Source organism: Crocuta crocuta, unplaced genomic scaffold, assembly GCF_008692635.1.
Source record: "Crocuta crocuta isolate KB4526 unplaced genomic scaffold, BGI_CrCroc_1.0 scaffold1, whole genome shotgun sequence".
NCBI lineage: Eukaryota > Metazoa > Chordata > Mammalia > Carnivora > Hyaenidae > Crocuta > Crocuta crocuta.
Genome location: NW_027527930.1, coordinates 3,306,531 through 3,450,709, shown reverse-complemented (window position 1 = coordinate 3,450,709; position 144,179 = coordinate 3,306,531). Strand labels below are relative to the sequence as shown.

General features: G+C 37.2%; 2 protein-coding genes across 3 annotated transcripts; both read right to left on the bottom strand.

The window, feature by feature from the left end:
- Window positions 1-34,037: 34,037 nt before the first annotated feature.
- On the bottom strand, window positions 34,038-74,262 carry DCK (deoxycytidine kinase). Its single transcript, XM_077750796.1, has 8 exons — window positions 74,253-74,262; window positions 64,193-64,477; window positions 58,527-58,642; window positions 41,878-42,071; window positions 40,572-40,719; window positions 39,058-39,173; window positions 38,185-38,275; window positions 34,038-36,293 (listed from the first exon to the last, which is right to left on the bottom strand). The coding sequence occupies exons 1-8, from the start codon at window positions 74,260-74,262 to the stop codon at window positions 36,267-36,269; spliced, it is 987 nt and encodes a 328-aa protein (XP_077606922.1). The 3' UTR covers window positions 34,038-36,266.
- MOB1B (MOB kinase activator 1B) lies at window positions 70,879-125,128 on the bottom strand. 2 transcript variants are annotated; one of them, XM_077750157.1, is made up of 6 exons: window positions 124,790-125,124; window positions 93,024-93,190; window positions 88,327-88,420; window positions 82,571-82,704; window positions 79,822-79,985; window positions 70,879-76,927 (listed from the first exon to the last, which is right to left on the bottom strand). In XM_077750157.1, exons 1-6 carry the CDS (start codon window positions 124,801-124,803, stop codon window positions 76,850-76,852), a joined length of 651 nt encoding a protein of 216 aa, XP_077606283.1. In that variant the 5' UTR covers window positions 124,804-125,124; the 3' UTR covers window positions 70,879-76,849. The 2 variants fall into 2 exon arrangements, with proteins under 2 accessions (XP_077606283.1, XP_077606293.1); XM_077750167.1 differs by lacking the exon at window positions 79,822-79,985 and having other exon boundaries at window positions 124,790-125,128.
- Between the last annotated feature and the right edge of the window lie 19,051 nt (window positions 125,129-144,179).

The following is a 144,179-nucleotide window of genomic DNA, read 5'->3' as shown; positions in this document are numbered from 1 at the left end:
GAAGATATCAAGCTGGACTTTGTTATTTACTGAATAATATCAAAATTTTAATTTTTTAAAAATGTTTTATGTTTTTATTTATTTCTGAGAGAGAGAGAGAGAGAGAGACAGCATGAGCAGGGGAGGGTCAGAGAGAGAGGGAGATACAGAATGTGAAGCAAGCTCCAGGCTCTGAGCTGGCTGTCAGCACAGAGCCCGATGCGGGGATCGAACCCACGAACCATGAGATCATGACCTGAGCCGAAGTTGGACGCTTAACCGACTGAGCCACCCAGGCGCCCCTCAAATTTTTAACTTTTAAACCCATAAAATTATGGGTTTAAACAAAATGCATAAAACATTGATGGGAAGGAAAAAATCTCCTTCAGCAATGCTAACGTCTGGGGGATTTAGGGAGTTATGGGGTAGGAAGAAGCAGGTCGAGGACCTTGACTATTTCTGTAATGTTGTATTTATTTAAAAATATCTGAAGTAAAGATGGCAAAATGTTCACATTCATTAAATGTAGGAGGTGGCTACGTGGCATTTGTTGTGTTCATTTCTATAGGTTCCTGAATGTTTGAAATAGTTTGTTATTTCAGCATAATGTTGTGAATGTTTGAAACAATTTCTCATTTTTTTAAAAAAAGAGAAGATGAGAGGATATAGTATCTCGTTGATGGGGGAGCTATACATAAGTAAAACGTTTGAAACTTGAACTACAGCTGGTTGCAAATGTAGGACCTTTGCTGGACTGGCCATGAGACTCAGATAACATCCAAGTTAGGGAGGATAAGAGGATACCACCACCCTTCATCCTTCTATTGGCATATCTGGATTACCAGACTTGAGATCCTCTTGGGAAAATAATTAAATCATGATCACAATTAGGTTTTACAAGTATACAATTATGTCTGATTAACTCGGGGAACCTCAAATAAAGTAAGATATAATGAGACACACCAGAAAATTTACCAAAAGGAGCAAGGCGTCTGCTGCAGTAAATTCAGCAAATGGATCTCAGGGTTGGAGGGCAGTGAATTTAAGCGCTGCTGGCAGAACTCTGGGGGCCCCAGGCATTCCTGCAGCATGTTCGAGCCCCGCACATCACGAATTATTAACATCTGGCTCACCACCTAGAAACTTTGTGGCACAAGACTTCCCACCATTCCCACAACAGATGAAAGAAACGTTTTATTTTTCATTCTCGAGAACCAAACTGGCCAGGATATCAGCGGGGATCCCAAAGGAGAAGGTGTCGATGGCAGCAAAGTCCCAGCTTACCAGGCTCAAAGGCAGCTGCAACATCAGAGTTCCAACTAGATTAGTTCCAGGTGGAAGTCCTGGCTGTAGCAGAAGCCATGCAGTTCCACTCAGAAGAAAGCACTGTGTATCTAACTCATTGTGCTTAGCCAAGCCCCTTCCAGAGCCCTCTGTCTTCACTATAATGAGCAGCAAGGAAGTGTTCTTTTCCTCACTTTGCAGAAGCACCACTGGCTGAGGTGCCGGAGACCAGGGGCACACCAAGGCAGCGATGGCAGCGTCGTGGCCTGCTGGCACCAATGAGGCCGCAGCACCCAGCCTTTCACCGGGCTCTGCAGCTAGACTGCAGCGCCAACAGCAGAGTGCCACTTCTGCAGTTGTGGCAGCCCAGCTTGGGAAGCCCTTGTCGCGAGCTCCAGCCCGGGCTCCCCGTGGACAAATGAACAGCATCTTGTTGGGGAATTTCCACAAGTATGTGGAGGAGGAGAATTCCACGGGAACCCTAATGGGTAGGTGGGGTGGAGGGGTGCAGAGCGATGGAAACGTGAATGCTTTTGTGCTCCTGGGGTGAGAGGTGCTGAGACGTCCAAGTCACCCTCACTAGCTGCTGCAAAGGAGAGCAGGTTGAGGAAACATTGTGCCTCAGAGGAAAATCCCATGATAAAATAAAACACAAGTCGGAATTAGGTCATTCTGCCTCCTGTTTGTTTTTGCATCCCTCTGAGATATGGAATCTTCTAAGATGATTTTGGTTAAGAAAAGAAGGAATGGGAAGGGGGAGGGAAGGAGGGAAAAACTGCAAATGATCAAATATATCCACTTGTGAATATGTCCTGGTGACAATCTCTTCAATTATACACAGTGAGAAACAGGTATTGCTGGAGGCTGTTTTAAATGGAACTTTTTGGAAAGGCTACAAGTTAGCCTGAAACCTGAGGTATGAGATGAGAGGTGCCGGATCCTCGGAGCAGGAACGACTAAGTGTATTAAATCCCGGTGAAGTGAGCAATAGTCGTGACCACACGGACAGACTTTAATCTAAAAACACCCCTCAAGTCACCCCCGAACATCTATAAGCCCACAGCACAAGCAACCCGCAATGTATAAAGCATTTGAATATATAAAGGAAGAAATAACAATCAAATGAGAAAGACAGGAGTGGCGGAGACACCTGAGATCATTCTGATGTGATGTTGAGACCTGTCCAGCAACACGTATGGCCACTCAGAAAGGGAAGATGGTCATCCTCCCACCATGGGCTCTATGTTGAGACGCATGTTAGCCAGTTGGTTTATTGAAAGTGTAGGTACACTTACTTACCCAGCACTTTGCTCATATCAGGAATCATGCTGTCTTCCCTGAGAGATCCCCCTCTGGCTAAATGGTCCCATCTGTTGATGACTGAGAGCACAGCAAAGGGAGAGAGCAAGCTGACCCCAGTGGGCCCAGCCTCCCCAGAAGGGCATATGGGACACACATGGGTTGTCTCTACCTTCCTGAGTCTTGCACAGGTATAAGCACACAAGCGTCACAGTGAAGGATCACATGGGGGCCAGGAGAGACGCAAGCATGCTGCGTCCTGCTGTCAAGGTAACAACTACCTTCGATTCCTGGCAACAGGATCCTTCCGGACCTGCTGTCAGAGAAACTAAGGGATTAGCCAGACTTCTCCCACTGGGAAGGTCACCGCCATCCAGAGGGCCGATCAATATATTAATCCTCCCAGAGAGGGAGGTGATGTTGGCATCACAGAGGCAGGAGGGCTGATGGTCAGCATTTATATGTGTGAAGGACACAGGCCCACAGCCCGCACACCTGACACCCTCTTGCTGATTCCACTGCAGACTCCGAGTGCCCACGGAGGAGCCTACCTCCAGGTAGTGCCTTATGATGACTTGTCAGCCTCCTCTCTGTGTAACATGATCCAGATGCAAATCACAGAACTTCCTTTTTGGTGAAATTTGAATCCTATCATCTTAGGATTTGAAGGTTCAGTGATAATTGGAGATCATTCTGACTAGAGGTTTTTCAAAGAAATAACATACCTGCAATTCAAAGCACAAAAAGACAGATCCCTTCCCTTTACGATAGGTATCCTACCACATTGCTTGTGCCTCATGCTTCCCCTGTCTCAACCAAACAAAAGGCTTGCAGTAGGAACGCCTAAAACATTTAACACCCCAAATGCCTCCTCTCCTCCCCAGGAAGGATCTCGTAAGCAATGATGGTCACAATTCTCTCAGCTACCAGACAACAAACACTGCTTTCCTGCTTTTCTGGTTCCCTAAGACGACTGCCAAGACCTCTGAGATTCTCGCCCTTGCCATAGAAATACCCTGACGTTGTTGAAAAATAAACACGATGGCACAGTTCCACCAAAGTAGGGAATAACTTTTCATGATTTCAGTTTTAAAGTGTAATTCAACCGGGGTGCCTGGGAAGCTCAGTCAGTTGGTTAGGCATCTGACTTTGGCTCAGGTCACGATCTCACAGTTTGGTTCATGAGTTGGAGCCTCGCACCAGGCTCTGTGCTGACAGCTCAGAGCCTGGGGCTTGTTTTGGATCCTGTGTCTCCCTCTCGCTCTCTCCTTGCCCCTCCCCCACTCGTGCTCTGTCCCCTTCTCCCTTGAGAATAAATAAACATTAAAAAAATTAAAAATAATTAAAAAATAGAGTGTAATACAATCCCAAAGCAGCAATGCTTTGTTCTTCCAATTTCCAGAGGTTTTCACAAAAATACCCCTCTGAGATTTTACTTGCAGGCTCTTCCTAGCATTCAGACAAGGATCCATGGGAACTGGACAGATCATGAACTGAATGCAGAATGCCTGGATGTGCCCCCAAATTACTCCTCCCCACCAATACGAGGCTGCCTGTAGCTCTTATCCGTGTAGGATGAGTCATTGTTGGGCAGGCTGCGTAGGCTGCTCCTGAGGTGGGCTTCTAAAGGCCCTGCAGATTTAGGAGATCCTGAGACAAAGACCTCCCAGCATAGCCAAACCTGAGACGAACACAGTTAAGGCACAAGTTGAGATTCCCCACTACTTTATTTACAATCATGGACATCATTCCGTCAAGAAAAATGACACTTTTTTCTCACAAGGGAAGACAAAACTACCATTAAACAAGGGAAAAGGCATTTAATTAGGCAAGAGCAAAGACTGTGCACGTGTCCATATTTATACACCCCAGGGAGAACTAGAGTGTACTGAGGAAAACCAGAGTCAGAAAGCTCAGAGTCTGAAAAACTCTTCCCTTAGGTGACCTCTCTACTAAGAATCAAGGCTTTTTGATGGGCAGATACACAGAATCAACGAGATGTATGACCTTCATTCCTCTTAACCACAGTTTCCCCAACTGTGAATATCAAGGGACTTTAACTTTTTGAGAATCTGATAAAAGCTATAGATCTCCACTCCCCTACAGAAAAATAAACACAAACACACCCATACACAATTTTGCATGTAATTTGGAAAGGAGAAGATTCACAAACCTTAAAATCCAGATTAAGCACCTCTGAACTAGATGGTTTCTGAGATTTCTTCCAACCATACCATGCGTTTATAGAAGCCCTGGTTAGACTTGACAAGTTTAACACTCATTTTTCTTTACTACCTCCTAACAACTCTCACAAAAGAAGACAAGAGAAAAATAATAGGAGCTGAAGGGATGGTAACAAAAGAACCGGCAGTAGAAAGCACCCAGACAGGTGAAACTGATTTGGCTGAGCAGAGATTTAAGTAGCGCCCAAAAATCATTCAGCTCCCCACCCAGAACACAGCGAAATTGAAGGCTCTAGCACCTGTGAAAGGAAATGTGAGCAGCAGTCAATCAAGTTTTACTCTCTTACTCAGGCTCTACCAAAGCCCAGTAACTAATTTTGCATTCTTTTTTTTTTTTAAAGGAGAGTCCCTAAATTGTACAAGTTTATGCCCCACTTAATCTTGAATTTGTCCCTCAGTGTGGCTGAAACAAAAGGATTAACTGAGTCTTTTAGGAAGTTAGAGCCCAAATGCCCTTCCCTAATCCATATAATCAGGGAACTCCTTGACTGAAGGCAGATTTACTAACTTGAGATATTGAAAGAGTGTGTCCCAGCTATGGGCAGGGATGAGAGTCAGTTTGAAATCAAGGATATTAAATGAAAATCTACATGCTGAACTGTGGAACCCAGGACCCCTCCCTCCATTCCGCTTCCAGATGCTGACAGTTAATTGCCTTTGCGAGGGGTTGGAGAACTCTTTGAAAAAACTACAGCAGGTGGCATTTCTGAGTTCCCTAAGAGAATAGCTGGGTCATTGTCCAATTATTGTATAGTAAACCCAACCAGAATACAAGCCTGTGAGCTTCCCATCATTTTATCTATAACTCTCTTCTATGTATGAGTGGACGGGGGTGCCTGGGTGGCTCAATCAGTTAAGCAGCCGACTTCGGCTCAGGTCATGATCTCACAGTTCATGGGTTTGAGCCCTGCAGCAGGCTCTGTGCTGACAGTGTGGAGTCTGCTTGGGATTCTCTCTCTCCCTCTCTCTCTGCCCCTACCTGACTCATGCTTTCTCTCTCTCTCTCAAGATAAATAAATAAACTAAAAAAAAAAAAAAGAATCACCAAACATTTAAGGACCATCTCCAATAATCAAAGTCAGGCTAAAATATACAAATGGGGGGAAAAAAATAAAACAAAAAAATTCTGAGGAAATAGTTGATGCAAAGTACAGAATAAAAAAACCTTTTTAACTACAATTAAACTCAGAGAGTTGAGTAACCATTACATTCAAGTTATCTTAGATTTAAAAATTATCAGGGCACCTGGGTGGCTCAGTTGGCTGAGCATCAGACTCTTGATTTCAGCTCAGGTCATGATCTCAGGGTCATGGGATTCAGCCTCATATCAGGCTCTGCACTGAGGATGGAGCCGGCTTGGGATTCTCTCTCTCTCCCTCTGTCCCTCTCCCAGCTCGTGCTCTCTCTCTCTCTTAAAAAAAATTTTTTTAAAGTATCTTAAACACTCACAAAACATGACAGTACCCTGAGAAGTTAAATATAATTGCCAAAATTCTCAAAATACTGAATCCAAGTTTTGGAAGATAAAGTTGAAAAAAAAATCTTTGAGTAAGCAGAACAAATGGATAAAGACAAAATTGGACAGAGTAAAAGTAAGTGTGGTAGGAAAGTTCTAAGATGATCCTTAAGGTTCCCACCGCCTAGTAGACAGGCCCTGTACAACCCCCCACCCTGAGTGAGTAGAACATCTGAATGTGATGCCAATTTCCCCACTCCTTGCCTGTCTTTTTGATTACACGTATCTTAGTAGGTGTGAAGTATTACCTCAGCAGATTTTTCCTTTGCATTTCCCCGATAGCTAATGACATTATGCATCTTTTTAGGTGCTTATTAGCCATTCACATGCTTTCTTTGGAGAAATGTCTATTCAGATGCATTATCCATTTTTTAAATTCTTTAAGTTCTTTATGTATTCTAAATACAAGTCCCTTATCAGACAAATGATTTGCACAAACTTCCTCCCAATCTGTGGGTTTCTTGTCACTTTTTTAATGGTATCCTTTGACACAGTTGTTTTTCTAAGTTTTTATTTAAAGTCATTGGTTAACATACAGTGTAATATTAGTTCAGGTGTACAATACAGTGATTCAACACTTCCATACAACACCTGGTGCTCATCACAAGTGCACTCCTTCATCCCCATCACCTGTTTAACAAAACCCATTCCCCCACCCACCTCCCCTCTGGTAGCCATCAGTTTGTTCTCTATAGTTAAGAGTCTGTTTCTTGGTTTGCCTCTGTTTTTTACCCTATTATCATTTGTTTTGTTTCTTAAATTCCACATATGAGTGAAATCATGTAGTATTTGTCCTTCTGTCTCTAACTGACTTATTTCACTTAGCATAATAGTCTCTAGCTTCATCCACATCATTGTAAATGGCAAAATTTTCATTTTTTTATGGCTGAGCAATATTCCCTTGTGTGTGTGTGTGTGTGTGTGTGTGTGTGTGTGTGTGTACCGCCTCTTCTTTATCCATTCATCAGTCAATGGATACTTGGGCTATTTTCATAATTTGGCTATTGCAAATAATCCTGCTACAAACATCAAGGTGCATGTATCTCTTTGAATTAGCATTTTTGTACTCTTTGGGTAAATACCTACTAGTGCAATTGCTGGATTATACGGTAGTTCTATTTTTAACTTTTTGAGGAATGTCCATACTGTTTTCCAGAGTGGCTGCACCAGTTTATGTTCCTACCAACAGTGCAAGAGGGTTCCCTTTTCTCCACATCCTCACCAACACCTGTTGTTCCTTGTGCTGTTAATTTTAGCCATTCTGACAGGTGTGAGATGATAGCTCATTGTAGTTTTGATTTGTACTTCCCTGATGATGAGTGATATTGAGCATCTTTTCATGTGTCTGTTGGCCATTTATAAGTCTTCTTTAGTAAAATGTCTATTCATCTCTTCTACCCATTTTTAATTGGATTATTTGTTTTTCGGGTGCTGAGTTTTATAAGTTCTTTATATATTTTGGATACTAACCCTTTATCAGATATGTCATTTGCAAATATCTTCTCCCATTCCATTTTTAATTTTGATGATGTCCAGTGTATCTATTTTTTCTTGACACGGAAGATATTTTCCTTGAGCCCTTCCTAGATTCCATTACCTGATGCTCCTGTCAGACAAACCCTTTCTAGCTTGAATTGATAATTCTCTTCTGGGGTGAACTCTACCACTTCCCCATTACCTTGCGTGGATTTCTAAGCAATTCATTATACTTACTGATTGATATACTTCTCTTCCTAAGTAGGATGTAAGCAACTTGAGGGGAGGGCCCTATTATTCATTCAGCTTTGTATTCTTAAATACAAAAACAAACAACAAACAAACAAAAATCCTGGCATATAGTGGGCATTCAGGTAATATCTGATAATCAAAAATGAAAAAATAAGTGAATAAATGAATGTTAACTGCACGTTCCAAGATGGCCTGGTGTATTTTGAGGGCCCACAATGTGTTGGTTAACTTTCAGAACCCCTTTATAGGACCACAGTATTCCTATATCCAAATCTTTTCTCATGCTATCTTTTCTACATAGAGTACATCCTTTTTTTTCTTATAGCGTCTCTAGTTTCTTATAGAATCTTATCTTTTTTTATCAAGATTTTCCAAATAATGGGGTGAAAAGAAGTCCTAGTCTATCTGAACATGCATTTTCCTGAGACTTTTACTTGGTTAACATAAATATATTTGTACTGATTTTTCTAAATAATGTATATTTAGCCATTAAGCATATTTGCAGGATAGTAATTATTTTGTCTGTTATTGTATAGAAAACTCTTAATTATTTATTTTTTTGGAAGAAACCAATGGAATGCAGTAGGAGAAAAAAAAATAAAAGGAGCATGATCCTTAGCAAATCTTGCTTTCAAATTCTTAGGCATCATTAAGCTGAACAGAAAATACCAAAACCATCTGCTACAAAGTCCTTTTTTTCCTTATTTACTTTCCCCCCCATAACCAAACTTTATCAACCAAAACATTGATCCTCTTTAACTCAGGGAAAGTATAAAAACAAACACAGTCAAAATAGTTCCAGCAATTAGCTTGCTCATTAGGATGGATAATGGAAAGTTTAGTATAAATCTTATTGTTTTAAACATTTTTTAACGTTTATTCATATTTTGGGAGACAGAGGGAGGTAGAGCACAAGCAGAAAAGGGGCAGAGACAGAGGGAGACACAGAATCTAAAGCAGGCTCCAAGCTCTGAGCTGTCAGTAGAGAGCTCAACTGGGGATCAAACTCATGAACTACAACATCATGACCTGAGCCAAAGTCAACACTTAACCGACTATGACACCCCAGTGTCCTGAATATATATCTTATTTTGATCTTTATCTTTATCTATCTAACAGAGTGTGAGGAGTAGAAGAAGATAGAAACCAAAATTAAAAGTATATATACTGAAAAGTCCAGGACCAAGTTTCATTAACCAACTTCATACAGAACTTTCACCGTACCCTATTGCATTTAATTTTTTTTGAAGTTTGCTTTTATAAAACATTTTATAAAAATAAATAACTACTGGGGTCCCTGGCTGGCTCAGTTGGTGGAGCATGCAACTCTTCTTTTTTTTTAAATTCTTTTTAACATTTTTAAAATTTATTTCTGAGAGAGTGAGACACAGCGTGAGCAGGGGAGGGCCAGAGAGAGAGGGAGATACAGAATCCGAAACAGGCTCCAGGCTCTGAGCTAGCTGTCAGCACAGAGCCTGATGCGGGGCCCAAACCCGCGAACTGTGAGATCATGACCTGAGCCAAAGTCGGCGGCCCAACCAACTGAGCCACCCAGGCGCCCCTGCAACTCTCAATCTCAGGGTTGTGAGCTTGAGCCCCACACTAGGTGTAGGTGTAGAGATTATTTAAAAATAAAGTCTTTAAAATAAATAAATATAAATATAAATAACTACTAATACTAAATGACAAATGTATTCCTATGTGCCATAGAAGAGTTAAGTATATTACAGGAAAAAAACCCCTATATATTTAAGTGCCAGGAGAAAAGCAGATTCTTTTGTCCATTCAAACAATATTTGTCACACATCTGCTCCATTTTCTAGATACCATTCTTTGCACTGAGAACACAGCGGCAAACAAAACAAGCCCCTGCCCTCCTGGAGTTTACATTTTAGTCAAAGAAGATAGACTATAAACAAATATATGATTTGACAGGTGGGATAGAAACAATTAGCAAACATGAAGCAGGTTAAAGGGAATCATGGGGAACAAACAAGAGGGGATGCTAGTATATAGGTTAGTCAGATAATGTCTGTTTAACATGATGACTTTTTTTAGCTTATTTATTTATTTTGAGAGAGAGAGAGGGGAGTACACAGGAGAGGGGCAGAGAGAGGGAGAGAGAGTCCAAAGCAGGCTTTGCACTGTCAGTGGGGAGACTCTCACTGGGCTTGAACTCACAAGACACAGGATCATGACCTGAGCTGAAACCAAGAGTCTGCTACTCAACCGACTGAGCCACCCAGGCACCTCTAATATGATAGTATTTGAGCAGAGACCTGAGGAACTGCTGGAGACAGCCAAAAATAGATCTGGGGGAAAGTACCCTAAGCAAAGGCAATCAGCAAGGGCAAGGTTTCTGGAACAAGAGTGTACTTGATGGATTCAAGGAACAGCTGAGGCCAGTCAGCTGTGAAGTGAGCAAGGAGGAAAGTAGTAAGAAGTAAAGTTGGGGATCATGAAGTACCTTATGGAGCACAGTAGTCTTTGTTCCTGTCTCTGATTGAAATGAGAGACAGAAGATGAGATTACCCTTCCTCTACCCCACTGCAAAAGTCAGCCCTTTATTTCTATCTGGGATCAAGGGGAAGGATGGAAAGGAATACATTACAGGAATCACAATGCCAAGGAGGGAGCAGACTACTGCTAATGAACAACAGACTGCTTTGAAATCTACTTCAAGATCATAACATGTGGCTCTTGCAATTTTTTTAATCTGAAAACATTGTTAAATAGCAGGGTGACATTCGTGATTTCCTTCAGTCTAAATGCAGTAACCTTCTATTTTCCCATCAGGTGAAATAGAAATGCTAGTCTAAATTCAGCCTAATCATGGTGCTAATAATAGCACAAATGTGAAAAGCATCTCTGAGCTAGAGATGCCCAAATTTGCTTCTGAATTGAGCCTTGTTACATGTCCTCCAGGTTCAGGTTAATCCCTGTCCTGTTGTGAGCAAATTTTAAGGAAAGGCACTGACACTAACTGTGAGCTGGAACTCAGAACAAACAACCACCAAGCACTAGCCAGGCAAATATGCCAATACATAACAACCTCATCTTTCACTATAAAAATTTGCTGTATTTTTAGCAATCACTTCTGAGAAATTCATTTTCCCACATTGAAGCTACTAGAACAGTTTTCCAACAGAATTTGCACAAAATTTCACCAGCTAATTTATTTAGTTTTGAATTTATTATTCAATTTTTAATATAAGTTATTAAAAATTGGCTTACATACAACACCCAGTGCTCATCCCAACAAGTTCAGCTAATTTCTCATAACCTTTTTCTTTTCCTCCCTTCCTCTCTCCCTCCTTCCCTCCCTCCCTCCCTCCCTTCCTCCCTTCCTTCCTTCCTTCTTTCTCTTCCTCTCTCCCTCCCTTCCTCTTAATAATCATAGTACCCTGGCCCTAAATGGTCTCTTTTAGAGATGAAGTCTCTCATTGCTTTAGTGAAAGAAAGACAAAGATCTTTTACCATGTTTAATTTTAATGGTAAATTAGGTACAAAAGAACATCTGTTCTGAGCAATATTAAGATTGCACTGTGCATGTACCCCAATGTTCATAGCAGCACTCTCCACAATAGCTAAAACATGGAAAGAGCCTAAGTGTCCATCAANTTAAAAAAAAAAAAAAAAAAGATTGCACTGTGCAGCTCAAGTCTTCCTGGTGAATTCACTTTCTAGTGAAATACTTTTGTGGTCATTGCCACAAACAGATGAAGAATATTTTGTCCTTCAAAATGGATGCCAGTCAGGGAGCTACATGGGAATTCCTGCTGCCTCAACTCTCAGCCTATCTTCTTTAGAATTACTACCACCTGGTCCTTATCTTCCCAGACTCACTGGGATATGAAGACTCTGATTTACTGTTCACCATTATTGAGAAAAAAACAATGTAACAGAAATTTAAAATGCGATGATGTCACAAAACATTTTTAAATTCCATCTGGTTCTCTTGGCCTCAGCAATCTGACAACAAAATGAAATAAAAGGCACCAAATTGGCGAAGAAGTAAAACTTTCACTTTTCGCAGACATGATACTCTATATGAAAAACCCAAGACTCCACTAAAAACTGCTATAACTGATACATGAATTCAGCAAAGTCACAGGATAGAAAATCAATGCACAGAAATAGGTTGCATTTCTATACACCAATAATGAAGCAACAAAAAGAAATTGATCCCATTTGCAATTGGACCAAGAACCATAAAATACCTAGGAATAAACCTAACCAAGGAAGTAAAAGATCTATACACAGAAAAGCATAGAAAGCCTCAATGAAAGAAATTGAAAAAGACACACAGAAATGGAAAAACATCCCATGCTCATAGATTAGAAGAACAAATATTCTTAAAATGTCAATACTATCCAAAGCAATCTATAGATTCAATGCAATCCCAATCAAAATAGCACCAGTATTCTTCACAGAGCTAGAACAAATGATCCTAAAATTTGTATAGAACCATTAAAGATCCCGAATAGCCAAAGTAATGTTGAAAAAGAAAATCAAAGCTAGAGATATAACAATTCCAGACTTCAAGCTGTATTACAAAGCTATAATCATCAAGACAATTTGGTACCAGCACAAAAACAGACACACAGATCTATGGAACAGAATAGAGAACCCAGAAATGGACCCACAAATGTATGGCCAACTAATATTTGACAAAGCAGGAAAGAATATCCAATGAGAAAAAGACAGTCTCTTCAGCAAATGGTCCTGGGAAAACTGGAGAGCAACATGCAAAAGAATGAAACTGGACCACTTTCTTACAATATACATAAAAATAAATTCAAAATGGATGAAGGACCCAAATGTGAAACAGAAAATCATCAAAATCTTACAGAAGAAAACAGGCAGCAACCTCTTCGACCTCGGCTGCAGCAACTTCTTACTTGACATGTTTCCAAAGGCAAGGGAAACAAGAAAAATGACCTATTGGCACCTCATCAAGATAAAAAGCTTCTGCACTGCAAAGGAAACAATCAACAAAACTATAAGGCAACTGATAGAATGGGAGAAGATATTTGCAAATGACATATCAGAAAATGCATTAGTATCCAAAATCTATAAGGAACTTACCAAACCCAACACCCAAAAAACAAACAATCCAATGAAAAAATGGGTAGAAAACATGAATAGATACTTTTCCAAAGAAGACATCCAGATGGCAAACAGACACACGAAAAGATGCTCAACATCACTCATCATCAAGGAAATACAAATCAAAACCACNCAAATGACATATCAGAAAATGCATTAGTATCCAAAATCTATAAGGAACTTACCAAACCCAACACCCAAAAAACAAACAATCCAATGAAAAAATGGGTAGAAAACATGAATAGATACTTTTCCAAAGAAGACATCCAGATGGCAAACAGACACACGAAAAGATGCTCAACATCACTCATCATCAAGGAAATACAAATCAAAACCACACTGAGATACCACCTCACACCAGTCAGAGTGGCTAAAGTGAACAACTCAGGAAACAACAGATGTTGGTGAGGATGTGGAGAAAGGGGAACCCTCTTGCACTGTTGGTGGGAATGCCAACTGGTGCAGTCACTCTGGAAAACAGTGTGGAGGTTCCTCAAAAAATTAAAAATAGAATTACCCTACAACCCAGCAATAGCATTACTAGAAATTTATCCAGAGAATACAGGGGTGCTGATTTGTAGGGGCACACAAGCCCCCATGTTTATAGCACTACTATCAACAATAGCCAAAGTGTGGAAAGTGTCTAAATGTCCATCAACTGATGAATGGATAAAGAGGATGGGTAATGGGCATTGAGGAGGGCACTTGTGATGAGCACTGGATGTTGTACATAAGTGAATCACGGGAACCTGTTCCTGAAGCCAAGACTACACTGTATGTTAGCAAACTCGACAATAAATTATTTTTTAAAAAATTCCACCTAGTTCTTTAGGTAACAAATTCCTATTCTATATTGTCATCTACTTGGAGACAAGCAAATCTCTCTGATAGCACCTCTCCTGGACTTTCTATATAGTATTTGTTCAGCATTATTATGTTCCAGGTATTGTTCTAGGCGCTGAAGATACAGCAGTAAACAAACAAACCAAAAGAAGGTAAAAATCCCTGCTATTGTTTCCAGTGGAGGGAAATGTACATTATAAAAGTAAATAAGTGAAATACATAGCTCAGTTAATAGTGATAATGGAGAAAAATAAGTCAGGAAAAGAAAATAAGAAGAACCTGGGGAAGAGAAGGTGCAATTTTAAATAGGTGGTCAGGGAAGCTATCACTGAAAAGATTCATTTGAACAAACTGAAAGATACATATAAGACACCTTTTCAGGAAGTATTTTGACTTCACCTCATTTCTTCTCTAAAGACATATTCTTTGTGGTGGTTTTAAGGAAACATTTTATAGCTTATGGATCGCTTTACATAAATTCAAATATGCTAGCTCAAAGATGACCACTATCACCATTATTATCCAACACTGTTTTAGAGGAGATAGTAGCCAATGAAATTGGTCATTAGAAATTAGGTAGAAACATCGCAAATGAGGAGGTAAATATCACAATTTGTAGATTAGCTGTCAATTGCTTCAACTTAAAGGCAGGGGGTGGAGAACCAATTAGAACCAAAAGAGAACTTGGCAATGTGAACAGTTAGAAAATTAATATACAGACTTTAGTTGCCTTCACATGTATTAATACAAACAACAAGCAGTCTAAAAATACAAAGGAAGGTAAAACCCCATTTACAAAAAGAAACAAAATACTTAGTAATAAATTTGGCAAAAAATGTGCAAGAACTATGAAGGAAATTTTGAAAAACATCACTAAAGAAACAACCATGAGCACATGAAAATGAATATCAAATTCATGATTAGGAAGATTCAACATCATTAAGATAGCAATTCTCCCTAGCTTAGATATATAGATTTAATATAATCCCAATGAAAATACCATCAGAACTTTTGTTGGAAAAACAGCTACATACATTTAAAGTGCCAAAAGGCTTTAGAAATATTTTTATATCTAAAAATATAAAATTAATAATAAAAGGAGAACAAGTCTACTTTATCTAATTTTATTTTGAAACTTAACCAATTAAAATAGTGTGGTGTCACTGAATGAGTGACAGATAAATGAAACAAATGGAAGGTCTAGAAATAGCCATAAATATATTAGGGAAGTGAGTATAAAGGTAGTATTGCACATCACTGGGAGAAAAAATGGATTATTAAGTAAATGGTTTTGATACAACTAGGTTAGTTATCTATTAAAAAATGTATGTCATATCCTTTATACTAAAATAAACCTTTGGTATGTAAAAGTTTTAAACTTAAAAAAAAAAAGCACTAGAGGGACACCTGGGTGGCTCAGTTGGTTAAGCGTCTGACTTTGGTTCAGGTCATGATCTTGCAGTTTGTGGGCTTGGGCCCAGCGTTGGGCTCTGTGCTGACGGTTTGAAGCCTGGAGCCTGCTTTGCATTCTGTGTCTTCCCCTTTCTCTGCTCCTCTCCCATTCACTCTCTCTCTCTCTCTCAAAAATAAATAAACATTAAAAAAAAAAAGCACTAGAAACAAGAAAGAATTTTTCAATAGAGTAGGTAGGGTCTTACTAACTATAACACAAAACGTGGAAATCATTAAAAACTGATAAATTCAAATATATAAAAATTTAAAATTTATGCATGGCAAAAACACTTTTGCAAAATTGAAAAGAATACACACACAACAGATTTTCAAGAAGTATAGAAAGAAACATCCATACATTGCTGATGGAAGTATAAACTGGTACCAACTCTATTGAGAGCAATTTGGTTCTATTAAATTTTAAGTACATGTATCTTCAACTCAGAAATTTCTTCTAGGATTGTATCTTACTTGATGCATGTGAGAAAATGTATGTCCAAAGATACTTATGAGGTATTATTTAAAATATCAAAATATTGGAACAATTGGGATATATCTCTGTAATGGAATTGTATGCAATCCTTGAAGAATAAGGCAAATCTGTACGTACTTATATGGAATGATCTCCAAGATCATGATTACCTTTCCTTAGTCCAGGAGCAGAGACCCCAAAATCCAATGGATTAAGTGTGAGACAGAAAAAGTATGGATGTATGCTTCAAGTTTTTTGTTCCTAAAGAATAAATATGCCTCAAGTTGCAATCAGGACAAGTGGAGATGGAGAACAGACTTGGATGGAGTCCAGGGCTAGGGGTCCTTTCAAAGTGGGGGTGAGAATTCTTTAGGTCCAGGGACACAGTAACTCAGTGATGAGTTATTCTTGGTGTGGACCCCACACTGATCCTTTGCCTGTGGACATTAACCATCTTACCAACCTGGATACCCTTAAAATGTCCCTTGAAGAGAAAGTGAGACTTAATGTGGTGATTTTGGACATCTTATGCAGAGATAGATAGCTAAGGGGAAATTCTGTCCCCCGACCAATATGGAATTGAATGGAACAAGTTGGGAATTTCTGTTTTTAAGAAGCAATGGATACACCAAAACTGTCATATATATCATCCCAAGGAATCTGAACATACTCCCTATTCTCATGATGTCTTCTGTGAAGAGCACTGTTAAAAACAGCTGTTCTGACAAAACTCATTTATAGTGGTGGGAATTGGAATAGTGGTTATCCCTGGAGTAGTAAGGGAGGGCACATCTGAGAGCCTTTCATAGTGCTGAAAATGTTCTCATTTTGATAAGTGGTGGTTAGATGCATATATATACTTTAAAATGTTTGATTAAAACTTGCAAGCTTACTGTATATAAACTGTACCCCAATTTTTAAAAACTAGCCTGGGATATCCTTCTATTCATCCATAACCTACACGGGCCTGGGTTATCCACATTCCTCTTTTTCTCCCAGAAAGAATAAAACTCATCTATTCAGCAAAATTTCAATGCCAGGTAGTACAAATGCAAAGTCACAAGGAAAACAGAAACACAAATATATTTAGCTGGCAGAGATCAAAAAAAAGTAAATAGTGAACTGTGGCTTCATCAAACATTTACAGAACAGTACAGACCAGAACAAAGTAGCTGATAATCAAGCTATATGTTAAGATTATATTTGCTTTAGGGCAATTATTTCAAATTTGCTATTGGTTTTAAAGTCTTCATTTAAATCTTACCATTTTGTCAAGAGATTACGATAAATTTTGGTTAACTGTGGTTTAAAAAATGGTGGGTTTTAATAGTTTAAAAAATATTGTTTGACATTTTTTAAAAACACTTTCTCAGTTCTGAGATTTTTGCATTTGCATTGCCCTACAGTCCAGGAAAGCTGCCAAAAACTCCAGTGGGACTAAGAAAATAAAGTTCAATTCCTTTTCACACTAAATTTTCTTTTCTCTGTAGGTATGGAATACTTCTCCACTCTTGGAAGGTGCTGTGATTTGCTCCCTTTAGTTCTGGATCTCTGCTGGTTTCAGTCAAAAACAGAACACTCCCCACTACCCTATTCTCATTCCCCTTACCTCTCAACAGAAGTAAATTTTGGTGGAAAAGTAAAGAGCAAAGTAAAGTCCTAGGCCAAGGGTGGCCCAAGTCAATGACCTCCAGGGCAAACCCACTAAGCTCCCTCCTACCAGAAGCCACAATTTGAGGGGTGTGGGATAAGCAAAGTGACTCAAAACAAACTGCAACAAGAAGGAGGGCTGCGGTAGGAAGGAGGTGCTCATCAAATTCACCCAACGGCACCATTTTGTCCCATCAGCAGTAGTATCTTCTGTAAGGATCTTATGGATTCTGAGCTCGTAGCAAGAGGAGGCCAGGAAATAATCACATATCAAAAAGAACTTGTTAATATTAATAGCAATTACTCCCAACTTTCATCATTTTTCTCTTCTTGGAAAAAAAATGACAAGGAAAATACAGAATTTATTCCAGCCCTGCTAAAATACATTACCTGAAATTGTTTCTATTATTTATGAATCAAAAACTCCTTATCGGTTTTCATATTTTCATTATCTAACCATTTTTGTAAAGACTTTACACCTTTGAATCCTCCAGAATAAGAGAGCTGTGCTATTGTGGAAAGGGAATTGAACCTAGATCCAGAATATCCATTTGAAAATCATGATTTTGCCACTTAAGAAATATGAAATGGAAGAGAATACCTGGCTTCACAACGCCGCCATAGGGAGAAAAAAGGTTTGTAGCCTGTACCAACCTATACAAATGTAAAGTATGAGAGAGGCAGCATTAAGAGGAAAGAAGAGATTCTGGTTCAAATTTCAGTTGTATCACTTTGACCATGTAAATTCTCTGAACTCAGTTGCCCCATCTGGATTAAACATTAACTTCTAGAAAGGCCCACTCACTTAAGAGACATCCAATAAATGATAGCTATTATTTTTAAGCTTTTTTCGCTTTCCTTTAGTCATTTTTCATTCATTTATTCAACAGTTACTGAGTAATAGGCACTGTGCTAGGGTATAATGTTAGGTAAGACATATACAACACCTGTTTTCATGGGATTGTCATCTAGCCGTGGGCACAAACCGAAAATTAAAATATAATTTTACGGTGAAAGTATAGGGTCCTAAGGGAACGCGGAAGAAAGACACTCAATCTAGTCTTAGGTTAGTACTGCAGAGGCTTTTCGGAGAAAGTGACGATGAACTAAAAACTGAAAGATTGAATAGGAATTAGTAAATGGAGGAGAGGTAGTAAGGAAAATTTTCTAGGCAAAGAGAGATCACATTTGTCAAAAAATACCTCAAAATACCTACCAAAACATACCCTCTTTTCTGGGATTAGAACACAAATACTGTCATATAAAGCTTTCTGACCTTTCCTTGTCCACTAACATGTCTTTCAGCCTTTCATCTGACAAACATCGATTTCTCCATTGTAGACCACTGAAGAAAACTTATTTTCATCAACGAAAATCCTATCACAACCAATCACCATTCTCAAGTATAAATTCCTGGTTATGTGGCCCAATAATTCACAACATATATCCTTATTCCGATCTAGTGTCACTATAAGTATAGCCTCAGACTACATGATGATGAATAAATACCACTCTCCACTCTCAATGAGTTTAACAGTCCAATTAGAAAAATAAAATATAAAATAGACTATGCCATAAAACAGTATGTGATTAAATATCAATCACAACTGAATCATAAATGTAACAGATTTTGGTTGGACAATAAATGTGATAGAAATTTAGAGATGGATAGATCATGATAAAGATCTTATAAATGTCACTGCAGCTGGGGTATTTTCTTCACATCATTCAGCAAGGCCTGTGGACTTACTATATACAGACACTGGTGAGTTCATTTGTTTAGTCTTTCAATAAATACTTGAGGGTCTCCTATTACATGCATTTAACAGGTACAAAGGCCCTACCCACACAGATCTTATATTTTTGTTGGCAGAGGAGGCAATAAACAAAACAAAAAATAAACACTTTACATGTATATCATATTTAATCTTTGAAACAACTTCACCAAATAGGATTTATCATCCTCCTTTTACAACAGACATGAGATATCAAATAATTTCCCCAAGATCAGAAAGCTAGCAAGCAGCGCAGCCAAAATTTGAACTTATGTCTAACAGACTATCAAACCCATGTCCAGTGTGAGCCACTCCACCCCACTGCTGAGACTTTCCATTTCCCTGAACCATAGAGGTTGCTGGAGGCTTCGGTGGTACATGGTTGGTCCTGAAATGGTGTGTCCAGGATTTAGCCAAGTGATTCTCATACTCTTCTATTCCACTGAGGTTGTGAGCTATTTCTTACTCCTGCAGTGTTTTTTTCCCATCTGCATTGCTTTTAATTGTGATTTTGGTTTCCACATCAATATATATATCCATGGGCTCCATTCCATCCAATTCCCTTCTCTGCTCTTAACATTTTCAACAAATTCTCCATTCATTTTCCTCATTCACCCAAAATAGCTAGATTAGTAGCACTGTACTCTGATTCAAAGAATGGCATTAATGGGCAATGTAGCAACTGTGCGATGTTGGAAGGGCTATTGTATTTGGACTTCTACATATTAACAATAGTTCTACCATGAAGCAGTTAAGTGCCTGGTCTTCTCCTACATTACCATTTCATCTTTTCAATAACACTGTAAATTATTAAAAACTGTTCATGTTTTACAGATGAGCAATTAAGGTTTAGAGAGGCTGATTACTTGTTGAAGGACAGAGTATATAGTAAATACAGGTCTTCCCATGTGCTTCCTACTACAGTATGTTGCCTCCCACGTAAAAATACAGAAGTCAAGGAAATGTGTGTTTGAAAGATCTTTTACAAGATCCTTTCCGGTGAAGACATCACCAGTGTAGGCATCCTTTCTATGGAACACTTTCAGTGATCCAGTCTCTTGAATTCCTGGCTTTGTCACATGCGAATTGGGACCTCGGTGAGCCTCAGTTTTCTTATCTATAAAAGGGAATACTACTACTATTTACCTCACAGAGTTATTGTGAGGATTTAATGGCAAAGTATGTAAAGGTCCTCTGCAAATAATAAAGCAACTTACAAGTGTTCCTCGAACTTCTTTTATAAGTAACTTAAACCTGTAAAAATTTTTTATCTTTTTCTTTATTTTTTTAGTGTCTATTTATTTCTGAGAGAGAGACAGAGTGCAAGTGGGGAGTGAGGGTGCAGAGGGAGGAGAAGACACAGAATCTGAAGCAGGCTCCAGGCTCTGAGCTGTCAGCACAGAGACCTACATGGAGTTTGAACTCAGGAACTATGAGATCATGACCTGAGCCAAAGTCAGACGCTTAACCAACTCAGCCACCCAGGTGCCCCCAAAGTTTTATCTTTGAATTTAAGTCATTGTAAATTGGTTCTCTCAATTTGAGAGAAAATTGAGAAAATTGAGAGAATCAATTTACAATGACTTAAAATCAAAGGTAAAAATTTTTTACAGGTTTAACATGTATGTGTGTGTGTGTGTGTGTGTGTGTGTGTGTATAACTCACTGATTTATAATTTCAAATTTAGGGGTGCCTGGGTGGCTCAGTTGATTAAGTGTCAAACTTACTACTTCAGCTCAAGTCATTATCTCTGGTTTGTGAATTCGAGCCCTGCGACTGGCTGTGTGCTGACAGTGCAGAGCTGTTTGGGATTCTCTCTCTCTTTCTGCCCCTTCCCTGTGAGCATGTGCACTCTCTCTCTCAAAAGAAATACACTTAAAAAAATAATAGTTTCAAATTTAAATAGAGCAATAAATCCACAGTTTTTCCTACTAGGCAAAATTATTTTACATTACCACTAAGACTAAGCTTGCAATATAAGTTTTCCTCAAACTCTTTTGGAAATGCAGGAAAATAATCTACTTTGGAGCAGCTATGAGAAAGTAAATTTCACCTTAAATGTGCAGTTACGTAAATTAAAATGGCTTGCAATAGGACTAGTTTTAAATCAATTTCTTATAGTTTTATTAAAAGTTGTGCATATATTAAAAATGCCAATATAACTATCATAGAAAACATTCATTCATTAAGCATTTAACATTTGTTAACACATCTAATAAAATTCTTCAGTTATAGGAAAAGGATAATTTAACAATTAAAGAAAAGTTTAATAGTTAAAGTTAGTCTTGAAACTATAAAACAATATAGGCAAAAGAAAAACTATAGAAAGTATAGATAAAATAGATTAAATTTTATTACCTATAAAATGCTGACATGTATACACATTTAAAACTGATCCATGGGTATAACATGTCCCTTTATTCATGTAAATGGAAAATTAGATCTCACTATTTACCTTCTATTTATTTAGCTTTCAAATTCATCTTAGTATGTTAATCTTAAAGTCTGTCATTTCCAGGATTGTTTTTGTGCTTCTTGCCTTGGCATTCATATTGTTTCCCTTTCTTTTCCAAGGATTTTATTGTAAAAAGCACATAAAAATGTGTGAGCAAATATATGTGTACATGTACATACACAGTATTTGCATCTTTTTCTAAATTTATATTTCTCTTGATAATATAAATCAAATCAGGACAGAAGGTTCATCCTTTCCTCACCCCCCATTAAGGCAAAAAGGTGGCAATAAATGTCTTTTGTACTGCGTAAGCCCATCTCATTAAATGAAAACCCTTAGTGTTTTACTTACAGCTAATGTCCTTCAAATTGCTTGTGGTGGTATGTTTGTTCAGCAATGACGTCTGGAAAATCAAAGAAATTCAGTTTTCTACCTTCTAAGCTTCTTATATCTCTGAATGATGCAGGCTTAAGAGTTGCCAAATGAGATGGGCAAAAGCAGCCAAATAGGGCTTCCTAGCCAATCTAAAAATAGCAATTGGTGGTGGGCAGATATACCATTTCTCTCTTGCTCTTTTTTTTTTCCCCTAAAAGCTAGGTACCATACACATGGCTTATTCAATATTAAAACAGTACAAAAAGAATTATATTCTCTCTTGTCCTAAGATCTAAACATGTGGTCAGTTAGGAGAATTTGTACATTTTGCAAAGAGAGATGAGAAAGTCAGGGCAAAGCTATATTCTCTATTTCTTACAGGAAGGCTTCCATACCCAATTTCCAGTTGGAAATCGGACCATTACTTCTGGAATCAAGAATTGCCTTTGCCTTTTATTTTTCTTTCCTGGAGCACTTTGAATAATAACTACTAACATGTGGATGTTTTATAGTTTAAAAAGTCTTGTCACAGATTTTACATTATTGGAGGCTTACAACAAGCTTATGCTTTGGAAAAGTTTTAGCATTTCAATTTGAAAAATGAGACAACTGAGGCTCACAGAAGGTGCAGCTTGCCCAAAACTACCCAGATTAAAAAAAAAAAAAGAGGTAGATCTTCTGTCTTCAGATTCTACTTTTGTCACACACACACACACACACACACACACACACACACACCTCCCTAAAGATTCCAACATAATGAAATTTAAGGTTTTAACTTGTAAAATTTCACACATATGTATGTATATACATATAAATTCTGGGGGAAATGTTGGTTTCTTGGATTAGCAGTCTTTTATAATTCAAACTTCTATAAAACATGAAAATATGAATTGACTAATAATATTAAGCATAAAATGGTAATTTCTTTAAAGAAATTCCTTTTTCAAACTTATTATCACTTGTGCTTGCTTCAGCAGCACATATAAAAACTTATTATCATTTAACAAAAGAAATAAATAAGGAGTTACGGGCATTTAAGTTCTATTACTTTGAAGGTGAGAGCAAACAAACAGCCTAGAAGGAAATAGTAATGTGTGAGTTGGTTATCTATCTCTCAAAGGAAGGATTACAGATACTTTTGTTCTCCGATTTTCTGCACATTTCAAATTTCATATAAGCAAGAAATTATGGTCTTAATTGCATTTCCTCTTTTCTTTTAAGTTTACTCATTTTGAGAGAGAGAGAGAGAGAAAGCATCAGGGGACGGGAAGACAGAGAGAAAGTCCCAAGTGGGCTCCACACTGTCCGTGTGTGACCTGATGTGGGACTCCATCGCACCAACCACAAAATCATGACCTGAGCTGAAACCAGAGTTGGTCGCTTAACTGACTGAGCCACTTAGGCGCCCCATTAAATTTTCAAAAATAATTTAGATATAAAAAATTTCCTACAATATACTTTAAGGGAAAAAAGCAGGACACGAAATTGAATCTACAATGTGATCTCAATTTGGTTTAAAAAAAAAAACATATACATATGTATATGGTTTGTTTGTTTGTTTTTTTGTAGATTCAAGTAGCTAAAGCTAGAAGGTAACAGTTTGCTAAGATAGTGTTACTTCTGAATGATAGGATCCAAGAATGACCTTTTTTAAAAAAATTTTTTTAGGGGCGCCTGGGTGGCTTAGTTGGTTAAGCGTCCGACTTTCACTTAGGTCATGATCTCGCGGTTCGTGGGTTCGAGCCCCGCGTCGGGCTCTGTGCTGACTGCCAGCTCAGAGCGTGGAGCCTATTTCAGTCTGTGACACCCTCTCTCTCTGACCCTCCCCTGCTCACGCTGTCTCTCTCTCTCTCCTAGAAATAAATAAAACGTTAAAAAAATTTTTTTAACGTTTTATTTATTTATTTTTTGACAGAGAGATAGATCACGAATAAGGGAGAGGTAGGGAGAGAGAGACACACACAGAATCCTAAGCAGGCTCCATGCTCTGAAATGTCAGTGCAGAACCTGATGCAGGGCTTGAACCCACAAACTCCAGATCATGACCTGAGGCAAAATCGAATAGTCAACCAAATGAGCCACCCAGGAGACCCTAAGAATCATCTTATTTGAACATCTGTGCAATCTGCAAATTATTTTAATGGGCATATTGTACTTCTATAAAGAATAGGAAAATGTTTAGGTTTGTTGTCACTTCCAACTGGAAATAAAGTGGAAGTAAAAAAAAATCATCTCAAACTATAAATCAGCAAAAAACTATTAGTATACCCAAATTGTAATTTATAAAACTTTCAGCTTTATGCCCATTAAGGTAGGTACAGATATCTCTCATTAAACATAAAAGATGAGGGTTAATATATTTTGTCGACAATCAAATCTTTAAAACACCCTGAATGAGGGGCACCTGGGTGGCTCAGTCAGTTGAGTGTCCAACTTCAGCTCAGGTGGTGATCTCATGGCTTGAGTTCAAACCACACATCAGGCTCTCTGTTGTCACCAAAGCCTGCTTCAGATCATCTGTTCCCTTCTCTCTCTGCACCTTCCCTGCTCACACACTCTCTCTCAAAAATAAATGAACATAAAACAACCCTGAATGATTACGGTTTCTATATGGAATTCAGGATTTAGAGTCTGACTGTTAACAAAAGTACTCTAAAGATCACAAATATATACAAATATAGAAATCAGGTCTATGTATATACATATGAGCACACACGAGGATGCATACAGTGGATGGGTGCAAGTAGAATTTCTAGTAGACTGCACTTTTTTACTTATGATTTTCTAGATTGTTTAATTTTCCATACTAAACACTGCTCTAGGATCCATGAAATTAGGAATGCCTCCTTTCTCTCCTTTTCCTTGGTTATAATGTCTGAGTAGTACTGAGGTCCTGACCAGGTATGAAACCAATGCAGGATTTTTGCCTGCAGACTACAACTATGTCCTTGTAGGAACATCTAGGTAACAGTTTGGGTGGGATGGGGAATAGTTTTTATCACTAACCCAGGGAAGACATTTTAGACTCATAACTAACCATAATATTCTTTTATTCAAATAGGAGAAGAGTAATAGGCTTCTAACTTCTATAAAAATAAAAGAACAAGGGCAATTTCTAAACAGACTTTAAAGATAATTTATATATACTGAGAGTTTTCTATTTTGCAACGTATGTTCTAGGAAGGAGTACAAGGATCTGTATGTACTTTGTTTAAAAACAATGCATAAAACCATAGCCTATTAATCTCATCTACTTCCCAGGAGAAGGAAGGTCTCTTGGTGTTAGAGGAGTATCATGTATCATTTCCCCTGAGAGTTTTCCATATAAACATTTATGATTTTTATAATCTGAATACAATAAAGCTACTTTTATATTTTAAAATGAGAACTTTTATATTCACAAATGAAAAACTATACTTTTCTGAAACATTAATAAGGACACCAAAAATGTTTATATCACTCAAAAAAAATAAAGGAAAATGTCAAGAACTTAGGTAGCAATCTATCTCTTTTATGTACTTTCCAACTTCAAGGAGAAAAGTAATTCCTTTTTAAAAAAATTTTTTTAAATGTTTATTTATTTCAAGAGAGAGCACATGAGAAAGCAGGGGAAGGGCAGACAGAGGTGGGGAGAGAGAGAGAATCCCAAGTAGGCTCTACACTTGTCAGCACAGAGCCTGACACAGGGCCCAATCCCACCAACCATGAGATAATGACCTGAGCCAAAATCAAAACTCAGACGCTTAATCAACTGAGCCACCCAGATGTCCCAAAATGTATACATTCTTTTGTTATTAGTATCATTTATTTATGAAAAGCAATTCCTAACAACTTAAGAATTTAGGAGATAAAATATTTGCAGAATGAGTAATTTAGTATTAAATGAAGTGCTTAATTTTTAATTTTTATACCAAAAACATTCTCCTGAGAGTCTCAATCACCACTCCAATCCCACTTACCAGAGGTAACCACAATGAATGGTTTGGTGAATCTCTCTCTACACAAACATATACCATACATACATACCATATACAGTAAAGCCTTAGATTGTGAATGACATGTTCTGTAAGTGTCCCACAAGACAAGCAAACATTTCTAATAAATTTTAACTTGATAAACAAGCAACGTCTTGCAATACGAGTAGCACATGATGCCAAATGTCACATAATCACAACTGAGCCAATGATTCTTGAAATTTGCTTTGATATATGAGTGCTTTGGATTACAAGCATGTTTCCGAAACAAATTATGTTCGCAAGCCAAAGTTTTACTGTATATATGTATATGTATGTATATATGCATATATCGATATATATACTATCTATAGTAATAGATAAATATAGATCTATCTCTATCATCTATGGAGAGAAAGGGGATCATACTATATTAAAAATATATAGTGAATAAGGGTGCCTGGGTGGCTCAGTCGGTTGAGCTTCCAACTCTTGATTTTGGCTGAGGTCATGATCTCACAATTCATGAGTTTGGGTCTTGTGTCAGGTTCTACACTGACAGCATAAACCTGCCTGGGATTCTCTTTCTCCCCCTCTTTGCCTCTCCTGTTTGCATTCTTATGTATACGTGTGTGTGTGTGTGTGTGTGTATTTATATACAATGGATATCCTACCATATACATATATATGTGTGTGTGTATATATATATATTTATATTTATATACAGTGGATATCCTACCATAGTTCCACTTTATTCATTCTTTGGTAATAACTCCACAAACTTACCAATTTTCCAGATGCTTTCAGCTACCAAGACACTGAATGAAAAGAAATAATAGTACTAATAGTAATGGCTAACATTTATTGAGAATTGTTCTAAATGCTTCACATATACTACACATTAAAATTGCACAACTTTACAGATACATACTATTACTTATGTCCTTCTTATAGATAAGGAAATTAAAATATATTACCTGTCCAAGGTTACAATGACTTGCCCAGAATTAGTTAGTTTAAGGGCCAGGATTTGAAGCAGCAGTTTGTCTTAGGAGCCTGTGTTCTTAACCAATACTAACTCTGTGTTTTAAAAATATTAAAAACAAATTCTTACTTAACAATGACTGACTAGTGGTATGTAACAGATATAAAGATAATAGAATACAGTGTTTTGGTGTTTTAAAAAGCCTTCTATATTTAGTTGTGCCTTCAAAGAGGTTATATATTCAGTTTAGAGTCTGCCACTAGTCAAAACATTTGAATTAGCTAAAAACATACAAATTTCCTTCACATATATTTCATAGGCTGAACACAGAAAGAGATCTAAATGTCTTACTATTACCTTCTTTTATGGCTCAAAGCAGCTTTTTCCCGTTTTACTACCCTTTTAATTAATAAACTGTCATTAAATGATTTACGGTCATGAAAACAAACAAACAACTATACATAGTCACAAAAAGATCCTGAATCACATTCTTCAAATCTATGACTCAGTCTCTAAACTCAGATCCAAGAGTGTTTTGAATAATGGCAGAATCTTTGAAATAAACAGTCTCTCAAGGTAACTATTCTGAAGAGGACAGTACTCAGTTGCCTGTTTAAGGTCAATCTATTAGAAGCTGGTTACCATACTGAATAGATTTATTTCATTCACTAATCCAGCAACCAGTTTATGTCAACCATCGGCAAAATACTAACTTATGCTCATACTGGCTATTCTGTTCCGGAGCCAGATTTGGAAGCTAGTATTCTAAGCACTGTAGAACATAACAAAATAGCATTACTGCACCAAGTGGAGCTAAATTGTTTTATAACATTAGTCAATTTCCCAATTTACTCTTTTAACATAAAGTGATTCCACTCAAGCTGACCGTAATGGCAAGGACAAAATGGCAGTTTTAGGAGATGCTTTACTTTTGAATGAATCTTATTAGTTTTAAACATGGGATGATGGTAAAAACAGTGCATACCTACATATATAGATATATTCAATACTGCCAAAGCACCAACATTTTGAAGTGATGCCAATTAACATTAAAAGGTGATACGTCTCAGAAGATGGGTCAATCAAAGATCAGGTTTTGACTATTTGTTACCCAATCACTTTCTTGATGGTAGTTTTGTTAAGAAAATCTTTCTTCTTGGAAAAATAATCATCTTATCTGAGCTCCACATAGTTCCAAAGAATAGTAAAAATAAATGTAAGCTTCTTTGTATACATAATTGATAAATAAATGGTGAACAATTTTGCAAGACAGCCCTTAATATAAAGTCTAATGAGTAAACATTAGAATATTAAATTCCATGTCAACCTGTTAAGCATAATTATCCAAATAATTGGTATTCCTCAATTGAATACTTGGAGAAGCAGCTGGGAACTGTATAGTGGACTTTCTTATAGTAAAATTTTTCTAAAAGCACTGCCTTTTGATTGCCTATATTTAATCCAGCAGCTCATTTTCTTTTCCCCCCTGTATTTAAACATGCAAAATCTCACTCAATGAAGTATTTATTAATCAATTAATCCTTTTGCTCTGGCAATAGAAAAGACCTCTCATCAGCTCCTATCTTTTTCCAATGACTGACCATAAAAATAATCTTGCTTGGATTATAGCCAGAGCAGAGGAAATAATCAAGTATATAATGACCTCATGTGGCAAATGACTATAACTACTGATTTAACTATGAAATAATTATGGGTTTAAACTACTTTTGTTATCTAATTTGCAGTTTTCAAATTGCTATTTGAAACGGGCATTAAATACTGCCTAGAATTAAGAAAAAAAGAAAAATGACCTTACATACAAAGACCAGAAGTTTAAAAAAAAGAAAAGGAGAGGTAAGAATAGAGTTGCCATTGACTAAAATAAAACGAACCCACGGTAGAGTCCAAATATTTGAGTCCTTGTTTCAGCTTTAACTTTTCTAAGATCTTGAGAAATCCCTTAGCCTTTCACATCTGTGAAATGGTGGTAAATTCCACTATAAACTTCTAAGGCTAAGAAGGTTATATGAAAGGATTTGATAATATCTCGTATTCACATGGTGCTTTTCTCTTACTTAAGGTACTTACTATTCTACATATAAAACATTTTTAAGGGGCGCCTGGGTGGCTCAGTCGGTTAAGCATCTGACTTCGGCTCAGGTCATGATCTCACAGTTCGTGGGTTCGAGCCCCGCGTCGGGCTCTGTGCTGACAGCTAGCTCAGAGCCTGGAGCCTGCTTCAGATTCTGTATCTCCCTCTCTCTCTGACCCTCCCCTGCTCATGCTGTATTTCTCTATCTCTCTCAGAAATAAATAAAAATATTAAAAAACACATTTTTAAGCTCATCATAAAAACTAAATCAAAACCAAAACTACTGCTACCTAGTTTGACTTATAATTGTCACCTTTTATTCTAGTACAATGGACATTAATTGGTATAGTACTTATCATATTCTAGGCACAGACTTAATATTAAATAAATTCAAAGGATAGCCATATTACTAATAACTTCCTTGAAGATGGACTTAATTCTTAAAAATAAAAAACTTCAATATTTATCAGTTAAAGTTTGCCAAATCAGAACTTGGTGTTATTTTGTGAAATATGAACCAAATCCACATCCTCTTTGATAGAATATATTCTGAGAACATTGATATCATATTAAGAATTTATAACTCAATAAACATACAATTATAGAGCTGCAGTCACAGCTCTACAAAATGGTGGGAGAAAGGGAGTAGGTAAAACTTATTCAAATTCAAATTACATATGTATCCCTCAATTAATATCTTTATTCCTGAAAGTAAAAAGCTTTAAATGAAAACTTTTCTCATTAATTTTAATAGGATACATTATATTATATACCAAGATATGAAAAAAGCATCAACAGAAAATAACAAGTTTATACGAAATAAGCAAAATGGACTGTACATAAAACATATTGTAGAAAAGATTTATTGTATTTGCCAAGGTAGAATACTTGATAGTGGGAGGCAGTTAGTGGAGAAGAATAAAGGAATCATTCTTTGGAATGTAAAGTCTACTTTCTGTACCATTTCCCTCCACCAATTTTCCACCCTTTTGGGGACTAATTTAATGGTTATCTTGCATTCAAACTGCACTTAAAATTAACTTATAACAACGACAACAACAAAAACCTTCAGGGAACTTCAAAACGCATGGAAATACCATCTGAACATAGCAGACTAGAGTCCTACAAGATGTGACCTCTTCATTTTTCTCCTTTGACATGCTTATGCAAAGTAAAATAATCTGATGCATAATTCACATGTATTCAAAATGATAATCTCTGTATAAAAAGTGTTAAGTAAATTAGTGTGTTTTTGTCTGAGACAGGAACGTTTAAATATTGATTTTTATTGCCTACTTATTGTGTTTTCAGAGTACGAGTTTCAGAGTAGGGAAACTCTTTGTACCCAAAGAGAAAAAAAGGGTGATTTGTCTATAACATGATATACCTTTCCAAGAGATATTATGGCAAAAAGTTATTAACTGAACAGTTCTTTTTTTTTAATTTATTTTAAATGTTTTATTTATTTCTAGGAGAGAGAGAGAGAGAGAGAGANGAGCATTTTGGATGGGGGGGGGGGAGACTGTATTTGGCATTACTAATCTCAATACTAATATAATTTATAATTAATGACAATATTCCAAGGAATTACATAGAATAAGGAAGATACTAATTATATCAATCTTGCCTTCATTTCTCAATTTTAAACTGAAGATGAGAAAAAATTTCATTGTACAAATACTTAAAAGAAAAAAAAACCTTATTAGGTTAGTCTCAAAAAGCCTCCAAATTATTACTAAACCTAAGTATCTCAGGCCTTTAGGAAACACAAAATTATACAACTTCAAGACTTATTATAAACCTAATCAAAACAGTATGGTATTTGCAAAAGAAAAGACAAACAGATCAGTGTATACAGAGTCAAATGATCTTCAACAAAGGAGCAAAGGCAATACAATGATGCAAAGATTATTTTTTCAACAAATGGTGCTGGAACAACAGGACATCCACATACAAAAAAGGAACCTAGACACTGACCTTACATCCTTCACTAAGATTAACTCAAAATGGATCATAGACCTAAATGTAAAATGCATAGTTCTAAAACTCATAGAAGACAACACAGGAAAATTGCTAGATGACCTTGGGTATAGCAATGACTTTTTAGAAGCAACAAAAGATATAATCCTTAAGAGGGGCACTTTGTGGCCCAGTGGGTTAAGCATCTGACTCTTGGTTTTGGCTCAGGTCATGATCTCATGGTTCGTGAGTTTAAGCCCCACATCAGGCTCTATGCTACAGTGTGGAGCCTGCTTGGGATTCTCCCTCTCTCTGCCCCTCCTCCGCTCACATGGTCTCTGTCTCTCTCAAAACAAAAAAGATAAATTTTAAAAAACTTAAAAAGAAAAATAATAATCCTTAAAAGAAATAATAAGCTAGACTTCATTAAAATTAAAAATATTTGCTCTGTAAAAAACGTCAAGAGAGTAAGATAAATCACAGACTGGAAGAAAATATTTGCAAAAGGTAGTTTTGATAAAGAAATGTTATCAAAAGTATACAAAGAACTCTTAAAACCCAATAAGAAAATGAACCCAATTAAAAGTGGGCAAAAGACCTTAACAGACATCTCATCAAAGATATACAGACAGCAAATAAATACATGAAAAGATGGTTAACATCGTATGTCATAATCAAAGTGCAAATTAAACAAGATACAACCATATATCTATTAGAACGGCCAAAATCCAAACCACTGACAACACCAAGTACTGACAGGGTTGTGAGGCGAGAAGAGCTCACATTCATTACTGGTAGGAGAGCAAAATGATACAACTGTTTTGGGAGACAGTTACAGAGTTTCTTAAAAACCTAAACAAACTCTTAATCATACACTCCAGCAATTGCACCAGTTAGTATTTACCCAAGTGAACTGAAAACCTACGTCCATACAAAAATCTACACACAGGGGCACCTGGGTGGCTTATTCGGTTAAGCCTCCAACTTTGGCTCAGGTCATAATCTCGCGGTTCAGGGGTTTGAGTGCCGTGTTGGGCTCTGAGTTAACAGCTGAAGCCTGGAGCCTACTTCTATGTTTCCTTCTCTCTCTGGCCCTCCCCCAGTTGCACTCTGTCTCTCTCTCAAAAATAAACATTAAAAAAAAAATCTACACACAGATGTTTGTAGCAGCTTTATTCATAACTGCCAAGACTTGGAAGCAACCAAATGTCTGTCAGCAGGAGAATGGATAAATTATGGTACACTGACAATGCATTATTCAGTCACCCCCTCCCCCCAAAAACCAAGCTATATGAAGCCATGGAAAGAAGCCATGGAGGAAACTAAATGCAAATTACTAAGTGAAAGAAGCCAATCTGAAAAGGTACATACTGAATGCTTCCAACTATATGTTCTCAAGAAGGCAAAACAATGCAAACAAAAACATTAGCGGTAGCCAGAGTCGGGTGGGGGGGACAAACAGAGCACAAAAGATTTTTTGGGCAGTACAACTATTTTTGTATGATACTATAGTGGTGAATATGTCATTATTCATTTGTCAAAATGCACAAATGCACAACACTCTGTAAACTATAATATAAACTATGGACTTTGAGTGATAATGTGTCAATATAAGTTCATTGATTAAAACAAATGTATCACTCTGGTGGGGGATGTTGTTGGTGGGAAGGCTGTATAAATATGGAAGCAAAGAGTATATGAGAACTCTATACTTAATTTTCTTGCAAACCTAAAACTGCTCTAAAAAATAAAGTCTATTTAAAAAGTTTTAAAAAATGGGGCGCCTGAGTGGCTCAGTTGGTTGAGCGTCCAACTTCAGCTCAGGTCATGATCTCATGGTTCGTGGGTTTGAGCCCCACATCAGGCTCTGTGCTGAATGCTTGCTTGGAGCCTGGAACCTGTTTCGGATTTTGTCTCCTTCTCTCTCTGCCCCTCCCCAGTTCACACTCTGTCTCTCAAAAATAAAAATAAAATTTAAAAAAATGAAAAGTTTTAAAAAGAAAGATAAGAATGGTAAGATCCAAACAAAGTCTGTAGTCTAGTTTAGCAGTTTTCTAGAGGTAATAAAATTTATATCTCTATATAAAAAAATGTTTTGCGACTATTTGTCCCTTAAAATATAACAGACTTATTTTCTAGGGGGCTCAGTATACAGTGCTCAAAGTTTCAGACATAGGTGAGAATATTCTGAAAGAGAGAATGTCTTGTACAATTAAAATTACCTTTTTGTATAAGAGTAAAGTATAAAAAGTACATGCACTCTGATGAAATATGAAATTTAACAGGAAATAGGATCCAAAAGATAATACAGACTACTAGGTTCAACACTCTTTTTTCTTTATAAATTTTTTTTAATGTTTATTTACTTTTTGGGAGAGAGAGACAGAGACAGAGCACAAGCAAGGGAAGGGCAAAGAGAGAGAGACACACAGAATCTGAAGCAGGCACTAGGCTCTGAGCTGTCAGCACAGAGCCTGACGCAGGGCTTAAACTCAAACCGTGAGATCATGACCTGATCTGTAGTTGGAAGCTTAATCGACTGAGCCATCCAGGCAACACTAGGCTCAACACTCTTGTACCTACTCAATGGCATAGCTTTTATTTTGAGTCATAACAAATAAATTTGTAAGCTTTTTTTTTTTCAGTTCTACAGACTTAAAGTCATTAAGTTAAACATTTCTAGAGATAACTAAAAATCTCTAAATTATGTGTTCACCTAAAACAGAGTCAATGTAACATATATAAACCATTGTTACCTTTTTATATTCATAATTTTTTCTTCAAAAGTGGAATTTAATTCTTAAAAGATGTAATCATTTCAATGAGAGTAGCTCCATCACAGTTCATGAGATAATATTTATTTATTATGCCAATATTTAAACAAATTCATTTGTATCAAACACAAACCAAAAAAACATACAGTATCAGGAGATAGCTTCAATATTCATGGTGAGTATAAGATCTGAAACAAAGTCTCCCTTACAAAGATCAGTGCATCTAGTCTGTTTAATGTACAAAATTATCATCTTGGAATATCAAAAATTCAAAACAAAAAAAATGACATTTTAAAAAGGAAAATGATAGTTTCAAAGGCAAAGTGATGCTTCCACTCATTTCAAAAACCGAATTTTTCTAAAATGTAAGTAGAAAGGTTAAATACATAGAAAAAACACTGCACCTTAACTAAACAAACTTGAAAAACATTTTATCTACAGACCTAAAATGAAACCATGCAGATTTTTAAAATTGTAACAATTCTACCTCCTTGTCTGCCTAATGTATTTCCTAATATATATTTAATAAAAATGATAATGCTTTCAAGATACAGAACATATAAAGCAAGACCATTTTTATCAGTAATTTAAAGAAGGAAAACAATAAATCTAAGGTATAACCCTACAATGAAGCACAGTAAACTGTGAAGTGAAGAGTGATCATGATGTTCTCAAAGCAGAAATGTGTGACTTTTAAACTTTAAAATAGCAGGCTGCTGGGGCACCTGGCTGGCTCAGTTGGAAGAGCATGCAACTCTGGATCTTTGGGTCATAAGTTCAAGATGAATATTGGGTACAGGGATTACTAGAAAAAAATAAATAAAAACTTAAAAAAATAAATAAAGTAAAACAGCAGGCTACCTAATTAATCCAGACAGTAAGGAAAGCAGGATAGGGCAGGAAGTAAGAGCTGGACAAAGAGAGGCACCTGGGTGGCTGCTGGTTGAGCGTCCTATTCTTGATTTACGTTCACGTCATGATCTCATGGCTTGTGAGATCGAGCCCCATGTGGGACTCTGGGCTGACAGCGTGGAGTATGCTTGGGATTCTCATGCTCCTTCCTCTGTCTCTGCCCCTCCACTGCTCATACTCATACTAGCTTTCTCTCTCTCAAAGTAAATGAACATTGGAAAAAAAAAAACAAAAAACCCTACCATGCAGGAAGGTGTTTTCTAAAAAAAAGAGCTAGACAAAAGAGGCTACACTGCTAAGAAGATAATCTACCTTGTCTTCAGTTTCTCTTTTGACTTCTTACCATGTGTAAAGGTAAAGAAAAACTACTCATTCCCAGTACAGGGTCAATAAAAACTTAAAAGGGAAAAACTTATCCCTTGCTATGTTCCACTAACGTTTTACCTATAAAAATGGGAAGAAATTTAGGGAAAACTATACTTTCACCTCAAATGAGTTTAAAGACAATCATATTTTAAATCAATCTTTTAACGATAAGACTAATATCCCATTCTAAAAAGAATGATCTGAAAAGTGAGAAAGTAGGTAGCTACTTTAAGCTCCATATAAATTGAACCTTTATACTCATTTATCTTTTAAGTACAGAAACATTTTAAGTTATCATTTCCTCTTTAATCCTCTAAAATCTCATGCAAAAAGTTGAATGAAGCCTCATTCATACCATAGATGTAGAAATAAAAGCAGAAAAAAGATTAAATGACTTATAAGCTAGGCTTTACCATTACAAAATGGGAACAAAGTCTGACCCGATCCTTTGTTCATGTGTTAGAGGCACATTAATAAATATCAATGAAGTGATTAAATACTAAACTGGTCTTAACTTCCACATAAATTAAGAAGGAAGGGAACACATTTGATCAAAAGTATTTAAAATAAAGCTTCCTTATCCTTTTTTAGGGATTCCTAAAACTCCACTTTTCAACTTTTAATAGGTACACTAATTTACAAAGGACATATTAGCATTTACTATGTAACATTAAAGTTCCCAGTTAAGAAACTGGTCACCAGTGAAATAAGAAGCACCAGGGGGAAAAAAAAAGCCAACCTGCTGAGGGGAAAGGTAGAAGGAGGCTGGATCCTTTATGACGTAGTTTAGCCAGCACTTATTCTGGTAACATTTATCTCCAGACTTTTTGTCATGAGAGATAAATAATGTCTTTATTTTTGTAAAGCAAAAAAGAAACTCCTCGTAAACTTTTATATAGAATTCATCAAAACAAGTTTTTTTCTTGGAACAAAAATGGTAAAAAACCTGGGTTTTCTAGAGACTTGTATGAATATGGAATGACAAAGATACACAAAGCTGAAGTATCTGGAATCATTTGGCTGCCTGTAGTCTTCAGCAAAATCACAAAGTGCTCAAAAATTCTTTGACCTGAGGGGAGGAAATAAATATTAATATAATTCCTTGACCAATTTGAAATTTCTAACATTCATCTCTATTTTATAGTATATAACAGTTGAAGACCCTAACTGCATAAGTAACTCCATCACAAAGATACAGCATTTATTTTCAAAGAAATATTACTAAATACTTCAGTAGTAAAAGATATATGACCTAAAATGTCATTTCAGGAGTTATTTACATCTAAGATTAATACAATTCTATAAGAGCCAAAGACAAATATAATAATCTCCTTATAACAACATAGACCAATGACGTGGAGCTTTAGCACCAAAAATATTAGTAACTGTAATGGTTTAAACAACTCTGAAAGGTTTAGACATGTAAAATTTATTAATTTTTCTGAAGCACAAATTTGAATCAGGTTTACAATATGTAATGTTAATATGTACAGAAAGGTCATGTAAGTCGTGAACGTCACCAACTGCCCAACATCACAATGCAACAAGATCCTGTTCTCTACAAATTCTAGATGGCATAGTAATTCTTCTGAAGAAACGAAGATACTGCCTTGAACACTGGAGAACATATAGAACTGTCAAATCAATATGTTATAAACCTGAAACTATATATAACATTGTATGTCAGTTATGTTATAAACCTGAAACTATATATAACATTGTATGTCAGTTATGTTATAAACCTGAAACTATATATAACATTGTATGTCAGTTATGTATTTCAATAAGAAAAAAGAGAAAGTGAACTACTAGCATTATTAATGAAAGTAAAAGTAAACAATAACATTTAAAGGCAATTCTTAGTCAAAACACAAAAGTGTTAGATAAAATTAAAAAGTGGTTCTATAGATTCACTCTGAAAATGGTTGGCTATTAGTAATGCAATGGCTGATTTAATTTTATTTCATTTATTTTAATAATATCATAAATGAATTATATCCTGTATTTTTAACATCATTAATGGTATTAAGAGGTCATCTGAATTTTCCAAATATGCTTTACTTTATATCATGGGAAAAACAACTATATGCTAGAGAATAGTTAAATAACACATGTTGAGATTTTCAAAATTCTTGAGATATATCATTTATGAATGTCAGGTTCCTGTTATAGTAAATAGGTAACTTCGTGAAGGAGAAAAAATTCAAATTTCTCTCAAAACTAAACAAACCAAAAAAATGTGGCTTCTTCAGATCTTGGATCATCACTAAGTTAATTAACATGGAGAGTGGGATATTTATTATATGATTCCCATTATTATTCTCTCTCAAGTGTACATCAATAGGTTTTCTCTCAGTCCCTTTATCATTGCAAGCACCACTCATTAACAGAATAAAGTCAACTCTCAAATATGCAGAGGATAGATTAACTCTGATTAAGACAACGACTCAATGATCAGGCAATGCCAATTCATCATTGACAAGGTTCCACATAAAAGTCAAAACTAAAAATTCTTTCATCTCAAGACTTGAGCTAATAGAAAAATGGATGAAATCCATATCCTACAACTTCCAAGTATCTTCCATACTGAATTTAGTTGAAAAAGATAAACTTAATTTCACAAGTAGCTTATTATTAAAGTACCTAAAGATTGATGATACAGAGAAAAGAGGAAGTAAAGGAAACAAAGCAGAGAAGGGAGTGAGCAAGAACTCTGTTAATGTGATCATCCCTGTATTACAGATAAAGGGACCAAAGGATGAAAGAAACTTCTTATCTTAGCTAAAGCCACAAAGCTGAGTATTTGAAGTTAGGATTAGTCTAAAGTCCAAATCCATCGAAAGCTCTTAACTGTAACATTATATATTCTTTTCTGTTAGTAAGTTGTTTTCTCACAAGTTACAACACTTTTCTAGACAAGACAAAACAAATGTTAGTGTATAGTCTTCCTATAAATCTACCTTTTCAACCAGACCATCATGTTTGTCTTTAAAGTCTTCATTGATGTCCAGTGTTAAGATAGGGATATCTTGTAGAAAATCAAAGTCAGTTCTGTTTTAAAAAAGAGAGATGAACAAAATAATTAGAAAAAGCATTAATAAAAGAGAAACACTAAAAACTCACTCTTATACCATCTCTGGAAAATCAAAATGTTGTCAGTCATTTTATATTAAAATTGTCCTGCCAGTACTTTATCTGGTAGTCCTTTCTTGCTCATCTAGATTTACTACTAAATAATACTACTAAAAATATCTAAAAATCTCAGGTATAAAATATATAAAGCTAGGGCTTATGACACGTAATTCTTCTCAAAAACCAAAAACGTACCATAACATAGGAATGTCTGCATTTTAAAGATGAGAAAACTAAAGCTCTGGGAGGTCACTCTGAGGCTCAGTGATTGCCTAAGGTTGCACACTAATAACTATGGATTTGAACCAAGATCTGACTAATGACAATGAAGTCCATGCTTTTAACAACTGTGCTCTACTAGTGCTCAAGCCTTGATCTAAAAAATAAATCTACAGTAACTTATCTTAAATTCTCTCTAAAAAAGAGTACCTACATAATGCACATAAATATATTTCCTACTTTACCACTTAAATTCCATACATTTTGCTGTCAATAACATTGCGCGAGATTAGCTATAAAAACTTTAAGGAAACAGGATCTCATTACAAGAAAAAGAATCAAAATTCACACCTAATTCTGGGAGGTCCTATAATACTAGTTTAAAAGAAAAATGTCTGAAAATGAAAACTTGTACATGTTTTAGATTAAGATTTGATAAAGGTCTTTGAAATGAATAGTAAGTGAAAATAAGGGAGTCTTACTTCAGGGTTCTGTGCAGGAGCCAGCTCTCATGCTTTTCATGAAGCTTTTCCAAATATTCAAGAGGAATGCCTTGTTCTTCATTTCTTCCCCGTAAATATATTCTATTCAAGCATTTCTAAAAGCAAGCAATAAGAAAGTGGTGGGGTGCAAAGAACGATTATTCTTGCCTGCTGTCATTAAAGTTTTCTTCTCTAGTGTCTCTTTAGTTATGCTAGCCAACATCTCCATTTATTCCTTCTTGAAAGCGACAGTTCATTTTTCCCTTTTTGTGCTTTTCCATCATTTGGTGGCTATAAACCAAGGAGTACTATCAGAACAAGTCTATAAACTTATGGGATCCATACTTGAAAAATACTGTGTAAAATACATTTGGTAAAAAGTTCAATATATAAAATGTTTCAAAATCTATTATAAATCTTCTTTTCAAGTACTTAGATGATCCTCCAATCAAAAGATATCATAAAATAACACTGATTTAAAAAGTTTTGTGTTAGACTTTAAGATATTGATATATTTTATAGCATTCTTTATGTTCTTCTACATTTACACTTGCTATATTTGTAATTAAAAACAAAAAAAATTCTTTTCAAAAATAAAAGTAAATTTCAAAATTATTGTTAAATTCTGGCTTCCTCGATATTAAAAAGAAGAACAAAACCAACACTTGGAATCAGAAACCTAGTTGCTTTGAAAATTCAGCTTCAATAGCAACATAGTATCCTTTCAAACTAGAAGTCATGACATTTATATTCATCAGAGCCTACTTTGTGGCTTACGGAAGACACAGGAATAAAAAACAGAAAAACTGAAATGCAAGCACCAAAACCAGAAATTTGTTAACAAATGTAATCTCTTATTTAGGTTAGCTTTATGAAAGTCATCCACTTAGTCTTCCTGGACTCATTATATAATTTCACATATAAACAATATAGCCATATTACAAGGCACATTTTCAATTAAGCTCCCATACCTGAAAATGGCAAGTGTCCTCTAAGTCTCTTCTCACCTGAAGCTGCTAACTACCTATCCATTCCAAGCCATGAACTATAAAAGATTTCCTGAAATGGACCTTCATCAACTTTGTCAGTCATTCACAAATATTTACTGAACTCCTACTATGTACCCAGGCCCTGTTCTAGGCAATGGAAATTCAATAGTAATTAAAACACTCAAAGTTTCACACCAAGAAGCCTATCCTCTAGCAGTTACTTAAGCAAATATTTTAATCTAGCTGTGATAGATAAGAGACATTCCAAAAGTTAGGAAGAAATAATAAAGAACAGAATGGAGAAAGCACAGAGAAGGGCCTAAAAGAGCAACTTGCTAAATGTGGGCTTCTACTTTGCTGAGAAAAAGAGAATGCCTCTCTCTACACAGTTATGAGTTTCTAATTTGGATGTGGGGAGTAGAGTAGGGAATGGAGTTAAACTAAATTGCCTTCACTGCATACCACTAAAAGGACTTCTAAGTATTACTTTAAATTGGCAATGGAACAAACAAATTTATGTCTCACCTCTGGTGTTGCTCGAAGATAAATGATTCCATCCAGTTCAAGGCTTTGACCAAAATGGTGATTCATCCAGTCATGCCAGTCTTGATAAATTGTCCACTCTGTTTCATTCATGCAGTCAGATTCATACAAATTTGATGCAAAAACATACCTGAAAAAGAGTCTACATCAACACATAATTCCTTTCCAAAAAACACAAAGAAATAGAAAAGAGAAAAAAGATCTACTAAATGGACGTGGAACATTCTCCCAAAATCCATGGCAAATAATAACTTAAAAGGCAGAAAAAAAAATAGAATATCTCCAACTATAAAAAAATATGTTCTTGGAAAGCATTTCTCGAAAATGTAGTGAAAGAATGCCTGGTAGTCCCCAAGACCTTCAACCAAAAGAACATAGTATACAGATGGAGAAGCCTATAATGAGAATCTAACAGTCTTCTATTAACTTAGACATTAAAGAGATGTGTAAAAATGTAAAACAACCCTACTTTTCTAGTTTCTTTGAAAAATACAATTTTACAAGTATGTTATGCTAATATGTAATGGGCTTATTACTAATTTTAAATAAATAAGTGTCCTTTATACTTCTCAATATTAATTTCTAATAACATAAATATCAATAAGACACAAAGCTCTTTGGGCTCTTCAATAATTATTAAGAATAGAAAGGGATCCTGGGGTGCCTGGGTGGATCAGTTGGTTAAGTGTCCAACTCTTGGTTTCAGCTCAGGTTGTGATCTCATGGTTAGTGAGTTTGAGCCCAGTGTAGCCTACTTGAGATTCCCTCTCTCTCTGCCTCTCCCCTGCTCCTCCCTTCCTGTGTGCTCACATGTGGGTGTATTCTCCCTCTCTCAAAAAAAGAGAGAGAGAGAGAATGGAAAGGGATTCTCAGACCAGAAGTTTGAGAACCGTTGTCCTGAGCCAACACTCCAACTTAAAAGAATTCTTGCATAAACAAGGTAACTCTAAGGCTCCCTTAGAAATTTTTGATCTTGCTCAAGATGCAAGTCTAGACTACAGATCCAGATTTAATCAGAGTACATGAGAATTTTAAGAGCATTAGAGGGAAAAAAACTTCTCTGCAAATTTGAGTGACATGGCTATATTCCCAAAAGCTTCCTTGGAAGCTAGCAATTATTAATACTAGTACTTCCCTAATGCCATGATTACCAAACTACTGAAGGTAATTTTCCATCTCAAATCTTCAACACAGCCTCTCTTATTACTTTGATTACCAGGAAACAGAAAAAAAAGTCCAGTTCCAAGCCAAGATTCCAAAATGACAAGTGCAAGTTATTTATATATACCTGTCACTATACATAGATCGTTCAAAAAATAATACAGGTTTCTCTGCATCTTTGAGCTTGCCATTAAGACAGGCAAGCTGGGCTCGTATTCGACTAAGGCAGGCATATGACTGGAAGGTAAAAGACCATCGTTCAGGTTTCTCGTACATCATTTGAAGAACATTCCCACCACTTTTCTGAGATGGTGTCAGTTCCTATTTTGAATGGGAAAAAAGGAAGAGAAAACAAAATTAATGATCAATAGGGCTATTTAAATTTTTTAAAAAGTTCAAAAAGAGAAGTTAGATAAAAAAATGCATCATGATTAGCAAAACCAAAATGGTTAAGTTCTCTTCCTCCTGCTCTTTCATTTTATTTTTCAGGATGCCTGAGGTCTAGAAGGCTAGCTTAACCATCAGCTCTTTATAGAGCTCTTCCACAAGAAGTCACAAATTAATGGCCTATGGTAGAAAATATTTGTTTGGCCCAAATGGGACTTTTTAAAAATTTGAATTAGCTGTCAATATTTAAAAGCTAAATAGGTTCACATAATATATCTGGATTCGTATTTTCTTTTTAAAAATGTGAAAACCACCAACAGCATTTTTTACAGAACTAGAATAAACAATCTTAACATTTAAATGGAACCACAAAAGACCCTGAATAGCCAAAGCAATCAGGAGAAAGAAAAACAAAGGAAGTATTGAAGCCGCTGCCTCAGCCTTCTGGCCAACTTAGTCAGTAAATTTTAGCAAGCACCTGTAGCCTGAGTGATCAATTAACTAAACCTTTCTGGGTATATTTATAGAGAGTGTATTGTTTCCTAGAAAAGCCCTGAAGGAAACCCTCTTGTACCACCTCCTTCCCCACTGCCCTGGGCATTGTGATAACATCTGTAGCTGGCATGAAGTCTGCATGAATGCAATCAAGAAGTATTACAGACCACTGTGCTCCCCTTTTACTGATGAACTCTCCTAAAGTTCCTTTAAAAACCAAACCTCAGAGCTGGTTTTTGGAAAAGGGCCCACCATCTCCCCAGTCGGTGGGCCACCTTAATAAAGCTCATCCTCCTTTCCAATCAAAACTCATCTCTTGAGCATTGACTTTTTGTGCCACAAACATCTGAACTTGGGTTTTTCAGTAACAATATCACAATCCCAGATTTCAGGATACACTACAAAGCTATAGTAATCAAAACTGTATGATACTGGCACAAGAACAGATATACAGATCAATGGAACAGAATAGAGAGCCCAGAAATGACCCCATGCTTAAATAGCGCCAATTAATCTGTGACAAAAGAGGCAAGAATATAAAATGGGGAAAAGACAAACTCTTCAATAAATGGTGTTGGGAAAACTGGACAGCTACATGTAAATGAATGAAACTGGACCACTTTCTAACACCATACACAAAAATAAACTCAAAATGGATTAAAGACCTAAATGTGAGATCAGAAACGATAAAACGACTACCTAAAAGAGAATACAGGCAGTAATTTCTCTGACATCAACCATAGCAACATTTTCCTAGATACATTTCCTAAGGCAAGGGAAACAAAAGCAAAAAATAAACTATTGTGACTACACCAAAATAAAAAGCTTTTGCAAAGCAAAGGAAACCATCAGCAAAATAAAAAGGTAGCCTATTGAATGGGAGAAGATATTTGCAAATGATATATCCATCTGATAAGGAGTTAATACCCAAAATATACAAAGAACTCCTACAACTCAATACCAAAAAAGAATCTGATTTAAAAATAGACAAAGAAGGCGCCTGGATGGCTCAGTTGGTTAAGTGGCTGACTTCGGCTCAGGTCATGATCTTGTGGCTTGTGGGTTCAAGCCCGCATCAGATTCTGTGCTGAAACATAGGAGTCAGGAGCCTGCCTCGGACTCTGTGTCTCCCTCTCTCTCTGCCCCTCCTCTGCTTGCACTTTGTATCTCTCTCTCAAAAATAAATAAACATTAAAAAAATAAAAATAAATTTAAAAAATAGACAAAGGACCTAAACAGACATTTTTCCAAAGACATACAGATGGCCAAAATATACACAGGAAGGTGCTCAACATCACTAATCATCAGGAAAATATAAATCAAAACCACAAGGAGATATCACCTTACACCTTCTGGAATGGCTAAAATTAAAAAAAAATTACAAGGATGCCTTGGTGGCTCATTTGGTTGAGCATCCGACTCCTGATTTCGGATCAGGTCATGATCCCAGGGTCATGGGATTGAGCCCTGTGTCAGGATCCACACTGACTGTGAAGCCTGCTTAAGACTCTCTTTCTTTCGGAAAAAAAAAAAAAAAAAAAAGACAATAACAAGTGTTGGCGAGGATGTGGAGAAAAAGGAATCCTTGTACACCATGGATGAGAATGTAAATTGCTATTGCCACTGCGGAAAACAGTACGGAGGTTCTTCAAAAAATTAAAAATAAAAATAGAATTACCATATGACCCAGTAATTCTACTACTGGGTATTTTCTAAAAGAAAACAAAAATACTAATTCAAAAAGATACATGCACCCCTCTGTTTATTGCAGCATTATTTACAATGTCCATGGACAGATAAATGGATAAGGAAAATGTGATGTGTGTGTGTGTGTGTGTGTGTGTATATATATATATATATGTTGTGTGCACATATATGTAAATGTATATATACAAGCACATACATATAAATGTATATATACAGTGGAATATTACATGGCCATAAAAAAGGATGAGACTGTGCCATTTGTGACAACATAGCTGGACCTAGAGGATATTATGTTAAATGAAATAAATTGGAGAAAGGTGATTAATATTTATATGATTTCACTCAAATGTGGAATCAGAAAAAAAAAAATAAAAAAAGCAACAAGCAGAATTAGATCTATAAATACAGAGAACAAAATGATGGTTGCCAGAGGGGGGGAGAACTGGGGATGGGCAAAATGGGTGAAGGAGAGTGGGAAATACAGACTTCCAGTTATGGAATGAATACATCATGGGAATAAAAGGCACAGCAGAGGGAATATAATCAATGATACTATAATAGCATTGTATGGTGAAAGACAGTAGTATACTTGTGGTGAGTGTAGTATAAGATACAGACTTGTTGAATCACTATCCTATACAACTGACGTTAATGTAACATTGTGTATCAAACAAACAAACAAAAAAACTTTTAATGTGGAAACCAAGCAATACTGTGCCTGCATTTTATCTCAGTAAATAGGGCCAAGTCACACATGCTTCCACTAAAGTGGGACATATGCTCTCCAGCTAATCAGTGCCTGCCATTCCCTGTTGATTCTCACAGCAGGCCTGATTTATTTGTTTAGCTACCTGTCCCCTTTAGGTATTTTAGGCCTCAATCTTCTAATAAAACAGAACAGATCTTCCCTAAAATTTTGTGATTTTATAATCATATTGTTAGAACCAATATTTTCAGTATTAAGAAAAAAACATATAATAAAAAATAAAGTAAAATCTTTGTAATGTTATATTAGAATTTGAAATAGCATCCAGAACTCATGAATTATTTTCCTTCCTATAAAATATTGTTTTCCTAGCTCTGTCCACCAAAAGGCGTATCAACAACGACAAGTTTGTAGGAATGAACATAAATGTCACCCAGATTATGATCTCTAAATACCATTTCCCACTGAAAGGAATTAGGGTAACATTCTTTATTCAGTCTGGAGAAATAAATGTAGAACATGAGCTTAACACACCTTGTTCCAGGAAATAAACTATTGAAATCTCCTGAGGCTGTGCCAGGGGCAAGAGAGCTAATGTCAAACAAAGGCTTCAATTTGTCAAAAGATAGGACACTATGAACATTCGAAAGGAATGATGAGTGGAAGGCAAAAACTGTAAGTTCAAATACTAAAGGGAACCAGAAAACAAAAAACCCAAACTCTCCAATCATCTTTGGAGGTTGCTAGGGTACCAATGAATTATTCTGGAAATTTGTATATAAAGAAAAAAAAAAACATTAAAAATTTTATTCTGGGGGCACCTGGGTGGCTCAGTCAGTTAAGCATCTGACTTCAGCTCAGGTCACGATCTTGATGTAGGTTAGAGCCTTGTGTCAGGCTCTGTGTTGACAGCTCTGAACCTGGAGTCTGCTTCGGATTCTGTCTCCTCTCTCTCTGCCCCTTCCCCACTTGTCTTCTGTCTCTCTCTCTCTCAAAAGTAAACAAAACATTTAAAAAAATATATAAATGGTGAATTTGTGTAAGCCTCCTTTCCTTGTGCCTGAGAAAAAAGTCAAATAAAGCCTTGAAATTATTTTGTAGCTAATCTAGCTATAGTTAACTAAAATGAACAAAGAGGCTCACATAACTAGATATAGTCAGAAAAGAGATGGAACCAGATCCTGAAAAATATGTACATACATACTTGTTACACCAATTCCACGGAAATCAACTAAAATTAGCAAAAGGAACATTTAGATCCTTGAAGTGTGATTTTGTTCCATAATCAATGAACATTCAGACCTTAAGTTTTCAAAAATGTTAAATAAATTTACACTGATAAATGTAAATGTACTCTTGATATAATCCTAAACTCTGGAGTAAAGGCAGTCATACATTTCCACATAATATTCTGTGATCATAATCACAAATCAAATGCTGGATAGTTTTAGTCATGACTTGACCCAACAGATAAAATTCTTATGTTTGCAAATTGTTAACTCAATTTCTAAATGGGATTACTTTACTCCTACTCAAACTTCTGACAAAGACATGCATGAATATGGCATTCTGTAACTATAAATTTTAAAATTCTTCTCAACTATTTGATCTCTGGAAACAGTGAAATTATTTATTGCTCTTACAAAACATCACAGAGGTTTACTACTAAAATGTTTCAATGCTTTGCTCAGATCTGTAGCCTAGAACCTACTCTGCACAAAGTACTATGTGTTTAAGTAATTAAACAGGCAAGGTTATCTTAGGTCCCTTCCAGTATTCCTATCACACTTAAAAACTCCTGATAGGTTGGCAGTATCTACTTGTTAATCTCTCTCCAAAAACAGCCTCCACTACAATATTCTATATAGGGGCACCTGATGGCTCAGTCAGTTAAGTGTCTGACTCTTGATTTTGGTTCAGGTCATGATCTCACCATTCATAGCATGGAGCCTCATATTGAGCTGTGCTGACAGATTCTCCTTCCCTCCTCTCTACCTTTCCCCTGTTCATGCTCTCGCTCTCTCTCAAAGTAAATAAACAAACTTAAAAAAATAAAATATTCTAGATAATCACATTTTGATAGTATATATATAGTCTGATTAAAGTAGTTTATATGAAGCAATATCTAATTCAGTATGTGCAGTTTTTAAGAGACTTGGTATTCTAAATGAATCTCTAATTTGTAAAATATATAGGAAATAGTTTTGAGCATCTGAGGACTGTCCCTTGCCACTTCACTACTACAGTCAAAGTCAGTAAATCCTACCTTTCCTTGCTTTCCAAATCAAAATAAGAGCATAAAGAGAAAGGAAGCAATTGAAATTTCATTCTTTCAGTGACAATATTCTTTCTTTGTTTCACAAAGAATACATTAGAGTACTATAATATTAGAATTGTCATATTAAGAAAGAAAAATGGGCACCTGGATGGCTCCGTCAGCTAAGCATACAACTTCAGCTCAAGTCATGTTCTCACAGTTTGTGAGTTTGAGCCTTGGGTGGGGCTCTGTGCTGACAGCTCAGAGCCTGGATGGAGCCTTCTTCAGATTCTGGGTCTCCCTCTCTCTCTGCTCTCTCCTGCTCACACTCTGTCCCTCTCTCTCTCTCAAAGATAAAAAAACATTAAAAAAATTTAAAGAAAAAAGAAAACCCAGAACCTCCAATAAATCTGAACTTCAGATAAACAACAAATGATTTTTTTAGAATAAGAATCTCCCAAATATTGCCTGTTATTTTAATTTAATATGATACCTTACCTCACCCATATAGTCTTTCCAACACAATGGACTTTCATTTTTCTTTTTTTATTTAATTCTTACACAAGCTTGATTTTTCCTATTATCATTCCCATTTTACTGATAAAGTTTAGAAAAATTAAAGTGCTCTTGAGGATTACACAGCTAACTAACAGCAGAATTAGAGCTTATAAATATTCAAATTATATGTAAAATTTTATTGCAATAGCATTTAATGTAACTGAATTTCACCTACAATCTTATTAAGTATATGCTTCTCTTTTTAAACAGTTAAGCCCCATTTTAGGAAGAAAAATAAAACCAATTCCAATTTCATCTATAAAGAAAAGGGCAAACAATCCCACTTACCTTGGGGTAGGTCAGTCACTTTTGCTTCCCTCTCCCTAAATTCCAGTGACTCAACAGTAATGCCTAAAAGGATCTACATATGCCAAATCAAACCTATAAACCTAATCCTTTCATTTACAGGAACCATAACCCACTATTATTATATTAGTTCAAGTCTAACTGCTTTAGCAAAGAAGAGCTTTTATTCATAGCCCAGAGAAGCAGAAGCAAAAACATCCCAGGAGACAAGTCCTTCCTTTGTGGACCTAGAATGATCATTTCCCTGTGTGTCAGGAAACCAAGACTGAGCTCTGTTCTAACAGCTGACTATCTTGAATACTATTGTTTTTAGAAGAAAGATAGTTTATCCACCACATGCACTATAGGATCAAATATTTATAGTCCTAGGCAAAAGAAATAAATAAGGAGTTGTTTTCATAGGTCCTTATGGTGGGCAAAGGATGCTTCCTCAGCCTTTCCTGTAATAACAAGCTATATAACGGTTCTCCCAAACCTTGATAGAGCTTTTAACCTTATATACTAACTTTTAAGGAATAAAATATGATGGCTTAATCCCTATTCACAATTCTAGTCCAAATAAACACCCCTGAACACTTCCTAGAAGTTCACGCTCAAAGTAGGTAGTTTTTCTCTGGGGAAAAAAAATCCACCAAGTGTAAATATTGACCTCAAAGTTTCAGTTAAGAACTAAAAACCACACAAACACATGGCACTTTGAGGCAGAATTTAAATTACATACCACAAACCACATAATTAACTGAATCTTCTTCCCAAAATTGAAAAAAAAGCATAAAATAGCAAGAAGTTAACTGTCAACAATAGGTCTGTTTAGAAAATACTCTTAGCATATCATGAACTGAAATAAGGGTGCCTTCCCAAAGTGCTTAAAGAGTAAATTTATTTTTATTAAATTTCATTAAAAAGACTTTGTTAATTATAAACTGACTTTCCACCTATTAGCATTCCCCAGGGGGGAAAAATGTGTCATACAAATGAATCTTTTCAGCTAAATGAAGCTTATCAACTTAACCACTTTTTTATGTATTATTTTTATAGCGAGAATACATTAGTAGGTATTTAATTTTCATACCCTCAAAAGGATAGAATTTCAAAAATTACTCAGTAATAGACACTTACTCTTAAATAACTTTTAAATACCGACTGCTGGATTTATGAAAGAAGTTAGCAATAAAGCACAAGTCTCCAATGTGCTATCACATAAAATATTAGGCACAAACTGCGGATACTGCTATTCAATTTTACACTAAATGAGACCAAATTAGTATTACTTTTTAGTTCTTGTCTAGTTTTCAGTTTTTCTATCTCCCTCTTTGATGTCAGGTTAATGACATGACCATCTTTTTACAGTCCCTCCCTATTAAGGGATTTTTCTAATTTTTCTAATCAGAAAATAAGTTTATCAGATTGTGTCAAAAGTATTAAGTGAATATCCTGTGAATAAGCCACATTAATTTTAATGCATAATTTTGTGACCTCCATTTGGTTCACTCAGATGATTAGTTTCCTTCCTTACTCTCAGCTTATCTGTGTGTGCCTTATCAACTATAACAAACATTCCCTCTTAGGGACACCTGTGTGGCTCAGTGGATTGAGTGTTCAACTCTTGGTTTCAGCTTAGGTAATGATCTCACGATTTGTGAGATAGAGCCCCACGTTGGGCTCTTGCTGACAGCACAGAGCCTGCTTGGGATTCTCTCTCCCTCTCTGTCTCTACCCCCCTTCTCAAAAATAATAATAATAAACCTAAAAAAATCCCTTCTAAAACAATAGGTAGTTAAATTTCTGTTTTTAAAGCACAATTCCATCATGTATTGTCATTCAGGTTTGGCAGATATAAAATAATTTGGTAAACTTTGGACCAATCAACAAGCATTTTCTCTTAACCAAACATCCTCTACCTTTCCTGGATGTCATCTACTCCTTCAGAGAGGGTCTGAGTAGACCAAAAATAATAATAATCATCATCATCATCATCGTATACCTACAATGAGGAAAAAAAAAAAAAAGAAACCTCTCCAATAAAACAGAAATACCAGGTCACATCACATTTCTTTCAGTACCGACACCAACCAGTTTTTAGGCACACTTCCCCAGTTCTACAGAAAGGTGATAGATGATTGTGGTTGTTTGTTTTAAAGCAACTGAACTTCAAAAATACCTTCAGAGGGAAAAAAGTGATATAATGAAAAAATAAAAAATAATAAAGTGAAATAGAGTCACTAGGCTTTCTCTCTTTGTATATTAAATTAACCAGAAAAATAATTTAGTATCAACTTTTCATGAGTTACAGTTGATCTCATGATTGGTGCTGGTATTTATCTGGAAGCAAAGTAGACTCCCTGCTTAATCCTAACATATTATTTATTTTTTAATGTGTATTTATTTATTTTGAGAGAGAGTATGTGCTTGTGCTGGCAAGAGCAGGGGAGGGGCAGAGAGATAGGGAGAGAGAGATTCCTAAGCAGGCTCCATACTGTCAGTCAGGGCAGAGCCTAAAGGGCTCAAACTCACAAACCATGAGATCATGACCTCAGCCAAAATCAAGGCTTGGATGTTTAACCATCTAAGCTACCCAGGCTTTCCAAATAAGTTTTTCACTTCCCTAAAGGGAATACATATATTTGGCACTAATGAAGAGGAGCAGGGTGGTAGTGGTATGCATGTATATATGGAATTCTCTGCAGTATAAACGGTAATTCAAAACACAAAACTTAATTCTTGGATAAGTATGCTCTATTCCTGGTTACATTATCCCTGGCATGTTTTTATAAAATGAATGTGCTTAGGAACGTGAGTCAAAGGGCATATTTAAGTTTCTCTAAGAGTTTATTTTTTAGATCTTAGAAGTAGAAAGTAGAGAATATTTGTTGCAGATCTCTTCCACATGAATTAATTAAACCTGGCACTTCTGAGTTTAAGTTACATTAAAAAATAAACTTAAGGTACTCCTATTATGAAATGTGTGTGTGGCAGACACTGCTATGTGTTCCTTAGAGCCAGGTTGTTTTTCTTCTTGGACACAAACTAGGCTTTACTGCCCAGCCTCCCTTGCAGTTGAGCGTGGCCATGTGACTCAGTTCAGGTCAACTGAAGTAGGGCAGAAACAATGTATATTATTTCCAGGGTTCAATCTAAAAACCTCTGTAATGTGATGCTTCTCTCTCCATCAGTTAAAAGCAAAGAACACCAAGACCCTAGAACAGTGGCTCTCAACCTCAGTTCCAGGACAGTGGTAATAAAGGATGGTACCCATAACAGCAACAGCACTATCACTTGGGATCTTGTGAGAAATGCAAATTTTCAGAACTGACCCCACAGCAGACCTATTAAATCAAAAACTGAGGGTAGGGCCCAAATACGTGTTAAGGTCATTCTCCCAGGTCATTCTAATAAACAATAAAATTTGAAGCACCGCTTTAGAGGTTGGATGAATCACAACTTAGAAAGGGCCTGGGTCCCTGAGTCACAGCATGGCATGCCATCCACCAAATACCATTTGCACTGTTCTCTGAGAAATAAAATTTTATTATTTTGAACTACATGGATTTTAGACCATATTATTATAGCACCAAGTGGTACCTTAAATCTACCTGATACACTTAATAAAATCTATCAGAAGTAAACTTGGTTCATTTGAAAAACACTTAGGATAAATTTGCTATGCACATAAATAACAAAAATAGGTTACATATGTAAAATTAAATGGCTACAGGTTATATACTGAGAAGTTTGAAACTTTTTCTGTAGAACTTGGAGGACAATATGCTAGGTAACATAAGCCAATCACAAAAGGACAAATACTATATGACTCCAATTATACAGTGTATCTAAAGTAGTCAAATTTGGGGGCGCCTGGCTGGCTCAGTCAGTGGAGCCTATGACTCTTGATGTTGGGGTTGTGGGTTCAAGCCCCATGTTAGGTATAGAGACTACTTAAAAATAAAATCTTTAATAAAATAAACAAAATCTTAAAAAATAAAACAAACCAGCAAACAAACAGTCATAGCTACCTATAAGAGAGTAGAAGGGTAATTCCCAGGAGTTGAAGGAAGGGGGCCAAGGAGAGCTGTTTTTAATAAAATAGTTTCAGTTCTGCAAGATGAAAAGATACTAAAGATCTGTTTTATAATATAATAATGTAAATACCCTGAACACTACTGAACCGTACATTTAAAAATGGTTAAGGTGGGGCACATGAGTGACTCAGTTGGCTGAACATTTGACTTTGGCTCAGGTCATGGATCTCATGGTTTGTGAGTTTCAGCCCCACATAGGGCTCTCTGTTGTCATTGTCAGCGCAGAGCTGGCTGTACCCCTCCTTTCTCTGCTCATTCTCTTTCTCTCAAAAATAAACATAATAAATAAATAAATAAATTTTATGTGTTTTTGACCACAATAAAAATATTAATCATAATCAAAAAGACTACACATCTCCTTTTTATTTGCATTTTCCAATAAATGTAATCCTTCTTACCCAAAATAATTCCAAAGTCTACTACATGAAAACAATTTAGAGAACCAATCCTGACGCATCACCTACTTATAAAAATAATAATCAGCTCATTGCTCTAAAAATACAAATGTTTAAATTAAAACTAAATAAAAACTCTGTAGTAGAATTTTACAGCTTTGAAGTTGTTAGTTGTTGTCTGAGTTTAACTTTGTACCAAATTAGAGAATTAACAGTAAGCCAGGATATTGTTTTCTAGCTTTTCAGAGTGGTCTGAGGGCCAGCCCATACAAATTTTCTTTTGATTCTATGCATTAAGTTTTTAAGACCACAAATTTCTGAGTTTCTTGTATACAACTATGGATGTTAAGAATAAAATACATACTAAAAATTTATCTAAAAAACACGGAGTATCATCTTTACCATACGGAGTATAATTTTATCTGTTATTTTCCCCTCTGAAAAAGACCTGGGTAAAAAATGTGAATGGGTCAGAGTCAAATTATATGTAAAAGTTGACAGAACATCTCTAGAAAGCAGCTTAGCTATATTTATTTTAAAAATTCTATACCCTTGGGCCTACTTAATTTCACTTTTGGAAATTTATCTTAAAGAAGTAATCAAGAATACAGATTTAACCACAAAGATGTTTATCACATTACTAAGCAGATAGGCTATCGTTCCATTATTATTAGGCATTTATATTAGGTAAACATTAGTACATGCACACAATAAATTAGGATGCCCTTGGAATTGTTTATAGTAAACTTTTAATGAACTTTTTTTTTTTAATGTTTTATTTATTTCTAGGAGAGAGAGAGAGAGCAGGGGAGGGTCAGAGAGGGAGTCACAGACTGAAACAGGCTCCAGGCTCTGAGCTGGCAGTCAGCACAGAGCCCGACGCGGGGCTCGAACCCACGAACCGCGAGATCATGACCTAAGCGAAAGTCGGACGCTTAACCGACTAAGCCACCCAGGCGCCCCATTAATGAACTTTTAATTGCTTTTGATATAAACATAGAAGGAGAAAAGAAAAATAACAAAATATACTGCTGTGCCAAATAAGATCTCTACTCTGGGAAATAAGGTTATAGGTAAGTTTTATTTCCTTCCTTTGGTAATCTATGATATTTTAAGTTCCAACAATGAACATGTGTTACTGTATAACTTTTTAAAAAATTATGTAGCCCGCCCAAGTGCCAAAATTGGAAATAGTAAATTATTATCTCATATATATACGGTAGTGGGATTATGGATCACTTTTATTCATATCTGTAATTCTGTAACTCACTTCATGATAGAATACTTCATTATTTTGCAGAAAGCACAAATTATTGTCAAGATAAATGAAAAACAGAAATATCAAGTAAAGATACAAAATCATTGATCTTTTAATTCTAACCAAACCTTTGTAAACATTGCAAAAGAGGTGAATTAAGTTCAACCAAAAAAGATTAGAATCTACCAAACAAGATAATCATGACACGGCCAACAAAAGTTATCAAGGGATCTCAGAAGGTATGAATAGAAATACTTTATCAAGCATTCCTAATTAATTTTCAAGAATGACTTATTAAAAAATGCTGTTATTTGAAAAAAAAGGATATTTTACCCCTTTCTCTATCACAGTTCTAACTTTTCAGTGGCTTCTTAGTTGCATGAAGTGGATAAAAGTCAAATAGTACTTGACAATTAATAACAAAGATCCCCTAGGATTTCACCTTGATAAGAAAAACAGGACACAGCAGAGACATGTCTCTAAGTTTGTCCATCTCAAAAATAAGCTAAAGGAAAGCAATTAAAATAAAGCTTTTGGCTGAAATAATATAAACCACCAAATAAATGATTATTTGAAATAAACCTTCAATTCAAAGATTAATAATCATCTGAGTGGTTCCTTTAAAGATAATCTTATCATAAGAGGGAAGGGGGAAGGGGAGACTACATAACCTTTTAGGTACTTTGCCTCATTATTTTGCTAAAATTGGTGCAGCTTATCAACAGTATAGCAACATTTTAGCCACTAGATGGCAGTTAAAAAAAATAAAACAGCTAAAAAAAAAAGCATGCATAGCATGCAGGTGCAAATTAAGTTACTAACTAGGGGAAGCGATCAAAGGTGCCAATAACCCAACTCTTCCAACTCTACAGCAACTGCCGAGAAGTGTGATTAAATGTAGAACATCCAAAGTAGGACTGGCCTTGTCCTGGTTTCTAATCTACTTCTCACTATTGACAGCCTTTTAAGAAAACAGATTTGGACAGTTGGTGATTCACACTATAACCTCAAGAAATAGATCAGAAATGGGTCTGTAGAAGAAAAGTTCCAAGATGCAAGAAGAAAATCCCATTTCTTGAGTTTAGTAGAAGTCTGGGAGAAAAGAAGAAAATATCCAAAGATACAGGGAACCCACCCACCACTATCCTCACATTCCACAACCTTATCCCCCAAATACCATCCCCACACTGTCTGAAATGTCCCTAGAAGTACAAAGCACTAAGAACATAAATAGACTCCAATACATATACAGATATAAAGCTATCCTCCAAAAATGTGCACCCAAACCCAATTAACGTAATCAAATTGTAACATCATGGAGACATGACTAGATTACAGTAAACTGTATGATGAAACTCTATGTTAATAATAGAATTATCAACAGAGTTATAAAGGTCAATTTGGAATTCTGACTCCAGTACATGGGAAGAAAGTGCCCCTGCCCATACACATGAGCATCAGATCCATGAAACCAAGAGTCTTAAAATACAGACAGATGCATCAGTGTGTCAGTCTGATAACATCAGTTAGTAAGATAATATAACTAATTACCCCGGGCTCTGATTCTAAGCTTAATAGACATGTTGGCTTACTGTAAATTTGCCTTCCTATATATATTAATGCAATGTTTTCAACCTCTCTTCCCCAATATAACTAAAGGGGTCAACATAATCCCAACATTAACAATGATTCGCTAGGGTAGTCATTTTTAAATAGGAGGCATCCCACATATTAAAATTCCTAAGGCACTGTTTGTCATTTTATATAGCATCCCAAAACTTTGAGATTCTTAAGGGTTTCTTCCACTAGTTGAGAATTATGGGTCTCCATAGAGAACAGAATGACCTAATTTAGTGAATCTGATAATTACACTTTTCCCTACAAATTAAAACTTTTGGGGGGAACCTGGGTAGTTCAGTCCGTTGAGCATCCAACTCTCAAGTTTAAATTAGGTCATGATCCCAGGGTCATGGGATCTCTCTCCCCCCTGCCCCTCTCCCCTGCTTGCACATACTTTCTCTCTAAAATTAAAAAAAAAAATTAAATAAACTTTTGGTCTTTTGGTTTTTTATGTATCAGTTTCTGAATCTCAGGTTAATTATATGTATACTGCAAGGGAGAGATACTTAAAGTGCCAAAGAACCAGTTATACATATTTAAAAGGAGTTAGAAGCTTATGATACTAAAACTAGAATGGGCCTCAAATAGAGGTCACTAGCCTAATCTAGTCTGACATTCCTCCAATGAAAGACTCCTTTCAGTATTTCTGACATTGGTTTAATTTGTCTACTTTCTACTAACACTTGAGAACAAGTGCACTGACAGCTGACCCCCCCTAGATGCGAGGGGAAAAGAGGGGTCAGTAGAACACAGCTCTCTCATTTCTAAAGGTAAGTAAACCTGAGCCTGGCACTTCAGTCAAAAAAGAAGCCACAAGACATACTTTGGGAGATGAAAATTCAGAATGGAGCAAAGACAGAAAACTAAAGGAAAATGACAAAAGGACTCGAACAAGGACTTCACCAAAGAAATCCAAAGAGCAAAATAAATTAATTAAATAAAGGAGCACAATCTCATTAGCAACCAAAGAAATACAAAATTAAAAACATAAAAGATATTAAACACCTAACAGAATGACAAAAATTAGGAAGCTGGATAGTACCATTTTGGAAAACAGGCATCACACAAATACCCCACCAGCCAGTGATTTTATTTATTTTTAGAGAAATTTTTGCACGTGTGCACCAGGATTCATGTTCATAAGAGGGCTGTTTTTACAACTAAACTAGAAATCACTAAAAAATTGATCAAAAGTATAGAATGGAAAAACTGGAATGTCTGAATACAACTGAATACTCTATGGCAATGAAAATGTACAAACTACAGTTGTATGCATCAAATGAACAAATTTCATCAACTTACTAAGCAAAAAAAGCAAGAGGGAGAAAACTGCAACCAGTTGATTTCATTTATGTAACATTCAAAAATGGAATACTAAATTTTATTTCTTAGTCATATGTTTGTAGATGATTAAATTACTTTTAGAAAGCAAATTATTATTGCAAGAGGTATTTGATATGATTACCCCTAGCGGAGTTGTTACCCTAGGCAGGGAGATACTGTGACCTGAGGACAAATAGGGATTTCTAGAATGAGAGTAATATTCTATTTCTTGATCTGGTTGATGGTTAGCTTTCAAACTGTTCTTCAAACTAGACTTAAGTTTCCTATACTTTTCTATAGTTATATCATGTCAATAAAAAGTGTTGAAAGAAAAAAGCATATTCACCCACTTTAAAATTCTATTTAAGGCTAATCCTACATTTCCCCCAAAGGCCAGATTGAAATATCAATTTCTTAAAAAAAAAGAAAATGGAGTCCATGAGTACCTGGGTGGCTCAGTCAGTTGAGCATCTGACTTTGGTTCAGGTCATGATCTCACAGTTCGTGAGTTGGAGCCCTACTCTGGGCCCTCTGCTATAAGCACACAGCTCACTTCAGATACTTTGTCCCCCTTTTTCTCTGCCCTTCCCCCACTCATGCTCACTCATACACTCTCTCTCAAAATAAATAAACATTTTTTTTTAAAAATGGAGTCCATATAGAAAGGAAGGTTCTTCAAGACTTAGTCCTGGATTATTCTAAGGATCAGAATGTTCTAAATGCACCGTTAAAGTTAACTATGCTTGGCAAATAGGTATGTGAGAAAATATTTTTGGTTATTCAAAACCATATAACCTCATATAACCTCAAAACCATATAACCTCAAAGTCTACAGAATATCTTGCTAATGATTTACATTTTAAAAACTCAATTATTATTTCCAGATTCCTCATACCAATAGCTAAACCTTAAAAAACAGACATTTTTGTTCAATCCTCTATCCTCAATTCTAACAAAGTAAGTTTCTACCACACATTTCCATTTTGAAGATTTCTGCTATGCTACTTGCAAGTTCAATTCTCATTTCTCCAGAAATGAAAGTCCTAGCAATAAGATCCCTCTCCTTCGTACACATACAACATAAAAATTTTGCTATAAAAAATGAAATTTAACTATTATTCCTTCTTTCTTATTTACAGTGTAGAATGGAAAGTGCTGGGAAATGGAAAGTTGTGTCTAGGGTGAAAGTCTGGCAAGAATGAAAAGTACAAACAAGTAAGAGATAAATGCTTCTCTCTAATACATACAAAAGACTCAAAAGGTAAACTAATAAAAAACAGTTATTGGGTAGTTTTTTTGCCTTTGGTTTCTTTGTTTGCTTGTTTTTAAACAAAATGTAAAAAGCTACTCAAGGAATTTAATTTGCAATTATATTTTTAAACTTTTTAATTAATTAAAAAAAACCTTTTACAATTCTTAGCTGCAATGAAGTATATAAATCTTAATGTCATAGCTCAATGAATGTTTACTTACACACACACACACACACACACACACACACACACACACACACACACACACCTCCAACACACATACATATCCATAGATGAAGATGAAGAGACAAACTTAAAGCTAGATTTGAAAATTTTATTAGAAAAGGGAAAACAAACAAAAACCTAATTAAATGCTACTGGTCCTCTAAAGCAAAAGAATTTTACTTTATTTACTTAATTTTATTTTCATACCTCACAGTCCTCTTGTGCACTTTGAACATTGCACCATCTGGCAACAGGTTCAAGAACCACTTCCCAATCCTCACAGACCTGTTTAAGGATATTCACAAACGTTGTCTTCCCTGAAGCTGTTGTGACAGGAAAAGGAAAATTGAAGAGGAGACTTAGAAAAAAAAAGCCAAAACATCATCAGCTTTTACAAAATGTATACTAGCAAATATAAAAAACAAAAATATTCAATATCCTAAACTTTCTCTTTAGATTTGCTTTTTGAAAGGGTCCCTACCCACTTGTATTAAGGACATTTGTTTGTTATTGTTTTCAGTTTATCAAAGCCATGGAACGGAAGAATTTTTAACCTGGTGAAATTGTAGGCAAGGTGTTACAGCATAAAAAAAATCCTAGTCCAAGCTTCACTTTCCTTCACCAAGTAATTAGAGACAACTTTGTGGGAAATAGTTAAACCTATTCTTCCACTTAATTAGACATGTGATTTTGGGCAAGCCACTGAATCTCTCTGAGCCTGTTTCTTCATAATACAGTGGAAATAATAATAATACCCTATTTATGGAAACTGCTGTGATAAGCTATGACTACAGTGATAATAACAGGCCCTTGAATTTTCAAAATTTTCCTCTCTATTTTCTCAGTTTACAAATAAGCTTAAGTCCTTCCTCTCTAAAATCAACTTAAAAATAGCTAAATGAACTACAAATCAATATAAAGATGCATCCAAAGCTTAGAGCTTTAGAATGAGAAACCGTATGTGACACTAATTGTATAACTCACATTAAGCCATAGTGCCTAACAGAATTTATAAAAACGTTTTTGCACAGCATCCCTATAAGCAACAGCCATGTTTTTTTTTCTGCTTCACTTTCAAGGTTCTGTGCACTTTACCCAACCATTAAAAACAAGTTGTACTTTGCTTCTCCCTGATCTTTCACTAGTTTCTGAGACACTAAGAAGGCAAAATAAAGGAAATAGTTCAAGCATAATCAGGGCATATTATATTCACTACTTTAATATTACCTGGGAATTCCTTCCATTTAATAGTAGGGAAAGTCTTGATCTAGAATTTAACAGGGTGTAGCGATACTCCTAATGACCACCACACCCCTTCTATCTGAAGTCACCAAATGTGGTTATATTAGACATCTCTGGTCAACATAATGTGTTTCCCTGTCTCTCTTACTCTCCTCCATATGTATACAGAATTACATACACACACAGACTAAAAAATATAGAAAAGATGCTTCTGAAAGCTTTTAAATTTTTTAATGTTTATTTGAGGGGAGGGGGTGGGTAGAGAGAAATGAAGACATAGAATCCAAAGCAGGCTCCAGGCTCTGAGCTCTCAGGCTGAAGCCTGACCCTGGGCTCGAACTCATGAACCACGAGATCATGACCTGAGCCGAAGTTGGATGTGTAAGTGACTGAGCCACCCAGGCGCCGCAGTTTCTGCAAGCTTACCTCATCTTTATAAACTGGATATTCAAAGAGGGCAAAAAGAACTTACCTTTGACCTGAAGAACTATATTCAAACCTAGGACATTACCTAGGCAATAGAAAAGAAGAAAAAAACCAGAAGAAGTTTAAGGGATCAAACACAGAGCCAAAACAGGGAGCGGAGATGGGGGTGAGTAAGAAGGTAACACAGAACAGAGAACTGCTGACAAGCAAAACACAAAGGCATATTATCACCACAGGATAGAAGAAAAACTTTTAAGGATAAACTAGATTTAATCATGGGAAAAACACTGGTGACCACAGATTTTGTATGGAGAGGGTAATCGTAGGGACTATAAAGCATTTAGACTGTAAGTGGAAGCATATATAATGATCACTGGACATTCACGAGCTAGATGGAAGAAGGGAAGGAAAATAAGATATACAGAAAGAGGATCCAAGGAACATACTAAAAAATCAGGCATCACCCAGAGTCTGAAAGCACTTTTTTAAAAATAAATTTTCTTTAAGTTTATTTATTTATTTTGAGAGAGACAGAGATAACACAAGCAGGGATGGGGCAGAGAGAGAGGGAGAGAGAAACCCAAGCAGGCTCCGTGCTTGCTGTCAGCTTAGAGCCCAATGTGGGGCTTGAACTCACGAAACATGAGATCATGACCTGAGCTGAAACAGAGAGTTGAGTTGAGTCAGACCCTTAACTGACTAAGCCACCCAGGTGTCCCAAGTCTAAGAGCACTTAAAGCTAGAGTATTCAGCTTTCTTCTGACACGCTTACAAAGAGAAAAAGTTCATGTGGTCATACTCTAAAATTTTAGAAACAAAAACAGCTATTCTTTAAAATTACTCTTTAGTTCAAGCAGAGTAACAACAGTTACCTATAGTTCCCAATCGGATTAATCTAGTTCCTTAACTTTTGAGGGGAAAGGTAATTAATAAATTAATATTCTATGAAAGCAAAGGAGAATAAGAACCAGAGACACTGGTGTTACTACTTTAAAAAGTCATGTGGCTGGGGCGCCTGGGTGGCTTAGTCGGTTAAGCATCCGACTTTCGCTTGGGTCATGATCTCGCGATTCATAGGTTCGAGGCCCGCGTCGGGCTCTGTGCTGACTGCCAGCTCAGAGCCTGGAGCCTGTTTCAGTCTGTGACTCCCTCTCTCTCTGACCCTCCCCTGCTCACGCTGTCTCTCTGTCTCTCTCCTCAAAATAAATAAAACATTAAAAAAAAAAAAAAAGTCATGTGGGACCTAACAGAATTACTAATGCCAAAAATCATCTATACAAACTATTAATATGAAAGCAGGTAAGGCCTCCATAAATCTAACACAAGTGAGTATTATAGTAACAGAAATCATGAGAAGATGAATTACAGGAGTATAAACTAAAATGACCAGTTAAGGTTCAAATTCTAGAAATCACAAAAAAGTTTTCTACATATATATTAGCAATTTGTACATTTCAACTTATTTGGGATTGGCAAATAAGGTGGAAGGGACAGCAACACCAGCGCAAGCACACTAACAGCAACAAACCCTTAGTGTCAGGAAGACAAGTGTAAGGAACACAATCCATCAAAATAGCAAACTGTTATCTTACAGAAACAGAAGCCCAGTGTTACCAGATCTTTAGATACTGTACAGGATGCCAAGAATCTAGATGTTCAAAAGGAAATCTCAAGAATTTTAAATGCTAGCAATTCATTAATTTTTTTTTTTCCAAAAGCGCCTGAGTGGCTCAGTGGTTAAGCGTCTGACTCTTGATTTCAGCTCAGGTCATGATTGATGGGCTCAAGCCCTGCATCAGCTCCATGGTGGTGGTGTAGAGCCTACTTGGGATTCTCTCTCTGTCCCTCTCTCAGTGCATTCTCTTTCTCTCGCTCTGAAAATAAACAAACTTAAAAAAATAAAATAATTATTTCCAACATTCTAAAACAATTTTTTTAAATAAAATTTTTTTCAAGTCTACACAAGCCACTATTGTGCAAATGCAAGTCATTAGTTTGCAACTCTTTCCAGTGTAGATAATGGAGAAGTCAGAGAAGAATTTTAAGCAGGGGAATAACACAATTACATTTATATATAGAAAGTCAGCTCTGGAGCTAGGTAAGAGAAAATGGAGATGGAGTGACACATTAGCAAATTATTCAGGTGCTGGGAAGATTAACGATGCTTGGGGAGATCTAGATACAATATATTGCCTAACTGGATTTAAGAAAGGGAAAAGGAATAACTCATTGTGGTATTGATGAGGCGGTGTTTTTCATTCAAAGTTGAGAAATGAATTTTGTTCAGTTGAAATGGCTTAGTACAACTACTTCCTCCTCTATATATGTTCTTCTTTATCCAGTAAGTGTCTATGAGGAATCATACCAGTAAACATTCAACTTCAAAGAATTTATCCTAAAAGGAAAAGAGAATCTATTATATGGATCTTTTCCATCAGTGCTTTTATACTGGAGCAATGCGACAAAATGCCCTCTTTGAGGGTGAGTTCAACTATTTTCTACTACTTGCAATACTGTTAAAGCATCTACTTTGCCTTGTCTTTTTAAAGAAGTACAAGGACTTTGAATGTGGTAAGAATTAAAAAAACATTTGCTGTATGCATGAATGGCCAGTACCCAACTTGGAGCCAAAAAAATTCTATCAGAACAGGAAGTGTCAGGCATAGGTTTCCTGTGGTAGGAAATAAAGAAGAATGTAAGTTCAGATGTACCTTGCAAAAGGATATGCATAGTACAGTCTGCCCTCATCCGGATTAGGAACAGAAACAGTACTGGTCTTTGAATCATAAGCCAATGTTTACTTGGAAGGGGGTAAGGGGTGAGGAGCTCCAGAATACTAAGACCATCAAAAACTCTTTCCTTGTACTGGAACGTTTACAGCTGTTTTATCCCTAATCCTTAAAACTGGAAATCATCCAGATGTTCACAACTGGGAAAGAGGGAAACTGTGGTATATCCATGCAATGGAATACTACTCAGCAATAAAAGAGAACTACAGATATTAAGTATAATAGTAGAAGATGGGATTCGGTAGGCAGAAAGGGAGAAGCTAAGTAAGACTTGAAGGTCATCGGATGGGGGGAAAACACATATTTTAAAACAATGCTGGGAGTGTCTGACCACAGCTGACTCGCTCGGGTACAGAGATCCTCTAAGAAATCTAACAGACACCGTCTACTCCCCTCGGGTTCCCCTCAGGAATCTGACAAAAGACCTGACTAAAAGTAAGTGGTAGACCTTAGAACATACGACCACACGGAACAGTATGGCCATAGATCACCCCTCATACGATGGAAACAAGCCAATCAAAAAGGAATGACTAAGCATTTAGTTACCTAGCCAATAAGGGTAGTACCTGAGAAGGAACTAGACGCAAGGGAGGGGGGGCCCAACCAGAACCCTGTAAAACAAGGACCCTCGCCTACAGTCGGCTGGGCCTTCACTTTCAAATGCCCCCTCTCTGTAAACAGAGCTTTCCTGCAATTCGTACTTTCTCATCTTACGCTCTAATAAACTTTTGCCTGCTGCTCATTTTATTCTAGGTCCACCTCTTCATTCTTCGAAGAGAGGAGACCGCGAATACATCTGAAAGCATTATGCTAAATAAAAGAAGGGAGACCCAAAGGCTACATACTGTATGACTCCACTTATAGGACATTCTGGAAGAAGGCAAAACTTGGAAACCAGATCAGTCAGTGGCTGCCAAGAGGCAGGAATCCGGAGGGAGCCGACAACAAAGGAGCACCAGGGAACTTTTTGAGGTGATAAAAATGTACTGAATCTTGACCATGTGGTAGTGAAACAGCATTATTATGTGTGTCATACCTCATAGAAAAGTACACCTGAAAGGATAATTTAATGTATGTAAATGACACCTCAAGAACTAACACGGCCTCAAAAGAAAAAAAGAAAAAAAAAAAAAAAAGCTTTCCCTTCGCGCGATCCCAACAAAAGGAGGAACCGGGCCCAAGGGCACCTTCCGAGGCCCGCATGCCCGGGCGTGCACCGCCTGACGCCCGGGGGCCGCCGCGACCCTGGGGGCACGGGAGGGAAGCGGGGCAGGACAGGGCAAAATGCGTTCGATGGGAAGGGAGGTAGAGGCCGTGCCCGCATCCATACAGCCAGGCCTGAAGGAAGCCCTCACTAAGCGGAAACCCCGTGCTCTGGGACCAGCATCTCCCGAGCCTCCTTACGAGCCTCCTTACCGATGTTCCCTTCGATGGCAATCTTCTTGATGCGGGCCCCCTCAGAGCCGGTCGCGGGANGAGTGCATCCCACAGGGAAGGCTGGGAGGCGGCCGCAGGTGCGCGCGCTGGGGCTCCCGCCACTGCCGAACGTGACGAGACGCGCAGACTGAGCTCCCGCCAGCAGCAGGTTCCAGGGACTGCGGGTCTCCGGGTTTGATTTTGGCGCGCGGAGGCAGCGGCCGACAGGGNGGGACGGCGTGCCCCGGACCGGGAGTCCTGTGCGACTGAGGGCGAGCGCCGACGCTGGAGGGCGAGCCGGGGTAGTGAGTGACACCCGCCCTCGTCACCGGTAGTGGCCGGCCCTGACTCAGGAGACTTCGCCTCTCCAGCGGGTTATGTGGAAATAAACAGAGCATCTGGAACAGAACTTGCTGTGAAGCAGTGTGCGGTAGAAAAGCCAAGCGGATTACCCGTGTAGTCCAGTCGGAGGACAACGGTCAGGCTAAGCGCAGGCGGGCAACCCAGCCCTCAGGAAATGCGTTGCACTCTTCTTGCGTGCCAGGCAGTTTCGAGCGCGGTTCTTGAATTAACTCGCAGCCCAGTGCAGGAAATGCCACCAGTAGCCCGATTTATCGGTGAGGAAACAGGCACTGAGTGACTCCTTGTTCCAAGTCTCAAAGGCCGTGAGGCATGTTCTGGCGTGCGAATTTACGTAGTCAGACACCGCGACACAGCAGGCTTTTCCTCATCTCTCAAACCCCGATTATGCTCAAAGAGAACACGCCACACCAAAATGCCACTATGGCATATGGATTATTTCGAAATTCAGAAACTCGAGAAAGAGTGCAAGATACTCTCTGCCCCTCCCTTGTCCCCCCGAAAGCAGAGTCTATGTAAAAGGTGCCCTCTCTGTAGCTGGAGGAGAGAAGGCCTCCTCATCACCAAATAGGGAATTGAGGGCTGAGAAGGCCTATGAACAACCGTTTCTACTTCTTCACCAATTTATTACCCCAAACCCAATCCCCTTTGTCTTGTCAGTTCTTCACTAATTTATTGTTCGTCTAAAAGATGCAATGACTTACTTTGGTTATCCCTTTGAATTTCTTATATGGAGTTCCTGTATGTTCGTAGTTAAGTCTGGTTTCCTCCTGTTAATCCATCTTGTGTCAATTTAATTACTAGACCAGGCAAAGGACGTAAAAGGGAAGAAGGGAAAATTTTCCTGCCCCTACAATGCTATGCAAACATTACCATACTGGGTAGGTTTCTGTTCATCATGACTATAGATAGCTTAATTTTGCATGCCCTACACCTGGCACATAGTTAATAAATGAATCTTGAATGCCTACCTGTGTGCCATGAACTCGGTTAGAAGACTTAATTAAATGGGGACAGATGCAGTGTAGAAATACTCAGAATTTTTTTTTTACGTTTTTATTTATATCTGAGAGAGAGAGAGAGACACAACATGAACAGGAGAGGGTCAGAGAGAGGGAGACACAGAATCTGAAGCAGGCTCCAGGCTCTGAGCTGTCAGCACTGAGCCCAACGCGGGGCTCGAACCCACCAACCATGAGATCATGACCTGAGCAGAAGTCGGACGCTTAACTGACTGAGCCACCCAGGCGCCCCACTCAGAATTTGTTTTTAATCTTGGTAAAGATCCGGTAAACTGGCACTACCCCATTTAGAAGTTCCTGAGCTCAAATGGTCTATAGAAACCAAATGCCCTATTACTCTTTGTTATCTTGAAATAACCACCAGACCTGAAATGCATCCAATGCTAGAGTCAGAAGGGTGTAAATGGTGAATCCATTCTAAGAAAAAGCAGAAATCAAAATGTGAATCCATGGGGAACTCTAGGATAAAAACGGCAAAAATCATTAACTTCCTTATAATTGTTTTATTATTTTATGTTTATTACTTTTGTTTATCCCCATAGTAATTAGAAGCAGGATCCTTGAAATGAAAAAAGGCTGAATGCTTGTCATCAGGGATGGAAAGGAATCTGGGGAAGCCACTAGGTGTTATATTCCACATCCAAGAGTGGGGGAAAACCCATGAAATGGTAAAGGTATTGGGAGATACGGAGAGAGGTAACGCGGGGTTAGTCTCTGAAACCTTCAAACAGGAGGAAAGTAGATGAAGAAGAATAATGAATCCCATATGGATCTGATAAAGCTGTTTAGAGTTGAGCAGAAATAATCAAGTATGGTTTCCACAAAAGACACACAAGAAAAGTAGTATAGTGCCATGATTGAGAGGCATAAGCAGTAGAAAATTAAAAACTAGTTTCAAATTTCAGCTCTGCCAGTTTCTGGCTGTGAGAACAAGTGTTCCTTAAAAAGATGAAGTAGATGGCGGAAATAGGGAAACTTTCTTGGCATCAAGTTCAGCATAATTTCCCATTTTCCTACATAAACCTGTGGGTAATGCAAGTAAGAGACAAGAGAAAAGCACTTTTAAAATCAGCTTCTTAAACCAAATTGACAATAAACTATTTATAAAAAAAAAAAAAGCAAAAGCTCTGAACAAACAATTCTCCAAAGAATATATAACAAATGGCTGGTAATGAAAAGATGTTCGACATCATTAGTGATCAGAGAAATGCAAATCAAAACAACAATGATATACCACTTCACAACCACCAGGATGGCTATCAAAACAAAAACAAAAGCAAAACAAGAGTTGATGTGGGTATGGAGAAATTAGGGCCCTTATACACTGCTGACAAGAATGTAAAATGGTGCAGTCCTGTGGACAATAGTCTTCTCCAAAAGCTTAGAGTTCCCATATGACCCACTATTGTATGACCAATTATCATATGATCCACCACTAGGTGTATACCCACTATAACTGAAAACATATGTCCACACAAAATTTGTAAACCAATCTTCACAGCAGCATCATTTCTAACAACCAGAAAGTGGAAACAACCCAAATGTCTATCAACTGATGGATAAATAAAATGTAATATACATATAAACACAGAGTATTATTCAACAATAAAAAGTACTGATACAGGTTATGACATGGCTCAATCCTAAAAACATTAGGCTAAGTAAAAGAAGCTGATCACAAAAAAATCACATATGATTCCATTTATATGAAATGTCCAGAATAGGCAAATCCCTAGAAAGAAAGTAAACAGGTGGCAGCCTAAGGCTGAGGGATTGATGGGAAATGGTGAGTCATTTCTAATGAGTATAAGGGTTTTTTTGGAGGTGGTGAAATGTGATAGTGCCGATGGCTGAATAACTCTAAATGCATTGAAAATCACTGAACTGTATTGTTTAGATGGGTGAACTATATGGCATGTGTATTATATCTTAATAAAGCTGTTATTATAATAGGGGCACCTGGATGCCTCAGTCAAAAAAAAAAAAAAATCACCTTCTTGATTTTTGTCCATAATCCTTGATCTCTGTAACCAGACATTTCAGAATGCAAAATTTTTGGATTTTAGAAANTGGAGTATTACTCGGCAATCAAAAAGAATGAAATCTTGCCATGTGCAACAACATGGATGGATAGAGTGTATTATGCTAAGTAAAATCAGTCAGGGAAAGACACATCGTATGACTTCATTCATATGTGGAATTTAAGATACAAAACAGAGTAACATAAGAGAAGGGAAGCAAAAATAATATAGAAACAGGGGAGCCTGCATAGCTCAGTTGGTTAAGCGTCTGACTTCGGCTTAGGTCATGATCTTATGGCTCATGGGTTTGAGCCCTGCATTGGGCTCTGTGCTGACAGCTCAGAGCCTGGAGCCTGCTTCAGATTCTGTGTCTCCCTCTGTCTTTGCCCCTCCCCTGCTCGCACTCTGTGTGTGTGTCTCTCTCTCTCAAAAATAAACAAACATAAAATAAAATGAAAACAGGGAGGGGGGCAAAACATAAGAGACTCTCAAATACAGAGAACAAACAGAGTTGCTAAAGAGGTTGGGGATGGGAGGATGGGCTAACTGGGCAAGAGCCATTAAGGAGGACACTTGTTGGGTTGAGCACTGGATTCTACTCCTTAAGTCACTGTTGCACTATATCCTAACCTGGATGTAAATAAAAATAATAAGTGTATATATATATATATAACATATAGAAAAAAACAGTAGTGTGGTGCATATATTATGTAACCATCCCTCACCCTCCTGCACAGGTGTTAAATCCAATACACAGGTATTTTGCAGTGAAACAGATTTCACATTAAGTGGGATAAAGACTATTACCTTTAGATGAGGTTAAGTTTACACTAAATTCAAGAAAATACTTTGTTTTCCAAGCTCTTCAGATTTTGGAATTGCAGATAAAAGACAGGGTATTGGTGGCACCTGGGTGGCTCAGTGGGTTGAGTGTCTGACTCGATCTCTGCTCAGGCCATGATCTCACAGTTCATGGGATCAAGCCTTGAGTCAGGATCTGTTGCGACAGAGCAGAGGCTACTTGGGATTTTCTCTCTCCCTCTCTCTCTCTGCCCCTTCCCCACTCACAAGTGCACATTCTTTCACTCTCCCTCTCCCAAAAATAAATATATATTTTTAAAGGGTATTGCAGCACCCAGCCAGTCATGACCATGCTACCTTCTTCATCCTTCCTCACCCCAAAATTTTGCTACTCCTTCAATTTAAGAATTCCTTTTCTTCTCTGGGAATGCTGGTATTACTAAAGAAAGACAACTGACCCTGACTGATAACACATAATAGGTTTATTATGAAAACTCTAAAGTGAGACATGAGAACTCAAAAAATGAGAACAAAAGCAGAAAAAAAAGGCCTTGAACATTGATATGTAGTGGTATATATTATATACATGAACCTAACAACTTCTGTAAAGTGATATTTATTAACTTAATAAACTTAGTTATGAATTTCTCCTCACAATCTTCATTATTGCCTAGAAATACATGAATGCAGAAGCCATTATAAAAGCAAGAGTGGGGAGTCAGGGTACTTCAGCAAATCTGATGTGCAATAGCAAAATAACATACTAGAAAGGCGTAGCAGGGAACCATCAGCCCTACATAAGGCCTTATCAAAGGAAGATCTATTATGCTGCATGCTTGCAAAGGTAAACTTAGTCATCAAGAAAACAACATGGTGGGGTGCCTGGGTGTCTCAGTCAGTTAGCCTCTAACTCTTGGTTTTGGCTCAGGTCATAATCTCCCAGTCTGTGGGTTTGGGCCCCATGATAGGCTCTGCACCGACAGTACAGAGCCTGCTTGGGATTCTCTCTCTCCTTCTCTCTGCCCCTACCCCGCTCTTGCTCTCTCCCTCTCTCAAAATAAATAGTCTTAAAAAAAAAAAAGTGATATTGTACTTATTAGGCTGTTTAAAACAGAAGTATAAGACATTTGGCTTTTTTTAAATTTTTTTAATGTTTTTTATTTATTTCTGAGAGAGAGACAGCGTGAGCAGGGGAGGGCCAGAGAGAGAGGGAGACACAGAATCTGAAACAGGCTCCAGGCTCTGAGCCAGCTGTCGGCACACAGCCTGACAAGGGGCTTGAACCCACAAACCATGAGATCATGACCTGAGCTGAAGCTGGACACTTAACCGACTAAACCACTGAGGTGCCCCGACATTAGCTTATCTTTAAGTAATCTCTACCCCCAACATAGGGCTTGAACTCATGACCCCAAAATTAAGAGTTGCATGCTCTTCCAACTGAGCCAGCGAGGCGCCTCAGGAATATAAAACATTTCAACATGGTTGCTTAAAGGAGTATTTAGAACTTCATACCAAAATGCATCATTCCAAATAATATTATATAATGAAGAACTAACTATTTAAATTTAGTACAATAGAGGCAAATTAACATACTTCTTAAAATATAGTTAAGTTTTTATATGGGTATTTTATATGTGTTTATTTCTTTACATACAGTAGATGTTTTATAGCTACTGTATGTGCAGAATAACAAGGTGGCTTTATTTACGTATGTAGGTTTACAATCCACATCAGCATGAACCAGTTTTTTCTACAAATACTAATTAGTGACACTGGGAGACTATGGTGACCTGATGTTCCCAACACGAATGCCTCTAATAAATACCTCTAGATAATGATACTTTGAGAATACTCTAAAATACATACTTCCTTTTAGAACTTAGGTATCAGGGTAAAATGAAGATCCTCCAATACTGTTTACTAATATTATTTTTTTTTAATATTTATTTACTTTTGAGAGAGTGCAGGGGACGGGCAGAGAGAGGGGAATAGAGGATCTGAAGTGGGCTCTGTGCTGACAGCTGACAGCAGCAAGCCAGATGTGGGACTTGAACTCACAAACTGGGAGATCATGACCTGAGCTAAAGTCAGACGCTCAACTGACTGAGCCACCCAGGTGCTCCTGTTTATTAATATTCTTTAATGGTCTATAGTAAGATAAAATATTAGATAAAAACTTGACAGAAAGGTCAACAAGTAATTATCTTGCTAATTGTTCTCATAATAGTATTTAACAAAAACAAACAAAAGTGCTGGCTTCAAGGTCAGGACTATTTGGGTTCAAATCCTGGTTCTAATCAGTGAGGTACAATTCTGAGCTTCAGTTTTCTAGCATGCAAGACACTGAGATACGAACCTCTGAGGTTGTTGTAAACATTAGAAAAAACATAACGCTCAACGTATTCCATACTTACAATATTTTTCTAGAAATGTGTTCAATGTGGGAGCACCTAGAGCAAAAATAATCAGTAATGCAGGATTCATGGCCAAACATAACTATTTATTAATTTTCCTTAAATAAACATTCAGTTTCTTCCTTTAGAAAAAACCTAGAATTTAAATATTTCCCATCCCATCACATACAAGTCTGTATACATTATTTACATCTTTCAATTAAACATATTACAGATTTTCTGACATTTATTATCCCCTTTTAAAGTAAAATAACATAGCAGTTAAACTTTGATCTGTAATAACTAGAATTTGAGTAATCTATTGGCACAGTTTTCAATAGAGCATTCATGCTGCATTTCTTATTTTAGACCATTTTTCCCCATCCAACTACTTAAAAATAAAGAGAATTGTGTATCGCATGGGAGCAGGACCCCTGTCTGGTGCATTCTCTGTGATATTTACAGTGTGAATGCTGCCCCGAGGCTCCCATTATATGGCACTGGCAGGATTTTGCTTCTGTCCTCAGAAATGATTCCTATTCAAACTTTAAAAGTTGCCATGTTTATTGTACTGTCTCAACCTAGATTTCATGACACTGTTCCTTGATAATTTTAAGTAATAATGTATAGGAAAAATTCAAATAGAACAAAAGTTAAGTGTTCCCTACAAGATTAGGGCCCTTACCACCTTAGTTATGCATGTACAAAAATAAGAAATACAATTTAGTGACTGTAAAAAACTATTTCCCCTAAAAATAGTTATCTCTGCAGAACAATGTAAGGAGAAATGTGTTCTTAATATGGAAGTGCACTAATCTATTATCTCAGAAAACAAAAATGAAAATATGTACACACCTGTAAGAAACACCAACACATAAGAATTTAATACACAGAAGAAAAACTAAGTATTAACAAAAATCTTAAATTACTAATAATCTCAGCGTCAGCGACATAACTTCAAGAAAGCGGTCAACTGGAACAAATCAAACATGCTTATGTAAGTTGCACCTTCCAACACTTCTGTCAGTGGATTACAGAAAGTGCTTCAGAACCACTAACAACGAGGACCTGCACAATCAACCCAGCTGTTTTGTTCTCCTAGTGCAATGGAGGCTGAGAGGTGGGAAGTCAATGGTGCAAGGAAGTAATTTAAGAAGGAGATGGTAAGTCAACAGAACTAAAAGAGGCCAGTGATTTCATTATCTATCTTTGAGAATTGTAATCCAAAATGTTCTACTATATAACATTGCACACAGAAAAGGAACTTGAATCGTACTTACAAAACTGAGATTATTCAGTATTTTAATACATATTTCCTCTTTTCTCAAAATTTAAGTTTTGTTCAGCTATAAGTGGCAGACATGGAACATAGAATACCTTTAAAATAAATTATTCTCTATGATTAACTTGTTAGGAATGTCTGAAATTTTTAAATTGTTTGTAATCAGAATTGTTACTATACCTTAAAATTAAACTTTTCCATTAAATCTTAAGATATCTTTACCTCTAAATATTAGTATCATACACCATTAAACTGAAAAACAGTAATTACTATGGGTGAATCTGAACATTATGACAAAACTCTACTATTTAAATTATTTTAGGAGTGGTTCTTTAAAGTATAGATCTAGAATAGCATTTCTAAATATTGGCATATTCTTTAATATTTCAGATAGGTTTCAAAATAACTTTTCCCCTTGGTATGCAGTTACATATTCAAATTACAAATATATTTATGGTCCCCTATCTTTTAAAAAGACATTCAAAATTTTTAAAGTTATAAATGATATATGAAATGATTATACAATTTTAAACATTTTATCTGTGATACACAGGCTTAACTTTCAGCATAATTATTATATAAAACTTACTCCAATTTCTTTGTACAATGATCTGAAGTCTTCTCATTTGAGTGTTTAAAAAAAAAAGACAAATGTAAAGGCTTTTGTCACCTTAAGCTACTTCTATATTAAATATTGGATCCATTTTTTCTTACTATCCCTTCAATCAGAATCATCCTATAGTAGTTGAGATAAAGTTCAAAAGCTATCAAGGAAAGGAACAAAAGTAGGAAACAAGAGATAGACTTTGATTTTTTAATTATTATATTTAACAAATAAGGTAATTAAACTAAATTTGTGAAAATTAAATAAAACCTATACATCCAAGTGATACTGTCTACTTCAAAGGAAACTATTCCTTTATTAAATGGTGCAACCAATGCTCAAAACATTCTCTTCTGCAAATTCGGGGCCTATGGCAGTCTTTTGAACTTCTCTAATGGTTTAGTTCTAAGAAAACAGCAAAGTAGAGTTGGTTTGGTGAATGAGCTAGGTCATATCAAGCTGCCAAAAAAGTCTTCAGTGCAACTAAAATGATGAAATAGATTTTCTTGCACAGTCATAAACCAATTCTCAAGGCATTTCTGAAAATGTTCCAAGCACATTACACCTTCAAAGCATAGGTAGAAAAAGTAGTGCTCCCAACAGGATCCACTTTGAAGATCAACTCTCATTTGGATGTTTCAGGTATGACACACTTATTTGAAAAGAAAGTCCTGTTACAACTTAGTAATTGTATCTCACGTTTCAACATTTCAGTGGTTATCAAAACCTCTCTCAGAGAGGGTGTACACAAAGGTATAATAGAAATGTCATTTTGCTATTTTCCCATAAGCAAGGAAAATGCTAATACATAAAATGGAGTCTTGTGATTACATGTAAAATATAAATATCCACATCATCTGTATTTCCTGAAGATAAGAGATTGTAGTGTTTTACCTTTCCTGATAAGCCAGGCAGTAACTCAGTCTGAGATATATTATATACTAAACCTGTCTTCTCCCACCTAACACATTTTATGCTCACCCTTTAGAATTTATAAATGACAAAAGTAGAAAGAACAATCTAAAATCTTTCAAATGTAAAGTAAATTGACCTCCAAAGCCTCTACCAGCTAACTAAAACATGCTTACTGTTTTAATGAAGTCTAATGTCATGGTTTTTATGGGAAACAGAACAATCAAGTCAGCAAATGAAAGCCAGTAGCACCATCTACTGCTTACTAAAAGATTTTCACTCTTGGTTATTAATTTCTCTTCACCAACATTACTCCATCATTTAAAGGAACTCCTAAAACTTGCTTCATTTCAAAATAATACTATGTTAACTTACTACTTGATATTTTATGCTTTAATTAGTAGGTGAGAAAACCAACTTCTGCTTTAAATCTCTGTATAAAGAGCAAGGGGGAAAATCATTATCTCGGTTATTTATAAATTAAATTAAGAGATCTGGAAATCTCTTATCATACATATTTATAAGCAAACTGCTACAAAACCAGGATTTGATCCTTATTTTATAAAGGTCATCTTATTAATCCTCATGGGAACTAACCAAATCAAAGCAACAGTTTTGTTAAATTGATTATTTCTCACATGCTTTGGTGGGTGTTTCCTTACCTGTAGCCATGTAACACCATGTACAATGCCAGGCCTCTCCCTGGGAGAACTTCTCTACTTTGTTACCCCACACACTTACACATCTCCTTACTTCCTAATAACACCTCTGTTGAAAGGAATACTCAGAAGCAGGCACCTGAGATTCTGACACAGAGACAACAAACTCCTATCTACACACAGTAGGAAAGTAGGGCCTCGTACTAAACATTAATTTATAGAAACATTTTTCCACTTTTACAGTGTAGTACTGTGTAAGGCTTAAAAGAGCAAGAACAATTTTTCACTATTTTCTACACTTGGCTATTGCAGCCCCTTTGTTACTAAGTTGATACAAAGTCCAACTCGGTATGGAAGACTACTAGAATTATCACGTGCTTCATTTTCATCAATAAATAGGACCCCAAATCACTTGAAGCCAAATTTTATTTTTGAATCAACCTACAGTGGTTGATATTACCTATCTGGATAATAAAAGATTTGTTTTAAGGAAATCAGTTACTCCTCATTGCAGTTTATCAATAAACATTACCAATGAACGTCCAACATACTTGCCTCTGCCAGGCTCTCCCATTACTTCTACTGTTGGTACTTGGAGAATGATTGTTAGAAATAAAATGGAGAAAAAGGCAGTTCCTAGTCATCGTAACTACAATGGCATTAAATTATATCACTGCTCTCCTTGTTAATGGCAAAGACAGACTGATTTAATTTTAGATTCTTTCCTACTGACCATTCTTAGTCTATATATAATTTGAAAGCGAGATTTCTATTCCACAAGGAAAAAGGTATGTATTTTAAACTAAAGGAAGAATATATATATATCTGTAACTGACGGAATGAGATTTTACCAGAAATGACAAAATTAAAACAAAGTCTGAAAAAGATACTTCTCAAAACTAAAATCGGGGGCACCTGGGTGGCTCAGTCGGTTAAACGTCTGACTTTGGCTCGGGTCATGATCTCACGGTTCATGGGTTTAGCCCCGCATCGGGCTCTGCGCTGACAGCTAGCTACGAGCCTGGAGCCTGTTTCAGATTCTGTACCTCCCTCTATGACCCTCCCGTGCTCACGCTGTCTCTCTCTCTCTCTCTCAGAAATAAATAAAAACATTAAAAAAACCTTTTTTTAAAAAGACTAAAATTGAAGTGAAAAATGTTAAAATTATTTTAAAAACTAACTTTCTAAACTTTTTACTTATGGGAATAATTCACTAGAAAGCCATGATAAAATCAAATGTAAAAACAACTATTGAATTAGCACTTACATTGTTTTGTATCACTGCAAAGAAAAAGATTTCCTTTCACAGTGGAAAAATCAGAAGTCAGAATGCTTCAAATTGGGCCTATCATAAGCAAAGAAGGGTACTGTATCATTTTAAAATGACAGGCAAACATCGGCTCCATTCACTGAATGGAAATGCTAGAGAGTGATCAATTTCCCCCAAACAGTCCTTAAATTCCATGTTTAATGTCTAAACCTAAAATTAATAATTTATGTTTAACTTCTCATGGAAGTTGATTCCTAAAAGAAGGAAGTCTCTAAGACTTTGTTTACAAGAAACTGGTTAAAAACGTCATGCCACTCTACTCAAGGATTTTAAGACAAGACTTTTTGAACTGACTCACCATACTTAATCCCATCTATAGCTCCCCATACAAACAAACCCTCCCAACCAAACACACACTCCTATCCATCCCCTCCTCTTCAAAGTAGGAGGGAATTCTCTAGACTTATGGCTCATTTGGCAATTGCTAAGAAACCTCACAGTTCAGCATCACCTCTGAAGATGGCAAACCTATATATAACCTGAATTTTTACACCTAGAGTGCAGTTAACATGTAGAAAGAAGCTAAAATGCAATAGGTATTACACTTCAACATCCTCAAGTTTCAATATCACAGATACCAAGAGATGGAAAAAAGACCTGCTTGTAGAACTTTAAGCATTTGTTGAACAGAATTACCATCAATATCAAAAATAATTAATAAATACTAATTTTGTATGTTCTACATGCACACCTTTACAAATTGTTTCTTCAATGTAGTAAAAGCTGAGATCACCAATTTAGGTAAACTATGGCTTTTATCATAGATATTTTAAAACATGCATCAGTAAGTGCCCTGTGTAGTAATCCTAATATTGTTCAAGCCCTGTTCAGTTCTATGTCTGTGCTTTGCACCTCAGAAGTGAGCCTACCAAGGCACTTAAAAACATAAGTCTTTTGGGGACTTCAGAAATTGGCCACAATTTACACAATACAGAACCCCCATCCGTCAGCAGTCCAATCAGCAAGCGTTTTCTGTTAGCACACAGTATTATCAAAAATTCTGCAAGTAAGCAAACCAAGTAAAAAAACAAAAAACCAAACATCATATGCTAATAAGACAAAACTTACCCCTATCAAATATAGAGAGAATGGTTCTTGGCTTCTTTAGCAATAGAATATGGTTTCATTTGCTCAGAATAAAGAAAAAGAAACCCAAACAAGTCCCCCAAACCTAAGACAAAAAACGACCGATATAAAAATAAAACACAACAAAATCCAAATACTCTCCACACACTTCATTTGAGAACAATTTGCACAGCTCTGTGTCCTTTTATCTGTCCTTTGAGGTGAGTTTTTCAATCAGTTCTTGGAGTGGTGCAAGTTCTCTTCTATCAATAAGGTTGAATTCCTACGCATGATAAAGGCAAGAAAAAATAGTAAAAGCGTATTATTTACATCTCATTCCAAAGCAGATTTCCATTAACATTTGTTGGAAATTAGCTTTCAAAGTAAATAAAGTCTAATCATTTTTTAAAAAAAATGTTTTTCTATTCCCTCACTCTGTGTCTTAGGCAAATCACTTAAGTATTTCTGATATTAGGTTCTACACATCTGAAGTAATATTAGGGTAAATCCTCCTACCTTGTAAAATTACTGTGGGGACTAAATGCAATACTATGTGTTAACCACTTCATGTAATTCCTAGCATAAAGTGAATACTCAATAAATGAGAGTGCTGCTTCCTGTTAAAAGGGAATAACCATTTAGATATAGTCAAACAAGTGGAGACCAAAAAATCTAGCATCTCATGCAAATTTCAGCATTATATGAAGAGTAAAAGAGTTAACATCTGCAAGCTATCATGAGATGTAGTATGAGAGTAACAAAAAAATGTGGAGTCCACAGATAATCAATAAAATCCTATAAGAAACAAATTAGAAAGCTTGGATTTAATTTTTGCTTCTTTAGAAATTCCACTCCTGTCATTCTGAGCTTCAATTCTGAATAGATTTACCCAGAACTATAACACTGTAAGGCTAAATAAATATAGGCTGTCCATACTTCTGATCTTCTCATACTCTGCCATGGTCGGGCATTCTGAGCTCCCCATTTCATTTCTTGCGATGATCATATGCCAACCATTACAGTAAGTACTGAGGGGAAGCATTAGTAGCATTTAAAAGCAAGCCTACCCCTAAGATTTGGGGGATCTGGACTAAGGACACAAATGGATATACAGCATAGGACTATTAACTTTTACATACATGTTCTATCCTCCTACCTTAACAAATATACCTTCAAAGCGACCAGGAAAGCGGATTCAAATTTAGAATTCTCAAGATTCCTCAGGATTTTGCACTGGAAAGGGGTGACATGAAGAGAGCCTATCCCTGACTCTCAGCAAACCTCCCTGATCTTCCAACTCCCAGCTCTACCCTGAACTTCAAGGAGCCTCCTTTGCAGGAGTGTGGACACCCTGGCTGGTTTATGTAGCCATGGTCACACACCTTCACAAACTGCTGCCATCTGGCTACTCCTAAGATCCAGAGGTGTACATATCAGAGACACGACCATCCCTTGAAAGAATAGACCCAAGGAAAAGATCTATGCAGAACTTGGAAATATAACTGGGACCATGTGGAAAGGAAATTGAGATGTCAGGTACCAGAGCACAAACCAGAGGGATCTGGGAGGTATATTCTTTGCCCTGTGGGTCCCTTACTCTGTGGGAGTACAGCTGGAGAAGGGCCAGAATAGGACTCACTAAACAGTGAGGTCTAGGGCAGAGGCGGCCCCTAACTCCAACAAGGGGTGACTGTATACTAATGGAACTACCTTTAAGAAGGTCGGTCACAGTATATTGAAATGTAAATAGGCCCAGATGTGGTAAATGCTATGTATCAACCTGTTACTATTTGCTAGCAGTTGAGAGATAACATTGTATTTTCAGATAAGATAGTAGGATAAAACTAACCCTTCTCGAGGTAGAATATCTTCTCCCAAATCACTAAAACATGAACATTAGCAATCCTTTTCTGTCTAAATCGAAACACAGAAGTAAACTTTGGGATAACATTTTCTTTTTTTCTATAGGTGTCTATAGATAGGATCTCATGGTAAAATAATTCCTCTGAGCAACAGTGTTGGCAGGTTATGATCTAAAATGTGTATATAGGTGAAATGAAATGTGTGCTTTCAGTGTGAGAGGTATGTAGAGAAGGAAAATAGACACATTTTTCTTCAGTGGAGATGGGGTGAGGGGAGGGCATTTATAAGTATATGCCCACAGATAAAAAAAAAAAACCACAGATTTAAGACTTGAACTTCTGCCTACCATCTATCCTCTCGCACACACAAAAAAAAAAACAACACCAGTCGGCTTAACCATTTCTACCTCTTTTTGACTCCTGCCTATTTGCTGTCTAGTTATTATAGCTTGATGAGACTATAGGACTCTTCTTAGTCTACACCCCTGAGAACTAAAAGGAGAAGGAAGAGGAGGTCAGCCAGAGTCCGAAAAAAAGACTAATGGACTTCTGGAACAGCAACACTCTTGTGGGCTTTTTTTCCTCTTCTGGACATAATGAATAACACCTAACTTAAAAATTATTCAGCATATGGTTTTAAAAAGGAGCGGGGAAAGGTGTTATATACAAAGCCCATTTCCAGGCCAGAATATGCTTAAAAAAAAAAAGACCCAGGGTAGACAGGAATTGAGGGTTAAGAGGATCAGGAGAAATGCTAAAATGGTAAAGGGACCAAGTGCGTCTACAGGACTGCCAACTAGCCAGATTCCTAATTCGGGCCCTCCGTTATGGCCTGTTAACTGAAGCAAAGCCAAGGTAAGACCTCTCAGATCCATTTTAGACTTCCATGCCACCAACCTGGACATGAACAGGATTCAGAAACAAAAGGCCTTATCATCATGGCAAGTACAGGAGAGGATAAAGACTAGAGAGATATGGCAAATTTTATCCTAACAGTATGGGTGCAGTATTCACCTTGGAATTCTGCACATAACTGGTTTTACTGAGGAAAAACGACCTCCTGGGGCACCTGGGTGGCTCAGTCAGTTCAGTGTCCAACTTCAGCTCAGGTCAAGATCTGACAGTTTGTGAGTTCAAGCCCCGAGTCGGGCTCTGTGCTAAGAGCTCAGAGCCTGGAGCCTGCTTCAGATTCTGTGTCTCCCTCTCTCTCTGACCCTCCCCTGCTCACACTGTCTCTCTCTCAGAAATAAATAAACATTAAAAAGAAAAACAAAACTCTTTAAGAAAAAAAAAAAAGTCTCCTAATCCAACTTACCTGGACAAAAAAAATAAAGTGCTTGAAAGATGTATTGAGATGCGCTTCCTCCTGAAGTTGGATTACAGGATCGAAATGCTGATGATAAATGTGAGCATAAACCCTAAAGAGGCGTTTGAGTATAGTTTTTGCCACAGACATGAAATTCTTTGGGAATGGGACACCTAATAAATAGATAAACAACCCCTTTGTTAACAAGAGACAAGAACAAAGCAATATGAGTTTGTCAACAAATGGCAACATAAATTAACAGGACAATGCTTTAAAGAAGTATTTGTGAATTACTACTTAATAATACCCACTGTACTTTTTAGAAGTTCTCAACATATCATGAATGAAAATAAACTTTAAAATTTTCATGGAATAAGAACAAGACTTCAGCACTGCCCCTTAATGCCTCTTGTATACCTACCACTTTACTAAAATGAAATAAATTTATGCCAAAGATGGTAATGAAGCTAAAACTCGCTTATATCCTTAGATTTCTTAACATCAAATCTCAATACAAATATGTGCTGAACACAATATATTAGCCATGTTCAGTTCTGTTTAAAATGCTTACATTTTTATATTTTTTCTATGGAAATTATTTTATTACTATTCCACATCTGTATTTATTCTTTTTTTAAAATGTTTATTTATTTTTGAGAGAGAAAGAGAGACAAGAGAGACAAAGATACAGAGAGCACAAGTCGGTTAGGGGCAGAGAGAGAGGGAGACACAGAATTCAAAGCAGGCTCCAAGTCTGTGTTGGTGGTATAGTGGTGAGCATAGCTGCCTTCCAAAGCAGGCTCCAGGCTCTGAGGTGTCAGCAGGCACCTGATGTGGGGCTCGAACTCAGGAACTGCGAGATCATGACTGGAGCCTAAATTGGATGCTTAACCAACTGAGCCACCTAGGCGCATTTATTTTGAAATTCGCTACAGTCTCTCTCTGTGAGGCTCATTGTTTTATGAATTAGAGCACTTTAACAGCATTAGACAAATACAAAACTAGAAAAATACAAAATTTCATGTCCTCTGTTACACGGGAAAAATGATCCAGTTTGGCAAAACATAAGCCAAATATTAATACTCCTGGATTCAGTGTCGTCACATGATACTCATTTAAAAATATTATAGATCACAAGGAAACAGAAGACAAACCAAAATTAAGGGACAATATATAAAAGAGTATGCTTATACTCTTCGAAAACATCAACGTCATGAAGGACTAAAAAGACTGAAATGCACATATTCCATTTTAAAGAAAGCTACAGAAACATGACACGTGAATGAAAACAATTGTCAAAGATTTCCTTTTGCTATAAAGGATATTATTGGGAAAGTGAAAAATCTGAATAAGATCTGTAAGTTAGAAAACAGTATTGTATCATTGTTACATTCCTGATTTTGATAGTTATACTGTGATTTTCTAAGGAAATGCACACTGAAGTACATTTGGATAAGGAGGCATCATTCACATAACTTACCAACAGTCCAAAAAAAACCAAAATATGTAGTTACAGGGAGGAGAGTGGGAAAGGAGGAAGGGGAGAGAGAGAGAAATGCACACACAAATACGATGAGATGTTGATAATTAAAAAATCTAGAAGAAGAAAAAAATCTAGAAGAAGAATATGCAGGGATTCTTTGCACAATTTTTGCAAATTTTCTAAGTCTGAAATTGAGTCAAAATAAAAAGTTACAAAATATATTATGGGAGATAAAAGATAAGGTAAAGGCACTTAACAAAAATGATTATGATGTATGTAAAGCAGTCCTGAACAAAAGACCTTTTGTTACATTAATACAGTTCACACATTCAATAAATGTGTTTAAAACAATCCATTATAACAGCAACTATTTACATTGCTGTCTCTTCCACTACATCCTTCTTACAAACTCTGAAAGTATAAAATATAGGGGTGCATGGGTGGGTGGCTCAGTTGGTTGTGCGTCCAACTTCAGCTCAGGTCATGACCTGGCAGTTTCTGGGTTTGAGTCCCATATGAGGCTCTGTGCTGACAGCTCAGAGCCTGGAGCCTGCTTTGGTTTTTCGTTTCCTCTCTCTTTCTACCCTCCCCCACTTGTGCCGCTCCCTCTCCCTTCCCCACCAGAAACAATAAATGAATAAACTTAAAAAAAATAAAGAAATAAAATATAGTCAAAAGCTGTCTGTTGATAGAAGAACAAATTCTTAATTTTTCGAGAAAACACAAGTTGTAAGAAATTTGAGAGAAGTTGATAGTTCATATGAACTATATGAATGTGAACAATTTCCACGTGAAAGGTCAGCCCTTAAGAGTAAATATAAAAAAGGCAAAAGTCACTCAAGTTGCTAACAAGCCAACCCCTCAAATCTTTTGGTTTCATCTCACCTAGCTTGGTTTCATAGTCTGTAAGATTCACACTGTGGTCATAAATTCAAACTCCCTCTCTGCTGAAAATACACTGTAAAACTTAATAGAAGTCACATAAACATCTTCCCTAAACAGGAAATGGATATGACTGTGGCAGATGATTTTGGCTGCCTACTCAGTATCCAGTCTCTTTTTTCTAAAACACAGGCCAAATTTTGTTACTGTCCAAGATACACTCATCTTCTCACTGTTTAAAATTAAAAGGAGGTTTAACTTAATGTTCATGATAAACTTGGTATGAAAAAGACAAGACACTTAAATGTTTAAGATTAGAAATATTGTGATAGATATGATGGGCTAGATATCATAATGGATCCAATGGATCCCAATTATACAAAACAATCATACCAATTTTTGATGGAAATAATGTCTCATCATCCAACTGGTCCTGAACCCAAGTCATCAGGTAATCAATATACTTTGGCGCAGAGCACTTAATAGGCTTCTTTATGTTTGTTCCATCTGCCCAGTGATACTCATATCTGTATTGGAAAGATAACAGGCACATAGAATATCAGTGTATGCTATACAAAAAGCATATATTTTTATATTATTAAATGTATGTATATTATGAATGTATACAGGACATGTTTTAAACAATCTGTTTGTCCAAATAAAGATCTTTTGCGTGTGGCATTCAAATTTAGAGTTTTTAAACTGCTACTGGACTCTTTTGCATTTAGCATGATCCAAACTAAGCTGATCCATCAATCTCAAGTTTTTCTTTATATACAACATTTATATTTTAGAATCGTACATTACCATAGTAGAAAACCTAGCTAACTTTCTACTTCTCCACGTCTGTGATAACTAGCTTTAATCTTTATGGTTGTGTTTTTTTTCCTTTGAAAAACATTTCTTCTTATGCAGTACAATTCTTTTAATTTGTGGTTTTAAGTTTGGGTTTAAGGATAGAGAATGGCATGGAAGACGCATGAAGAAGAGAATGATTCAATATTTGAGTACCTTTGTTGAAAAGCCAAATATGCCTTTAAAGAAAAATGGCAACCCAAATAAAGATGCCTATAGGATGTGGGTATTAACAACACTATCCTTTGGTAAAATCAACATTTAATGTACACCTACCGTGTGAGACATATTGTATCAAGGAATACTGTTCTTGACAAAGGAACACTAAAATGAAAGACACTTTCCATACTGTTAAGGAAAATAGACTAGTAGAGGAGATAGGCTTATAAATGAGTAAGTAAAAAACACTATGGCAAGAATGGTAATGGAGTTACACACAAACCCACACCCATACACAACCACAACCTGATTTTTAAGATAAGGAATAAGCACACAGCTGAAACTCCAAAGCATAAAAATCTCTAAGCTGAACTATCATTTTGTTTTTTTAGTTTCCAAAAGATTATTTCTACCACTTAGCTTCTCTCTTTGAATCAGTTTTGTTTTTCTAACCCTGTTCCAATTTAGACTAACAAAATGATAGGTCAGTGAGTCTAATGAAGGAGGTGAAATAAAATATAATGGGAAATAATACAGAGTATTTTAAATAATAAAAATTATCTTGAGATAGGATAAATGGGGAAGGATTTTATTTAATCACAGCTACTTATACCGGAACAATAAACCTAAACACAATACACCTGAATAAACATTCTAATAGCATACCTTACTGCCACCCTGGGCAACAGGGATGACTATCAAGTCTACTTTGAAGGTCTCCAAGAGGAGATTCCCCCACATTTGGCATCCTGTTCCACTGTTTAATAATCACTTTCATAGTCAAGAGATATTTCCTAATATGAAACTAAAGTCCCGATGGGCACTTAAGCCTATTTTTGTTTGATCCTCTTAGGAGACAGAGACCATGAACGGCATAACTTTTAGCATCAATGCTCTTCACTTAAAGACAGGACTCATCCATGTTTTCTACCACATGTTAAGAAACCTTAACATTTTTGCCTTTCCTCCCAATCATAGTTTTCATTTTGTTAGTGATCAGGTGTTCCATATTCATTTTTAAATGCAAAACTCAAAAACAGACACAGTTGACCTAAAAATCATTTTCAAAGTTCTGAAGTTCTTAAACATACTTATTTTCAATATCCTAAAGCTTTTTGAAAAATAAAACTGTACATTGTTTACACTTCTACAGTTTATAACTATGATTTCTTGATCCCTTTTTATTCTTTTGTCATATTTATACTTAAGATGACTTCATCCTGTCATTTATTTTGCCCACATTGATTTTTTTATTCTGCCTCTGACAAACCATTCTCTTTGAAATTTATTTGTCATCATGGTATTAACTTATCAACTGCAAACTACAAAATACTCATCACTTCTTGGTGAATAATAATAATAAATAATAACTGACAAGATCCTCTGAGCCATCACTCAATACCACTTTACTAGGGGCCAGAGCTACTAACAAATGCCTCCCCTTGGTACAGTCCCAAGACTCTTCTGCAAGGATGGCAAAGCATGACGACACATCTGCATCTTCTCAGGACTGAAATGGACATAATTTAAGACTCTCAAAAAAAAAAAGAAAAAAAGGAAGGAAGGAAAGGTAGAAGAAAGGGAGAGAAGAAGGATGTATGAGTGGAAAGAAGAAAAGGAGGACTATTTTTTATGTTTCCAGTATCTTTATAGAGATCCCGTGCCTATTACTTTTGAAGAATTAGATACATTTCTCCTAACCAGCTTATTTAGATAAGGTTTCTGCAGGGAAAGTGATCAGACCAGTAGTCTAAGTAGCAGAAATTCTCCCTATGTCACAGGAACAGGATATTGGTATAACATCAGAAAACCTTACAATAAAATACTAATCAATTTCAGAAAGGGAAATGACAAATTTGAGGTAAAGAAACCTTGCAGACACTAAGATGATAATCAGGGTTAATATCACCAGTGATGGGATAGTTGATATTGTCTATGCCCTCTGATCTGATCCACTGTGAAAAAAATGATCATTTCTATGGTGTCCTGCCAAGAAAGCACCGTCTGACTGTGGTCATAAGGAAACATCAGACAGACTGTATCAGGGGTCCCCAAGACCACACCCATGTTTGACAATTTGCTAAGAGGACTTACAGAACTCAGCACACAGTTGTACTCACAGTTATGATTTATTACAGTGAAAGAACACAAACCAAAATCAACAAAAAGAAAAAACAAACAAGGCAAAGTCCAGAGGAAACCAGGCACAAGTTTCCAAGAGTCTCTTCCCAGTGGACTCACAAGGGCCACACTTAACTCCCAAGACTGAGCTGCGATAACACGTGTTAAATACAATCTATCATGCAAGCTCTTTAGTGACTCACTCTTCAGACTTTTTATTGAGAAATGGTCAAGAAGCAACCTCTGCATGGCACATATTAAAATTCTAAACTCCCAGAGGGAAGGCATTAGCCACACTGCCAGTACAGTTCAGGCACAGTGAGCCTGTCTTAACAGTTAGGGAGGTTGGAACCCTTTCAAAATCCAAGTTCTCAGATGCTATCCAAGGATCAATCTTGTAAGTAGGCCTTTCAAGGGGTAACAGTCAGGCCTGCTATGTTAAGTCTTTTCTGTATAAAGAAAATAAAATACTGGGAAAGACTGAGGAACTGTTCCAAATTGAAGTACCTGAAAAGATACCTTCAATGCCATATATATTCCTAGGTAGGATCTTGGACCAGAAAGGGAAAACTGAGATACTGTTGAGTAGTAATAAAGTGTGACTAGTGTCCACAGACTGGAGGAAATGACGTGGAGGGTTTGTATGCTGGTTATATAGAAGAGTAACCTTGTTTTTAGAAAATACACAGTTGAATATGAAGGGGTAAAAAGGCATTAATGTCTACAACCTGCCCAAAATGTTCAGAAAAAATTGTTAATGAGTATACATACAGAATAGGTGATGAAACAAATGCAGTACAATGTTAATAATTAGGGAATCTGTGTGAAAAAGATAAGGAGAGGCCCCTGGGTAGCTCAGTCGGTTAAGCATCGGTCTTTGGCTCGGTCATGATCTCAGTTTGTGGGTTCAATCCCCACATCGGTCTCTGTTCTGACAGCTCAGAGCCTGGAACCTGTTTCAGATTGTGTCTCCCTGTCTCTCTGACCCACCCCCCACTTGCTCTCTTTCAAAAATAAATAACATTAATAATTTTTTAAAAAAATGTATGGGAGTTCCTTGTGTTCTGGCATCTTTTCTGTACACTTAAAATTACTGAAGTTTCAAAGTTTGAACTAGTCTGAAAATAAGTTATTTTCAAAAACTATTACCTTAAGAAAGATTTAAATTATATTCTTTTGAAGAGCTTTGATGATGGCAAACTGTCAGTTTTTCTTTAAAAGGACTAGATTCTGGGAAGTAGTTAAGCTCGTTTGGAATTAATTTGACGAATAAAGGTAGACAACTCCAACTAAGTAACTCTGCTCAGTAGGTGAATTTGGTCAAAAAATAAAAGTATGACTATAAAGTATTAAGCTGAATCTCTTGGATAGTAAGTAATCTGACTCTGACACTACAGTTTGAAAGTTACCAAAGATAGAGGCACCTGGGTGGCTCAGTCAGTTAAGTGTCCGACTATTGATTTCAGCTCAGGTCATGATCTCAGGGTTGGTGGGATCGAGCCCTATATAAGGCTCAGTGCTGTTAGCAAAGAATCTGCTTCAGATTCTCTCTCCTTCTCTGTCTGCTCCTCCCATGCTCATGCTTTGTCTCCCTCTCTCTCCAAAATAAATAAACATGGAAAAAAATTGTAAAAATAAATAAGTAAAACTAAAAGTTACCCAAAATATTCTAAAATAAGTGATTAGCAATCTAAGGTCGCTAGTTAAAATGATAATACACCCTACCCCTATAGTAAGTTTGGGCAATGTTGTTTTGTTTTGGGGGTACAGTATATATACACTTCATAAAAACTCAGCACTAAAAATAAAACTTCTCTCTCTTTATATCTCATAAGTATCAATTAATATTTCTCAAAATAATAAAATACTATGTAACAATTAAGAGTACAGACACTAGGAGAGCCTGGGTGGCTCAGCTGGTTAAGCTTCTGACTTCAGCTCAGGTCATGATCTCACCGTTCATGGATTTATAGATTCGAGCCCCGCATCAGGCTCTGTGCTGACAGCCTGGAGCCTGCTTTGGATTCTGTGTCTCCCTCTCTCTCTGCAACTCCTCTGCTCATGCTCTGTCCCTCTCTGTCTCGCAAAAATAAATAAAACATTAAAAATTTTTAAAAAATAAATAAATAAAATAAATAAATAAAATGTTAAAAAAATTTAAAAAAAAAAAAAGGAATACAGGTACTAGGATCAAAGAGACCTGTATTTTAAATCTGGTTCTGCCTGCTTTTAGATAATAGGACCTTGACCATCTTACTTAACCTTTCTTAGACTCCATTTCTTTTCATACCTCATAGGGTTGTATGAAGTAAAAGATAAAATGCATGAAAGGCTTGACATTTTAGGTATCACTAAATCAATGGTAGCAGCCATTGTTATCATCATCCATAGTAGTAATAAAGGCTGGTTTCAAGAATCTATTGATCCAAGCTAACATTTATCAAGTGCTAACTAGGTGGCAAGCACTGTTCTTGCACCAAAAAGGATTTAAACAAAGAAGGAATCTAACAGGTTAAATAAGACATGTATAAACAGTGCAAGTATAATATAACAAAGAAATATAATCACAAAGACAAAAAGGTTAAATAGATCAGACCTAGTCTGAAAAAAATCAAAAGGTTTAGAAGCATTTGATGTAAGCCTTGCAGATGGGTACGATTTTTAAAAATATTACCAGATGATTAGAGGGAGATGGGGAGAGAAGAAAAATATCCAAGAGAATAATGGAATAAGCAAGTTTTCAGAGTGCATATAATGGAGGAAATAGCAAGGCACTGCCAGCAATTTAGTTTGGAGAGACCAGAAAAGACTCATAAGCAAACAGAGGAGAGGCTGGAAGGAGGATTACTCAGGGAGGGCCAGAAAGCTCAGGCTAAGAAATCTGGACTTAATGTATCAGTCATTGGTGAATCACTGAAGGAGATGCTACACAGAGAAATTATATGGTCAGAAGCTTTCTTTCTACCTAAGAACTTTTAAGTAAAAATGAGAAATGATCATGAACCATGTCTTACTTTGGGCCAGCTGACATCACCGGACAACTTTCCTCTGTACAGAAATCTGTGATTGTTCCATAAAGCATATTAATCTGATTGAAGAAATCCACAGCTGCAAAGCAAATACCAGTTATAAGTAAAAAATTAAATTTTAATTTTACTTAAGCAGAATCCTAGATTTATCAGTGTTCTTTCCTCTACAAAGAACAGGTAAAAAGCATATACAGAAATCACAATACTTGGCTACACTGAAGTTAGGGATTTCTGTTTGTTAAGTGACTCCCTTCAGAGGGTAAAATAGCAAAGCACAGAGTGGGAGAAATTCTTTGCAACACATAAAACCAACAGAAATCTTGTATTCAGAATATATAAAGAACTCCTATGAATCAAAAAGAAAAAGAAAACCCAGTAGAAAAATGTGAGACAGTTTTGAACCCCAGCACTTATTAACAAAAGAAGCTTCCAGATGGTCAAATGGCACATGAAAAGAGACTGGCAATCACGGAATTGTAAATTTAAATTATAGTGGGATGCCACTCCATAGCCATCAAAAAAGTTACAATGCATTTTAAAACACAAAGAGCTAAGAATATCCAACACATTCTTAAAGAAGAACAAGAAGAACATGAAAATTTGTAAAGCACAATGGATAAATAGTGTGGTCTTAGTAGACCAATGGAACAGAGTGGAGACCAGAAACAGATAAGAAACAGCAAGCACGGAAGCATGTTAGTTTTAGGTGCACAGTCTAATGATTCAACAATTCTACACATTAGTCACTGCTCATCATAGTAAGCGTACTCTTATTCCTCTTCACCTATTTCATCCATCCCCCCATTCACTTCCACAAATATATTTATTTAATGTTTATTTATTTGGGATGGGGGAGGGAGAGAGAGAACAGAATCCAAAGCAGGATGTCTGAGCTGTCAGCACAGAGCCCGACACAAAGCTTAAATTCACAAAACTTGAGATCATGACCCAAGCCCAAGTCAGACACTTAACCGACTGAGCCACGCAAGTGACCCCATAAATATATTTCTTAAGAGCACAAAAAACACTTATCATAAAGGAATACTTTTCTATGTTTCATTGGATTTATTCCTGGGTTTGTGATATTTCTTTTTTTTTTTTTAAATGTTTTATTTATTTCTAGGAGAGAGAGAGAGAGACAGCATGAGCAGGGGAGGGTCAGAGAGAGAGGGAGTCACAGACTGAAAAAGGTTCCAGGCTCTGAGCTGGCAGTCAGCACAGAGCCCGACGCGGGGCTCGAACCCACGAACCGCGAGATCATGACCTAAGCGAAAGTCGGACGCTTAACCGACTAAGCCACCCAGGCGCCCCTGGGTTTGTGATATTTCTGATGCTATTTATAATTTTTATATTGACTCTAGTAACAATCTTATTAAATTTACCTAATGGTAATAATAATATTGGTGTAGTAATAACAATGCTAATATTTCAGTTTTTCAACATTCATTCATATTTGGGGCACCTGGAGCCAACTTTGGCTCAGGTCATGATCTCGCGGTCCGTGGGTTCAAGCCCCACATAGTGCTCTGTGCTGACAGCTCAGAGCCTGGAACCTGTTTCAGATTCTGTGTCTCCCTCTCTCTCTGCCCCTCCCCAGCTAGTGCTCTGTCTTTCTCTGTCTCAAAAATAAATAAACGTTAAAAAAAATTTAAAAAAAATTTATTCATATGGACTATGAATGAATTGACTATGAATGAATATGTTTTTCTCCAAGAGAAATTAAGAAAACAATCTCATTTAGGGGCACTTGGCTGGCTTAGTCAGCTAAGCATCCCACTTTTGATTTCGGCTCAAGTCATTATCTCACAGTTGTGAGATCAAGCCCCGAGATGGTCTCCCCCTACCCCTCCCCGCCCACTGCTGAGCATGGAGCCTGCTTTGGGTTCTGTCCCTCCCTTACCCTCTGCCCCTCACTTGCTTGGGGTCTCTCTCAAAATAATAATAATAATAATGTAAAATAAAACTTAATAAAATACTTTAAAAATCCCATTTATAGCTGCTCCAAAAATAATAAGACATTGAGGAATAAAGCTAACCAAAGAAGTGAAAGATGTATACTCTGAAAACTATAAAATATTTATGAAAGAAATAGACATTTCATGCTCATGGATTAGAAGAACAAATATTGTTAAAATGTCTATACTACCCAAAGAAAACTACAGATTTAATGCAATCTCTATCTAGTATTTTTCACAGAACTAGAACAAATAATCCTAAAATTTGTATGGAACTACAAAAGACCCCAGATAGCCAAACAACCTTGAAAAAGACAAGCAAAGCTTGTCTGGAGGTATCACAATTCCAGACTTCAAATTATATTACAAAGCTGTAGTGACCAAAATTATATGGTACAGGCACAAAAAAATAGACCCATAGATCAATGTGATCAACGGAATAGAGAGCTCAGAAATAAACCCACACTTATATAGTCAATTAATCTATGACAAAGGAGACAAGAATATAAAATGGGGAAAGGATAACATCTTCAACAAATGATGCTGGGAAAACTGGTCAGCTACGTGCAAAAGAATGGAACTGGACCATTTTTTTTCATCATCCACAAAAGAAACTCAAAGTGGATTAAAGACCTAAATGTGAGATCTGAAACCATTAAAAACCTTGAAGTGAGCACAAAAGTAATGTCACTGGCCATAGCAACATTTTTCTAAATGTCTTCTAAGGCAAGGGAAATAAAGGCAAAAATAAACTGCTGAGACTACATCAAATTTAACAGCTGCTACACAGCAAAAGAAACAGTCAACAAAATTAAAAGGCAACCTACAGAATGGGGGAAGATATTTGCAAATGACATACCCAATATAGGGTTAGTATCCAAAATACATAGAGAACTACAAACTCAACATAGAAAAAACAAATAATCCAATTAAAAAACAGGCAGAAGACATGAACAGACATTTCTCCAAAGAAGATATACAGATGGCCAACAGAGCCATGAAACCATGTTCATCATCACTTACCATCAGGGAAATGCAAATCAAAACTACAATGAGATCTCACCTCACACCTGTCAGAATGGCTAAAATCAACAACACAAGAAACAACAGGTGTTGGTGAGGACATGGAGAAAGGGAACCCTCATGCACTCTTAGTGGGAATGAAAACTGGTTTAGCCACTGTGGAAGACAGTATGAAGGCTCCTCAAAAAATTAAAAACAAAATTACCTTATGATCCAGTAATTCCACTACTCAGTATTTACACAAAGAATACAAAAACACTAATTCAAAAAGATATATGCACCTCTATGTTTACTGCAACATTATTTACAATAGCCAAAATAAGGAAGCAACCCAAGTGTCCATCCACTGATGAATGGATAAAGAAGATATGGTGTGTATGTGTAGACAGGAGAAGAGAGAGAGAAAGAGAGAGAGAGAGAGAGAGAGAATGGAATATTACTCAGCCACAAAGAAGAATGAAATCTTGCCATCTGCAACAACATAGATGGATGTGGAGAATACAATGCTAAGTTAAACTAGCCAGAGAAAGACAAATACCATATGGTTTCATTCATATGTAGAATTTTTAATTTATTTTTTCTTTTAGTAATCTCTATACCCAACATAGGGCTTGAACTCAAACCCCAAAAAACAAGGGTCACACACTCCACTGACCAAGCCAGCCAGGCACCCTCATATGTGGAATTTAAGAAACAAAATAAAGAGGGAAAGGGAAAGGGACAGAGGCAGGGACAGGGAAAGAGAACAGAAAGAAAAAAGGAAAGAGACAAACCAAAAACAGACTCTTAACTGTAGAGAACAAACTAGTGGTCGCCAGAGGGGAGGTGTGGGGAGAGGGGTCAGATAGTCAAAAAGGTGAAGGGGGTTAAAGAGTAGTATATTTATATTGGTGAACACGGAGTAATGTACAGAATTGGTGAAAACACTCTATTGTACACCTGAAACTAATATAATGCTGTATGCTACTACACTGATTAAAAAAAATTTTTAAAGCTACTCCAAAAAAAGAGTATCTCATAAAAATATTTTACTAATTTCATCAGATTATTCTTGAATTGCCTTTAAAAAAAAAAAGGCACAAATAACTGAGTCTGCTACTGAAAGAGGCAATTTAGCAGTCACTGAAGTGTAGTCTACTTGTGAGGAGCACCGGGTGAAGTAGAGAGGTGCTGAATCACTATATGGTACACCTGAAACTAATATAACACTATGTTAACTAATTAGAATTAAAAGAAAAACTTAAAAAATGTAGTCTCTAAAATTCAAAAGCCCTATATTTAAGCCCATTTAATAGCTGTATAACCTAGGCAAATTATTAATCTTTCTGTTTTATCTTCCTTATCTATACTAAATGGAAATAGTTCCTACATCATGATGCTATAAAGATGAAATAAAAATCCATGTAGAAAGGAGAACAGAGGGCCAAAGAATTAGTGTTCCATAAATATTTATTGCTGTTATTATCATTTTTCTCCACTGAAGATGGTAATTCTTTGCTTTCTATTACATTATAACAGGAGACAAAAATTTAATAAAACCCCATATTCACAAATAAAGTCACATAAAGGCTAAAGTGGACTGAGATATCACTATACTACAACATTAAGTTGCTAACTAGAACCTAGAACAGACAGCATCCCAACACTAACCTAAATGAAGTCTATCAACATAATTTAGAGTTTACTGAGAAACCGGCTACTTACTGTTCACTGCAACCCATTCATTTAGATCTTCCCCCTCAGGAAGCATGACCGCCATCCGGAGGTTGCCACTACCAAGTGTGGCTTCTGCGTGCTTTAAGAGCTCATACTGGTGAGAACCCTCTGGAATGTTCTTCTTTGGTTTAAATGTTTTAGAGGAGCGGCTACCACTATGAATAAAAAAGAAAAGAAGAACCTCAATATTTAAGGCACAACTTTCAACAGAGTCGACTATATTTTATTACTGAATAAAATAACAGTGAGGTGATCCTAATGTCCACAAATAAAGAGCCCTAAATTGTACTGGCTACATTAAATCCCAGCAGAATAATGGTTAGAGCTACTGTTTGATACCCTAAACTCCTACAAACCTTCCCTACATCCCTGCTGCAAATCCCAAGGACAAAGATAATTTTTGGCTGTTAACTAATCCAGTTGTTCACAATAAATTAGATTCAAGATTATAGGCTATAATCTATAGAAACAAAATATTACTTCTGTAATCATTTTTGGTCATTTTATTCCTTTTCACCCCTATTCTAAGCCCCTCATTTTACTACAAATAATTTATTTCCTTCATTAAAGATAGTTTTATGTCAATAAAACCAAAAATCCTAGAGTGGGAACAAAAAGCTACATGTTCTGCCCAGTTACAGGAAGCATCAGCAATCCTAACCCAGAATTTCACACATGCAAATAAGTAGCTAGACATTAATATGGTTGGCTTACTCAAATTTCTCAATTCGTGGGGATACACGCATACATACGCACACATTTTTTAAGTGGATCAAATGAAACTAGTCTTAGAAATGTTTTTAAGAGTTTTTAAGAGATAGATTCTCCTGTTAATGCTATCAAATTCTTATCAAACTGTATTATATCCCAGTCATTCCTTCTGAATACCTCCCTTTTCTTCTCTTCATACAGAAAGGAACAGTTAAGAAGGAATTAGAACTAGGAGAGGCTGGGTATGTAGGAACTCTGTAAAGTTTCATGTTACTAAATTCATACCACCAAAACATTCATGTGAACATATGAATATGAAAGGGGAATTCCAAAAAGAACAGACAAACGAAAGTTATACTTTGCAAGCTCTCCAAAGCTTTTCACTCATTACCTTCTTCTCCCAAGCTTAGCCCCATGATCTCTCCTGTTCTCGCCAAGGTAACAAGTAGTTCTCAGTGCTGGTCACATATTAGAATTACCTCACAAGCTTTCAGAAAGTACTGAGGATCCTGAGATAAACTAAGAACCCAAAACCGAATTCAACCCAAATATCGGATTCTAATGACGTATTTTTCATTCTAAGGCAATGGCATTATCTTTAAACAGAAGTCTCTGATCAGGTGTTTAATTAGAGTAAACTGATGTTCTTATATTACTTCCCCCTTCTCTGCCAGGTATCTCTACTCAACAGCCAAGGTAACTCTAAAAGCACTGATCAGACATTCCTCCTTTGCTTAAAACCACTCAGTGGGTTTCCAGTGCCCTCAGAGTAAATCTGATCAAATATTAAGACACAGTCAGGCCCTGGACCGGAACTCTTTTTCAGTTTCATCAGAAAATGCATTAAACACCAAATCCTCTCCCAGCATCTCTAAAATATAAAAACAAAGATCATTATGCCTACACCAAGCTCGAGACTTACTTTATTTTCCTACTCTTCTCACCCTTTGTTTATCAAAATTAAGTGTGAGAAACTTCACCAACATTTTTTACAAAGACATTTTACTAATTTATGTGTGATTAATTACAAAAATAGCTCTCCTATGACTAATCTGGTGCATGTCTTCAGGCAGAGTGTTAAGTTAAATACACTCTCTCTAATTAGCCACTGTTCCAGTTAATGCAGCAACTGAGGATGTGACAAGCTGTTCTGAAAAGCGCTGGCAGAACACATGAGAATTATAAGGACATGAGTTGTGCCTGCACTCAGAGGAGGGTCAGAGCCTCACCTGCCCCCTAAAACCATCTACTTATTGAACCACTCTGCCATGAAGTCTTAGACTTCCAAATGTTTTCTTGATTGATACTCCACTCAGAACTGGTCTTCCACAAAGCTAAGTAAATCAACCACATAAGACTTTATTCTTGTGTAGAAAGAAAAAACAAATCTGAGTCCGATTTTATGAAGGCCAGCTATGTTATCTCAGGCAAATACCCCAACTTTCTTGAGTCTATTCTTTCTTAAGCAGTGAAAGCCTAATAAAAATAATAAAACATCACCACTGCCTAGATCACAGATCTGCTGTAAAATGAGAAAGTAATTATATGTGAAAAAAGTTCTTTTTAAACTTTAAAGTGCTGTGCAAATGTTAGCTTTTTCATTGTCCTTCCTGTTTCTGAATCAGAATGACAAGAGTAACAAAGGGAAGGGTAGCACAATATCCAAAGTGGTATTCAACCACCATTCCCGCCCTCTTCTCCTAAGACTGGATGGAGGGGAAATATAACCCTACTTCGGAAACAAATGCTTTTACACATCAAGTTTATGAAGGAATATTTTTTAATCCTGTTTTATTTTTTGGTGGTAGTTCCATATCAAGGTTTGGGCAATCTAATGCTAATCATGGAAATCAAGAAAACAAGGTTCTATTCCTCATTTTGCTACTTTCTTTTTATGTTACTTAGGAAACCACAAATTATCATCTGGGCTTCAATTTATTTTGTTTTTTGAAAGTCTGGAAAATAACTTTTTACAAGAAGGTATAATTTAAGAGATGAGATAATGTTTATAAAGTGATTCTAGTTCCCTGCAGACTACTGACTGCCTTCTCTGTTCCTCATTTCCATGTACACTCAAACTTCCAAAATGTTTTCAAGTCCTCTGAATTTCTTTCTCTCTGACCCTTCAGCTTTATTCAGGCAATATAACCTAACCATTTCAATACTCTATATTTTTTATATGTTCTTTTTAAAAACCATATTCAGGGGGCGCCTGGGTGGCTCAGTCGGTTAGGGATATGAATTTGGCTCAGGTCATGATCTCACAGTTTGTGAGTTTGAGCCCTTCATTGGACTCTGTGCTGACAGCTCAGAGCCTGCAACCTAGTTTGGATTCTGTGCCTCCTTCTCTCTCTCCGCCCCTCCCCTGCATGTGCTGTTTCTCTCTCTCAAAAATAAATGAACATTAAAAAAACAAACAAACAACAAACTCAGCTTTGTCCTTTCTCTTTTAAAAAATTTAAGTTTATTTATTTTGAGAAAGAAAGAGCACAAGTGTGGTAGGGGCAGAGAGAGACGGGAGACAGAATCCCAAGCAGGGGCTCGAACTTGTGAACCACGAGATCATGACCTGACCTGAAACCAAGAGTGGGACTCTCAACCGAATGAGCCATCCAGATGCCCCCTCAACTTTGTCCTTTAAAAAATAAAAAACCATATTCAGTTTTGGTACACCTGGGTGGCTGTGTCAGTTAAGCGTCTGACTCTTGATTTTGGCATGGGTCATGTTATTGAGCCCCATGTCAGGCTCTGTGCTGAGCATGGAGCCTGCTTAAGATTCTCTCTCTGTCCATCTGACCCCTCCCTCACTTAGATGTTCTCTCTCTCTAAAATTAATTAATTAAAAAATAAATTTAAAAAAAAACATATTCAGCTTTTCAACTGCTACCTGAAACTTCCAGTATCCACCATACCCTGGAAGGGTGGTCAAAATGAGGACTCCTCATTCCTAGGTCTAAAGACCAACCTACAGAGTCCTCAAGTTCAAAACTACAAAGAGGAAAGCATATTTGCCAAAGTCCTCATCAATGAGTACAGAGCTCTTATAATAACAATGTATGCCCAAATACTTATATCTCACATGGCATTTTAAGACATTTGATGAAAATATTCAAAAACATTTTCAATAAGAGAAAGTATGTTACCCTCCCACTCACCACCCCCCCCAGAAGAAAACTGCTTATCTGAAGAATCTCGAAGTAATATCTTATATATCCTTCAANATTCTATGTCTATACAAGCATAAGAACGCTTGGGCCTGTTTTTGTTTTTACACAATTATTTCATGCTACAGTACACTAAATAATATTTTTCACTTAATATATCCAGGAGATGATTGTATATTAAGGCAGAAGTGGATCTAATTTATTCTTTTTAAGATTGAATAGTATTTCTTTATATAAATGTATAATATATATATATTTTTTTAAGTTTATTTATATATTTTGAGAGAGAGAGAGAGACAGCAGGAGAAGGGCAGAGAGAGAGAGAATCCCAAGTAGGCTCCGCATTGTCAGTGCAGAACCCAACATGGGGCTCAAACCTGTGAGCTACAATATCACAACCTGAGCTGAAATCAAGAGTTGGACACTCAACAGACTGAGCCACCCCTGGCGCCCCATGTATAATATATTTTAATCGGTCACTTAATGATAAACATTTAGGTTGTTTACAGTTATTTGTTACTATAAACAATGCTGCAGTAAGTAACCTTGTGCATATGTATATATGAAGAATAAATTGCTAAAAGTAAAATTGTTATGGTGAAGGACAAGCCTACTTTTCTCCCCAAATAAACTGTACCTTTTTACAATCTCATTAACAAGGTATGAAAATAGCTATACACAGTTTCAGTCTCAGAGGCCAGGGATTCCACTGTTAATATCTCTTGTACAGCTCCTAACACAGTATCATAACTTTAAGAGAATTTGGAGCTTTCTGATTAGACAATGAATGATACATTATATATAAGGATGTTACATCAATAAATCACATCATTACCCTGGGGTCTTTTCTTTCCCAGTAAACAACCAGAATTCAGGATTGTTTCTCCTAGTCAATCCTCTTACTCACATCTGAAGGCCGATCAGTTTCTAGAGTAAGACAGGATGGTTTGACAAATAACTGACTCCTAAGGGAAAACCCTGAACCCACATCTCTTATCATTTGTAATCCAATTTATCTACCTTTTATAAATTTCAACAGCATTATTTATTTCCTATTTGAGAATCTGAAGAATGGATTAGCCCTCATTCCCATAAACCATTTCCCACTATCTCAATACTGTCACATTTATCATTTCCTTAATTTTAACCCTTTATTGTCAAATCCAACTATTAATGAAGTTGATACTTTCTAAGTTGAACAGGAGAATCTTAAGGCTATAGGAATTGGGGCAGGGGAGAGATATATAGAAAACTTGAAACAGGGGCATTAGTAAGGGTTAGAAGAATAGATATCTGTATATGTTGACACTAAAGAACATGCCAATTATCTTAAACAAGTTATCTGACATTACCAAGCCTCAGCTTCCTCATCTATAAAATGGGAAAAGTAATATCCACCTTACTACTGAACCCTGTGTTAAGAACTCCACTAATACTAGTTCTCTTTGCTCCACCTCTAGGTACCAACCTGTCATTCACATCAGTAGCTCCTTCCATAGGTCTAAGTCCAATACTAAAGATCAGGTACTTGATAAATATCTCTTAATTGATAGTTCCAGTGAACTTCAGGCTGAGAACTCCCACATCGGGATAGTAATGATGATTAATATTAACTAACATTTACTGCAGGCTTTGTGCTGAGAAGGATTTTGCATGCAATATCTCATTTAATCTTCTTACCTATGATGTACATGCTATTATTTTCTTTTATTTTATGGGTAAAAAAACTGAGGCTTACATGACTTAAGTATTTGCTCAAGATTATGAGAGAGGTAAATAAAAGGAGCCAGAATTTAAATATAGGATTGAAATCTTTAAACCTCATTGTTTCACCCACTACTGAAGACTTATCTTTACCTTCCATCCAATTATTTCTAATAATTTTCTTCCTATATCACCACAGTTTAATCAAGTCACTTATAAAACAACACAAGACTAATTCATACTGAGAGAGTTATCAGACACATTTTTAAAACAATCTTCAAACTATCTATCTCCTTTCCTCATACCTCTTCTAATTTATATGAATACTTACTAATGCCATTAAGAAAAAATAAAATCCTGCCAGAGAGCAATTCCCCCCTAAAGGGTGCCAAACATACTAATGCTTTCAGAAAGGCAGAGATGCACCAGCAAAAAAATGTTAGAAATTACCAAAATCAAGTAGAATATGTTCTAAAAACAACAAAGCTAAAGACTATAAGCTAAAAGCATTGAGTATCAAAAAGATCATCTTCAATTCAAGGGAGTAAGCAATCCGAACAAACATACCTACTTACATTTCTGCCTAACATTCCTTTTAAGCTATGATTATGAGTGGTGCTATCATTCATTAATGACAGGAAAGTAATGAGTTCCTTAACACTGCCAGAAAGCAAGAAGAAAAGACTATCAGCAGGCCAGAAATTGTGGAATTCTGGTAAGATTAAAAAGTTGATGAGAATACACCTGACACTAGAAGGATATTATGTGTCGATTATACTTCAGTAAAAAATAGATTTTAAGAAAACTTGATGAGATACAGTGACAAAGTCTAAAAAAAACCTAGTTTAGAACATGCCCACTGATAAATGAGTGAATCTTGGTAATACTATGCTAAATGAAAAGAACCCAGACACAAAATACGTAGTATCACATATTGTATAATCCCATTTATATGGAACGTTAGTACAGGCAAACCCATACAGACAGAAAATAGGGGCTGTAGAGGGAGAAATGGAAGAGTGGCTACTAATGACACAAGATTTCTTCTGGGGGTTGATGAAAATGTTCTGAAATTAGATAGTCATGATGACTGTGTAACTTTTTAATATACTAAAATCCACTAAATTGTACACTTAAAGGATGAGTTTTATGGTGTGTAAATTATAGTTGTTTTTTTATATTTTTTAAAGAAAAATCTTTATTATTAAAAAATAATTCTCACCACCACCTCAATAAATCAGTTTCTTTATCCATTTATCCACTCTTGCATTCTCTCTTGCAAGTAACATATTCTGACCACCACCTATTTCTAAGAAGCACTGTTCTAAGCTGAGACACAACACTGAACAAGAAAAGACAAGATCCCTACTCTTATGGCGGGGATGGAAAGAAGACTCCAATATTTGTAGGTAGCACCAACAGACTCACTACTGGATTTTATGATTTCTGGAGAGTGGTGAAGAATCCAGGAGGATTCCTAGGTTTTTAAGTCTAAAGTAGGTAGAAGATGGGCCACATACTGAGATAGGCTTTGGAAGAAGGCTTTGGGACATGTTAACTTGAGATATCTAGCAGACATCCAAACGGATACTTTAGGGGGGCCTGGGTGGCTCAGTCGGTTAAGCGTCCGACTTCCACTCAGGTCATGATCTCACGTTTTGTGGGTTCAAGCCCCACATCAGGTTCTGTGCTGACAGCTCAGAGCCTGGAGCCTGCTTCCGATTCTGTGTCTCCCGCTCTCCCTGCCCCTCTCAAAAATAAACTATAAAAAATTTTTTTTAATAAATAAAATTTAAAAAACAAATGGATATGTTAGGTAGGCAATTATATTTACAAGACTCAGGCTCAGACAAAAGATCAGACAGAAGGTAACTAATAATTTTGGTATCTTCACTGGTTAGCACAGTGCCAAAAGAGGCACTAGTATATTACTAAATGAGTATTTTATAAACTACGAGAAGTCCTATAGTAGTAAAGAAAATTGTTCATGATTTAGCCTAGGGCTTCCCAAACATCCGTAGTCATGGAAACTTCCAAATTTTAACATCTTGCTCTTTAACACATTATTACGGAATATTGTACTCGTATATTAAATTGCTAACTGGCTTGCCTCTCATTGTGAAGCTCGTTCACAACACTTTAAGTTTATAAAGTATAACTTAAAACTTCATATAAGAACAGGTAGAGGGTTGGGCAATTCACTATTTAATACCCCATAAAATTTTATAATCTAATCCTTGGAAAATAATAAAGCACTTCACACACAAAGGCCAATTAGTTTCTACATCTGTGAAGTGATCTGAGGCATTATCTCAGCTTCAGGAAAAGACACTAAAGTTTAACAGCTCATCTCTGATCACCCTCTGAGCTTTTGAGGCTGCAGTTTCCTTTGCCCAGCACTAAAGTCATTATTCCAGTCAGTAAATGGGTAGTGAAACCACAAGAGATTTTAGGAAGTGCCCAGAGTCAAATGTCTGGGTGATTTCCATGCAACAGCAGTGACTCCATTTTCAGAATACTATACAATGTGCTGCACTGTTAAAAGAGGACTCCAAAACTTGTGTGTGCAGAGCTCAGAATGAACATCAATCTAGCAAATGAGTCAGCAGTAATTCCAAATAACACCAGTATCTCAACCAAGAAACATCTAGGGAGCTTAAATATCATTTCTTTTTATAAAAATATTTCCTAACCCCCCAGGAAAAACTCTCCATTCTCTCTCGTGTCTCATTGTAGCTTACAGCTCCTGTAACTCCTTAGGTGTGTATTTTTGTGTTTATTCTCTTTTAGATAGTATACAGGAAATGATATCATCAATCATGCTGGACCATTATGATAATTAAATGAGTGAATACATTTAAAGTACCTTAGTTTTAAGGTAGCTATCACACAGCAAATGCACAACATAGGAACTAACAGCTTTAAAATGGTCAATGAGGGGCGCCTGGGTGTCTCAGTCGATTAAGTGGCCCATTCTTGATTTCAGCTCAAGTAATGATCTCCGCAATGAGTGTGGAGCCTGCTTAAGATTCTCTCTCTCTTCCTCTGCCCCTCTCCCCACTCACACATATGCAGGCACTCTCTCTCTCTCCTCTCAAAATAAACTAATAACTAATAAATAATAAAATGTCCAATGAAATGAATGACATTTAAATGCACACTTACATGCAGGTATATGTATACGTAGAAGTAAAACACCAATCCTCACTTTATCCCTTGGTCCATTCAGGCTGCCATTACAAAATACAAAAGACTGAGTGGCTTATAATCAATAAAACTTTGGTTCTCACAGTTTCGGGGGCTGAAAGTTCAACAACAGGGTGCCAGCATTGTCAGATACTGGTGAAGGCCCTTTTCCAGGTTGGTGCCTGCCCACTCCTCACTGCATCTTCTTATGATGGAAGGGGCTAGGGAACTCTGTAGGGTCTTTTTTCATAAGGGCACTAACCCCAATCACCTAATCACTCTAAAAGTCCTCTCCTCCTAACACCATCACACTGGGCATTAGAAGCATTCAGACCATAGCAATTCTACTGCCACACTTATACTAATGCACCAAGAGTCAGCTTATAACATTAACTCTCATGCTTAATTGTTTACATTTTTCTTTCTCTCACTAGAATGTGAGTTACTCAAGAATATGAATCATGTTTTAGTCACCCTTGAATCCCAAGTACCTAACACAGAACCTGGGATGTAACAGAGTCCTAACAAATGTTTACTTGTCATTAAATAATAATGTTGAAGGGGGAGAAAAGCTTGTTCTTATTGCAAAGAGTAGTTGTTCCCAATATTAAAGAAAAAAACTGATGCGCTGTCTTTATTTACCACACCAAACCTAANACCTAACACAGAACCTGGGATGTAACAGAGTCCTAACAAATGTTTACTTGTCATTAAATAATAATGTTGAAGGGGGAGAAAAGCTTGTTCTTATTGCAAAGAGTAGTTGTTCCCAATATTAAAGAAAAAAACTGATGCGCTGTCTTTATTTACCACACGAAACCTAAGAGTTTAACTGCAGCAAGAGAAGTAGCAGATGGATTGGGGACAGTAGTTCCTAATCCTGATACCAAAATTTCATTTTTAATCTTGGGTCCTTTGCAGTCCTGCCCTACTTAAAACGGGCCACTGAGGGGCCCCTGGATGGCTCAACTGGTCAAAAGTCTGACTTCAGCTCAGGTCATGACATCACATTTCATGGGTTCAAGCCCTGTGTTGGGCTCTGTGCTGACAGCTCAGAGCCTGGAGCCTGCTTTGGGTTCTGTGTCTCCCTCTCTCTCTCTCTGCCCCTTCCCCCACTTGTGGCAGCTCTCTCTCTCTCAAAAATAAATAAATAAATAAACATTAAAAAAAGAAACTGGTCAATCAGGGGCGTCTGGGTGGCTCAGTCAGTCGAGCATACAACTCTTGATTTTGGCTCAGGTCATGATCTTATGGTTTTGAGATCCAGCATGGAGCTTTCTTGGGATTCTGTCTCTCAGCCCCTCCTCCAACTCACGTTCTCTCTCAAAATAAATAAATAAACATAAAAAAAAATAAAAAATAAACTGTCAAGACATCTCAGCAATTCCAAGCAAGCTTACTCCTCCTACTGGGGGTGGACAGGACAGAGGAGGTTGTTTTTATACTTTTTTATTATTGAAATATAATTGACAATGTTATGTTAGGTTCAGATGTAGAACATATGGATTTAACAATTCTATATGTTACTCAATGTTCACCACATTAATAGTGTAGTCATAATCTGTCACCATACATTACAAGATTATTGACTATATTCTCTATGCTGTACTTTTCATCTCCAGAAGTTATTTTGTATATATTTAATAACTAAATAGGTTTCCATATCCTCCCATTGTCTAAAGTAATTTAATCATACTTTAAAAGCTAATATGCAAAATAAATAAATAAATGAAAGCTAATATGCACTTACTTGTGATAATAGGATTACTTTTTCTTTTTTTCCAAAGCAAAACAGCAGAATTACCCTGGTGTTTAATCCAAAACAGCAACCCACTATGAAGGATGCAATAAAGGATAAAGTCTGCAGTCTTGGCAGTAATGGAAATATCTTTTTTTTTTTTAAAGTAGGCTCCACACCCAACATGGGGCTCAAACCCCCAACCCTGAGATCAAGAGTCACATGCTCTACTGACTGAGCCAGCCACGTGCTCCTTGGAACAATCTTTGTATCAGATGTAGATCTCAAGGTTAACACTAGGGCAAAGATTCACCTACTATTCCTATAGTCTATCGTTTGCCTACAAAGACATAGCAGTAAAGAGGTATACAATGCAACCAGTGACATAGTTTTGTGTTCTAAATGCTGGAAAAGTAAATTCTTATAATAAAGCCAGCTTGACTAGAAAAAAAAATACGAAGTTAAAATCAGATAGAGCCTACTCCTCCTTATCTCATATACTTTTAACTGAACTTTCTTTTTTTTTTTTTAAATGTTTTATTTATTTCTAGGAGAGAGAGAAAGAGAGAGACAGCGTGAGCAGGGGAGGGTCAGAGAGAAAGGGAGTGACAGACTCTGAAACAGGCTCCAGGCTCTGAGCTGGCAGTCAGCACAGAGCCCGATGCGGGGCTCAAACCCACGAACCGCGAGATCATGACCTAAGCAAAAGTCGGACGCTTAACCGACGAAGCCACCCAGGCACCCCTGAACTTTCTTTTTTTAGTCATTCTTAAAGAATTAATCCAGGTATCATCTTCCTCAGGAGGCTTCTCTGATAACCTAAACTGTGTTAAGGAAGTCTTCTCTGTGTTCACACAGGACACGATCACGTGTCTCAATTTTACAATGTCCGTGAGTTTCTCAAAGATATGAACTATTTCTAAGTCAGCACTATATCTCCAGAACTTAGCAGAAGGCATGGGTTGCAAGAGATCTTTAATAAATGTTTTGTTGAGCTAAACTGATAAAAGAAAGATTCCAGGTCAAAAATGGTAAAGCAAAGCAAACATCTGACAACATCTGCTAAATTCATATCCTGGGCTTACAAAAATAGGTTCAATTATAACAGATATAAGTAGCATAGTACTACATATGTATACTGGTATACATACTATGTTTTAAACTATCTTTCTGGTAGTCAATTAACAAATGCAATCATCCAAGCACAAAATTAAAGCTCAAGACTGTAGGACTGAATTTACTCTGACACTATCAGTTTAAGCTTGAGGGATCCTCAATGGGAGGGTCCCTTCCAAGGTACTGGAAGCAGTCCTAACAATGTGTTCCCGTGGTCATATGTTTTCACAAAACTTGCAAAAGAATGCTAATTGCAATTGGTTAAGACTGCTTTCTCTAACTCCTGCTCCATCACACTTCCTTCTCGGCTAATGCAGTATTCTGGGCATTCTGCTAAAGGGAGGTTGATGTGGAGAAATATTTAGGTTTCACAGAATATGTGTATTTCTCAGTCACTTCCATGTATAATTAAATTATTGCTAGGTGTATTCTAGGTGTAGGAATGACTTCCAGGAATATTCTTACCACCTAAGCACTGCCTCATTTGGTGTCATACATTAATGTGCAGGACCACAGTCATCTAGATATGAGCTCCAAAGGATATTGGCAGAGACATAAGAACACTGTACTATACATCACCTAAGGAAAGAACTTAGCAGAGATATACTGAAACTTGACAACAACAATCTTAAAATAATACATGACATTACCAATGAGTTATAAATCTAAAACTCATGTAAGCTACCAATAATAATAAACATATTTTGATCAATAATGCTAGAAGGAAATAATCTATTTGCTCTATAGAATAATCTATTCTCTCTACAGAAAACAGTAATCCTATTTTATAAATTGACATAAGAAGTCAAAAAGTATGTAGTCGGGGCACCTGGGTGGCTCAGTTGGTTAAGCGTCCAACTTCAGCTCAAGTTATGATCTCATAGTTCGTGGGTTCGAGACCCTCATCGGACTCTGTGCTGACAGCTCAGAGCCTGAAGCCCGTTTCAGATTGTGTCTCCCTCTCTCTCTGCCCCTCCCCACCTCTTGTGCTCTGTCTCTTAGTCTCTCAAAAATAAATAAACATTAAAAAAAAATTTTTTTTAAGTATGGAGTCAAAAATATATATATAAATAAATATATTAAGGTATATCAGGCAGTTAATAAAACTGTTATTTTTCTGTATTTTGTGACATCCATTGACTTGGCTTTATTAAATATGTAATTTATTGTGATTTTTTTCTTACTCTAAGCATTTACTTTGCTACTTAATTTTGTATTCATAATTTTTTACTCGTTTTCTCAAGAAGGCCTCCCAAATCTCTACCAAATCTCTAGTCTCTACCCATTTTAAGGCTCACTAAAGGTACTGACAGATGGAAAATTAGAAGCTGGCTGATATAACCAATTCTCTCAATTATTCAGACATAAACCTACTTAGGTACCTTCTCAAAGAAACTGCCCTTGGCCATCCCCTAAAGAATTAACATGCCTTCTTTCAGGTACTACTGTACTCTGTACAGTCTTCTGTTTCTATATTTACTAAACTGAAAGTTATGTTAACTAGTCTGTCTCCCTTTTTGCCATGTACTTAAGAGCAGGCCCTACACTCCTTGTTCATGTGGGTATTTTTTCAGAAGCTACTTTTAATACAATAAATGATAGATAATTGTTAATTTTTCTAAAAATTGTTACCCCTTGAACTACTACTATCTTTAGGAAAGTTTATTAAAGCTCTTTCACTCACGATGTTATATCAGATTTTGACTGATTAACCACTGTGGAAATGAGGAACAGGATTAACTATAAGAATTCACATGAGCTAATTTCTTTAGGATCCTAGGAGGTGAAGTACTTCATTATCATCTCAGTACTTTGGTCACCTAAAAGATCACCATAGTTCAAAAAGCTATGTTGTCCAGTGGGGAAAAATGAGCAGCAAGTATGAACAGTAGATCCTCCGTAAAGGCTGAGCAACTCACAGAAGGCCCAGCTGGCTCAGCTGGTTGAGTGTGTGACTCTTGATCTCAGGGTGCTGAGTGCAAGCCCCACATTGGGTGTAGAGCCTACTTAAAAAAATATAATAAATAACAAAATAAATAATAAACTAACACTTATGGGAGGCCTGGCTGTCTCAGTCAGTACAGCATGTGACTCTTGATCTTGGGGATGTGCGTACAAATCCCACATTGGGCACNAACTCATTTAGCTAATAGGTTCTCCAGGACTATGTAAAGTAGAAGTCTGTCCTTAAATCAAAGAGCTACAAAGGATGGCCTTTGCTTTTTTCCTTTAGGTAACTTCTGGGGTGATGAAAATGTTCTGGGTCTTAAAAAGGGTATGGGTTGGGGCGCCTGGGTGGCTTAGTCGGTTAAGCGTCCGACTTTGGCTTAGGTCATGATCTCACGGTTCGTGGGTTCGAGCCCCGCGTCGGGCTCTGTGCTGACTGCCAGCTCAGAGCCTGGAGCCTGTTTCTGAGTCTGTGTCTCCCTCTCTCTCTGACCCTCCCCTGTTCACGCTGTCTCTCTCTCTCCTAGAAATAAATAAAAATAAAAAATTAAAAAATTAAAAAATTAAAAAAATTAAAAAAATAAAAAAATAAAATAAAAAGGGTATGGGTTACACAGAGTTTATATACACTTGTCTAAACTAATCAAACTATGTTCGTCAGGTCTGAGCATTTCAGTGTTTGTAAATCATACTTCAATAAAACAAAAGTAAAGATAAACCTGAAGCAGTGATCATGGGCCTAAGACAGATCTCTGAGCTACATAATATAGAAATATACCTTCCACGATGTTCTTAAACATAAACAACATTTTTTCCTTACTGATTTCTTTGCCTCTAGTTCAACTGTTTTGAGCCTCTGATCATCTGAAAGACATTTTATGAACTTTCTCTCTAGAGACATAAGAGGCAAAACAGTTTGCATACAGGAATTCAGGGAGGTGCTAAAACATGTTCAAAAACCCAGATAAAGAACTCCTGGCCTAATCTGTCTCCTTTTTCTCAGCCTATCACGAGAACATTCATGTTCTTGTGAAATTTTCCATGAGCTCCACATTTATTTTCTAATCCTAGACAAGTATTCTTTGGGATAAAACCACATAGACATTCAGGATGAATAAGCACAGGCCCTTTTTATTCAATGAAAAATAATCTATATCCTATGGTTTATTCCTTATTAAACAGTGACTCTAAAGAAAGCTTTGATCATATTTGTATAATACTTCAAAGTTCAAAACAATAGCATTTGTAAGAAATTAGGTGCTGTAAATTAATAGTCTTAAGAACATAAGGAAGTTTGGGGCGCCTGGGTGGCTTAGTCGGTTAAGCGCCCGACTTTCGCTTAGGTCATGATCTCGCAGTTCGTGGGTTCGGGCCCCGCGTCGGGCTCTGTGCTGACTGCCAGCTCAGAGCCTGGAGCCTGTTTCAGAGTCTGTGTCTCCCTCTCTCTCTGATCCTCCCCTGCTCGCGCTGTCTCTCTCCCTCCTAGAAAAAAATTAAAAAAAAAAAAAAAAAAAAAACATAAGGAAGTTTATGGCAATGCCTATAAATAGAGATAGGGTCCAGGAAAATGGGAAAATTTTTATTCCCTTTATTTCTTGGAGCTGGAGAAAGATATAAGAAACATGAATACAAAACTTATAGATCATTTTCTCCTATAATTTCAAATGCAGTTGATTGGTTTTTGTTTGTTTTTACATAAAACAGAGATCATTTCTGGTTTGGAGGTAAATTTTAACCAATGCATAATTAAAGTCAAAGACATTAAAGATTTAAATGAGATTTGCTAAAGCATACTTCAGAAGTATAACCTGAATAATGTGGAATATCACTGAAGGCTGATAATAGATAATAAATAAAAGATAGTTCTTTACACCTCAAATTCGGATTAATCTGTTTTCTTGTAAAAATGAGTTATGGAACTGTTAGTTGGAAAAAGGACTTTTAGACTCATTATCCACTAAGACATCACTGAAACAAAAACAAATCAAAAAACACAAAGTAATTTAACATAGTGACATAAGTTCCTTTCACTTACAGACACCACACAACTGTCAACACTTAACAGAATATGGCAATAAAATTAGAACCTTTAAGAAGACCATTTTAAAGAGCAATTGTTGAAAATGGTAGGCTACAAATACACATTAGCTTCCACTTCCTACTCAAAATGATAATAAAGTCAATTTTAAAAAAATCATAATCCCAAAAGGACAAAGAGAATGTCTTCTCTTTCATTATAAAGTAGTGAATAAATCACTGGATTAACATACCTAAGGAAACCTAATCCTAAATTTAGAAGCAACCCAATTTACACTATAGATCCCACAAAAGGTTCAGGAATTAAATAAGTAGGATACTTTGGAAATGGGAATGAAGATAGAGCAAGACTTTCACAGTCTAAGAAATGACACACCCAGCTTCCCTCTGCAATCTACACAGCGGGCTTCTGTACTATACGCATCCTAAGAAAAGACTAGGAGCTAAAGGGTTACTCTACGAAAAGGGCGAAACAGAGAGGGTGTCTGGCTTAGGAGATAAGGCACACTTGGAGGCAAATGTACCACACCTAACACTGGGAGATTAGAGGAGTGTGAAAAATCAACGTCAAGACCACCATAGCCTCCAACCTCCAGCCCCTGCAGGATCCCAAAACCTTGCAGCCAAGATAATAATCTCTAAGCAATATAAGTGATGGATCACTAAATTCTACACCTGAACCGATTTACCATGTATGTTAATTAGAGTTTAAATAAAAACTTGAAAAAAAAAAATCAGGCAAACACCAGAAGAGCTCTTGCTGCCAAATCTGACCATACCATGTACAAAGACCTAAAAAGATTCATACCAGGAGTTCTTCAAGGAAACAGCCTTTGCCTTCAGCAAAGACCACAGTTAACACGCCCTTCATACACAGGTACACAGATTCCACTTAGCTTTTCAGTTGTCCTACTTGTAAATAAAAGCAGAAACCAAAAGAGTTACCAGGCATTTGTCGGAGTCTCTAACATGAAAAAAGACACTAAAATAGAAAAAAGCAACCTGGAGAATAAAAGATGCAGAAGAATAAAAATGACCCCGTTCCAAAAAAAAACTATATACTATCGATAGGAAAAAAATATTGCTTCATGAAATAAGAACAGGATAGTATATAAGAAAGAGAAACTAGGGTGCCTGGGTGGCTCACAAAAGACACCGATGGCCAACAAGCTCATGGNGAGTAAAAAAAAAAAAAAAAAAAAAAAAAAACAACACCCAAGAAATAACAAGTATTGGTGAGGATGTGGAGAAAAAGGAGATGTGTTCACTATTGGTGAAGTGTAAATTGCTACAGTCATTATGGAAAACAGCGTGAAAGTTCCCCAAAAAATTAAAAATAGGGGCGCGTGGGTGGCTCAGCCGGTTAAGCCTCCGACTTTTGGTTTGGGCTCACATCATGATCTCATGGTCTGTGAGTTCAAGTCCGCATCAGTCTCAACAATTACATTGCAGAGCCTGCTTGGGATTCTCTCTCTCCCTCTCTCTCTGCTACGGCCCTACTTGTGCTCTCTCTCTCTCCCTCTCTCTCTCAAAATAAATAAATAAACTTAAAAAAAAAAAAAGAACTACCATATGAGCCAGCAATTCCACTACTTACTAAGTATCCATCCAAGGGGGGAGAAAAACAGGAAACCAACAAGATATATGCACCCTTATGTTTCCTGGAGCATTATTTACAATATCCAAGATATAGAAACAACCTAAGTGTCCTTCAGTGACCAAATGGATAAAGAACATGGCAGGGGTGCCTCGGTGGCTCAGTTGGTTGAGTGTCTGACTCCTGATTTAGGCTCAGGTCAGAATCCCGCGATCATGGGATCAAACTCTGCATCCAGCTTTGCATTGAGCACAGAGCCTGCTTAAGATTCTTTCTCCCTCTGCCCCTCTCCCCTGCTTGTGCTTTCTCTCTCTAAAATAAAAAAATAAATTTAAAAAAATATGTAATACACACAAGTACTACTCAGCCATAAAAAAAGAATGAAATCTTACCATTTGCTACAACATGGATGGGCCTGTAGGGTATTATGCTAAGTGAAATAAGTTAGAGAAAGGCAAATACTGCATAATTTCATTTACCTGTGGAATCTAAAAACCAAAACAAAACAAATTCCAGACACATAAATACAGAGAACAGATTGGTGGTTGCCAGGGAGAGGGAAGGGGATTGGGAGAAGTGCAAAATGGGTGAAGGGGATTAAAAACTACAAAGTTTGTTCCAGTTATACAATGAATAAGTCACAGGGATATAATATACAGCATAAGAAATATAGTAAATAATACTGAATCATACTTTGATGACACTAGATTTACAGTGGTAATCATTTTGCAATGTATACAAATGTTGAATCATTCTGCAGCACAACTGAAACTAATGTAATACTATAGGTCAATTATACTTCAATAAAAAAAGAAAAAGAATTCAATAATTAATGACTAAAAATGAAAAAAATAAGTAACACTACAGAGGTAGGAAATTAAAATAATCAGTAAAAGAGATCAAACAATGGTAAAAGAGTTTTCTTGAAGCAGGAAAAAAGGGGTTGTTTTTATGACAAGCCTTACAGAACTATTTAACTCTAAATTAAATCATGCACATGTATAATACATACCAACCAAAATAAATTTTTAAAAGTATAAAAGTTTAATTTAAAAGACACTGTGAATGCTTATTAAAACTTGGCAATAAAATGGACTATTTACAGAAATGTTAATAAACAGTTCTATCTTTAAAATCAAAGCATACTGTGCAATATATTTATGACCCATAATATTATATTTCCAGTACACCATAAATCAGTAAGCCCAAATCACCTATATATGTGGAGACTTCTCATCCTAATGGTTCATTAGCTGGGGGCTGCTACTGCTTAGCTATTATCAAATTGTTTCAAAAACACTCCTTCACCTTAGCAACTTTGCCAGATTCAATCACTCTGATATATCAATGGTCCCTGAAAAAGCCAAAAGCCATGAATGAAGTACATATGGAGCTGAGATCTGTAAAAGCAGCATGCAGCACAGGGTGGTGGGAGGACACTGGCTGCTAACCGCAGTCCTATGGCCCTGGAGTAACGCTGTGCCTCCACTACTTAGTGAGACACTTAGATTCATTCACTTAGCGTCCCTAGAGCCTTATTTGCATCATCCACAAAACGCAGAAAGCACTGGGCTGCAGTTGTTCCAAGAATTAGAAACCAGAGACTAAAAAACATTAATGCAACACCTGGCACAAAGATCAATAAAAGCCATCTACTGTTACTATTTAACTCGGGGCATTACCTACTTCACATGGAATAAGAGAAACCTTAATTTTTACAGTTGGGTAGGCTGGAATCCCCTATTTGGCTTGTACTAGTTATCTGACTTTAGGTAAGCTACTTCATCATTATGATTACAAAAAAGAAATCGTGGGGCACCAGGGTGGCTCAGTCAGTTAAGCATCCTACTTCAGTTCAGGTCATGAACTCATGGTTTGTGAATTCAGTCCCACGGGGGGCTCTGTGCTGATAGCTCAGAGCCTGGAGCCTGCTGAGGATTATGTCTCCCTCTCTCTCTACCCCCCTGCTCTCTCTCTTTCAAAAATAAATAAACATTAAAAATTAAAAAAAAAAAAAAAGAAATTCTATCACCTACCACATAGGATGGTTCTGAATACAAAATGATAGGTAGGCATAGAAATGTAAAGAAACACCAGTACAGTCAGCTCTCCATAACGAATACCAGTTAAATATATCCATACTAACTGTTTATCCTTTATAACAAAGCCCCATCCATACACATAAGCTTGAGTTATACCCACATATTATACATTTTTAATAAGCAACTAAAAAGACTAAAAAAGTCATGTAATGCCAAAAACGTCAACTAAAATGACAAGAGACTTGGAACTCCCGGTGTGATCAAGTCTCATTAGAATTTGTTCACAAGATCCCAGAGTATCAACTAGTTTATCTAAAAATAAGAGGGTGAACTAAAATCTTTTCCAACCCTAAAACTGTAAATTATTTACCCAGAGATCTGATCTCATTCTTACGAATTCCACAAGTCACCAGAAATCTTGGACACCATGAAGAAGTCTGCATATTGTTAAACATAAAACTGTTCTTTTTATAAATAAGAAGAAAAGGCACAAAGGTACAATGACTTTGCCCCCACTTAAATTCTGTACTACCACCACCTAAATTCTAAGTCCTACCTCTCTGAACCTGACATACAGGGGCCTATACAGGTTCTAGACATACTGTTTTAGAGTACATCTGCAGATCACAAGAACAACTGAATTCTTCTTCTTTTTTTTAAATATTTTTTTAAAACATTTATTCATTTTTGAGAGAGGCAGAGAGAGAAGGGGACAGAGGATCCCAAGTGGGCTCCACACTGTCAGTGCAGAGCCTGACGCATGGCTCAAACTCACAAACCATGAGATCATGACCCGAGCCAAAGTTGGAAGCTTAACCAACTGAGCCATCCAGGTGTCCCCAAGAATAACTGAATTCTTCTACAGAAGAATGCAGATAAAATATTTCTTTTCTTCAAGATTGTTTCATTCTCCCTTTCTGTTGGGAAGCAAGGGTTTCCATTTTTCAGATTACCAATGGTTTAAGCATGAGCTTACAGCACCCAAGCACAGGACAATCAATCATCTAAAGGGAAGCTAACAAGAACACTTGTCATTTACCAGCATGATGTCAGGAAAGCCCCTCTGAAAATAATATAGATGCAGTCAAACCTGGGAACACAAGGCAGGGAAAGAGCTATATAAAACTCAAGGAATGGTACAATTAAAAAAAAAAAAAAGTCCTTTTAATCCTAATACTGAAAAAATGACATTTTGTGCTATCTGGAATTCAGCATTCAGCAATGCTCCCCAGTACCTGCAGTGGGCTTTAAATGTAGCCATTTAAAACTAAGAAAGGATAACACAAACTGAAAACCAACAAAGAGGAGGAAAAGAAATAATACAGAAAACTGCAAAAAATCCTTCCTTGTTACCACCAGCAAATGTAAGTATCAGAACTACCATAAGAAAAAGAAACAAATTCATTAAGATTAGAAGGGTTTCTCATATATACAAATATGCAAAGTACATACTGATAAAATGATAAAGTATTTGAGATGTTGTATCATATAACTTACTCATGCTTGTAACAGTCAACCTGTAAATGCTCAAAACTATGACCATTTCATCAGATTCAACAGCAGTTGGACACTACTATTTACTTATGTTTTGGAGAAAAAATTCTCTACCTTGAAATAACCCAGAGAGAAAAACCCTGGCAGAGATCTCTATCAGACCCCGTAAGAAAAGCAATAAATATGTTAAAAGGAATTGGCGAAAAGCAGCTTTAAATCTGTCCAGAATCTATAAGTCATTTTTACAGCTCCAAGTATGCCATCTGCCTCCCAAACATGTTCATTATTTGCATTAAATTATCAGTTTATTATCTGCACTAAAATATCAGAAAGGTAACTAAGAAATAAGAAATCCAATTAGAGTTAAATATTTCATTTTGGAAAATCTCCCTTTACAGACTATAATCCATAAAGATCTTGGAGAAAATTAATATTTTCCTAAGAAGTCATTAATATTTTAAAATTTAATTTTGTGACTTTGCTGATAAACGTGTAACATTTATCAACAAAAAAAATTTTAATTATATTCTATTATTTTTTACATGGTTGTTGATTTTTAAATTTCATTTATTAACAAAGAGCTCCATTCTAGATTATAACACAAAATATATTACTTTTCCCTTTTAAAATAAAGGCAGGAAAAGTCTGACGGCAATGGAAGCAAGCGCCCTAACTGTATCCTAAGAAATAAAGGGGACAGATTCTTCAGAAGAATCTTTGCCCTTGTTTACTTGGTATCACTATGAAAAGCCCAAGAAGCCAAGAAGTTTTCTTGATATTCTTCTTAGTGCAATGGTGGCGGGATACAGAGAAATGGGAACTGTCTCTCACTGCTATTGGAACACAATTCACAGTGGCAGGTAGGAAACATGTGCCTGGCATATACCAATCCTGAAAAAGGGGTAAAACAACAAGGTCTCTACAAAATTGTGAGATAAAGATCCAATAAATAGGTGTTCCAAACCTTTCTGTGCCCAGTAGCCACTTACTTCTTAAGTAGAGTTCTTTAAGAGTTCTTTAAGAAGTCTTTTAAAAGTCAAAATTAGAGCAGAGTAAAAGGAATCACCCATACTTCCACCTACCACCATGAAAATACTTGAAAATGTCTTTGATTTTTAAAAACAATTTTGTTACTAAGTATGTAATATATATGAGGCACTATGCTAGGTGATAGAGATTTAAAAACAGCTTTTGAAATTGCTGTTACCTTTAAAGAGGTCACACATTCTGATGAAGAAGGCCAGAAAACTGACAAGTACAGTTCTTTTTGATAAGGGCTATAATATAGATTATGAAGGAATAGGAAATGGTATCCAATAAATTGGAAAGGGGGCACAAGTCAAGGGGAAAGAGCTGGCTCTTGAACTGAAGAAATGAGAGTGGGAAGAAGAAGGGCAGTCCAGCCAGAAGAACAGGAACAGCATTTACAAAGGCAGGCAGGCAGGGGAGGGATGCACGCTGAAAGAAAAGCAAATAAAATGGCTGGGCTCCGCGAGGGAGAACATGGCAGGAAGGCACAAATGAGGCTGGAGTGGTAAGCAAACACCACATCACAGAGGTTCTCCATGCCTAGGGATGTTGCCAACCACTGCCCGCACACTCCAATCTCTACCTGAAAAATCCAAGTGAACTGCAAGAAAAAAGTGGTCCGAAGGATTCCAGCCACTCCCTTTCCCTATTAAAAAATGCAGTGCTACAGTGGAGCAATAGTGGCAGCAATGCCAAAATCAAGTAAGGAAGGAACCCACATCCATGCACTAGAAACGGCCTCTACCTAAAAATACAGAAGCACACATCTACAAAATTTCTGCTGCTCTCAATATATGACTTTTATAAACACAGAATGCAACTATTTCATTCTTTTACCCAAAAAAGTTGTATACTCAATGCAACATAATAATAATCTTTAACCTTCATTAGCCAGTGGACTTAAAATGAGTTGAAAGCAACTCTTGAGGAATGTATCCATGTGACATACTGGCCTTCAAAGATACTTGAGGACAGAGACCACATCTTATTTATTTCTGACCCCCTACCTTTCTTCTTCTACCACCAGCAAACACTTTGCTTTAGACACAGATGTCCAATAAATATCTATCATATTATACAATAATACCATTCATTTGTAAGATAGCTAAATAAAATTTGGAATGCAGAAAGAGTTTATATACTGGGATGGGGAATTTAGTAAGCAAGGATAATAACAGTGTTTGTACAGGACTCTCTGGTTTACGAAAACTATACACATTCTCTCTTTCAATTCTCAAATTTTTGAGAATTTCAATTCTCAAAAAGGCATTCTTTTCTACCCAGTAGACAGAGAAAACAGAACCTAAGAAATTAAATCTTGTGCCCAAGGTCACATGGCTGGTGACAGAACAAAGACTTTGAAACTCAGGTCTCCTCACTCATAGACTACTACTCTTTCCGTTAGTTAATTAAAAAATACATATATACATATATGTAAGTGACATACTTGGCAAGCAATGTACTAACATTCTGGGAAATAAAGTAGTGAATAAACCCTATTAAACTTACAGTCCAGAAGTGGAGGAGGGACCTTAACTAATAATTTAAATAATCAGAAGTGTGCAAAGACAACTAAGGAACCTAACCTCCTTGGGAGTACAAGGAAATAAATATAGGAACCACTACAATGGGATGAGATTTTACTGGGGTCGGGGGAAGCTTAGGGGAGGCTGGATTCAAATCTAACGCGCAAGTAGGAATTATAGCCAAGAGACATTACGGGGATGAGTGGACAGAAAATTACTAGGAAGAAACCTCGGGATTAGGAGGGTTCTGGCTAAACAGACCTAATGGGACTCTTGCTGAAGACAGGCCAGGGTGATCAAATATCACCTGAGGGACAGTGGAAGATAAAGAAGCTAAATCAGATAATTGAGGCTGCGGGAGGGGTGTTCTGGTTAAACTGACCAAGCAAAGTTCTTGCTAAAACTAGACTTTAAGGAAGTGCAAAGATGAGCCTAGGAGAAGGTTCAAGAGACTGACTGAAGTTTGGTCAAGCACAGAAACTTTGTCAGGGCCTCACAGATTTTCTCAAGAACAGAGGTATATTATACTGATTCCAAAGGATTTTTCTTCTTTACCTTATTTTGAATCATTTAGTTCAATATAAAGGCATTATCCACTTACTGTTATCCATCCAAAACTTCTCAAATTTGAATGTTCTTTTCACCTAGGAAATCTTGCATTTCTAACATGCTCTTCCTAGGTGATGCCAAAGCTCCACACTTTTAAGGGTCCAAAGCAGACTTATCAAGATTTACAATTATGTAGAGATATGAATCTCCCCAGTCTTGGGCTCTCTTCTGTCACCAGAGAGCCAACAGCAGGCTTTCTTCCCAATGATGCTACAAAAGGACAGTGATACTTTTTTCTAAATGTTAAATGGCATTAAAAAAAAAAAAGTAAAGATATCTCTAGATTGTTATCACTAAACAATGTAGTCCCAACACCCAAACTATGTTCCCACTTAGCAAAAGCTAAAATCAATACATCTGAATTGAGGTACATTTTGGTTCCCAAATGCCTAGCAACTCAGAACTGTACTTTTTTGGATAGTTTGGCTGTAACTGTAGTTTGAAAAAAAAATAAAAACAAAACAACTTTTATTTTGGTTCTTGATAATTTGTCATTTACCAAATTACAAACTAACAAGGTTGGGGGACATGTGGGTGACTTGGTCAGTTAAACGTCTGACTCTTGCAGGCAGGGAAGGACAGATACCACATGTTTACATGTATAGGAGGATTAGGAGGAACTTAATGGAGGGCCATGGAGGAGAAGAAGGGGAAAAATAGTGGGGGAGAGGGAGGGAGGCAAACCAAGAGAGACTCTTGAATACTAAGAACAAACTGAGGGCTGATGGGAGTGGGGGGGGGGAGTGGAAGGGGAGTGATGGGCAGAGGAGGGCACTTGTGGGGATGAGCACTGGGTGTTATATGGAAACCAACTTGACAATAAACTATTTAAAGAAAAATGTCTGACTCTTGGTTTTTAGCTCAGGTCATGACCTCACAGTTTCATGAGTTTAAGCCCTACAGCTAGCTGGCTCTGCACTGGCAGCACAGAGCCTGCTTGGGATTCTCTCTCCCCCTTTCTCTGCCCCTCCCCTGCTCGTGTTGTCTCTGTCTCTCTCAAAATAAATAAATAAACTTAAAAAAAAAAAAAAACAGGGGCACCTAGGTGGCTCAGTTGGTTGAGCATCTGATTTCGGCTCAGGTCATGATCTCACACTTGTGAGTTCAAGCCCCACATCGGGCTCTGTGCTGACAACTCAAGAGCCTGAAGCCTGCTTCGGATTCTGTCTCCCTCTCTCTCTGCCCCTCTCCAACTCATACTCTGTCTCTCTCTCTCTCTCAAAAATAAATAAACATTAAAAAAAAAAAACCAACAACCTTTGGCAATTGCACTACTAGGTATTTATCCAGAAGATACAGGTGTGCTGTTTCAAAAGGGCACATGGACCCCAATGTTTATAGCAGTATTATCGACAATAGCTAAAGTATGGAAAGAGCCCAAATGTCCATCAACTGATGAATGGATAAAGAAGATGTGGTGTGTGTGTGTGTGTGTGTGCGCGCGCGCGTGCACGCGCACACGCACGTGAATGTATGCAATGGAATATTACTCGGCAATCAAAAATAATATTACTTGGCAACAATGTGGATGGAGTATATTATGCTAAGCGAAATAAGTCAGCCAGAGAAAGACAAATATCATTTGACTTTACTCATATGTGGAATTTAAGATACAAAAACAGATGAACATAAAGGAAGGGAGGCAAAAATAACATAAAAGCAGGGAGGGAACAAAACATAAGAGACTCGCAAATACAGAGAACAAACTGAGGGTTGCTGGAGGGGTCTGGATGGGGGGAAGGGCTAAATGGGCAAGGGGCATTAAGGAGGACATTTGTTGGAATGAGCACTAAGTGTTATATTGTACTATATGCTAACTAACTTGAATGTAACTGTTTAAAAATGAAAAAAAAAACTGACGAAGTTGGGGTGCCTGGTTGGCTCAGTCAGTACAGCAAGCAACTCTTGATCTCAGGGTTGGGAGTTAAAGCCCCATGTTGAGGGTAGAGTTTACTTAAAAAAAAAAAAAAAATGACAAAGTTGGTGAAGGACTGATTAAAGAGTTAAATAGGCTGACTGATAAGACCCCTTTGGGAGTTAACCATAGGCTAAAGACATCAGCAGTCCTCAAAACAATGCCTATTTTCCAGTAGAGAGAATTCAGTTTTGACAAATCAGTTTGTTGTTCACAGATTCAGACGTGAAATTTCTAAGAGCTGAAAATAAAAGGGCCAGCTAAACATTTGGCAGGATGTGGGGAAGAGTCAGGAAGAATGGAACCAGACATACGTGAGTAAAAACTAGAACCACAGGGAGTTTTTAAACAAAAAGCTATTTCAGTAGTTAAATCTAATGCTACAGGGCATTAATAAACAGATTCTCTACAGAGCAGAAAGGCCATGCTGTGGCTCTTCTGCCTAAAACACATCTAGGCACCAAGATACTGGAAAAGGTGCCATAAAAGGTTTTTACCCCTACTGCTTCCACTTAATTATCCCATATTTACAGTGAATATTAAGGAGGTATTTAAGTTATACCATTATCTATTTCTACAAAGAAACATACACAAAAAATATTCCTCTAATAGCCAATACTACAATTACTGAACTATTCTCATCAAATTCCAATTTGAGAACAAAAGGATTTAGGCTGAAACAGAAAACAATAGTAGCAATAAAAGAAAATCCAACCTTTCCTTTATAAATAATAATTATCAGGCTACTTGGCTATGAGGTGAATTATTACCTAAATATTTGCTTACCTTCAAATCCCTGCTTTTAAGTTCTAACTGCAAAAAATCAAAGTAGCACTAATACATATGATTAGAAACCTACAGAAATTGTCTAGGATTTAGGTAATCAGAAATGATGAAGATGCTTATAAAAAATAATAAACAGCCATAACAGCCACTAGCAATCATGACACTGCTGAGTTATTGATAACGAACTGCTGCACTTAACTACAATTTACTGAGCAAGGCCTTTTACATTCAGTATCTCTAATCCTCCTAACATCTCTGAGGTATTGATCCTAAACATCGGATTCACAGGAAAAAAATAGATTACTATCATACTCACACCATACACAGTGGAGTCTGAGGCTGCCTTCAGCCACGATGTGGCTGAAACAGGGGCCCACACATCCCCAGGAGACACGGATGACATGTGGAGGCCCAAGCCACAAGAAGAGTGGCCAGGAAGGGATGGGTTAGGAGAATGGCTGTATACAGCGGTTTGAGCAAATACGTATGTTGAGGATTATGGTAGCGTGGTTTCTCACTAACAGAAAAGGAAGTGAAAAATACGTAAAAGAAGAAGGCTAAAAGGAACCCTGTGCTACTTGGCCCAGCATTTCAGGGATTAGTGTGAACTTACCCAATATACACAAATAGAAAAAAACATATGTGCAGGTAAATGTGTGTGGATGCTATTTTCTAGCACTGTCCAATGAGAAGGTCTGGGAGCAGCAATGCATCTATGCACCTGTAGTAACAAGCATATCTATCACTTACATTCTGTTTTCTATATACTATTTTTCAATGAACAGAACCAATGCCCTTATAGAAAGAACCATTACCAGGGCCAGGGAAGAGAAAGTGTAAGATAAACCTGGAACATCTGGTTGTGCCAGAAAGTTAGGTAGTGCTCACAAAAAGAAAGAGACAAGTCAAAGGGACATAAGAGCCAGCCTGAGTAGGTTTTCCACTAGCCAGCTAAGACAATATGACTCTTAATTTAGGCTCAGGTCATGATCTCATGGTTCATGGTATCAAGCCCCGTGTCAGGGGATTCCCACGCTTGGGATTCTCTCCTCCACCCCTGACTCAAAAAGAAATAAGCTTAAATTTTAAAAAATGAAATGAAATTAAGAAAACAAAGATGCTGGGATCTGGGGGGAGGGAGCAGGGAGGGAAAAGAGAAGAGAGGGAGAGAGAGGTGGACACATAAACAAAGCTATGATCCCTGGGTCTCCTTTCCCAAATTTCTACTCTTTACATTGAAGTTACTTCATATAATGCTTAATAAAGATTTCCTTCCTGTCCCAATCTCTTTGTTTCTTCCTCTACAAAAACAGATCTGGTTTATACTCATTCACATCCCTAACCCACCTTTCCTACAGACTTCCATTTTAAAGTTAACTAAAAGTATTTGTTTTAACTCTGTTCCAACCAAGTAGCCCTACATTAGGAAATAAGGCCTTAGTCTTTTTCAAGTTAAACATTTCTGTAAAATTCTACTGGTCAGAAGAGACTAGCAATTTGAAAACACAACACAGAGAACACTCAATATTTTGAGTGAACATATGTTGAGTGAACACACCCTAAATGAATGTTAAGAACGCACTCTGATTCTAAAGTTCCCTGAATTTTATATGCACAAAATGCCAAGAGAGGAAAAACCCTAGAGGCCTGTGTTTTGATTTAACCCAAGCCAATAATCAGGCCAATAACCTGAAGCTGGTGATTAATAACCAAAAAGAGGCTGAGTAAGCTATGTTACTGATAGATCTCACCTAGCTCCAAGATCCTACAGCCTCTCGGACAAACCTGAAAATGTACAATTCACAAGCAAATTCATGTCTCTAGGACGTTTCTTCTAACTCAAATCTTCCAGTTCCCCTTGCCCTTTTAAAAAACCCTTGTTATAAAAAAAAGAAAAAGAAACAGAAGAAAAAATTTAAAAAACAGAAAAGAAAACCCTTGTTTTATATTCCATTGCTTCTTTCATGAAGCTGTCTTCCAGCCCAAATCAGACAAATTGCTCCATATTCTTTAGATCCCCATGACTGTACTACACCTTATAAACGGTCGATCACTCTGGGAGTCCCCCATCGTCCACAATGCTTAGCACACAGCAGGTGCTGACGATGTTTAAAGATTTGAGTCTACAAAGTTAAATTAGGTTCCTGCGAAGTTTCTCTATGCACCACTTGGGAGTTTAGCTTATTAAAGATACACAAAGGCCAATATGCAGCACAACCAAAGCTTTGTCCCAGTCATATCTATACATGCCCTACAAATATATTCTGTGCATCTGTACAAAAGCTACAAAAGGTATCACTGCATCCTTTGAGTATTACCTAATCTACTCATCTCTCTATCCCAAAACTTCTTTACCCTGCTTTACTTTGTTTCCCGACACTTACATCCTCCTACCATGTGATATAATTTACTGATATTCAGTGTTTATGGTCACTTACCAAAATATAAACTGAACTAACACAGGAATTTTTTACTATTTTGTTCATAAATGATACCCAGTGCCTACATCAGTGCCTGGCACAATATATGATTTTTTAAATCAATAATTCTTTCCTTCTGTCTTAAAGCCCTCATGAGGGAATTATGAGTCAGCACCCTCATAAACCTATCTCACATGCCCTTACTTCCTCAGCTCCAACCACTTACAGTAGCCTTACAAGTAAGCTTCTAGGAACTAAAGAAAAATGTGTACACACACACAGACACACATACACATACATTTTTGTTTTAAAAGTAGGCTCCTCGCTCATCATGGAGGCCAACATGAGGCTTGAACTCTCAACCTGATCAAGACCTGAGCTGAGATCAAGTCAGATGCTTAACCAACTGAGCCACCCCAGATGTCCGGGAAAATATTTATATCTAACTTCTAAACTGCAACTCAATTTCTCTGCTTACCTGCTGGTACAGAAATAATATTCAGGAAGCTATATCAAATAACACATAGATGAAATAACCCAAACTTTCTTCTTTCACTTTTGATAGTTATTATTTCTATCTATGAGGTCTTCACTTTAGAGTTGAAACTACTAGTGGACAAAAACCAAAACCAAAAATGTTGGATTAACTTTCTTGGACTGTCAAACACAATCCAATGTTGGGAATATATTAACTGTTACATGAGACCTGACTGAAAAATTGTGCCCCAGGTAGTACAAACCCCCTAATCTGCCATATATATATATATATATACACACACATACATATATATACACACACATACATATATATACACACACATACATATATATACACACATACATATATATATACACATACATATGTATACACATACATATATATATACACACATACATATATATACACATACATATATATATATACACATACATATATATATATACACACACACACATTAGTTATGGCAAGATTTTTCTTACGTAACTAATATGCTTCAGGAGAAATGAACTTACACACTGCATTTCTGTAACTATTACATACTGAGCCATGTAAAAATAGGATACTATTCTATTTGTATTCAGAAAAAACCACCAAAACTTTCTCCATCCCTAGTTTCAGCCAAATATGGTTCTTCCCTGCGTCAACCAACTTAGCTAGGAGTTCCAAGAGACACAAGCCCATTAGCAGCAGTTACAGACATCATCTACATCGCTATTTTGAGGACAGCTTTTAAATTCTTGAAGAAATCAAACCTCAGCAATGTAAAACACACTCAAGATGAGAAGCTTCAAGCTGAGATACCTGGAAATCTCATTTCAAGCTAACATAGGAAACAGACTTTCATGGAGTCACCCAGTCCTCTTATCTATCACTACCTGCATGACACACTCAAAATCAACTTCCAGGATGAGCCTAAGAAAGCAATTTCACAAACTCACACGTGTTAGACAGGATGACACAAGCCAGGCCTCCAGTGCATATGAGAAATGTTAGCAAGCTGGCCTGCCCAGTTAGCCTTCTGTGATGACTCAGTTTTGCCTGCACACTTGAAAAAGAATTGATATTCTACATAGGAGCCTGTGAAAATACGGGTTAATTAAATTATCAGGATCCAGGTGCCAATGTGACGACTAAATATTACAGGTGGGGAAAGAAGAGAATGGGAACAGAACTGCTATTGCTATTGTTGTGAAGAAAAAGGCTATTCTGTCCACAACAGTAAAGGAGTATACGGTGTGAGTTTCAATCTCCAAGTTTTTATTAGCTTTCTAACCACAGATCAAACAAAAGTGAATCACAACGAAGCTTTCAAACGAGGAATTCCAAGGGTGTAATGTCCTGTTTTCAGACGACCTGAGGCTGTCTGCTGCCTCCGTACCCACATCTGGTCATCCCATCTTTCCGCCCATCCCTCCAAACTCGTCTGCAATAAAGGATAAGTAAATGAAATAGTGACCAGCACTAAATGTGACGCTAAGTTGGCATTTACAAATTATCTGCAAAACAACTCCCCAGAGGACCTAATCAACCCAGGGCACACTACCAGACTACCTCGTGGCTGTCTAAAAAGATAAAGCCCCTACTTTTCTGGGGAGCCTACTGGGAGGAAGGGCACTTCGGGGAGCCAAGGAGCTGCTCCAGGCTCCAAGACCCTGGGCTGTCACGAGGGGGATCCTGACCCTAAAGCAGCCTCATTAAGCATGTGTAACATCCACAGGGCTTGTCCCTCCAACTTTCCACTCCTAAAACCCAAGAGGGAAGTTAAAAGGATGCTGGGGTGACAGGGAAAAGTACAACGCCCGATCTTCTGTGCTGGGGATCCAGAAAAAAAGCAACGGGCAAACGAAACGGAGAAAGGCCACCCGGCACGCGACGCATAAGGGTCATGCGGGGGGAGTGGGAGGCATCTATGCAGAGCGTGCAAACCAACCAACCCAAGAGTGGAACGAAGGGAAAGACGGGGTGATGGAGACACGCAGACCCGGGCACCGGGGTGCGTCGGGACTTGGGGTCGGGGGAGAAAGAGCCTCCGTGGGGGCTGCGGAACTCGGAGCGAGCTCGAAGCGGGTCGGGGAGGCGACGGCGGTCAGGCAGCGCCCGCGCGCCGGGCGGGCTCCCGGAGACCTGCTGAGTGGGAACGCCCGGCCCGGGCAGCTCCGGGCAGGGCGAGCGGGGGCCCGCGGCCCTGGTCGCCCTAACAAAGCCGGCGCGCGCGGGGCCTGGCTACTCACAACAAGAAGCTCATGTCGGCCGCGGCGAGGGCTGCGGGCTCGGCGGTCTCTAGGCCTCCGGGCGGCGGCGGCGGCGGCGGCGGCCAGGGATGGAGAGAGGAGAAAAGAGGAGCGGAGGAGGAAGGCGAGCGCCAGCTGTTCGACGGCCGCAACTTGTTCGGCTTTGCTAGTTCCAATGGCAGGCGGAGGGGGAGGAAGTGGGAAGCGCACGCCTTGACTCACTCACTGGGAGGGGAAGGAAAAGAAGGCGGGGCAAGGGCCGCACGCCTGCTCTCCGGAGAACAGCCTCCGTGGCGGCTGAGCGGCTCGCCGCTCCTCCCGCTTCTCCTATTCCTCTTCTCCCTCCTCCCCCTACTCCTCCTCCCCAGTCCCCTGCCACCCACACTCCAAGAACTCTCGCGAGAGCGGCGCGCGCCCACCCTTCTCCCGCGGTGCCTCCAGGTCCCTCAAGTCCAGGACGTCTTTGCAGCCCCGGACCACGCCCAGCGAGTGCACTGGGGCCAGCAGGCCGGTCAAGGCCTGTCCACCTAGTTAGGGGTCGTGGCAGAGCGCTCCGAACTGCTTAGCTGGGTTTCAGCAGTGAGGAAGGAAGTGGGCTTCAGGTCCGGAATGTCAGGGTTCTGTAGTGAGAGATGGAATTGCCACCAGAGTTCTGCCCTCTGTAAGTGTTCAGCAAAGGGTGGTAAAAGGTTATGGAGTCTCTTTGCTAGTATATAAAAACAGGAGGAAGTTTAACATGTTTGGAATGGTTTGGGTGTGGTTCCCCCAGAGGAGAGAAAAGGGTCTGAATGGGTTTTCAAGGTCCCTGTCGTTTTATGGTTGTATTTTAAAACCCTGAACTGGGAGAGGTCAGGGTCCATTATTGTCTCAGCAGGCACGCTATGCTGTCATCAGCAGCTTGGAAAACTGCTGTGGGTGACATATTCAGTGTGGAGCATTCTTAAATGGATTATAAAGCCTGGCTCTGAACCTCCCCGCCCGTAACTCTGTGAAATGCAAGGCCCTCTATAAGGAGGAACTGAATCAGTTCTAGCCTCTAAATGTTTTGTGCAACAGAGTGCCGGGTGGTTATAATTGGCTTGGGCCCCATAAATGCTTAATCAGCATAGCCACTGATAACCAAGCTACCACAGCATTATCAATTTGAATACCCATTTATTTTCCACAAGAGATGTCAATCTTTACTTAGAACATGTATCAAGTCCAAAGTCAGTTTTCAAGAACCTGAACGTAAATAATGTGCAGCTATTAACCCACTTTGGGCTAACAGACGTGAAGGAAGTACCAACATGAAATACATTCTTTTGAGTTGGTGCACTATTAGTTTGGCATGTCGGTAAATCAAACCATGTTTTTTAAACAGAAGAAAATATTGGAATCTTGACATTATCTTGGGAACAGCAGAGGTCACTGGAATAATTTGAGAAGACTTAAATACTCAAAAGATGCAAGAAAGAAGAGGGGGAAGGATTTACTTTATAGAGTGAAAATAATGGATTTATAACAAAAGCCCAGCTCTTGATTTGGTACTAATTTATTATATAATTCCTTAAGGGTCTTCTGAAAGTAAGACTTGAATTACCAGATTAGGAAATTATGTTTGGAAAGGGTAAATCAGTTAACCTATTAGAACAACAGTTTCACACGTTTTAAAATGAGGGCCTTGGATTATTTCATGATCTCTAAGCTATCTTCCAGTTCTAAAAATCTGTCATCTCAGGGGCATCCATCAAATGACTGGCAGACAGTTCCCATCTGCTCTCTGATTGGAAGACTGGCTTTTGTTCAAACACAATTTAGATGAATCCTATGACACTGAATCAGGATTAACAATTGGCAGAGCAGAGTATCTGCTAAAGTACCTGCTGAGTTCTTCTTTTCATGCCACAAGGAGAGTTGCCTGAAATTAACAGCTGATAAAGATTATTCATGTCATTTTGGCTTCAGCAACTGATGGAAATAGCCATTTATTGAAATAGGGAAGACAGTCATAATTTGGGGGTAAAAAGGTTCTATTTTAGACATGTTAGCTCTGAGATGTCTCTTAGACGTCAAAATAGTGATGTCTGGAAGAGTTTTGCACAAAGCNCATGTCATTTTGGCTTCAGCAACTGATGGAAATAGCCATTTATTGAAATAGGGAAGACAGTCATAATTTGGGGGTAAAACCAGAAGTTCTATTTTAGACATGTTAGCTCTGAGATGTCTCTTAGACATCAAAATAGTGATGTCTGGAAGAGTTTTGCACAAAGAGGGAGAGATCTGAACTAGAGGCATGAATGAAGACCTCAGTAAGGAAACTGTATTTGAAGCCATAAGATGGGCTTCCAAATAGGAATTTATGACTGATAAGAATAGACATAGATACCTGTAAGCATCTGTGTTTATTCTTTCTTTACTTCTCTTTCCAAATATCTCTGGTTTCTGATCACCACTTACCTACCTTAGTTGTGTTTATAATCTCCTTTTTCCTCGAGGTGATAGTTTCTTCAGCCTTCGAGATGATTCATCATACGTCTTATCAAATTAATAATTTCCATTGTGTTCACTAACATGTTACTTCCCAGGTAAATTAACACTAAGTAAAGCTAAGTTTCCAAATAGTGGGTAAAAGGAAATTTCTCCTTATAGAAACATTTCAGGTACAAAAAAAAAAAAAACAGGGGCACTTGGGCGACTCAGTTGGTTAAGCATCCAGCTTCAGCTCAAGTCATGATCTCGTGGTTTGTAAGTTCAAGCCTTGTGTCGAGCTTTGTGCTAACTGCTTCAGATTGTGTGTCCCCTCTCTTACTTTGCTCCTCCCCAGCTCACCCTCTGTCTCTCGCTGTCTCTCAAAAATGAATAAACATTAACATAAGAAAATTTTAAAAACACTAGGAATGATTTAATTATTATTAGAATATCACCGTTTTTGCAACCACTAATAAATTACTGGATCTAGGCATTGAACATGGCTGCTGGTATCAGAAGGGAGAAAACCATACTTCGTATGTATCCTGATAGAAGAATGTATCATCACCTGTGAAAAAGTCTTGTCAACAAAAGAGAACTTGAATCTGGTTAAGCCTCTAGATCAACTGTATTAAATTATAGGGAATACAGGGAAGAGAAGAATATGGTAAAGAACGTGTTAAATGACACCACTTGGATTCATCAACAAAATCCAAACTATGGAGAAATGATACAGGACCCACTATCTTCAACAGATGAATTACAAAGGAAAAATAGAGCTGAAGGAGAAATCTAGAGGTTGGGATACCCACCAGTTGTCAGGTGTGGATTCATTTGCATCCTAATTCAAACAAGAACAATAACAAATAGTTATGTCATTTATGGACATCTGAAAGATTTGAACACTGGGCAGTTGATGATTAAGGAATAATTACTGTGGTGATGATGTTGTAGTTATGTTGTTTTTTTTAAAGAGGCCTTATGTTTTATAGGTACATATTTTATAGATATGTACCAAAATATTTACAGATGAAATAATATGCCTGGAATTTGCTTCAGAATAATGTGGGAGAGGGAAGTAGGAGTATAGATGAGATGAGATTGGCCATGAGTTGATAATTGTCAAAGCCAGGTGATAAGAACATGCAAATCATTATACTATGCTGTTTACTTTTGTTTAGTTTTGAAATCTTCCATAATAAAAATAAAAACAAATAAATAGCAGGTCTCCTTTTGCCAAGGCCTAGAAGAAGTATTATTAGTGATGGGAATTTAAAATTTGCTGATATAGAACAATGATTTTCGGGGGGTGCCTAGGTGGCTTAATTTGTTAAACATCAGACTCTTGATTTCAGCTGAGGTCATGATCTCACAGTTTGTGAGTTCGAGCCCCGACATCAGGCTCTGTGCTGACATCTCAGAGCTTGGAGCCTGCTTGAGATTCTCTCTTCCTCTCTCTCTGCCCCGCCCCCCCATTTGTTCTCTCTCTCAAAAATAAATGAACATTAAAAAAAAAATTTTTTTTAAGAGAACAATGACTTTTTTGGACCAGAGTATTCTTTCCTTGCTCTCATATCACCCAGCCTTTTCTGCCTATATAAAGATATTCTTTTATATATAAAACTAAAAGCAAATGCTGTTAATGCCAGGGAGAAGAAAAGCCAAATTCAAACACCGTGGCTAAATCTGGGCCTCAGTGTTTCTTAAGTAGCTGATCCCTTCTGATTCTGAAATGTGATCTGACTGGGAAAGAATACATATCTGAACAGCAAATACTAGAAAAAGTACACCTAGGCAACAAATCTTTAGTAACCTGATAAAATACATTCTGTTGTGCGGGAGTGTTTTGGTTACATAACATCTAAACTGATGTGGTAATTATTCCATCTAATTAGTTTATTGCATAAGATTGTTTTTTAGCTACCTCATGTTGAATATTTTTCATGGTCTAGTCACTCTGCTAAGCTTTTCATATATTTTATCCTCATGTCATTTATTCCTTACACTACCCCATAAGGTAGGTATTAGGTGTTATCCACCCCCCTCATTTATAGGTTAGGAAATTAAAGCTAAGATGTTATGTATGCAACTTGCCCAAAATCACATAGCTGGTATGTACAAGCTGAATTCAGTAGAGCCCATTTCCCTCTGCCCATTCCCAGGATGACCTAAATTACAATGAATATATCCTAAATGAATTTTGGCATGCTACATAATCCCGCTTAACATAGCTAGCAATTCAACCTAACCCTTATTAATGCCCTTTAGATCTTAATTCTATACTTTGCTTCATTAAAGACAAACGTATGGTTATACACAAACCAGTGTATGCTCATAAATGCTTCTCAAGGGCATATTATTCTGATGTAATAGGAAAGAATGGAAGTGGGGCAGCTCAGTCCATTAAGCGTTGGACTTCTGCTCAAGTCATGATCTCACAGATCATGGGTTCGAGCCCCATGTTGGGCTCCATGCTAACAGTGCAGAGCCTGCTTGGGATTCTCTCTCTCCCTCTGATTCTCTCTCTCTGCTCCTCCCCTACTCTCTCTCTCTCTCAAAATTAATAAACTTTTCAAAAAATTTAAAAAGAAAAGAATAGAAGTATAAAAGATTGGTTCATGAAACTTGGTGTCTCTGGGTACATTCATTTATCACTAAAAGCCATAAAGTATCAAAACACAAAGCTTATTTAATGTGTTACAATGGAAGAAGAAATCTCCCATTGATCCTAAACCTAACCCAATCCCCTCCAATTCAAGCTGTTCATTCTTTCAAAGGTGAGGTTTGTGCAATAGAATGCTAGATGTAAGAGAATGATGAGGTACATACCATTTATCCTCTCAACAAGCATTTACTGTCTTTTATGGGCCTCTGGAAGCAAAAACATTGTGGAGTCCTACGGGTCATGGGGAAATATAGGCAATCAAACAAAAGCAATATTAAAAATTGTGTAAGTTTCAGTAAGGAAAAGCCCATTTAAGTGTGAGCAGATATTACAGGGACCTCACCTATTTTGGTCAGAGAATTAGCCCTTGTTCATTGAGAAAGGGATAGTGTGTATTTACTCCTTGCATATAAATTCCTGTTATATTTATAAACAGCACAAATTAATAAAACTGCTATTCCCCTCTCATTGCCTGTCCAGTTTTGGTATTTTTATTTTTTTGACAACGTACATCTTATTTTTTAATATAATTTATTGTCAAGTTAGCTAACATACAGTGTGTACAGTGTGCTCTTGGTTTTGGGGGTTGATTCCCATGATTCATCACTTACATACAACACCTAGTGCTCATCCCAACAAGTGCCCTCCTTAATGCCCATCACCCATTTTCCCGTCTCCCCCGCGAGGCCCCATCAACCCTCAGTTTGTTCTCTGTATTTAAGAGTCTCTTATGGTTTGCCTCTCTCCCTCTCTGTAACTAATTTTTCCCCTTCCCCCATGATCTTCTGTTAAGTTTCTCAGTTTTGGTGTTTTGAAGTTCCATGACATAGAAATTGATTTTTGTTTTCAAGAAGCTAGTCTTAGAACTTCTTAGAAGTTCAGAAATCATAAAAGATTTCATGCATGGACCGTGCACTTTGCCCAATAAATGTTGAATTTCTTTATCTGTCAAGTTTATTATTGTCCATAATTAGTTGTTTTTCCCACTAAACTTAGACCTCGTAGCCACTTTTCTAGGCAGCTACATTGGGAGGAAGAAAAGGAAGGGTCCTTTTTGAACCTATTCAAAGCTCCCTTTCCCAAATTGATAGGACATTGCCAAGGTCAAAAAGCCTAAAATTAACTCTACCAGCTGTGTTTTGGTTTGCTTCATATAGCACATGGGCTCCGGGGGGCTCAATCTGGGTAGTCTTGCTCACTGCTTCAATCTGCTGTGCCCTTAAAAGTTTGTTTGCCTGGAGTACATGTTGTGCACAGGATGTGGTAGCTAAGCAGCTTGAAAGTGTATGGGTTCCAAACAAATAAGTCTCTCTTTGAATCTCAAAGAAACCTAGCAACAATGTGGGGGGTAGGGGATGGAAGAGTCAGTGCTGTGTATGTCAGATGAACTGCTTAATTTTTAAGCTTGCTAAAGTTTCCCAGAGAGCAAGCTGGTTATGTGGCGTTAAAGCCCAAGTGATGCTGTTGCAAGGAGTCTATGTTTTTAGCCTACCCATCTCCATGAGGTCCTTTAGCATGAAGGACCATATATAGGCATAGAGAGTATCCCAACTGGCTGCAACTTAAAAATATCCTAAGAATCAGCAGCTGTTACTCTCACCCACACAAATTCACAGTTGGCTTAATAAAACAGTGCTTGTTCTCAAGAGCTGCAGCCCTCTGGGTTATGCCCTATGTTCTTAGGCTGCCTCCGCCATCTCCAGTCCCCTACTCAGAGTAACTTAAAGCAGAAGGATAAATAAAACAGATGAGTTATGAGTGGTTCAGGGTTTGCATCAATGTAAATAACGAGATGTAGAAGTCACATCTTGCAGTATGGTCTTGAATCCCTGCCTCTACAAGCACTGGACTCTAGGAACCCTACGCAAACCCTAATCCTGCCCATTTGTTCGCTCTTGCTTATGGCCATTACCACTCCCTCTTTTTGGCGTCTCTCTCATGTTTTTCATAGTTGTCATGGTCACAACCATAGCAACCTAAGCAGGCCACAATCCTCTTATAGCTGGGGATGCGAGATACTGCTTTACACAGTATAATTTCCCTGTACTGCACCAATAGAAAATCTGGTCCTGGATAGTCAAATCATTTGTTTTTCCTTGGGAGAAATATTTCAACCCTCCCCAAATATCACTATTTTTAAGGTTTGTATAGCATCAGGATAACCGGGAAGAATCTACATATATGACCAAGCTTTTTTTTTTTTAATGTTTATTCATTTTTGAAAGAGAGAGATAGACAGAATGTGAGCAGGGGAGGGGCAGAGAGAGGAGACACAGAAACCGAGGCAGGCTCCAGACTCTGAGCTGTCAGCACAGAGCCTGATGCAGGGCTCAAACTCATGAACCGCGGGATCATGATCTGAGCTGAAGTCAGACGCTTAACCTACTGAGCCACCCAGATGCCCCTCAGGAAGACTCTACAGAGAAGCAGTCCAGGATAATCCGTCTCACCTTGAAATTTGACCAACTATTTCCAAATCCCTTATTTACTTATTTATAGGCTCTACTCTGTGTTCCCACACCAATCATTCCATCTGAGTATAGGGTAAGGGTTTTAGTAGAATGAAACCATAGTGGGCAGAAAGATAACATATCCAAAATAAAGCATTTTTTTTAATGTATGTATGCATTTGTTTGTTTATTTATCTATCTTTATGTGATAGATAAATCTCTTTGTGAGAGAGAGAGAGAGCAGGGGAGGGGCAGAAAAAGAGGGAGGGAGAGAATCCCAAACAGGCTTTACCCTGTGAGAGCAGAGCCTGATTTGGGGCTCTGTCTCATGAACTGTGAAATCATGACCTGAGCTGAAATCAGTAGTCAAGATGCTTACCCAACTGAACCACCAGGTGCCCCCAAAAAAGCAAGTCTTTTTTTTGTTTGTTTGTTTATGTTTATTTACTTTTGAGAGATAGAGAGAATGGAGAAGGAGCAGAGAGAGAGACACACACAGAATTTGAAGCAGGCTCTAGGCCCTGCGCTTTCAGCACAGAGCCTGATGTGGGGCTCAAACTCAAGAACCGCAAGATCATGACCTGAGCCAAAGTTGGACACTTAACTGACTGAGCCATCCGGTGCCCCAAGAAGAAAGTCTTAAAGGGTTAATAGATTTTCTCCAGATCAGGAAGTGGTGATAAAGGAGTAAGAGGCAGAGAGATGGTGTTACAAAAAGATGATGCCACACATGTAAACCCCAGAAGCATGAAAAAAAATATATATATGTGGTCATATTTACTGCTACAACTAATTAGCTTAGTACAAACTCTCATTTATTCGTTCAACAATATTTATTAGTATTAACCATATGCTAGCTACTTATGTTCGCACTTGGGGAGATAGCAGGGTACAAAACAAAGTCCTTGACCCCAAGAAGTTTATATGCTAGTGGAGAGAAGATAATCTGAATTTGTCAATGCATTAACTCTAGCTGTATTTGCATTTTCATTATCCCTAATTATGGCATGAAATCTCAAGTCTTATTAAAGCAATATTTTAGAAGAGTAAAGGGATCAGGAATCAAGTAGCGAAGAAATTCGACAGTCACACCATAAAGACACAAGGTCTTCTGACCACCAAGCAGACAATAGTTCCAATGCTCAGTTGAACTCTTCTTTACTTGATATCACAAAATTGTAAATTTAGTTCTATAGGAAGTGCTGTGAATATTTAAAGTATAGCATTTAGCCATAACTCAATGACTGCATGGTCCAACAGCAGGTCGAAAATTGGAGCAGGTGTGTGTGTGTAAAGACATGAAGATGGAACCACAACTCTGTTCTAGGAACAAGAGGCTCCTCTTCCTCCCCTGACTCTTTCCTTCCTCTGGCAACCTCCAGGGACCTGTGTCATGGATTAGAATCACTGTCACAGTGCTTTCATGCTTATAATTTCCATAAATCTCCAGATCATCAACAACCCTCACAGGAGGTAGGGGGGTGGGAAAGGGTGGTTGGTGGCTATGCAGCATGGCTCAAAAGGCCAGTGCCTCCTAAGAGGCCTTAGTGGCTACTTTGGATAAGACTGAAAGCAGCTCTTTGTTTCCTGTAATACTCGAGCCAACTGTGGTTGCCTGTCCTGCCATGGCTCTTAGAGAGTTTGTATAATCATGCAAGCATATGAGACTCTAAGCCAGTACTGGAAAGAGACCACAGAATTTTCAGGAAATGAGGGGAACTAATATTTATTTTATGGCTGTGTAATTTTCTGCCAGGAATCTTGCAAGGCTCTATAACTCATTTAATTCTTACCAGAACCCACTGAGGCAGATGTCACTGTCCCAGTTCTATGGGTGAGAATATTAAATCACATCTAACATAATACCAGTAGTAAGTAGGAGACTCTGAATTTGAACCCAGGTACTATCTAATTCATGGGGAATCAAAATGCCCCAGGGTTTTGCATTATTGAAGAGCTGGGAATTAAAACTGTACACAAACACAGCTTTACATAATATTGAGTCACATATTAAGAAAGTTGTTTCCCTTTAAATTCATTTTCATTTCTTCTGATTATGTCAAGGAAAAAGTCTTGGTTGGATGCCAGTTTGTCTTTAACACCTCTTTAACACTTAGGCTTCAGTTTTAAGAGAGAGCCACAGGCTTTAGACCCAAGGCTTCAGTAGCCAACAATTAGCTAGAGCTTAATAACAGTGTGCTCTTATTGAATTTATTTATATCTTCTGTTACATAAGGCATGTGATAATGGTTTTCATTTACAGTAGTGATGTAAAGTAGATCCTATTGGTCAAGCTCAGGATCTCTAGCATTATATTATTCAGGTTCATCTACTTGATAGCTGTTAGACCTTGGACAAATTAAGTAACCCTCGGTTTCCTCACTTGTAACATAAGTTTAATGGTAATATTTATATATAAAGTGAATGTGTGGATTCAATGAGATATTGCACATGAAGCACTTAGAACAATATTTTTAAATACTGTTGTTCAATAAATGGTAGTTATTATGAAGTCTAAGAGAAAATGAGCTCATTTAAATCAGGATTTCTCATCTTTGGCACAGCTGACCTGACAATGCTTAGTTGTGGGAGGCTATGCTGTGTATTGTAGGATTTTTAATAGCATCCCCGCCCTCTGTGTACTAGATGCCAGTAGCACCCGGTTATGACAAACAAAAATGTCTCCAGACATTGCCAAGTGTCCTCCCAGGGGCAAAATAACCCTTGGTTATTACTGTTTTAGAAGAAAATATTAGGTAAAGATATGACTTAGACATGACAAATATCTAAACATGCTGTAAGAAAACCTGTAGTTTGGGAAACACTGCACTACTACAGTGCTATTCAAAATTTAGTTTGCAGACATTACTATTTTTACTTGCAGATTTATAACCATACTCTAAGTTTCCTTTTAAAACTAAAAGTATTCGAGCAATTTAGAAGGAGCTGGGCTACTAAGTACATGAAAGTTATCTTTACTTTTTACCTCTTTTTTCTTCTCTTACCTTCTCTTCCAATCCATCTGCTGCCGTAGACCCCCTTCTACACACACCTGTGAACTGACGAGGCAACATCCTTTGTCCAGACTTCTTGCATCCCTCCCTCCCCAGTCAGGGGTGCTCTTCTCTTTCCACAAGGCCCTATTCCCGCTTTTTGAATTCACGTAATAATGTAATTTATGCCAAATCAGATAGTCTTTCAGTTACACACAGCAAAAAACTAAACCATCTCCAGCTGAAACAATAAGGAAATTTATTGGTTCATAGAAATGAAGTTTCAAGATTGGAAGATTTCAGGGTGGCATTAATTCAGTGGATCCAGCTCCATTTCTCTATGGTTCCCTTCGGTCAGCCTTTCTCTGTGTGCCAGTTTCATCCTCAGCTCGGTGGTAAATTGGCTCTGCATTTGGGGACCTCACATTCACACCCAACCATGTTTAGAGGACATTGAAAAAAAAATTGTCTCTAGAAGTTATCCAGAGACAGCCTCAGATTATTTAAAGTGTCAGCCTGGGATTTTTCTGCCTTAGAAGTTAATTGCTTTTAACGATTAGATGCCTGAAAAATTCTCTATCTCTGAAGGTCATTACTTTACTGGGTTGTTGATAGAGTAAATGAGATAATGTAAGTGAAAGCACTTTGTAAACTGACATATATGTTTATTGTACAATCTCATAGAAAAACAATGGATAATGAATGTCAAAGAAACCTCAAAACTGGTGCCTTAATAGGGCCACGTAGGTCTCAAGAGATTCTAGACTCAAGACAGCTCTGGAGTACTCAGCAGCAGAATTCATGGACCTTATTTGATATGGACTGGTTATAATAAATGTTTCTACTTTCTTCTGTCCTGCCCCCAACTGGCAAACTATTTCTGCATTTGTAATTCAAATTGCCAGGGTGGTGCCAATGATTGACTTAGCCAGTAACTCATCAATGTTTAGACTATACCCTTTACCCAGGCCACATCAGAGGCCACTGGCTACCTTATGGGGAGAATGCTCTTGGTTTCCATGGTTAATAATGTCTTTCAAAGCCTAAACAAATGTCATTTCACACTACACGATGTGCTCTTGCTCAAATCAATTTAAATAAATTTAAAATTAGATTTAAATAAATGAAAAGATGGCACTATCATATGAATATGTGAATGCTCCAATTAAACTATAAATTTAATGCAATTGTCCACCCAAGAAATATACCAATAGGATGGTGATTAAAAAAAAAAAAAGATAGGATTTTCCAGAAAAACTGAAGTATACAAGTTTAGCCAGGGGAATTCTAAAAAACAAGGATAGTGGGGATGGGGGCAATTTATCAGATATTAAAACATTATAAAGATACAAAGTTTAAAAGCTTGAAAAGTAAGCTAGATCAATGGAAGAGAATAGAAAGAAAAGATATAGATGAAAAATATATCTATGAAAAAATATGAAAAATTAATGCAAGAAAAATAGATTATTCAGTAAATGGTGAGGGGACAACTGGATAGCCATCAGAAAAATCTTGGATCCCTACCTTAATTTTTTATAACAAATTAAATTTCAAGTGGATCGAGGCACCTGGGTGGCTCAGTTGGTTGAGCTTCCAATTCTGGATTTTGGCTCAGGTCATGATCTCACAGTTCGTGTGGAGCCCTACATCAGGCTCCGGGCTCTGTGCTGACAATGCAGAAACTCTGTCTCTTCCTCTCTCTCTGCCCCTCCCCTGCTCTTACTCTCTCTCTCTCAAAAAAACAAAATAAAATGAAGTTAAAAAAATAAATTTCAAGTGGATCAAAGATTTAAACATAAAATTGAATCCATAAAAATGCTAGAAACAACACTATAAAGAATTTTTTATAATCTCATCAGGGAGAATGCCTTTCCAAGCTTGACACAACTCCAGAATACAAATCCATGCATATACAGCACATATTGATAAATTTGATATTTGAAAAAAATTGTCAATAATGAAAAATATTAATAACAAAAATTTTAGATTGACAAATTGGAGTAGATAGTTACAACATATTTCAGGTAAGGGCTTATATCTTTGCTTTGTAAACAGTTCTTATAATTCAATAAGAAAAAGATCGCAACACAATTTTTAGAAATTGGGGAAATAAACATAAAGAATATTCTGTAGCTGTTAGATAAATGTGGCAGCTCTATCAGAACTGATTTTAAGTGATCTTTCAAGGGCACCTCCCTGACTCAGTCAGTAAAGCATGCTACCCTTGATCTCAGGGTCGTGAGTTCATGCCCCACATTGGGCACAGAGATTGCCTAAAAGAAAAAAAAAAGTAAAACAGAAAAAAAGAGAGAGAGAAAGAAATGGTCTTTCAGATATATTAGTAAGAGAGAAAAAAGCAAAGGTACAGAAAAATAATGTAGTAGTCTATCACTTGTTTAAAAATAAGGAGGAGAGTTATTTAAAAGACCATGTTATTAATTTCCTTATTGTTGCTGAAACAAATTACCACAAATTTAAGATCTTACATTTCTGGAGGTCAGAAGTTCAAAAGGGGTTTCACTGGGCTGAAATCAAGGTATCATCAGGGCTATTCCTTTTGGAGGATCTAGGGAAGAGTCCATTTCCTGGGCTTGTCCAGCTTCTAGAGTTTGCACAAAATCCTTGGTTTGTGGCCTGTTATCAATCCAACAATTGTTACTGTCTCATTGTCTAACTCTTCTGCATCTTTTAAAAAAATTTTTTTTAAATGTTTTATTTATTTCTGAGAGAGAGACAGCATGAGCAGGGGAAGGTCAGAGACAGAGGGAAACAGAATCCGAAGCAGGCCCCAGACTCTGAGCTAGCTGTCAGCACAGAGCCCAACATGGGGCTCGGACCCACGAACCGTGAGATTATGACCTGAGCCAAAGTCAGACACTTAACCAACTGAGCCATCCAGACACCCAGCTTTCTCCCATCTTTTAAGGATTGGCATCATCGACATCTCATTGTCTAACTCTTCTGCCTCTTTTCCCCATCCTTTAAAGATCTTTGTGATTATACTGATCTACCCAGATAATCCAGGATAATCTCCCCATCTCAGGATCCTTAATGTAGTATAATCTGGAAATCCTTTTTGCCATACAGGGTAACAACATAGTGTCAAAGAAACATTGGAGCTGGGGCACCAGGGTGGCTCAGTCAGTTTAGTCTCTGACTTCGGATCAGGTCATGATCTCTCGATTTGTGGGTTTGAGCCCCACATCAGACTCTGTGCTGACAGCTCAGAGCCTGGAGTTTGCTTTGGATTCTGTGTCACCCTCTTTCTCTGCCCCAACCCCACTTGTGCTGTCTCTCTTTTCAAAAATAAATAAATATTTAAAAAATTTAAAAAAAAACAAAAAACACCAGAGCTGTGTTAAAGTAAAATCAGATTTTAGTCAAGACTATTGCAATAGAGGAAAATAATAGGGTATAGAACAGGGCCCAACTCTGGAAACATAGACAAGTAGGGATTTATAGCCAAAGAACAGGGTGAGTGTCAGCGGGTGGAAAATTACTAAGGGGAAACATCAAGGGTAAATGGGATTTCTGGCTAAACCAACTTGACAGGATTGTTACTAAAGGCAGGCCAGAGTGATCAACTATCACTTGGGGAATGGTGGAAGATGAGAAATTTGATAAGGTACCTAGAGTGATTAGATCCAGGGTGGGGTTCCTAGCTAAGTTGACTTTGCAGGATTCTTGCTAAAACTAGGCAATGCAAAGATAAACACGGAAGCCCAAAGGTCAAGATCTAGTTCAGAAGATGGCTCCAGGGAGCCCAACTAAAATTTGATCAAGGAGAGAATCTTTATCAAGAGTCTTAGGTTCCAGGGATTAGGATTTGGACACTTTTGGGGGTCAGGGGGTCATTATTCTGCCTACCACATCAGGAAAATTGATCAGCCAAAGAGAATCAATTTAAAAACTATTATAAACAATAAAAGAATTCATTAGAGTGGCTGGTAAAAAAATTAACATATAAAAGGCAATATCCCATCCACATATATATGATTATGCAAGAAAATGGAAAATGTCACTGGGAAGAGCAAATATCAACCTGGGGATGAGAAGGAGGAAAAGAGAATTATTTTTCAATGCGTCCACTTGCTCATCATTTAAGTCATTTTATATCCATCTTCAATTGAACAAATGAATCTGATCTTGTCACTGCCTATTTAAAATCTTGTACTGGGTTTTTGGTTATTGGTGGTGTTGCTCCCTATAGAAATTGTTCTTGTTGGTTGCTTTGTGTTCTCATTGTCAATTATTCAGGTCCCTTTTCCTATTTTGGGAGAATCTGCTATTGTGTATGGGTTTGATAGGACTCCATGCCCCATCTTTTACTATGGAAACTGAAGAAAGAATTGCATCTTCCTAACCAGGGCATTGACTCTGGAGGTGAAGCCAAGGGACACCATGGGTGTCAGGCAACCTGCAAGAGTACCCTGCACTGGTGAAGGGGGCTCCTGCCAGTCTATTCTAAGAAACAGCTAGTGTAACGTGTGTTTTTGACCAGGTGGGAGCTCCTTGGCTTTCTTCTGTTTTCCTTATCTTTATCCTTATCTTTAGCCTCCTGATAATTTTGTGAGTCCCACAATGTGTATCATGATACTTTTTTTCCCTATTTCTTGTAACAAAAACTCTTGACTCTAGATATCAATTAAACCTCTTAGCAAGTCATACAAGGCTTCACTTTTTTTGTAGGCTTCTCTCTCATTCACCTTATCCCTAGGACACACCTGGATTTTCCACAATTTCCTAAACATGCCATGCTTTTTACCCCTCCATAACCACTGAGAATGCTTTCTTTCCCAGAGAGGAAATGCTTTCTGAACTTTTAATTCCCACTTCATTCAACTATAATTTCTCTGATTTATCCCTTCATAGTATCTTTTATCCTACTTCTGTGATCCAGTACAATATTTATGATATTATATTTGAAGTATTTGAACTATTTTGTACCAGGTTAAGAAGTCCTAGAGAGGATCCGCCCAATGGGGCCTGGTCCAGCACATAGCATTTTGAGGTTTCTTAATAAATATTAGCTGACTAAATGAATTAAATTAGTTAAATGCATTTTTGATGATCCAAGATCATTATGACCAAAATTTTTTGGTCTATTTCATTATAGCTCTTTGGTGTTACAAAAGGTTATAGGATGATTTGTTCTTTTAAAAATATATTTAATACCTGACAGCTTAAAAATAGCTTCCACAGGTTTTCTTTTTTTTATTTTTTATTTTTATCTTTTTAGTAATCTCTATGCCCAACATGGGGCTCAAACTCACAACCCCAAGATCAAGAGGTGCATGCTAAAAAAAAAAAAGAAGGATGCTTGGATGGTTTAGCGGGTAAAGCTTCTGACTCTTGATTTTGGCTCAGGTCATGATCTCAAGGTCTTGAGATGGAAACCCAAGTTTTCCATGCTGTGCATGGAGGCTGCTTAACATTCTCTCTACCCCAGGGAGCCTGGGTGGGTTAGTCCATTAAGTGTCTGCCTTCAGCTCAGGTCATGATCTCATGGTTCATGAGTTTGAGTCCTGGGTTGGGCTCTGGGGCTCTGTGCTGACAGTGTGGAGCCTGCTTTGGATCTTCTCTCCCCTCNAAAAAAAAAAAGAAAAAAAAAAAGTCAAATGCTCTGCTGACTGAGCCAGCCAGGTGCCCCTACACATATATTTTCTTGGTTGATTTTTGTTACAACCATGTGTGGTTGTGTAAGCCAGGGTAATGAGTTCCAGAGAGATTGAGTAACTTTTCTAACATTACATGTGATTCACAAGTGGCAATAAAAATAAAATCAATAAAAGAAAAACATAAAATTAATTCAGCACTTATTATATCCGAACAATTATTTTACTTGCTGTATGTAATGTGATCCTTTTCACTATGTGGTAACTAATGGTATTATGTTCATTGTGTGAATGGGGAAACTGAGATCACCAGTTAGTAAATAGTAAAGCTGATATTTGAACCAGATCTACTGAAATGGAATCAGTTTCCCAAATCATTATGCTACACTGGTAATTTTACTATAATCTCCTGATGGCTCTTCGAGGCTGGCTTCTTATAGTTTCTTTTCATGCTATTTTCTTGTTAGCATGCAGTACCATTTTGCTGCTGCTAATTCACTATTTCTTATCTACACCGGAAACTGGGTAAGTAAACTGGGTTGTTGTATCTAAAATTAGAAGGAAATGGATGACTATCTGTGGATTCTGTAACATCTTTTATGGGAAAGCCTTTTTGTTTGTTTGTTTGCTTACTGATTGTCCATCATACTCTATTTAATGAAAGTCCCAGAAAAGTGTCCCTTCTCAAACAGCCTTATTTGAGTTAACTCATGCATTTGACCTGAAAACAAGGTTTTCCAAATACTCAATGGGGCGTTGGAGTGACAATAATCTGGAAGACATAATCTGCTTTTTAGCACTTGAGCTCATCTACCTGGAGGAAAGAGACACTGGCCCACTCAGTGAACCTACCACCGAATGTCTCTGCTGTAAACGGTTTCAACATTGTTAAGTAGCTCAAATGATAAATGGATATACCTTGCCAAAGAAGCAGAGCTCCCAGCTTCAGAAAAACTGCTGAGCTCTAAAACTTTTGTTAGTAAATGTCCTTTTGAAGGGTTGATTCTTTTATCAATGAATATTTCTTTAATTTCCTTTCTTTTTATCATGTATTCTTATATATACATGTATATAATATATATGTATATATTCTTATCACACACACACACACACACCAGGGGCACCTGGGAGGCTCAGTCAGTTGAGCTGCTGACTTCAGCCCAGGTCATGATCTCACAGTTCATGAGCTCAAGCCCTGCAGTGGGCTCACTATCAGTGTGGAGCCTGCTTCAGTTCCTCTGTCCCTCTCTCTCTCTACCCCTCCCTTGCTCATGCTTTCTCTCTCTCTCTCAAAAATAAATAAGCATTAAAAAAAGACCAGAATTTTGAATTTGCCTACATCATTGGTAGTAGAGGAAAAGCCCACTTTTAGTATGTGTACTAGTCAAACAGAACAATAATTTCTTTTTTTTTAAATAGTTTATTGTCAGGTTGGTTTTCATATAACACCCAGTACTCATCCCCACAAAAAACAGCACAATAATTTCTTATGCATGAGTATTCGTATAGTTTCTCTCAGAAGAATGTTTAAGAATCTGATTTCATTCATTCAGTTCACTGCATGAACATTTATTGAGTATCTGTCATATGCCTAACACTCTATAGATAATAAATATCAGTGGTGAACAAAATCAATGTGATTCTTACCCTCACTGATATCACATCTCTTATTGTGCAGCTTCATTACATAATCAATCCTTATTTTTTTTAATTTATTTTTGAGAGAGAAACACACACACAGAGTGCAAGTGGGAGAAGGGCAAAGAGAGAGAGGGAGACACAGAATCCAAGACAGGCTCCAGGTTCTGAGCTGTTAGCACAGAGCCTGATGTGGAGCTCAAACCCACAAACTGTGAGATCATGACCTGAGCCTAAGTCGGATATTCAATCAACTGAGCTACCCAGGTGCCTCAACCCTTATTTTTAATTTATAGTCCAAAGTTATCTAAAAATNGTTTTCATAAAATCCTTCTTGCAACATTTCTGTATCAATGTGAAACTTCCCAAATACACTTTTCCAAAAAATATCGGGCCAAATATAGTCATTGGATTTTAGTGCTAAAATAAATTTTAGAATAGGCATATATTATGCTCTTCTGCTGTGTCTTAAATTTTGTAAGGTATTATATTATTTCCCTATTGCTGCTGTAACAAACTTCATGGCTTAAAAAATCGCAAATTTATTATATTACAGTGTAGAGGTCAGAATGAGTTTCACTGGGCTGTAACTGAGGTATCATCAGGGCTGCATTCCTTCTGGAGCCCTGGGGGACAATCTAGAAGCTGCCTACATCCCTTGGCTTGTGGCTCCATTGCTTTGTTTTCAAAGTAAATTTCAAAGTAAAACACCATTTTTTAAACTGTGCCAAGATTATGGAAATGACTTCAGTTTCTTTCTTTTCAGTATTTTCTGATAGGGTATGTTTTCTTTTCATAATATAAAAAAAAGAAAATTCATAATACAGTCTGTTTGGAAAACAGTTTAAAGTTCTATGTAGCTGGAGTGCAAGTGCTTGGAACAGATGAGTAGAAATTGAGGCTATTCTGATCTGGTTGGAACCAGATCAAGTCCAATTTTGTAGGTTAGGTAATGATTTGAACTTGATCTTATGAACAGTAGGGAATTACAGGGGATTTTTAAGTAGAAAATTTCCAATCAGAATTGTAATGTAAAAAGAAACTGTAATGATATATCCTATTAAAATAAGATAAACTTTAACATTTTTAATTCTCTCATTTAAACTCACAAAGTATAATTTAGTTGTCTCCATTGTTGATTTAGCCCATTTCTTCATACAATCAGAGCTGATAATTTAAAAAAATTTAAATTGAAGTATAGTTGACACACAACGTTACAGTAGTTTAAGGTGTACAACATAGTGATTTGACGAGTTAGTATGTTATGCTATGCTCACCACAGGTGTAGCTACCTACCATCTGTCACCCTACAATGCTATCACAATACCATTGACTATATTCTCTATGCTGTACTTCCTATTCCTATGACTTACTCTTTCTGTAAGTGGAAGCCCGTATCTCCCACTCTTCTTCACCCATTCTGCCCATCTTCCCACCCTTGTCCCCTTTGGCAACCATCGGTTTTTTCTCTGTGTTTGTTTGTTTGTTTGTTTTGTTTTTTAGATTCCTCATATAAGGAAATCTTGCCGTATTTACCTATCTCTGTCTGATTTATTTCACTCAGCATAATACCCTCCA

Coding starts and splice junctions, on each gene's coding strand:
- MOB1B (XM_077750157.1), bottom strand. Junction 88,421..93,023: donor TGAATGGGTTGCAGTGAACA/GTAAGTAGCCGG, acceptor TTTGCTTTGCAG/CTGTGGATTTCTTCAATCAG. Junction 76,928..79,821: donor ACTTTATTTTTTTTGTCCAG/GTAAGTTGGATT, acceptor TATCATGCGTAG/GAATTCAACCTTATTGATAG.